General features: G+C 48.0%; 3 protein-coding genes and 2 non-coding genes across 16 annotated transcripts; 3 read left to right on the forward strand and 2 right to left on the reverse strand.

Moving 5' to 3' along the window:
- Positions 1-3,579: 3,579 nt before the first annotated feature.
- Positions 3,580-77,240, forward strand: CNOT1 (CCR4-NOT transcription complex subunit 1). Of its 8 annotated transcripts, none has more exons than XM_058674479.1 (49): positions 3,580-3,929; positions 14,165-14,440; positions 19,663-19,770; positions 20,278-20,376; positions 21,051-21,119; positions 21,203-21,257; positions 22,183-22,386; positions 22,744-22,912; positions 23,430-23,556; positions 23,685-23,795; positions 24,110-24,280; positions 24,670-24,797; positions 28,118-28,358; positions 29,042-29,161; positions 29,799-29,921; positions 30,087-30,238; positions 33,535-33,685; positions 34,715-34,916; positions 36,179-36,322; positions 39,014-39,138; positions 39,332-39,618; positions 41,572-41,650; positions 42,662-42,892; positions 43,190-43,330; positions 44,181-44,360; positions 48,147-48,263; positions 48,702-48,812; positions 49,083-49,160; positions 49,361-49,538; positions 50,312-50,442; positions 54,061-54,357; positions 56,276-56,416; positions 56,508-56,612; positions 57,547-57,666; positions 62,437-62,628; positions 63,117-63,259; positions 63,721-63,829; positions 63,921-64,090; positions 64,702-64,954; positions 67,011-67,259; positions 69,558-69,721; positions 69,924-70,041; positions 71,448-71,549; positions 72,511-72,684; positions 73,322-73,471; positions 73,786-73,966; positions 75,276-75,408; positions 76,666-76,800; positions 76,900-77,240. In XM_058674479.1, the coding sequence occupies exons 2-49, from the start codon at positions 14,339-14,341 to the stop codon at positions 76,976-76,978; spliced, it is 7,149 nt and encodes a 2,382-aa protein (XP_058530462.1). In that variant the 5' UTR covers positions 3,580-3,929; positions 14,165-14,338; the 3' UTR covers positions 76,979-77,240. The 8 variants fall into 8 exon arrangements, with proteins under 8 accessions (XP_058530462.1, XP_058530464.1, XP_058530460.1 ...); XM_058674481.1 differs by having other exon boundaries at positions 36,179-36,307; XM_058674477.1 differs by having other exon boundaries at positions 3,581-3,929; positions 36,176-36,322.
- LOC118757720 (small nucleolar RNA SNORA50) lies at positions 33,961-34,096 on the forward strand. The gene has a single exon (XR_004995333.2). It is a non-coding gene; the product is annotated as a small nucleolar RNA SNORA50 (small nucleolar RNA).
- LOC118757719 (small nucleolar RNA SNORA46) lies at positions 45,004-45,139 on the forward strand. The gene has a single exon (XR_004995332.1). It is a non-coding gene; the product is annotated as a small nucleolar RNA SNORA46 (small nucleolar RNA).
- A 1,495-nt stretch (positions 77,241-78,735) lies between the features above and the next one.
- SETD6 (SET domain containing 6, protein lysine methyltransferase) lies at positions 78,736-81,900 on the reverse strand. Its single transcript, XM_004583904.3, has 9 exons — positions 81,860-81,900; positions 81,570-81,662; positions 81,337-81,481; positions 81,114-81,255; positions 80,813-81,007; positions 80,602-80,722; positions 79,552-79,732; positions 79,311-79,453; positions 78,736-79,198 (listed from the first exon to the last, which is right to left on the reverse strand). Exons 1-9 carry the CDS (start codon positions 81,884-81,886, stop codon positions 78,893-78,895), a joined length of 1,353 nt encoding a protein of 450 aa, XP_004583961.1. The 5' UTR covers positions 81,887-81,900; the 3' UTR covers positions 78,736-78,892.
- Positions 81,901-83,240: 1,340 nt separating this feature from the next.
- NDRG4 (NDRG family member 4) lies at positions 83,241-116,495 on the reverse strand. Of its 5 annotated transcripts, none has more exons than XM_058674355.1 (17): positions 116,362-116,495; positions 100,129-100,223; positions 96,679-96,723; positions 90,624-90,729; positions 90,259-90,379; positions 90,112-90,174; positions 89,922-89,982; positions 88,773-88,859; positions 88,631-88,687; positions 88,168-88,271; positions 87,830-87,886; positions 87,694-87,745; positions 86,862-86,909; positions 86,726-86,761; positions 86,566-86,617; positions 85,270-85,308; positions 83,241-84,671 (listed from the first exon to the last, which is right to left on the reverse strand). In XM_058674355.1, the coding sequence occupies exons 2-17, from the start codon at positions 100,198-100,200 to the stop codon at positions 84,517-84,519; spliced, it is 1,155 nt and encodes a 384-aa protein (XP_058530338.1). In that variant the 5' UTR covers positions 100,201-100,223; positions 116,362-116,495; the 3' UTR covers positions 83,241-84,516. The 5 variants fall into 5 exon arrangements, with proteins under 5 accessions (XP_058530338.1, XP_058530336.1, XP_058530337.1 ...); XM_058674353.1 differs by lacking the exon at positions 116,362-116,495 and adding an exon at positions 115,875-116,101; XM_058674354.1 differs by lacking the exons at positions 85,270-85,308; positions 116,362-116,495 and adding an exon at positions 115,875-116,097.
- Between the last annotated feature and the right edge of the window lie 24,509 nt (positions 116,496-141,004).

Below are 141,004 nucleotides of genomic sequence, written 5' to 3' on the forward strand. Positions count from 1 at the left end.
TCCACAGTAACCCTGCCAGTATGCAGACCTGCTGCCTGAGAGTTTCCCAGGATGAAGCTACGTAGAATTTTTCTTTCTTTCTTCCTTCCTTTCTTTCTTTTTTTTTTTTTAAGGCGGGATTACAGAGAAAGAGAGAGAGAGGCCTTTCAGCTGTTACTTCACTCCCCAAATTGTTGCAATGGCCAGGGTTGGGCCAGGCCAAAGCCAGGAGCCAGGAACCAAGAACTTCATCTGCATCGCCCATGTGGGTGCACACCTGTATGGAATACCAGCACCGCAGGTTGCTCATTATGCCACAATGCTGGTTCTGCCACTGGGGAATTTTAACACAAAGTTGAAGGACTTTGATCTCCAATTTGTTGTGCAAATCAGGCAGGTTTCTGGCTGAGTCTGCATGACACCTCATAGCAACCTCAAAGCTGGTGTGGCTCCGGAGCAGGGCCTTCCTGTGGACACAGGACTTTCTGAAGCAGCATCCAGGAAGGCCAGCAGCCTGCCATTTTTCTTGGCAAACAGATTAGAGCAGGAAAGGGCTTTATTTATTTGAACATATCTTTACTTTAGGAGATTTGCGTTGGGGACCAAGCTGGTTAAAGAGTGACAGAGCTGACCTTAGAGAGTTGGCCTCTATGGGTGTCAGTGCCTTTTTTTTTTTTAATTTGCTTTAAATTATACAAATAAAACATGAATATACCCTCTTTGGGATAAGTTCAAGCAGTCCATAGGGAAAAAAAAAGCAAAGGTTTCTTTTCTCCTTCCTCATTCTCTTTCTGCTGCTCAGGGATCAGCATTGATGTCAATTGTGGGGAAGCAGGGAGTATACCTCCTCAAAAAATTTTTAGAATTGGGCCTGGCATGGTAGCCCAGTAGCCAAAGTCATCACCCTGCATGCACCGGGATCACATATGGGCACTGGTTCTAATCCCAGCAGCCCTGCTTCCCATCCAGCTCCCCGCTTGTACCCTAGGAAAGCAATTGAGAACAGCCTTGGGATCCTACACCTGCATGAGAGACCCGGAGGAAGCTACTGGCTTCTGGCTTCAGAACGGTTCAGCTCTTTCCGTTGTAGCCACTTGGTAAGTGAAGCAATGGAAGGAAGATCTCTCTGTCTCTCCTTCTCTCCGTAAATCTGCCATGCTAAAGTTCCTCAACACCAGGGGGCAGAAAATTGCTTATTGGGCCTAGTAAGAAATTTGGGAGAGTAAACAGTAAGACACCTTCTGAAGAGACATTTTCGTTGGCATAAGTCAGTTCTTATTTTAAGTTAAGCCTTTGAAGGAAAGTGGTTTTGAAGTTTGTTGCCTTTCTGTTCTGAATGTTTTCTTTCTCAGTCTACAAAACCAACATCTTTTGCTCGGTGCATTCAAACACTCCATATGTTATGTGAGTGAGGATTCGCCTGATTGTAGAGTCACAAGTAAAATTAAATGGTTTTACCTGAGTTTGTTTTAAGTTTTTTTTGATGCCTGTCTTCATTTCCTACTTTTCAACACTGATTTGCTCACATGCCTACCTTGTGCCAGGTACTGGGTATTAGGTGCTGGGAATGGCTGAAGTGATTCAGGTGGATGCTGTATGTGGGATTTTGGGATCTCACCCAGGTGCGTGATGACATAAGCCGACATGTTTGCTGAGAGACTTGGCCTCCAGCCAAGAACAACAGGTGTCACCTAGTACGTGTATGCCAAGTGAAATAAAACCATTAAAAAAAAATCCAAATACTGCACAAAAGGTCTTTAAAAAAAAGATTTACTTATTTTTATTGGAAAGGCAGATATACAGAGAAGAGAGGAGATGGAGAGGAAGATCTTCCATCTATTGGTTCACTCCCCAAGTGGCTGCAATGGCTGAAACCGAGCCAATCTGAAGCCAGGAGCCAGGAGCTTCTTCCAGATTTCCCACACGGGTGCAGGGTTCCAAGACTTTGGGGCATCCTTGACTGCTTTTCCAGACCACAATCAGGGCGCTGAATGGGAAGCAGGGCTGCCAGGGCATGAACCGGCACCCATGTGGGATCCCAGCGTGTGCAAGGTGAGAACTTTAGCCGCTAGATTACCGCAGTGGGCCTTGCACAATGCTCTTCTTTTTTTTTTTTTAAGATTTATTCATTTATTTATTTGTTGAAAAGGCAGATATACAGAGAAGAGGAGAGACAGAGAGGAGGATCTTCCATCCGATGATTCACTCCCCAGGTGAGCGCAACGGCTGTAGCTGAGCCAATCCAAAGCCAGGAGCCAGGAGCTCTTCCGGGTCTCCCACGCGGGTGCAGGGTCCCAAAGCTTTGGGCTGTCCTCGACTGCTTTCCCAGGGTACAAGTGGGGAGCTGGATGGGAAGCAGGGCTGCCGAGATTAGAACCGGTGCCAACATGGGATCCCAGTGCATTCAAGACGAGGACTTTAGCCGCTATGCTATCGCGCCGGGCCCACACAGTGCTCTTAAATGAGATACAGAAGTGATCAAATTCTTAGGAAAATGGTACTTGCCAGGGGTGGGGAGAGATGTGACTGGTGAGTTGTTTTGCAAAATGGAAAGTTCTAGACTGGGGGCTTTTGGCACAATGTTTAGGATGCTCAGGTTCATCCACAACCTGTGTTGGCATGTCTAATGTCCAGCCCAGATCCACTTCTCCTTCCAGCTTCTCACCTCCATATCCCGGAGGCACCAGTGCGGCTCACGCAAGAAACCTGCACTGAGTTTCTAGCTTCTGGTATTGGCCTGCGGAGCGAATAGCAGATAGAAAATCTGGCCGTCTCTCAAATAATAAATAAATAAATATAAAAGTAGGCGTCCTAGAGTTCTGTGTCACAACCTGTGTACATGGGAAACACTATTATCCTACACACTTAAACATGGCTGAGATAATTAAGTTTATGTGTTTTCAGCCGCAATTTTAAGAACTATTTTTAGGCACAAAAAGGTAGTATGAGACAGGTGGCCAATACTTAGGGTAAGAGGAGAGGGGTTTTTACCAAATGGTGGCAGAGCTAACACTGTCCTCGCTCTGGTTTGAGAGCAGGTTAACCATCAACTCCAAGAAGTTCCCTTTGGCAAAGCCAAGCGAGCTCAGACTGGGTGAGAATTCGAGAGACTACATTCTCCAGCATGCACCGCTCTTCGGATGGCGCCGCCAGTGAAGGAAGAGAAAAAAAAAATCGTACTTTCACGACAGCAATGGGGGTGAGGAGTGCGACTACAAATCCCAGGATCCAAAGCGTCCTATCTTTCAGCCCCTGACCTGGCTAGTTTTCTGTTACTCGGCGTTCCCCTCCGATAGGACCCTAAGGGCAGGGGAATGTTTGCTTGGGAAATCCCTGCGATCCACTTCTGTGGCACTTCTAGAGAAGAAAGAAAGTGGAAAAACGCTGTTGAACTTCCCCCCTCCCGCCTTGCTTATTTATTGTTTCTCAGAGGCCATGCCCGGTCCCCTTTGGTTGAAAACTTCGCGGGCAGGTGGCAATTCGGGGAGCCCCAAATCGAAGTTCCCATCCTGTCTCCTCCAGTGGCCCTCGCCCGTGGCGCAGGCGCGAGGACCACCCCCCCTCCGTTCCCTAGAGGCTGGAGAGCGGCAATTGGCCTAAGGCCGCCAAGTCAGGGTCTGGATTGGTAGTTGCTAGCAGGAGCCTGGTTTCTTCCTCTACTTCTGCAGTGCTCGCTTGTCATTGGTTGAAATCCGCGGGCGCCTCACGGTGATTTGGCAGGAGTAAGGAGCGGGCTGCTGTCATTGGCTGATATTGGGACCAGCCCTCCTCAGGAGGGCAGCGAATGATGAAATGGGAACGGGGAGGGGAAAGGCCGCGACGTGAGCGCGCGACCTCCGGCGCCATTTTGTAGAGAAACAAGCGGAGTTAACCGAAGAGGGGGTCGAGGAGAGCCCGGAGTCGGGGACCCAGGAGTTTTCCTGTGTCCAGCGCCACCGGAGCCGCTTGAGGTTAGGCGGGCTGGGGTCAGGACGTGGAGTAGGCTGTCAGTGTCAAACCTGGGAACGCGAGTGCCGATGGGAGAAGGAATGGGGCCGGACCTGGGGCCATTGGGAGCGTTTTTTTCCTCCCCCCTCGAAGCTCCGGGGAGTACTAGGCTGCCGGGACAGAGAAATGGGCGAAGTGGGGGAGGACGGACTCTTCCCTACGACTCGTGCAGGCTTTGGGTGTTGGGAAGGCGCTGGCGCGAAGGCGTTTGGAAGCCGAGATTAGGGTATGGGGTAAGACCCGGGGTGGCCCCGTGTCGGGGCCTGGAGGCGTCCAAGGTGGCACTCGGAGGGATCCTCGGAGCTCGCTTCGCGCGGGCTGTACCTTTCTCAGAGTCCGCAACTGCTCCTTTCTCTTCGGGCTCCCAGACGGGTGCAGGCTCCCCCGAGGCCTAGCTCGAGGGGGCTTTGCTAAGGCTCCCTGGTTCTTTTCCGCGTCCGAGAGCGGCCGCTCCGTCCCCCCTGCAGCACGTTGTCAAAAGCCCCCGGTGTTTCGGGTGTCCGCCGGTGGGAGGGGCGGGCGGGAGTGAGCACTTCCTTATTCTTGCCACAGGTTTTTGTTCCACTCGCGCGCCGCGGCGCTTGCGGTTGCGCCGGAGTGCCCCCTCCCTCGGCCCGGTGTCGGGGCGATAGTGGCGGTTCTGCTGGCCCGGGCCCAGCACTTAGAGGCCTCACGGCTGTTGTGAGAAATTGCTTTTGGCCCAACGCAAAAACCCTTTGCCCGGATCACCCTTCTGCAGGGAACCCCCAGGAGTGTGCTTTTGTGGGTAGGAATATGCACGACGGCTGTGGCCTTTCCAAAGTGTTGTTTACAGTTCATGAGAAGTAAACTTCTCGCCTGAAAGCCACCCGGTCCGAGGGCTCACTTGGTAGGACTGCAAAGAAAAGTGTTCCCATGGAAAACAGTAAACTGAGTAACTGTTTAGTTTTCGATCCCCTTTGGCTACTTGTGAAAAAAGAAATATATTTTTTTGAGAAGTGATGGATTGAAATTCTGTTAACAGTATGGGATAATTCCTGATGACCCCAGTGGATAGGACGGGGATAACAGGAATTTAAAAAACCGCAACAGGGAGGGGGAGTGAAACATCAGGAAGTAGGTCAATCAGAGGGGCTATATGGTAACAGTTTAAATAATTGTGTTTTAGGAGCACTGCAGATTGTTACGTTGTCTAAGGAGAAAGTGGGATGATACTACATAAAAGTTTTAGACAGCTGGCTTTGCAGCTTGTTGATGAAAATTGTTAGGGAAAGTTGTACTCGGAATTCCTCAGTCGGGAGTCAAGGCACCAAGACCTGACTGATAACAGAAATTCTTTTCCTACCCCAGTTATAGTGCAAGTTTTTGTGACATTATGGCTGAAGGGAGATCAGTGCCTGGCTTGTTTATTTATTCACTTTGTGGGATCCTTGGGTTAGTTTTTTTTCTCTGCATTTGAATTTTAAAAAAAATTTCTATTTTTACTGGAAAGTCAGATACACAGGGAAGCAGATGGAGAGAGGGAGATCTTCCATCCAGTGATTCACTCCGCCAGGCGGCTGCGCCGATCTGAAGCCAGGATCATGGAGCTGAATGGGAAGCGGGGCTGCTGGGGCATGAACCCGCACCCACTTGGGATCCCAGTGCGTTCAAGGCGAGGACTTTAGCTGCTAGGCTACAGCACTGGGCCCACACTTTTTTACCATGGCTTAAAAGCCTTGCGTCTAGCATGCTGAGTGCTATAACATTCCCATATATAGGGTTAAGCCTTAAAAAGAAGGAAATGCTAGCTATCTTTTAAGAATGTTATGCCTTGAAGCCTAATTTCAAATTATCCTTGCAGGTGCACAGATCTTTGACTTCCTAAATGGCCGCAGTGGCCAGAGCTTCTTCCCTGTCTCTAGTATGGGTGTAAGAGCCCAAGGACACGGGCCATCTTTGGCTGCTTTCTCAGGCATGTAGGCATGGAGCTGGATAAGAAGTGGAGCAACTGGGACTCCAGTGCTCATGGTTCCCTTGGGATGATGATGCCACAAACCATGGCCACAGCACCAGCCCTGTTAATGTTTTTGGTTTGATTCTGTTTAATTTATTTATGTTGGAGAAGCAGATTTTACAGAGAGGAGAAGACAGATCTTCAGTTTGCTGGTTCACTCCCCAAATGACCGTAGCAGTTCGAGTTGAGCTGATCCAAGGCCAGGAGCTTCTTTGGGGTCTTCCACTCAGGTGTAGGGGTCCAAGGATTTGGGCCATATCCTCTGCTTTCCAGGCCACAAGCATGGAGTTGGAAGGGGAGTGGAGCAGCCAGGACATGAACTGGCGCCCATGTGAGATCTTAGTTCTTGCAAAGGAAGGATTAAGCAATTGAGCCATTGCCTTGAGCCCTTGATTCTGATCTAGGTATGAGAACCTTGCATTTTTAAAGGTTGATTTATGTGTTTGAAAAGCAAGGTGACAGATACTGATTCATTCCTCAGATGGTCTCAGTGTTGGAGCTGGACCTGGCTGAAGCCATGAACCCCAAACTCCACCTGGATACCTCTGGATGTCCCACTTGGGAGGCACTTGGGCCGTCATTCTTTGCTTTCCCAGGTACATTAGGTAGCTGGATCTGAAGTTGGAATTGTTGCTTTAACGTGAGCCGTTGATGTTGCAAACAGTAACAATCAGCTTTTCACAGCACTGGCCCCAGAGCTTAAGTTCGCTTGTTTCATTCTGTGTGGCAACACAGATCTTTCCTACTCAGTGCTGCAGAGGGAAGTTAGTTGTAATAATTCTGAGTGAGTCACCCTTGTGTGTGTGTGTGTGTGTGCGCGTGCTCACACGCTTTAATACATTAACAAATGTAGTGCTGATGAATTTATTTTGAAGGATGCTTAACTGAAAACAGTAGTTACAATTAGAGGGCAGGGGTTGTTATCTGATAGTTGGCTGTCCAGATGGCTACAGAACTGCAGCTGCATTGGAGGCAGGATAGTCGAGTCCAAATGGTGCTCATATGGAATTCGAGCTCTGCAGGTGTGTCACAGCACGAGCCCCAATTTTATTTTGTGTTTGAAAAAGTAGCAGGGACAGACTGAAAAGTCTTCTGCTTGCTGCTTCGTTCCCCACATGACAACACCTGGAGCTCAGCCTTCCCAATGCCCAAACATGGAATTCCATTGTAGCTAATGGGGAGGAAGGGTCCAAAGGTGTGAGCCATTCTTTGGGACCTTTGTAGGCAAGAGCAGGAAGCAGAATCAGAAGTGGAGCAGCTGGGACTTGAACTGTAGCAGATTTGGATGCTGGCTAGACATTGCAGGCTGAGGCTTAATGTTGTATGCCACAGTAATGGCACCTAGTCTAGTTTTTATTTATTTTAAAATATTTATTTTTATTGCAAAGTAAGATATACAGAGAGGAGGAGAGACAGGGTAAGATCACTTGCCCCAGAGTGAACACAAAGGCCAGAGCTGAGTCTGTCTAAGCCAGGAGTCTGGAGCCACTTCCGGGTCTCCCATGTGGGTGCAGGGTCCCAAGGCTTTGGGCCGTCCTTGACTGCTTTCCCAGGCCACAAGCAGGGAGCTCGATGGGAAGTGGGGCTGCTGGGATTACAACTGCAGCCATATGGGATCCTGGTGCATCCAAAGTGAGGACTTTAGCCACTAGGCTACCTTGCTGGGCCCCCGGCCATCTGTTTCTTTTCCCAGGGCGTTAGCAGGGGAAGCGAAAAGGAGCAATTGCACTAGTGCCCTTATTGGATGCTGGAATATCATGTATGGCTTGAGCAGTCTTACCACAATGCTATTCTCCCACTGCTGCACTTCTGAATTTGTTAGTGTTCCTGCCAAGTCTTGTCTAAGTGCCTGGTCCCTAACATCCATGTGGGAGATGGAATTCTGGGCTCCTGGCCTCAGCCTGATTCAGATCTGGCTCTTGTGGCCCTTGGAGGACTGAACTGTTTAGTGAAATATCTCCTCTGTTTACTCTGCCTTTCAAGTAAGTAAGCAAAAATTTTTATGCTTTTTTAAAAAATTTTATTTTAAAGTAAGATATATACATAGCTGATGAGAGACAAAGAGGAAGATCCTCGCCTGCAGATTCACTCCCCAAATGGCCGCATTGGCTGGAGCCGAGCCAGAGCCAGAGCCAGGAGCTTCTTCCTGGTCTCCCATGCAGGTGCAGGGTCCCAAGGCTTTGGGCCGTCCTTGACTGCTGTCCCAGGCCACAAGCAGGGAGCTGGTTGGGAAGCAGGGCTGCCGGGATTAGGGTTTAGAACCTGCGCCCACATGGGATCCCATTTCATGCAAGGTAAGAACTTTAGTCACCAAGCTACTGCGTTGGGCCCCAGCCTATGCTTTCTTTGCTGTTTTTTCAGACCATAAGCCAGGAGCTGGATAAAAGTGGAGCACCTGGGACTTCCATATGGGATACCAGCACCTCAGAGGGAAGCTTAGTCTGCAATGCCCCAGTCTGTGTCTTTTGTAATGGAGAAGATGGTGATCTATAGTCTGTCGGTAGACTGGCATTACTTTGATCAGGGTGTTTGAATTCCTGGGAAGCTCTCACAATAGAGCCTCACATTTACTTATTTATTTATTTATTTTTAAAGATTTATTCATTTTTATTGGAAAGGTGGATATACAGAGAGAGGAGGAGAGACAGAGAGGAAGATCTTCCATCCGATGGTTCACACCCCAAGTGAGCCACAACGGGCCGGTGCGCGCCGATCCCATGCCGGGAACCAGGAACCTCCTCCAGGTCTTCCACGCGGGTGCAGGGTCCCAAGGCTTTGGGCCATCCTCGACTGCTTTCCCAGGCCACAAGCAGGGAGCTGGATGGGAAGTGGAGCTGCCAGGATCAGAACCGGCGCCCATATGGGATCCCGGCGCGCTCAAGACCATGACTTTAGCCTCTAGGCCACGCCACCGGGCCCAGAGCCTCGTATTTAGATGTTAACTGTAGGAAACATTCAGATCTTGTGTCTCAGGGTCTTCTGGCTTCCATCTTTGTGCCACTCCCTTAAATGCCTTTGGAAGTGATGGGTTGGTTGGGAAAGTGGTGAGGAAGAGAATCAGAATGACCAAACTGGTGTGTCCCTGAAAGCTTATGAAAGTGGGAATTTGCTTGACACAGTTTGTCATTTCTGTTTGTGTTGTTGGGAGGTAGTCGGAGGTTACAGTAGGCGAAGGAATGTTTGAGACCCTTTATTAGCCAGGTGTGTGCCAGCAGTCCCCCGTGACACTTGGAGGCTGTGCTGGGCAGTGATAGCCAGGGGATGTTTTAAAGATTTATCTATTTTTATTGCAAAGTGAGAGTTATACAGAGAGGAGAAGAGAGAGAGAGGAAGCGCTTCTGTCCGATGATTCACTCCCCAAGTGAGCGCAGCGGCTGGTGCTGAGCCAGTCCAAAGCCAGGAGCCAGGAACTTCTTCCAGGTCTCCCACGTGGGTGCATGAACCCAAGGCTTTGGACTGTCCTCGACTGCTTTCCCAGGGTACAAGCAGGGAGCTGGATGAGAAGTGGAGCTGCCGGGATTAGAACTGGCGCCCATATGGGATCCTGGCACGTTCAAGGCGAGAACTTTAGCCACTATGCCAGTGTACTGGGCCTGAAATTTATTTATTTTCATTGCAAAGTCAGATATACAGAGAGGAGGAGAGACAGATGAAGATCTGTCCGTTGGTTCATTCCCCAAGTGAGTGCAGCTGAAATGGCCAGAGCTGAGCTGATCCGAAGCCAGGAGCCAGGAGCTTCTTCCGGGTCTCCCATGCAGGTGCAGGGTCCAAGGCTTTGGATCATTCTCAACTGCCTTCCCAGGCCACAAGCAGGGAGCTGGTTGGGAAGCGGGGTTGCTGGGATTAGAACTGGCGCCAATATGGAATCTCAGCATGTGCAAGGTGAGGACTTTAGCTGCTAGGCTACTGCACCAGGCCCCAAGGGCTTTTAAACTTTAAAATCACATCTTGGGGTCCAGCTCAGTAGCCTACTTGCAAAAGTCCTCACTTTGGTTGTTGCAGGATCTCATATGGGCATTTCTTGGTGTTCCGGCTGTTCCACTTCCCATCCAGCTCACTGCTTGTGACTTGGGAAAGCAGTGGATGATGGCCCAGAGCCTTGGGATTCTGTAGCTGTGTGGGAGAACCCAAAGAAGTTCCTGGCTCCTGGCTTCAGATCCACTCCGCTCTGGCTGTTGTGGTCACTTGGGGAATGAATCAGTGGACTGAAGATCTTTCTATGTCTCCTGTAAATCTGCCTTTATGACAAAAATAAATGAATCTTAAAAAAAGATTACATGTTGTTTGCCACAGGCCTCTGGGAAAGTGGCAGCGGGCGGGAGGGAGAAAGAAACTACAGAAACACAGTAGCGTAATCAACAGCCTTATTGTTCATTCTAATGATTTTTCTAGCAGTTGTGTTGCTGGTGGTTAATCTTTCCCTCATCCTCAGATTAGCACTCAGTAAACTACAAAGTTTTCAGAGAACCCTGCTAAAATACATGTATTTCCATACCTTTATCACTACCCTTACGGGGCAGTTGGCCATTTCAGAGCTGGGGAGTTTCCATGCATCCGATCAGGCTCTCAGGGTAACCATGTGAGGCAGTAGTGTCCGACATTGAGAAGACAAGAAGCCTCATGCCAGCTTCCTACTTGCCATGATCTACCTCCTACGCCTAAGCATGCTGAATTACAGAGAATTCCTGACAGTTCCCCTGTCATCACAGCTTTCCAGTTATTCCTTTTGATCTCTCCTGCATGGTTTCCACAGTATGCTTTTACTGGCTGTCAGTTGCCACAAGACCAGTTTTGGTCAAATTTAACTGTTTTAAAAAATGTGTTTGGTGGCCAGCAGGCTAGTCCTCCATCCTTTAGTGCTGGCATCATCCCTTGTGGGTGGGTGTGGGTTCATGTCCTAGGTGCACCAGTTCTGGTTAAGCTCTCTGCTTGTGGCTTGGGAAAGCAGCAAAGGATAGCTTCAGTCATTGGGCCCTTGCACTCAACGTGGGAGGCTCAGAAGATGATCCTGGCTCTTGGCTTCAGATGAGCTCAGCTGTGGCCTCGAAGCCAATTGGGGTGTAAACTAGTGGATGGAAGATACTTCTCTGTAAATCTGTCTTTGATGTAAAACTTAAAGAAAAATTTTTTTTGGAAAGGGAAGTTAGAGCTTTTACATCGGTATGTTGGATTATATTCCAAAAGACCAAAAGACCACAGCATCTTGGACTGGGGCATACCAGAGCCAGGAACGTCACACAGTGGCCAGATCCTTGGGCTATGCTCTGCTGCTTTCTTACACGGATTAGCAGGGAGCTTGATTACCAGGACTTGGCCTGCTGTTCACATGGAATTCTGGTGTTGCAGGCCAGGTCCTAACACTATACCACAATGCTTAGCTTTTTAAAACTTTCTGGTCATTTATTATTTCACTGGCTGTGCTTGCCTGGGTCTTAGATTCTGACTTAATACCTCGTAAAATGCTTCAATTAAAGTAATATGCTAGCTGCAGTTATTTGTAGGTTGTGGCTCGGGACATCTTTCAAGCTCACTTAAGTAGCAGGTGGTAGGCTTCAGATATTTGGGAGACAGAAATGCATTGCATATTATATCTTTTTTTAAAGATTTATTTTTATTGCAAAGTCAGATAGAGAGGAGAGACAGAGGAAGATCTTCCATCTGATGATTCAAAAGATTTTATTTTGATTGGAAAGTCAGATATACAGAGAGGAGATGACAAAGAGGAAAATCTTCCATCCAATGATTCACTCCCCAAGTGGCCACAACGGCTGGTGCTGAGGCAATCTGAAGCTAGGAGCCAGGAGCTTCTTCCTGGTCTCCCATGTGGGTGCAGGGTCCCAAGGCTTTGGGCCGTCCTCGACTGCTTTCCCAGGCCACAAGCAGGGAGCTGGATGGGAAGTGGAGCTGCCGGGATTAGAACCAGCGCCCATATGGGATCCTGGCTTGTTCAAGGTGAGGACTTTTAATTGCTACACTATCGCACCAGGCCCCCCAAAAAAATCTTTAAAGAAAGATTTATTCATTTTACTTTTGTTTAAATTTTTATGTATTTCTAAAAATTTTTAGTTTTATTGCAAAGTCAGATATGCAACTAAGCCCAGTAGTCCTTCAGTAGTAGGCTGTGTTGTTTTCTGATTGGTCAGTTCCGCTTTAAATTGGGCTGGGATTGCTGTTCTGGTGGGAACTTGGCGCCACCTAGGGGCTTTCCTTTCAGCCTGCCCTCAGGTCCTCTGGGCTAACATTCCGACCTCTGTGGTCTTATCTGGCTGCTTCCTGCTGAATAGGGACTAGATTTGTGGAAGGTAGGATCCCAGAGGACCTGATTGGAAAAAAAGTGTAGGGGGGCATCTGAGTGGGCTGACTATAGGGGGCATGGGAAAAGTTCCAAGTGGAGGAACATCTGATTCATTGTGACTCAGGATGCCTCCCGAATCCGATCTGTTCCCTTTCTGTTTGGTGCATGATCTGTTGGATGTGGTTACATTGGGCCGTATCTCAGATTCTGCTGCTGTCACTATGGCTGGGAAGTGGGACCAAGTTCCAGTAGATGGTGGACTCTGCACATGTACTCGTTAAACCCCTTCTGGATCTTCCTGTCCAGTAATTGATTTCTCCGATGTGGGCACACGGAAGTGTGACTAAGGAGTCTGGCAGCCGTAGGCATGGTCAGGGTCACTGGTTAGATCTGGTCCACTGAGGTTGGTGTGAGTGTGGGTGGTGTAGAAAGTGAGATGTACGAAGAGGAGGAGAGATAGAAAGGTCTTCCATCTGCTGATTCACTCCCCAAGCGGCTGCAACGGCCGGCGCTATGCCGATCTGAAGCCAGGAGCCTGGAGCTTCATCAGGGTCTCTCACGCGGGTGCAGGGTCCCATGACTTTGGACCATCCTCTCCCAGGCCACAAGCAGGGAGCTGGAAGGGAAGTGGAGCAACTGGGGTGCAAACTGATGCCCATATGTGATCCTGGCGCATATGGCGTGGACTTTAGCCATTAGGCTGTTGTGCCTGGCTGGAGACTTTTTTTGTTGTTGAAAAGGTGATCTGCAGAGTTGGGGAGAGACGCTAAGATCTTCTGGTTCATTCCGCAAATGGCCACAGTGACTGGATCTCATCTATCTCATCTAGATCTGAGCTGATCTCATCTAGATGAAACCAGGAGCCTCTTCTAAGTCTCTCATGCGTGTGTAGGGTCCCAAGGCTTTGGGCCATCTTTTGCTGCTCTCCCACGCTGTAAGCAGGGTAGTGGAGCAGCTGCGATGCATACTGGCACCCAGTGCTTTGCATGGGGAGGATTAGCCATTGGTGCCATCGCATCGGGCACAGTTCGGTACTCTGAAAGCTTGTCCCTACATCCCTTACTTCTTCATTTTTGTTTTAATGTTTCTTTTCCACCCACCTTTTTTTTTTAAAGAGTATTTTTATTATAAGTCAGATATACAGAGAGCTGGAGATATAGAGAGGAAGATCTTCCGTCCGTTGATTCACTCCCCAAGTGACTGCGACGGCTGGTGCTGCGCCGATCCGAAGCCGGGAACCAGGAACCTCTTCCTGGTCTCCCACACGGGTTCAGGGTCCCAAGGCTTTGGGCCGTCCTCAACTGCTTTCCCAGGCCACAAGCAGGGAGCTGCATGGGAAGTATAGCTGCTGGGATTAGAACCAGCACTCATATAGGATCCTGGCGCTTTCAAGCTAGGACTTCAGCCACTAATCCACGGCGCTGGGCCCGGAATTCCTAAGCATCCTGTCATTGTGACTGGTTTGACTCATCCTGTCTTGGTTTTCCCAAGGAACTTTGAGTGATGCAGGTATGAGTTTGACTTTTGGAGTTCTCAGTGGCCCTAAAACCAAACATACATTGTGAGGTACAATTTTGAGACCAGACTGATTGTAACCTAACAAATATAATGAACAGTTGGATCTTGTAAGAATTAAGTGCTTTCCTAGTGCTTTCAAATACTGTGTTTATAGATATCATTTTGAAATGATAAAAATGCTTCCAGTATAAAAAAATTGTCTTGCTAAAATGAAACTGGGCGGGGTGATAACTGTTTTTATACTTGATGTGTTTTAACTTTGAACCTTGGCTTGCTTTATCTTGGTTGAGATACGTTATTTCGAAGATATTTAGCACTAAACATTTTGGATGTGAAGTCAATTGAAGGTTATTTAAGTCCATTTTCACCTACTTTACAGTGATGTGGTCTATGTATATTTTTTGAATCAGGTGCCATGTTTCATAACAGAGTAATACCCCTGGTAACGAAGAACTGAGGATATTGTACAGAAATCAGACATAGCCTCATTACAAAGAAAGCATTAACCTGCCTCTGAGGTGACTAAAGGGGAATAATGGTGATTTTGCGCCGGGCTCGGCCGCCTGCTTCCGCCCCAACCAGCAATGAATCTTGACTCGCTCTCGCTGGCCTTGTCTCAAATCAGCTACCTGGTGGACAATTTAACCAAGAAAAACTACCGAGCCAGCCAGCAGGAAATACAGCATGTGAGTAAACCAGTTATAAAAAATTACTATTAAAGGTATGAGTGAGTATGCCATTGATGGAAAGTTGGAAGCTTAGGAAGGTGGGTGTCATGGGGTAATTTATAAGCACTGTTGGTTATCCCTGGCTGTCATTAGTTTGCTTTCTTGTTCTGCACTTTTCGTATAAAGGGAGTCACACCATATATGGAGTCTTTTCTACCTGCCCTGTATCATTTAAACCTTCTGTGCTTTTTATTTTTTTTTTTTTAAGATTTATTGAATTTGATTGGAAAGTCAGATATGCAGGGGGGGAGAGACAGAGGAAAACCTTCTGTCTGTTGATTCACTCCGCAAGCCGTCGCAACAGCCAGAGCTGAGCCTGTTTGAGGCCAGGAGCTTCTTCCAGGCCTCCCATGCGGGTGCAGGGTCCCAAGGCTTTGGCCGATCTCAACTGCTTTCCCAGGTCACAAGCAGAAGAGCTGGATGAGAAGCGGGGCTAACAGGATTTGAACCTGTGCCCATATAGGATCCCAGTGCTTTCAAGGCGAGGACTTCAGCCACTAGGCTACCGCACCAGGCCCTCCTTTCTTAAAGAGCTTTATTTTGCAGAGGGAGAAACTGAGAGAGATTTCCCATCTGTTCACTCCTCTGACGGCTTTGGTGGCCAGAGATGGATTGGTATGAACCTGGGAGTCAGATGCTGCTTCCAGGTCTCCAGTGTGGATGCAAGGAGCTGGATCAGAAGTGAAGCAGCTGCTGTGAAAACCAACACTTGGGTGCTGGCGCTGCAGGCAGGACATTAGCGTGCTAAGCCACTGCTTTTACCCTGTGTTGTTTTTTAAAAGATTTATTTACTTTGAACGAAAGATCAAAAGACAGAGAAGGGATATTTCATGCCCTGATTGGCTGCAGTGGTGAATACTGGGCAGGTGAGAGCCAGGAGCATTATCCAGATGTCTCATGTGGGTAGCAGGGGCCCCTTACTGCTTGTAACAATTTTCATTGCTTTGCTGTACTTGGCTTCTAGGGAGTTGGAAAGGAAGTAGAGAAGCTAGGACTAGAACTGGTGCCGGTGCTGGGATGCCAGTTCTGCAGGTGGAGGATTAGTACTCTGCCTGGCACATCAAGGATATGGATTTGATGGGGAACAACTGGGACTTGGACCAGTGCATGTAGGGGATTCTGCCTTGGAGGTGGCAGCTTTACTCGCTCTGCCAGGGCATTGCTACCCTCTCACCCTTTCCCAGACCATTAGCAGGGAGCTAGGTTGGAAGTTGAATGGCAGGGACATATGAAATGCTGGTGTTACAGGCCAGTGCTTCACTGACTATGCCACAAAACTAGCCCACATGAGACCTTTGTGAACTTCATGCATTTTGTAAAATAAAATTTTAGTAAATTTTATTTAATTAAGTTTAAATTAATTCATTTTTATTTTATAATAATTGTTCTTAACATAATTTGTTTATGAGATCTAGTGTATTTCCTTTTAGTCTGGTGAGTTATTTAAAGAACGCTGAAATTTCCAAATCATTTGGCAGTTCTGTGAAGTTTGGTGTAACTTCCAGACTTCTTTAGTGAGCTACATAACTGCATTTTTGGAGCAGTATGTGAGTTTTTCCTTATCCTCATGAGCACTATTTCTTGTCTTTGATTTTTAATCATGCTACTGCAAAGACTTTCTTTGTAGTCTTAAGTTACAGTTAATGTGTTGAACATTTTTTCATGGGCTTGAAAAATATGAATCCTTTACCTCTGGTCTTTGGTAATTGTGATTGTAGATTTGACTTGTGGAACATATTAAATTTATGCAAATTTAATAGTATGTTCTGGTACATCAGTTAGTGTTTTTATTTCCTCATTTATATCAAATGGATCATACATAAACTCTATAAAGAATTAGATGAGTTCATGAGTAAGTTCAGAGTATGATGGTTACTAGAGCCTGGTGAGGTACTAGGATTGGGAAGAGCTGATGATTATTAGCCTATATACAGGTACATAAGAGTAAGGAGTTCTGGGATTCCTACAGTGTCATAACTAGATGATGCTAATATTATGTTTATTATTTAAAAACCTTAGGTTATACATTTTAAATGTTTTCATTACAAAAAGTTACATTATTGAAGATAAATAATTTGTTCTAATTGGAAAATACATATTGTGTACCTGTGATATGACATCAGGTAGGGCCTGGTGCGATGACTCAATTGGATAATCATCTGATCGCCAAGCACTTGGATTCTTTATGTGCACAAGTTCATATCCTGGCTTCTCTACTTCCTCTTCAGCTTCCTGCTTATTGCCTAGGAAAACAGCAAGGGGTGGCCCAAAGCCTTGGGACCCTGCATTCATGTGTGAGACCCAGAAAAGGTTCCTGGCTTTATATTGACTCAGCTCTGAGCATTGTGATCATTTAGGGAAAGAACCAGTGGTTCGGAGATCTTTGTTTCTCCCTCTGTACTCTGCCTTTCCAATAAAAATAAGCCTTGGGGGGCGGGGGGAAAGATGTCGCGTAATGTTCCAGTATGTGCAGTTTGGAAGGCAGAGTGACAGATGTCTTCCATTTGCTAGTTTACTCTCTGAATGGTTGCAACAGGTTCCCTGTACCAGGCTGAAGTCAGAGTGGCCGTGTGGGTGAAAAGCAAATACCTGGGAAGTCGCCAGCTGCCTTCCCAGGCATGTTAGCAGGGAACTGGATTGGAAGAAGAGCAGTCAGGACTCCGAGAGAACCAGTCCCCTCAAAGCAGCTACTCAGTTCCTTGTCCTGTACCACAACACCAACCACTGTAATCTTTTTTCTGTATGATTGGTGGCATGTTATATTCTGTCCTTCCTTCCTTCGTAACTTACCAGTTTATCTTGGAAATTAGTATTATTTTTAAAAAGATATATTTATTTTTATTGGAAAGTCAGATATACAGGGAGAAGGATCTTCCATCTGCTGGTTCACTCCTCAAGCGACTGCAATGGCCAGAGCTGAGCCAATCTGAAGGCAGGAGCCAGGAGCCTTCTACAGGTCTCCCAAGCGGGTTCAGGGTCCCTAGGCTTTGGGCAATCCTCAACTGCTTTCCTAGGCCATAGGAAGAGAGCTGGATGGGCAGTGGAGCAACCGGGACAGGGATAGGAACCAGCACTGATATGGGATCCCAGCACAGGGAATGTGAGGACTCTAGCTGCTAGGCCACTGAGCCTGGCCAGGAAATTATTATTTTTTTTTTTAGGAAATTACTTCTTTAAGGATTTATTTTTATTAGAAAGGCAGGTTTACAGAAAGAAGGCGAGAGAGGAAGAGAGATGGAGAAGATCTTCTGTCCACTGATTCACTCCCCAAGTGGCTGTAAAGGCTGGAGCTGAGCCCATCCGAAGTGAGGAGCCAAGAGCTTCCTCCAGGTCTCCCACACGGGTGCAGGGTCCCAAGGCTTTGGGCCATCCTCTCTGCTTTCCTAGGTCATAGGCAGGAAGCTGGATGGGAAGTGGAGCAGCTGGGATACGAACTGGCATCGGTGTGGTATCCTGATGCTTGCAGGTGGAGATTAGTCATTGAGCCATCGCACCAGCCTAAAAATCATACTTTCCAGTGAATTCTTTATCTCTTGAAAGAGTTACAGAGAGGATAGAGGGTGAGTGTAAGAGGTTGATCTCCACCTGCTGGTTAACTGTCCAAATGGTGGCAGTTGTCAAGGTTGAGCCAGGCCAAAGCCAGGAGCTTTTCTTTGTGTCTCTCATGTGTGCAGGGACACAGGACTTGGGCCATTTTTCTTTTCTTTTCCAGGTGTGTTAGCAGGTAACTTAATTGGTGTAAAGTTGGTGGTATTCGATCCATAACCTGTATGGGATCCCTGCTCTAGGGATGGCGCCCTGTCACAGCCCTGATTACACTCAGTGGAGATTTAGCTATGGGAAGTTCAGTAGACAGTATAGTGTGACTTATTACTTGTTCAGCTTATCACATTAATCTGGCAAGCCTGCAGATTGCAGTTCTACAGTAAATAATAAGCACAAATGGTTTGATAGTGATAAGATGTTTGGAGAAAAGAAAAGCAATGTATGAGGAAATGAGACTTTTAGAGATGATCATTATAAAAGCTTCAGTGATGATGCCTCTAGGAAAACAGAATACTGCGGACTATGGCACTTCAGGCTAAATCCTCCATGTGCAATTGGTGACATTCCAAATGGTCACCACGCAAGTACCCTAGATCTTGGTGCCCCCAGCCTATGTGGGATGCTGGAGGAAGCTCCTTGTGCCATTTTCGATCTGCTCAGCTCTGGCCATTGAGATAATTTTGGTAGTGAACCAGTAGATGAAAGACTTTTCCTTCTTTGTGAAATCTCTTTCAAATGGAACTAAATAAAAAAAAAAAAAAAAAAAACGGAAGGAAGGGGGAGAAGCAGCCGTTTGTAGTTTGGATCTTTGCGATGAGAAGGGTTGGCAAACCTGGACATTTGACAAACACAATGAAATTAATGAAGCTCAAGATGAGCAGTTGAATTACTGAAACAATATAATTGTTGATGGGCTCTGCCATGGAGGCTATTTGTAGTCACAGTTCTGTTAGAAGCTAGGCAATATGAGATTGTTTTAGCCTTTTTTTTTTTAAGCTTTGGTTTGCTACTTGGTTTTATTGATATACCTGTTCACTCAGATGCTTCATTCATTGTGTAGGCTTTTTTTGAAGATTTTTAAAATTTTTATTAGATTTACAGAGTTAAGGGGAAATAGAAAGATCTTCTATCAGTTAATTCCCTCCCCAAGTGACTGCAACATTCTGAGCTAAGCTGATCTGAAGGCAAGAGCCAGGAGCTTGTTCCAGGTCTCCCACACAGATGCAGGGTCCCAAGGCTTTGGGCCATCCTCTACTGCTTTCCCAGGCCACAGGCAGGCAGCTGGATGGGAAGTGGAGCAGCTGGGACAGGATCTGACGCCCATATGGGATCCCTGGCGCATGCAAGGCGAGGACTTTAGCCACTAGGCTACTGTGCTGGGCCCGCTTCATTGTGTAGTTACTGGTAGTTTTAATTTTTTTCCTTCATTTTGTCTACAGTTGTATTGCCCTGAATGTGCCCAATCTTGTTATTAATGTTATAAACTGTAAGAGACATTTAGATAATTATTATTTCAAAATGAAGAGTTGATGTAAATTGAAATTCTGCTCTGGAGGTTAGATTTTTTTTTCTTGTAATCTCTTGATGGCTTCTCCAATTCCTGAATTCTGTTATAATATTTATGTTCTTTTCAGATTGTGAATCGGCACGGTCCTGAGGCAGACAGGCATTTATTGCGCTGCCTATTTTCGCATGTGGATTTTAGTGGCGATGGTAAAAGTAGTGGCAAAGATTTCCATCAGGTATTTTGGAACTTATACAGTAAATGCACATTTACATTTTATTTTTCAATTGTATGTAGCAAAACACAAAGGCAGATAGGGGACAGAAAGCTCTTACTTGGAAGACTAAATGTCCTTCCCTCCGCCTTGTGGTTGGTGATTCTAACTTCCTGGTCAAAGCTGGAAATCAGACCTGTTGAAGAGAACAGGGATGAGGACTTCTCTCTTTACGAGTAGTAGTAGGGAGAGTGGAGTAACATGTTCTGGATTCAGTCTCTCTGGTTTAATTTTCAGTCTGGTCATGAATTGTCATATTCTTAAAGAACTTTGCGCTGTTGATCCTGTTTTTTGAAAGTTTTGGCTTAGCATTTATCTAGAGTTAATGGGGTTCCAGATGAGATATTGTTGTTAATAAATATAGTGATTTAGTGTTCTGAGAACCTCTGCTTCTGTTTGGGTTAGCTAAAGTAATGATAGTACAATTATTTATTCATTTATTTATTTTTTTATTTTATTTTATTTTTAAAGACTCAATTTCTGATCCAGGAGTGTGCGTCGCTGATTACAAAACCAAACTTTATCTCGACGCTGTCCTATGCCATTGATAATCCTTTGCACTATCAGAAGGTTGGTACTGCATTTTGGTAATCTTGTGATTGTGTTCCCTTTTCTTAATCATGTGAAGGCCTTATATTGTGATTTCATAATAAATGTCTTCTGTAAGATTTATTATTTGACAAGTACTTATTATCTTTGTGTGTCTCGTCTCACGTGCACCCACCTACCTGCACCCATCCACCCACCCCTCATTGGCTGGATCACCACTCAAATGGCCGGGGCTGGGTGAGGCTAAAGCCAGGAACCCGTAATTTCATCCAGGTCTCCCAGGTGGAAGGCAGAGGCCCAAGTACTTGGACTGTCTTCTGCTTTCTTAGCAGGGAGCTGGATTGAAAGTGGAGCAGCTAGTGCTCTGATGGGTAACCTACTATATCATATTGTGGCCCCAATAGTAGGTCTTTACTTTAGAAATTTTTTTTTTTTTAGAATTTCAAGTAGGTATTTTTGGGAGTCTTTTGAGCTCCTAACCAAAATCACAAGACCATTCATTTGGCAGTAAATAGATTTTTACTAAAACCAAATGATGTATAGATTTAGGCTTGTCAGTTCCAGGATATGATATGTTGTTTCAAGCACCAGTATAGAATATGTTCCTTATAGACTTCTTTAATTGAGTAAACAGATTGTTTGAATAACTTTCAAAATTGAGATCTTGTTTTAAAGTAAAACTTTATCTATTTCAGAGTTTAAAACCTGCACCCCACTTATTTGCCCAGCTGAGTAAAGTTCTCAAGTTAAGCAAAGTACAAGAAGTAAGTGATTTGAGAAATACAAGCAAAACTAAAATTTATAACAGCTAGTTGAACACTTTGATCATTCTAACTCCTTGTTTCAGGTAATTTTTGGCCTTGCCCTGTTGAATTCTTCCAGTTCAGATCTCAGAGGTTTTGGTAAGTTCTTTTTCCCTTAAAAATCTTATGTCGAAGTGAGTCTGTAAAATATGTGTTCTTTTGAGCCTTGAGGCACTGTATTTTTTTCCTTTTACAATTTTTATTTGAGAGATTAAAAAAAAAGGACAGACACCCAGAGATGGCTGCCTCCCATTGTTCACTTCCCTAGGTGCTCATAGTGATTGAAATGATGGGTAGCTGGAGCCAAGACATCAGTCCACGTCTCCCCCGTGGGTGGCAGAGACTCACTCACTAGGTGGTGTTCCTGCTGCCTCCCAGGGCCCTGCATTTCAGGAATCTGAACACTAATGTGAGAGATGCATACGCTAATTGCTAAAAACACGCCACTGCAACTTAGAACCATTTAAGCACACAGTCAAGTTGGTGTTGAGTGTATTTACGTCGTTGTATGACATCTGTGGAACGTTTTTAGAAATGTGTTTTTTTTTTTTTTTTTTTTTTTTTTTTAATTTATTGAAAGAGTGAGAGGAGGGAGGGGCAGAGACCATTCATCCACTGATTGACGCCCAGTGGCCTACAACAGCTGTGGTTTGGCTAGGGCCCATAGTAACAGCCAGGAACTTCTTTCTGGGTTTTAAATATGGGTTCATCAAACCTAGTTACTTAATGTATCCTTCGCTGCCTCCCAGGCCTTTAATGGGGGATTGAAAAATAAGTGCAAGGGCTGACACTTGTATTGAAATTGAGTATCCCAAGTGACAGCTGAATGCCTGATTGAACAGCTGATTGCTACCCATGCTGCGTTCCCCCTAGTCAGTCTTGGAAGTTTATCTCTAGTGCAATAGAAGCTTTAGTGAGCTAAACATTGAGTTGTTCAATGAAGAGGATTTTACATATATTTTGACAGTATCTGACTTTGTTCTGTTCTTCAAGAATAATCCATGCTTTTTTGTTTGACTTGTAGCTGCCCAGTTTATCAAACAGAAGCTTCCAGATCTTTTGCGTTCTTATATTGACGCAGACGTCAGTGGAAATCAAGAAGGTGGCTTCCAAGATATAGCAATAGAGGTTCTACACCTCCTCCTCTCCCATCTCCTTTTTGGGCAGAAGGGAGCCTTTGGAGTTGGACAGGAACAAATAGACGCATTTCTTAAGACACTGCGCAGAGGTAAACAAAGCATTATAGTAGTACTTGTCATGACTTCCTTGGGTGATCAAAATATGTGACAAATATTTTAGGTTGTAATTGAAGACGATGATTTATATTTCTGATGTGATGTTTGTAGTTTCTTAACATTTTTATTGGAAAGGGAGATTCATAGTTAGCAGGATAGAAATGCTGATGATTTAGCAGGGTTTTTTTTTTTTTGTTTGAAATTTGAATTTGTGAAGTTGAAATATTCTTATCAGATTGATGCAAATTATGTCAACTTTGAATATAAACTCGTGCAAGAATTAGAATTCATTTGCTTTTAGATATTTTCTATTAGTGTATCTATTATATGTAATCTTTTTCCTCTCTCAGATTTTCCTCAAGAACGCTGTCCTGTGGTGCTTGCACCACTCTTATACCCTGAAAAACGGGACATTCTAATGGACAGGATCCTGCCTGATTCTGGAGGGGTAGCTAAAACCATGATGGAGAGCTCCTTGGCTGATTTCATGCAAGAAGTGGGCTATGGCTTTTGTGCAAGGTTAGTCATAAGACAAGTTTAACAATAGTTCTTGACTTCAGTCTGTCCCATACCTGGCTGTTGTTGGTATTTGGAGGAGCAAGCCAGTAAGAGAAAGATCTCTTGTTATTTCTTCTTTTGCCTTTCAAATAAATAAAACTCAAAAAGGTTTTTTGGGGGCCCAGCAGCGTGGCCTAGCAGCTAAAGTCCTCGCCTTGAACGCACCAGGATCCCATATGGGAGCTGGTTCTGATCCTGGCAGCTCCACTTCCCATCCAGCTCCCTGCTTGTGGCCTGGGAAAGCAGTCGAGGACGGCCCAATGCTTTGGGATGCTGCATCCATGTGGGAGACCTGGAGGAGGAAGTTCTTGGCTCCTGGTTCCCAGCTGTGCAATTGTAAGAAGAAATGAAGCTTAATATTCTGTTTGTGTTAGTGAAACTATGGATTCCACATAAGGATTAATTTGTTTTAATCATTTCTTAATATTGTTCATTGAGTTTAGTGACATTTTTCTCAAGTTGAGCTTTTCTGTTTCAGCGTTGAAGAATGTCGCAATATAATCATGCAGTTTGGTGTTCGGGAGGTTACAGCTGCTCAGGTTGCAAGGGTTTTAGGAATGATGGCTCGAACTCATTCAGGATTAACAGATGGTATTCCATTACAGGTGTGTGGAATTCTGTTTTTATAAGCTGAGTTAATTTGTTATTCTTATTTATTTAATTTATAGTTGTTTTCTCAGAGCTGAACAGGTTAAGTAGTTGGATTTGTTTAATTCAATATTTACTTCTGCAGAGTATCTCTGCTCCTGGCAGTGGTATCTGGAGTGATGGAAAAGATAAAAGTGACGGAGCACAGGCACACACCTGGAATGTAGAAGTTTTGATTGATGTTCTCAAGGAACTGGTGAGTACATTTAGGGTTTTTGATTGCTGATAATGTTGTGACTTAACCCATGGGAAGCAGATTTTGATAAAGTTGCCCAACTTGAACCAAGTGTTTGATGATGGTTCATGCTGTTGAGTCACTGCCACCCATATTCAAGGAACTGCTTGAGTTCCAGGTTCCTTTCTGGCATGAACTCAGTCTTGGTTGCAAACATTTGGGGAATAATAGAGAAGAAGGAATATCTGTCTCTTAAGTTAGATGAAAATACTCTTAAAAAATCCATTACACCCCATTGTTTATCAGGTTTCTAAGCTTTTTCTGTGTTTCTGTAGAACCCGAGTTTAAATTTCAAGGAAGTAACTTATGAACTGGATCATCCTGGATTTCAAATTCGTGACAGTAAAGGGCTTCATAATGTGGTTTATGGCATTCAGAGAGGCTTGGGCATGGAAGTCTTCCCAGTAGACCTCATATATAGACCTTGGAAACATGCAGAAGGCCAGGTAAGTGAATGGAGCTTAGTTATAAAAGGGGAGAGAAATGGAAGCTTATTGGTTAACATAGTCCCATCTATCCAGTAATGGAAGCAAGTTTGCATAGAATTTGTATTATGAACTTAGTATAATAAATACTGAAGGACTATTTTAGTTTAGTATGGATCCCTTTGAGCTATAGTAGTAAATATTTTTCCAGCAATTTAATGATGTTTATTTCTAAGGTCATTTCCTTGACCTTGTTTCTTTCTTTGTCAGTTGTCTGATTTTTCCAATGAATACTTAAGGTTTGTATAGGAATACTATGTTTCTGTTAACCTTAATGTTGAGATTGTTGATAATTGGAATTTTTGTAGTTTTGCCAATTATTTGATAGGAAGGATGTTCTTTTGTTCCAGCTCTCTTTCATTCAGCATTCCCTAATAAATCCAGAGATCTTCTGTTTTGCTGACTATCCCTGCCATACTGTTGCCACTGATATCCTGAAAGCACCACCTGAGGATGACAATCGGGAAATTGCCACCTGGTAAGCTGTGGAGTCATTTCTGCTTTTTAAAAACAAGGAATCTAGTAATGTACAAGCTACAGTCAGGTTTATTTATTTATATATTGAGATGTATATTTATATATTAATATGTATTGGAAAGGCAGATTTACAGAGACAGAGACAAAAGATCTCTCATCTACTGACTCACTTCCTAAATGGCTCCAATTGCTGGAGCTCAGCCAACTTGAAGCCAGGAGCAAAAGTTTTTTTCAGATCTCCTACCTCTCATTGTGTCTCCCTGTCTCTGTCTTTACCTTTCAAATAAAAAAGTCTTTAAGAAAAATATCTATTATCATCACATTGCATAAATTATACTTGCGTTGATTTGATTAAAACTTTTATAATTCCTATGTCCCACATTTTGTTAGATTTATTTATTTTTTACCGGAAAGGCAGATTTACAGAAAGGTTTTCTATCTACTGTTATACTTCCCAAATGGTCGCAACAACCAATCCTAGGCTGGGGGTTCTGATTCTGGGAGCCGGGATCCTCTTCTGTGTGTTCCACGTGGTTGCAGGGTCTCAAGACCTTGGGCCACCCACCTCTGCTTTCCCAGACACTAAGCAGGATTAGAAGTGGAGCACTGGGGCACAGATCAGTGCACATGTGGAATGCCAATTCCACAGGGTAGAAAATTGGTATTTTGACCTACCGCACCAGTCCCTAAAATTTTTCTTAGCTTTAAAAAAAAAAAATTTCATTTATACCTGTTGCCGCCCAGCAGCAACACTAAAAAGATGGTGCACACTCTTTAGGGTCCTGGAAAAGCTGGAACTGCAACCGGAACTGCCAAAAGCGGCTGCGTAAACTTTCCTCCCCCCTTCTCCAGCCCTCTTTCCGCCACCGATCTTCCCATATTTCTTCCCGTACTTTCTGCTGCATTTCTCCGTTCTTGTCCCCTTCTCTCCGTACTGCTTTTATTGCTTCTGTCTGTATCCCTCTTTTGCAGCTGTCTCTCTGCCACCCTTCTTCCCGCCTGTCCTTCTTCTCCCTCATCTGGTCTTTTTCCGTCCGTCGTCCATCCGTCCCTCTGTCGTTCGTCCATCTGCCTAGCTTTTTTTTTTTAAAGATTTATTTTATTATCATTTTTGTTATTACAAAGTCAGATATACAGAGAGGAGGAGAGACAGAGAGGAAGATCCTCCGTCCGATGATTCACTCCCCAAGTGAGCCGCAACGGCCGGTGCTGCGCCAATCTGAAGCCAGGATCCAGGAACCTCTTCCGGGTCTCCCACGCGGGTGCAGGGTCCCAATGCATTGGGCCGTCCTCGACTGCTTTCCCAGGCCACAAGCAGGGAGCTGGATGGGAAGCAGGGCTGCCAGGATTAGAACTGGCGCCCATATGGGATCCCAGGTGCGTTCAAGACGAGGACTTTAGCCGCTAGGCCACGCTGCCTGGCCATTTTTTATTTTAAAGATTTATTTATTTTTATTACAAAGTCAGATATACAGATTGGAGGAGAGACAGAGAGGAAGATCTTCCGTCAGATGATTCATCCTCTACGTGGCCGCAACGGCCGGTGCTGTGCCGATCTGGAGCCAGGAGCCAGGAACTTCCTCCAGGTCTTGCACGCAGGTGCAGGGTCCCAAAGCTTTGGGCCGTCCTCAACTGCTTTCCCAGGCCACAAACAGGGATCTGGATGGGAAGTGGAGCTGTCGGGATTAGAACCAGCGCCCATATGGGATCCTGGTGTGTTCAGGGCGAGGACTTTAGCTGCTTGGCCATGGCGCTACTTTTTTATATCGTTCTTCACCAATCACTTCTCCCCGTGGGTCCACTTGGCGCTGTGTGATAGGCCAGTAATCAGTGAGGGCATTAGCCTATCCCTGTGACTGCCTGTTTACCTGCTGGCAGGACCAACTCCGCCTCCTAGGCCAGCTGCCATCTTGCGACAGCCCCTCTCAATCCCAGAGTGGCTTCAGTACCCCGCTCCCCACATATACATTTGATTATTTTATTTGAAAGGTAGAGTTCCAGAGGGAGATGGGGGAGAGAAAGCCCGAAGCGGCTGCTTAGAATCCCCCTCCTCCATCCCCGCAATCACTGAGGGGAGGGGTAATTGAAGCATTTGTCCCATATATCTTATTCGTACATTACTCTTTACCTCTCCACCCTGATCAAGGGCCCACATGGACGTATGTCCTTCCCAATAGTGTTAATGATATTAAAAATAAGATTTTTTAAAAAGTTTAAGAAATTGTTTTATTTCCAGAGAACGAGGTGGGGAGAGACAGAGCTACAATATGCTGGTTCACTTCCAAATGGCTATGCAATGGCTGGTCCAAAGTCAGGAGCTCAGAGCCAGGAACAGCTTGCAGGTCTCTCATGTGGGTGTGGGACCCTAGACTTGGGTTATCTTCTATTGCTCTCTTAGGCACAATAGCAGGGGACTAGATTAGAAGTGGAGTAGCTTGGACTTGGATGCTGTGTGGTTTGCTGGTTCCCAGGTAGAGGCCCTAATGTTTTTTTAATTTTTTTTTTTCAGATTATTCATTTGAAAGAATGACAGGACCTATCAATGATTAGTTTTTTGAATAAAACTACCACCACAACAGCCATGATGTGCCAGTCTAAACCCAGGGATATAGGGTTTCATTCCATTTGGGAATACAACTATTAGTTATCTCCTTGCTTCCTACCACAGTAGCAGGAAGCTGTGTATCAGTCAGAGAAGAGGGCTTGGTGCAGTGGTGCAGCAGGCTAGTTCACCCTGTGGTGTCAGCATCCCATATGGGTGCTGGATCATGTCCTGGCTGCTCAGTTTCCAATTCAGCTTTGTGTTTATGGTCTGGGAAAGCAGTGGAGTATGCCCCCAGGATCCCTGGATGGACCCTGCATCCGCTGGGAAAGCCTAGGCATCTGCTGGCTCCCATCATCTTTTTTTAAATTTAAAAATTTTTTTTCTCTCTTTTTTTTTTCAACTCTTGTATTTTTTATATATTTTTAAATTTTGCTTTTATTATTTTTTTTCCTAGTTCCCATCTTTGGATCAGCTGAGCTTGGACTGTTAGTGTCCATATAGAGTGTGTAACCAATGGATGGGGGCATTCTCTCTGTCTCTCCTTTTGTAAAACCTGCCTTTAAAATTAAACTAAATCTTAAAAAAAAAAAAAAGATTAGGTGTAATTGGATGGAAGCATAGCAATATAATCATCCTGAGTTAAGTAGCACCAATTAACATATCTTTAAATTGAAACATGCACCAGTTTGGTTCTGATCACTTTTCAGAATAAGGTGTCGTGTTGGAAATGACTTTGTTACTTGGAGTTTCATTGATAGAGCGCTTCTACTTTTTAGGAAGAGCTTGGATTTGATTGAATCTCTGCTGAGGCTTGCGGAAGTTGGGCAGTATGAGCAAGTCAAACAGCTTTTCAGCTTCCCTATCAAACACTGTCCAGACATGTTGGTATTGGCCTTACTACAAATCAACACCTCTTGGCACACCTTACGCCATGAGCTGATCTCCACCTTGATGCCAATTTTCCTTGGGAATCATCCTAACTCTGCTATTATTTTGCACTACGCGTGGCATGGGCAGGTAAGAGATGTCTGTTTGCTTTTCTTCCTTTTCTTTCTTTTTTTAGAAGTTTATTTTATGGCAAAGGCAGGTTTATAGAGAAGGGGAGAAAGGAAGAGAAAAAAAGATTTGCTTTACACTGGTTTACTTACCAAGTGGCCACAGCAGCCAGAATTGAGCCGATCTGAAGCTGGGAGCTAGGAGCTGGGAGCTAGGAGCTTCTTCCAGGTGTCCCATGCCGGTACAGGGTCCCTTTGGACCAGCCTCTACAGCTTTCCTTGAGCACAAGCAGGGAGCTGGATGGGAAGTGGAGCAGCCGGGATAGAAACTGGCACCCTGGATCGTGGCAGATATACAGTCAGTAGACTATCTTGTCAGGCTCTGCAGTTAAATTTTATGGAAGTGTATAAAATGGGAATGCCATATTAAATCATATACTATTCTGATTTTGTGCTGAAAAACATGTTAGGCAGACATACAAAGTGTGCTATGTGAGTATGGAACCTAACCTTAATTTCTGATTTTATAAATTCTAATTTCATAGTATTTGATATGTTTAAAAAAGTTTGATATTCGTAGTTGATGCCTTCATAAATATATATTATTTACTTAAATGTTACACAGAAAATGAGGTGGGCATTTGCAATGGCATGTATCTGAGTGTTTTTTCGAATTGCCTTTAAATTCTTCCTCTTTTTTCCAAGGGACAGTCTCCCTCAATTCGCCAACTTATCATGCATGCAATGGCAGAATGGTACATGAGAGGGGAACAATATGACCAGGCCAAATTGTCTCGAATACTTGATGTGGCCCAGGACTTGAAGGTGAGTTCATAGGGCAGGATGACTCACTTATTATTGAAGACAGCTATGTTTTTATGTAACATGGATGCCTTAAGAATAATATGTTCTAATTACCTGTTAGATAATTTGCTTGAAATTGGACAGAATGGAAAGGAGCAGTTTGAGATATGTGAAGATTCTTTCATTCGTTTTCGCTTGCTTTCTGTGTTTTGTAGGGCTTTCTAAAGACGAGTGATAATTGAGCTTTTTGATAAATAATCTATAAGTATTTTTTCAGCAATTTTGTGTCTTCCTGCGTAGTACATTTATTACAATCAGTGGGATCTATTGAGAGTCTGTAATGTAATTCATCACTAGATGTATTATTATTGATTGTGCTTAGGTTAAAAGAAGTCTGTTGAAAGTCTCAGAAATGGGTAGAGGTAATTATTCATGCTTTCAGTGTGACTCTGTCCTAGGTTTAGTAACTTGGAAATATCAGGATATAAAATATGTTAGGTAAGACCTTATCACCAAATTGTACCAAAGTGCTTCAAATACTTTGACAAGGGAAATACTTGGAGAATGTTTTATTTAAAATTCTGTGAGGAGTGGAAAACAGAAGTAGGCCAGAAATGTACTTGATTGCTTGTCTTGTTGCTGATCTTTCCTTGCTTAGGCCTTGTCAATGCTGCTAAATGGTACTCCATTTGCTTTTGTTATTGACCTTGCTGCACTTGCTTCACGGCGTGAATACCTCAAACTTGACAAGTGGCTCACAGACAAAATTCGAGAGCATGGGGTAAGCAGGGTTTGTCCATTTATTTCTGCTTTTATTTTTTGTTTTGTTTCACTGTTTTTGGCTAGATGGCAAAAGGAACAACTCCCTTAAATGGCACTTTTTATTCGTGGCACTTGCTGATTTTCTTAAGTTAATTTCTGTCTCTGATTACCTTTTGTTTTTCAGGAGCCATTCATCCAAGCTTGTATGACTTTTCTAAAGAGACGGTGCCCCTCTATTTTGGGTGGACTAGCCCCAGAGAAAGATCAGCCCAAAAGTGCCCAACTCCCTCCTGAAACTCTGGCAACTATGTTGGCTTGCTTACAAGCTTGTGCAGGGTAAGAAAAACTTGGCTGGAAATTGTTGTATTTAATAATGGAGTTGGATTATGTGAATGAATTACTGATTTCAAAAAGTGTTGGCTGAACATGATATTCAAAAAGTTGGTTGAACATGATAGCAATTTCTCATCTGGTAATTTTTATAGCCATTGTATTGAACTATTTGTTGTGTGTAGAGACTTCACTTATATTAATATTTTTGTATGTGCCGTAAGATGCGGCACAGTTCTTTTGTATGTGAATATTCAAGTAGCTTGGGACCCTTTGTTATAAAAAACTACTTTTTAAAAATTTCATTTTCAAAGACAAAGGAAAGTTTTGCTGGGTATGTTATTCTGGGCCGAGAATTTTTTGCTTTTAGAATCTGGAATATGTCACTCCATTCTCTTCTGCCCTGTGGAGTTTCTTGTGAACGGTCTCCTGTGAATTTAATTAGCATTCCTTTTTATGTCAGTTGATTTTTTTTTTTGGGGGGTGGTACATTTAAGGAGCTTTTCCTTATGTTCTATTGGAAGAGAGCTTGATGATCATGTGTCATGGTGAAGATCGCTTTTGGTCAACCTTGTTGGGGGTTCTGTGCCCCTCCTGGATGTTGGTTTCCTAGTTCTTTCACCAGGGAAATTTTCTTGTATTATTTCATTGAATACACCTCTAATCCCTGCTTCTTTCTGCACCTTCTGGGACTCCCATAACTTATATTTGGCCTTTTAATAGTATCTTTCAAATCTTGAATACTTTTTTTTACCTTGATCCAGTTCTGCTTCCAGCTTTTTGTTTGTTTCCTCTGGTGATAGGAAATATCTTCCAATTCTGAGCTTCTTCCACATTGATTCTGTTTTGGAGACTTTCCACTGTACTTTTAATTTGATCCACTGGAGTTCAGATCTCCGCTCGCTGAATGCAACTGCGGTAACGGTCACTGGGGAACCACACCGTTGTTTCCGCTGCTTTCCTGTGTCTGTCAGTCTCCAGGTACCCCTCTGCTGCTGTGCTGTCCTTTCCTGTTTCCTGGAATGTGCCTCTCTGCTTCAAACTGGCTAATGTTTCTCCATCTGTTTAAATGTGTCCTTACCCTATTCCACCATCTTGATTCTCCCAACCCACAGAATGGGAGAAGATCTTCGTGCACTACGTAGGTGATAGAGGGCTAATCTCCAGAATATACAAAGAGCTACGAAACAACCAAAATGTCAAAACAAACAAGCCACTCAAGAAATGGGCACGGGAAATGGGCAGACACTTCACAAAGGAACAAACCCAAATGGCAAATAAACATGAAAAAATGCTCAAGTTCCCTGGCAATAAGGGAAATCTAAATTAAAACATTAATGAGGTACCACCTGATGCCAGTAAGACTGGCCCACATGAATAAAAGCACCAACAACACTTGCTGGCGAGGTTGTGGGGATAAGGGAACCCTACTCCACTGCTGGTGGGGCTGCAGGCTGGTACAGCCTCTATGGAAATCAGTATGGAGAACATTCAAACAACTCAAATTCAACATACCATATGATCCAGCAATAGCACTCCTAGGAATATATCCAGAACACTTGTTTTATGAGAAACCAACATGCACTCCTATGTTCATAGCAGCACAATCAGTAATTGCAAACACATGGAAGCAGCCAAAATGCCCATCAGCAGAGGATTGGATAAGAAAGCTATGGTTCATCTACTCCATGGAATACTACTCAGCTATTAAAAAAAACAAAATGCAGCTCTTTGTGGCCAAATGGGCCAAACTGGAAACCATAATGCTAAGGGAAATGAGCCAATCCCAAAAGGTTAAATACCACATGTTTGCCTTAATTTAAGATGATATGATGTTATATATAACATGTTATGTATGTTATATGTTGTGTATAAACTAAAATTGAAATGTCAATGAGGTGGTCACAGAAGGTGGTTAAGAACTAGCATTTATTTTTAACATATTAGCTACTCATTACTATGTCAATTAATTCCATAATGATGTAAATTTTTACTGATGGTATGTTGGAGCTTTTAATTGACTGGGATGATACTCTGCTGGCTCTGTCTTCAAACCAGACAGGGTATACCTAAGAAACCATTGAACTTGACTGGACAATAAGATGCTGGACTCTATGTTTGGTATATGCTTGCAATGAGGGAATCTCAACTGAACTTGAACTGTGGTTATGCAACAAGGTGGAGGAGTCCACCATGGTGGGAGGGTTTGGGGAGGGGTGGGGAGAATCCCAGTACCTATGAAACTGACACATAATACAATGTAATTAATGAATAAAAAACAATTAAAAAATGAGCATAAAAAAGATTTTATTATTATTGGAAAGCCGGATATACAGAGAGGAGGAGAGACAGAGAGGAAGATCTTCCATCCGATGTCCCACTCCCCAAGTGAGCCGCAACGGCCGGTACGCGCCGATCCGATGCCGGGAGCCAGGAACCTCTTCCGGGTCTCCCACACGGGTGCAGTGTCCCAATGCATTGGGCCGTCCTCGACTGCTTTCCCAGACCACAGGCAGGGAGCTGGATGGGAAGTGGAGCTGCCGGGATTAGAACCAGCGCCCATATGGGATCCCGGGGCGTTCAAGGCGAGGACTTTAGCCACTAGGCCACTGCGCCGGGCCCGCAGGCCCAACTTTTTAAAAATAATAAGTGAATTTGATATTTGAGTATTTTTGAGCTTTGTTCTTTTTTGTTTTAACAGAAGCTTCACATTTCCACACCTGTTTATCTTAGTTTTATAGCAGCCACTTACAAATGAGAAGGTAGCAGTGCTCCTGTGTACACTGATTGCATTTCCCAGCTTTCTGTGCTGGCCAGGTTGCTAGTGGGAGTTGAGAACTGCAACTGCTCTTTTTTTTTTTTTTTTATTTACCTTTATCGGAAAGTTGGACTTACAGAGATGAAAGAGCACCAGGTTCTACTAAGTGTGATGGCCATGTGTTTTGAATTGATCTATACAGTATTAATGTGTTGTTTGGTTATGATATAACATAAAAAATTGCTTAACATTTGATTGGGTATGTCTGGGTGTGCATATGATTTGTTAACAAAGTAGTTGAAAATGTAAACTTTTTCTTAGAGTAATTAAAAATATTATTGCCATTGTATACTGATTAAGCTTTTCACGAAAAAGCCGGTGTTTAGAAAATCAGTGATAAATGTGTATTGTAAATGGATGGTATGTCTTGGAATTTATCTTTGTGTTCCAGCAGTTTTTCTTTTTTAAATTAAAGTCATATCATTTAGGTGGTTTTTTTTTTTTTTTTTTTTTTTTTTTTTTTTTTTTTTTTTTTCATTTTTAGGAGTGTTTCTCAGGAGTTATCAGAAACCATCCTGACCATGGTAGCCAATTGCAGTAATGTTATGAATAAGGCCAGACAGCCACCACCTGGAGTTATGCCAAAAGGACGCCCACCCAGTGCTAGCAGCTTAGATGCCATTTCTCCTGTTCAGGTAAAATGAATGCTGCAGTTGGTATGTCCGAAGTTGCTCATAGGCTGGGAATAGAGTAAACACATCTACATCTAAAGTAGTTTTTAAAATATACTCCATTTTAGATAGCTGCATGTATACTGTTTTTGTTGTAATGGAGAACCATAAATAGGCATTGTAGTTGAGCATAGATTTCAGTTGCCACATAGATTTTGACTGAAGGAAAAGTATTGAAAACTTCATTTAGGTAATGGAAAAGGTTTCTTTTTAAAAGTAAGAATTACTCTTGGAAGAATAAGCACTGCCTTTGAACCTGATATGTCTTGTTTGTAGCTTCACGGGCCATGCAACAGTGCTAGAGCATAACGACTTGTTATAACTGGGGCTCTTCAGCTCTCAACTGAACTGCTCTTTTAAAAACAAGGTACATTTAAGTTACTCCCTGACATCGACCACCCCTTTCTTTCTGGGAGCAACATATTCTGCTTCTGTTTCCAGCTGCAGTGAATAGCAGGTTGGGGTTTAAGTGGCATTCGCTTATTTTCTTTTGTAATGAGAGTATGAAGTGGTGCCATGAGGCTTAGAAGTTTAGCTAAGTAGATAGTTAAAGGGATTTTTTTGGTGAATAGTAAACCTTGTTTTTCAGTTTGTTTTTGAAATTAGAGCTGACCTTCCCCAACCACTAAAATTCCTGAAATTTTGCTATATTTGTTTTTACTTGAAATTTTATTTCCAGTTTCTTTTTTATTGTGTTAAGTTGAATAATTTGTTTTCAGAGATGGTCTGTCTTGTGGTTACTATTGAAGTTTAGCAAATATGTTCTGTGGCCTTTGGTAATTGGGCAGGACTTGAGTATTTAGACTTAATAAGTGTTTGACAAATGAATGACAGACATGCTTGACTTGATGATTGGGAGGTTAGTATTATGATTGTGTGGGTGGCGATTGCTTATTAAGGATTTGAACAGCTGTTTCTAAAGATGCTTTACCTTTGTCATGTCTACCTTTCCGTGAACCATGTTTAATATATTTTTATACTATTTTTCTTTAGATTGACCCTCTTGCTGGAATGGCATCTCTTAGTATAGGTGGTTCAGCTGCCCCTCACACCCAGAGCATGCAGGGTTTCCCTCCAAATTTGGGTTCTGCCTTCAGTACCCCTCAGTCACCAGCAAAAGCGTTTCCACCCCTTTCAACCCCAAATCAGACAACTGCATTCAGTGGTATTGGAGGACTTTCGTCACAACTTCCAGGTAAGCAGTGGAGATCAGGGTTGTAGATAATTTACAGATTTATTGTTTTGTAAAATGTAAGGTCATGATTTTTTTTTTAAAGTGTGATAAGGAAAGTACCTTAAGCAGTATTGTGAAAGTTGCTTCAACATGCAAAATTGAAGTCTATTTAGAATGAAGAATTGGGGGCCTGGTGCAGTAGCTTAGCAGTTGAAGTCCTCACCTTGCACGTGCTGGGATCCCAAAGTCTTGCCGGTTCTAGTCCCAGTGACCCTGCTTCCCATCCAGCTGCCTGCTTGTGGCCTGAGAAAGCAGTCGAGGACAGCCCAGGGCCTTGGGTCCCTGTACCTGCATGGAAGTCCAAAAGGATGCTCCTGGCTTTGGATCGGTGCAGCTCTGGTTGTTGCGATGCCTTGGGGAGTGAATCATCAGCCGAAAGATCTTCCTGTCTGTCTCTCCGCCTCTGTATATCTGATTTTCCAATTAAAAGAATAAAATAAATTAAAAAAAAAGAATTAAAAACGAATGAAGAAATTAGTATAAATTTTTAATTGTAAATTTAGCTTATGCAATATTCAGATGGAATTCATCTTTAAATTACAACAGAGAGTAATTGTGTTAGTCACATAGTCTAAAGCGCTTAAATCGAAAACTCATGATAGTGCAAATTATCCAAAAGTGGTATAGTACAAATTTGAGTTGTTCTGTGTACATGTTGAATTCAAGCATGTTTTTCTGCTTTGTTGCAGTGTTGCTTAAACCTTTTTCAGTTTCAGCTGTTTTGGGCTGGACCTTTGTACGATATAAAGATAACATTTTTGCTTGAACTGGTTTATAGTTTCTGTATTCTGATTTAGGTTACTGAAAGGAGAGAAATGTTGCAATGTGACAGTAGCATTCACTTAATGCTTATGAATCTTAAATCTTTCTTTACAAAGATCTCATCATTTTAGGGTTCTTTTTGCTAGAGTTAAGTGGAATAAAAGTCCCAATTGTGTCTCTAGATAACAGCATGAAATTCTTCAGTGTTAATTATTTAGTAAAGGAATCCAGCTTTTACTAACATGGGTATGCTACTGTGCTTTGAACATACTTTAAAGTATACTTTAAAATTTGGATACTGATGTCAATAATACGATGGAACTAATAAAGTAATATAAATGCTTACATATATTGTTCAAGATCAATTTTTGTGATAGTTATAGTTTCTTAAATTGGATGAAAGGTTTTAGGGACTCATGAATATTCATAAGATTGCTGACTACCTTTGTTCTCTCTAGTAGGTGGTCTTGGCACAGGCAGCCTGACCGGTATAGGATCTGGGGCTCTTGGACTTCCTGCAGTGAATAATGATCCTTTTGTACAAAGGAAACTGGGCACCTCTGGATTGAATCAGCCTACATTCCAGCAGAGTAAGATGAAACCTTGTAAGTGGTAGTGTTGTCTGTGATTGTGGAGTGTGACTGATGTACACAAAAATTAAAAATAAAAATTACTAGTTTTATTTGTCCTTAGAGCTACGTAAACAAAAACCTTGATGTCTCTTAGTAAGTTATTAAGACCATACAATTAAAGTGGGGTCATAGACTAATGAGAAAAATTCATGAATTTAAATGATTAAAATTAGAAGTGTCAGTTATATCTTTGTTCAGGATTGAGAAAAAAGTAATAGCTAATAAGTGGTAGTTTGGAGATTGTTAATGCTTTTTTGTTTTGAGGTTATCTTAAAAGCTGGAAAGTTCTATTTTTTAGAAAACTCTTGTGTTCAATATATATGTATCAAATCTTTAAAATTTTTTGTAGGCTTATTTATTTTTATTGAAAAAAACAGATTTTACACAGGGAATGTGAGACAGAGAAAGTGCTTCCGCCTTCTGGTGCACCCGCTAAATGGCCACAATTGCCAGAGCTGAGCCATTTCAAAGCCAGGAGCTTCTTCCAGGTCTTCCTTGCAGGTACAGGGTCTCAAAGCTTTGGATCATCTTTCCAAAGAGGATTCTAGCACTCGTAAGGGCTGTTATTCCAGGCTATATGAACCTTAATTGTAAAGTTTGGTAATTTAAAAAATTTATTATTCAAAGGCATATTGCAGAAAGAGAGAAGAGACAGAACATCTTCCATCCACTGGTTTACTCTCCATGGTCACAACAGTCAGAGCTTAGTTGATGTGGCGCTCAGAGCCAGGAGCTTCTCTGTGCTGCTGCCATGTGAGTGCAATGTCCCACGGACTTGGGCCCTCCTCTGCTGCTTTTCCAGGACATCAGCAGAAAGCTGATTGGAAGTTGAACAGCCAGGACATGAACTGAATATGCCAATATGGGATGCCAGTGGCACAGAGTGGAGGATTGTCCTGTGATGTTTTTAACAAGTCAGGAGTAGTTATAGTCATCCTTTTCTGTAACATTGTGAAGAATAATAAATGACACACTTAAAAAGTATTTTGATTTTAAGGGAGAGAGAAATTTAGAGGTAAGGCAGGTACCTTCTATCCTGTGTCCCCAGTGACTAGGAAGTAAGTAACGCTGGTGCTCTGCTTTGGATGGCGGTGTTGCAGAGATGGCTTAATTGCTGCACCATAACTGAAGCCCCTTACGTGAAATAGATTAAGACAATTTAAAAGTTTTGATTTCTTCAAAGTCCATAGATGAGAATTATGTATTCCTGTCTTCAGAATTAAATAGAAAAGATCTTTAAGAAGCTCTTGGTGGTGTAGCAGGATAAGGCACTGCATACTTTACTGGTGTTTGAGCAATGGTTTGAATTCCTGCTGCTCCAGTTTTGATCCAGTTCCCTGCCAGTGTGCCTGGGAACGCAGTGAAAGATGGCCCACGTGCATGGGCCAATACATGGAAGATCTGGGTAGGAGTCTATGCTTCTGCCATCTGTTTGCATCAGCTTTGGCCATTGTAGCCATTTGGAAAGTGAAATAACTATATAGAAGATATCTTTTTTTTTTTAATTTCCCTCTTTGCCATAACTTTCAAATATAAATAAAGTAATGAATATAAATAAAGTAATGAACGTAATAAAGTTCATGGAAAATACATATTAAGAAAATCTTCTGCACGAAATTCAGTTTTTGTAATAAAATGTATCCTTTAATTTCATTTTCAGTAACCTTTTGAAATTTCATTCATGATAAACAGTTCAGTTGAATTGAAAATGTTAGTGTGAAAGACTTGTCTGTTGTTTTGTAGCATGCTTTGTGTATCAGTGTGTCCCTTGTTACATGTGATTTGTATTAGAAATGATAAAACCTTGTTAATGTTAGGGTATTTTAAGGGTAAGTGCCATGAATTTGTAGCTAGAGTAACTCTGGCTTTTTTGTTTTCTTTCTTTCTTTCTTTCTTTTTTTTTTGGGGGGGGGGGGGTTGTTTTTAATTTTAAAGAAAAAATATTTGAAAGGCTGACTAGACAGAAAAAAGGTAGAGATCTTTGATTCACTGGTTAATGTCCCAAATATCTGGGCCTAGGTGAAGCCACCAGCCTGGAAACTCCAGCCAGCCAGGGTCTCCTCCCTGCGTGGTAGGGGCCTGAGCACCTGAAGTTACCCTCTCCGCTTTCAGGTGCGTTAGCAGGAGCTTACAACATTAGATATAAGCCTTGATGAAGAAAGCTAACAAGGTAGATTATGTAGAGCATTTTAAATCTTTAGATCTAATTTTGAACACTTTTAATTTCTTAAATTTTTCTTGAAAGTGTTAACAGAGGCGGCTAGTCAGAGAACATCTTCCATTCATTGTTTCACTCCCTAAAATGGCTGCAACAGCCTCACCTGAGTCAGTCTGAAGCCAGGAGCCTGAAGCTTCTTCCTGGTCTCACATGCATGTGTTGGGGACCAAGATCTTGTGTCCCCCTCTGCTCCTTTCCCGTCCTTTAGCAGTAGCCTAGATCTGAAGTGTAGCAGCCTGTATGTGACGCTGGCACTGTAAGAAGACGCTTAGCATGATATACTGAACCCAAGTACTTTAATATTAACTGAATTGCATTCATAAGTTTTACAATTTTAACGTTTGATTATTGGGCTACTGTTAGTTTCTCTGGCCTTCTGTATTTTATGGGAGAATAGAGGAAGGATATAAAAGCCTCCTTCCTGATTGCATTTTTGTTTCTAACAGCGGACTTGTCTCAGGTATGGCCTGAGGCAAATCAGCACTTTAGTAAAGAGATAGATGATGAAGCAAACAGCTACTTCCAGCGAATATATAATCATCCACCACATCCAACCATGTCTGTTGATGAGGTAAGTGTGTGGGTGATAATGTTATTGATTGTTTAAATGTATATAAATGTCTTTTTAGAGACTTGTGGAAATTCACCAGTTGCTTTTACTTATTTAAGAACTTACTGTCTATAGCACTACTTTGAGAATTGTGCTCAGTTCCTTTATTAACATTCAGGAAGGTGATTTTTTTTTTTTTGTCTTGCTTTCTCAGGTATTAGAAATGCTACAGAGATTTAAAGACTCCACTATAAAGAGGGAACGAGAAGTATTTAACTGTATGCTAAGGAACTTGTTTGAAGAATACCGTTTTTTTCCCCAGTACCCTGATAAAGAGTTACATATAACAGCCTGCCTGTTTGGTGGGATTATTGAAAAAGGACTGGTCACTTACATGGCACTAGGTCTTGCTCTACGATATGTTCTTGAAGCCTTACGCAAGCCATTTGGATCTAAAATGTATTATTTTGGGATTGCTGCACTAGATAGGTTTAAAAACAGGTGAGTGAATAATTTTTATTTTTTAAGACTTAATTACTTCAAAGGCAGTTTCTCTCCATATACATATATATAGTCCATATATATGTATACATATATATGGATATGTATACATATATGTCCGTATATACACATATATGTATACACACATGTATATATGTATATGTATACATACACACACATATGTCCATATACATATATATGTATATATGGAAAGAGAGAGAAAGATGAGACACACATACATGCGCAGAGTTTTCTATCCACTAGTTCACTCTCCCAAAACTAATGATTGCAAGGTCTGCTGCTGGATCATGTTACAGCTTAGATTCCTATCAGGGAGTCCTTTTTGTTGGCTTCTGGCCATGTATTTAGGGGCGTCCTCATTTGGCTTGCCAGACATATCAACAGGGAGCTGGATCAGAACTGGTGTATCCAGGATTTGAACCAATGCTCATTGAGGGGTGTTAGTTAACCCATTGCTCCATAGTGCTGATGCCTGAAGTTTAACTTTCTAATTGTAAGAAATAGTAACTATTATTTATGAAACAGGGGTACCAGGCATGATTACTATGTTAACCTTACACTAACTTAAGAACAGGAAATTGCATGTTACAATATCAAAAGTATTAAGTGAGATACAGATTTTTTTTTGTTTTGCTTTATTGTAGATGCTCTTTGTTGAGGTTTAGTTGCATATGCCAAGTCTCTCCGTTTACAGATTTCTGATTCTCAAGATTTCTGGTCATATCAAGATACTATTTCAACCCCATCCCTGAAGTTTACTCTTTGTGGTTGATACCTTTTTCTTATAACCACTTTTGTTCTCATACACAGTTTGTGATAGTTTTTTCTCTACTTCCTTTTCTCAGGGTGTTGTTGAAATGGAATCACAATGTGTAGCTTTTTTTGAGTGTCGTGTGCTAGAAATTGATCTGTTATGGCATGTCTCTGCTTTCATTCTCTTGTACAAACTAGACGTTGACCTTCTATTCAAAAAAAATTTTTTAAAGATTTATTTATTTTTATTACAAAGTCAGATATACAGAGAGGAGGAGAGACAGAGAGGAAGATCCTCCGTCCGATGATTCACTCCCCAAGTGAGCCGCAACGTCCTGTGCTGCGCCGATCCGAAGCCGGGTACCAGGAAAGTCTTCCGGGTCTCCCACGCGGGTGCAGGGTCCCAAAGCCCCGGGCTGTCCTCGACTGCTTTCCCAGGCCACAAGCAGGGAGCTGGATGGGAAGTGGAGTTGCCGAGATTAGAATTGGCGCCCATATGGGATCCTGGTGCGTTCAGGGCGAGGACTTTAGCCAGGCCCTATTCAAATTTTAAAACTTGCTTCCCAGGTAGTAATTACAGTGATTCAATTGAAAATCTAAGTAAAACTGTTTAAAAAGTGAAAGCAATGTTTTATTATATGATGTAAAATAGTGTAGGTTCACCAATACATTTACCCTTCTATGTTTCTTTTAGTATTATTTTCAAGGTATTCTTTCTTTTTTTTTTAAGATTTATTTTTATTACAAAGTCAGATATACAGAGAGGAGGAGAGACAGAGAGGAATATCTTCCATCCGATGATTCACTCCCCAAGTGAGCCGCAACGGGCCGGTGCTGCGCCGATCCGATGCCGGGAACCAGGAACCTCTTCCAGGTCTCCCACACGGGTGCAGGGTCCCAAGGCATTGGGATTGGGACCGTCCTCAACTGCTTTCCCAGACCACAAGCAGGGAGCTGGATGGGAAGTGGAGCTGCTGGGATTAGAACCGGTGCTCATATGGGATCCCGCGGCGTTCAAGACGAGGACTTTAGCTGCTAGGCCACGCCACCAGGCCCAAGGTATTCTTTCATAAAATAGGGAAAATAATCTATGTTAGCACTAGGAAGAATGTTTTTTGATAGTAGTGGTGGTGTGACTTCTGTTTTGTGCAATGAAGAATAAATTTTTTTTATTTCCAGATTGAAGGACTATCCCCAGTATTGTCAGCATTTGGCTTCTATTAGTCACTTTATGCAGTTTCCTCATCATTTACAGGAGGTAAGTGTCCTTAGTATCTAAAATCTTTTTACTAGCTGATTTGGGATTTCCTAGGCATGCTATTAAGTGTTCACTGTTATTGACATAATCCAAGCATTTCTATTCCTGTTCATTTTGCACCTTTTTATTTTTTTAATTGTTTTTGAAAATTTATTTATTTTTTAATTGCAAGGTCAGACTTGCAGAGAAGGAGAGACAGAAATCTTCCATCCACTTGTTTAGTTCCCACGTGGCCCTGAGTGGGAAAGCAGCTAAAATTGGCTCAGTGTTTGGACTCTTGGCACCCACATGAGAGATACATGAGCCTCTTGATCCTAGCTTTGTCCTGGCGCAGTGATGGTGGCTCTGTCCATCTGGGAAGTGAACCAGTGGATGTTAGATCTGTCTTTGCTTGTTTTTCTGTCTTAAAAAATAAATGAGTAGAAAAAAAATGCAGATGTCCTGTTAGGCTCAAAAAGGAGTCCTGTGGTATGGATTTTTTCTTGTCATGAATAAAATCTATATCATATAGTTGGGATTTAAAAAAAAATTTTTGTAGGAAATGTAATGGATGGAAGAATAGAGTTTGAACCTGTTTGAAATAACCTCCGAGGAATCATGGTAAGGATAAGGTTAGTCATGTAAATGATCAGGTTTGGGAGAATTCAGAGACAGGAGTAGGAAGTTTGAAAGATGAGGTAGGAGGGGAGCAATCATGCAAAACTGCTGGTCCCCAGCATAAGCTGGAGCATTGTACAGGCTGAGAGAGAGATTTCTGTTTCTCATTTCTGTATTTTGTCACTTGAAAGTTTTATAGTTTCTTTAGAGCTTGCCATCTTTAAAATGTATCTAGAGTTAATTATTAATTATTGAAGTTATTGTACATGTAGGTGGTGGTTTTAGTTTTGTCTGGTAAATACTGTCCTGAACCTCATTTTCACCTGTTTTCATCTCCTGGAAGAGAGGAGCATGGATGACATAGTTTATGCTTTTTGTAAAAAATCTAATGTGCTTATCTCTTTACCTCTGCAGTACATCGAGTATGGACAGCAGTCCAGAGATCCTCCTGTGAAGATGCAGGGCTCTATCACAACCCCTGGAAGTATTGCACTGGCCCAGGCCCAGGCCCAGGCCCAGGTTCCAGCAAAAGCTCCTCTTGCTGGTCAGGTTAGCACTATGGTAACCACTTCGACAACCACCACTGTTGCTAAAACGGTTACAGTCACCAGGCCAACTGGAGTCAGCTTTAAGAAAGATGTGCCAGTGAGTAGTAATTAATGCCTGTTTTTTTCTTTTCCAAGATTTATGTTAGATTGCAAGATAGTTAGTGATATTTTAATTTTACTGTAATACATGCCAATATAAAGACTTGCCTTTCTCCCATGGCCTTCATTTTCCTTCATTTCTCAGACATGCCACTGTTCAGTATATATTAGTATAGTAGCATAAATGTTAATACAGCATGTAAATGTTAAAAATGATCTAATGTGTAACTATTCTTTTCTGTGATTATGCCAGGAAACATTTCAGTGTGTTTACCTTATTTATTACTCTTTCTAGCCTTCTATCAATACTACAAATATAGATACTTTACTTGTGGCCACAGATCAAACAGAAAGAATTGTAGAGCCTCCAGAAAATATTCAAGAGAAAATTGCTTTCATTTTCAATAATCTCTCCCAGTCAAATATGACACAAAAGGTGAGCATGATGTCATAGTTTATAAATGTCCTGTCCCCTTTTCTGTAATGGATTGAGGATTTTGTTTTTGATATTTATTAATATTCACTGTTCAGGTAAATGGGTAGTAGAACTAAAGGGCAGGTACTGTTGATATCCAAAAGAGGTTGTGGTTTTTATAGACATTAAGTGTAGCAATAAGTCTAAAAATGTATGCGTTATACTGTTGGAGACATTGAAAGTAAACTTTGTTCTCATGAGGAAAGGCTTCATTTTGTATTTCCTGTCTAACTCATCGCATCTCAGTATATTATCTAGTAACTGAAGTAGACTTTTATGCAAACCCTAAGAAAAGATTTTTCTTCTAGGATTAAGTTCTAAGACTACTTTGAAATACCTGTGTTAGTTAATGTAATTGTTCTAAACAGGTTTTAAGATGAAATACCTTTCAAAATTGTAGCATCATTTTTTGAGGGAAAATTGCAATAGTTTTGTAGAAGAAAATTATGTAAACATAATTTGATGCTAAAACTATTAATGGCTTGTTGTAAATTACTAATCGAATCTGTGGGGACTGTTTTATCATTTCATTTTTTAAAACTTTAGCCTCCAAGCTCTAGGCTACCACGCCGGGCCTTGTTTTATTATTTTAGAGCTGAGAGAGATTCAGTCTAATTTTAACGATTACTGACTATGTACTGTTTGGAATTAAGTTTACTATACATTTCTTAATACCTTTTTAACATAGGAAAAGATGAAGTATGGTATTTTTTAAGTAAATTTTGAAAGGAGCCTTAAGGCTCCTTTTCAAAAAATCCCCCCTTGTTTTATGGTAGTGTAATTTTGTACGTTTCTGTTTCTTATTGACTAGGTTGAAGAATTAAAAGAAACTGTGAAGGAAGAATTTATGCCTTGGGTTTCACAATATCTGGTTATGAAGAGAGTTAGTATTGAGCCAAACTTTCATAGTTTGTATTCAAACTTTCTTGATACATTGAAGAATCCTGAATTTAACAAGATGGTTTTGAATGAGACATACAGAAATATCAAAGTAAGAGTTGTTTTTTAGATTCCCTTAACATGACTTCTTTGAGTTTTGGACATTTTTAATTTTGTAGCTTAAATATCTTGGTGCTTTTTTTTTTTGTTTGTAGTACTCTATTAGATTTCATCTCTGTGGTTTGCTGTTGTTTGTTTTTAAAAGAGACTGAGATAATTACTCCTCAAATGTTCATAAAACTGGATCTGGCCAATCTGAGGCCAGGAGCCCAGACGCAGGCCAGGTCTACTGTGTGTGCTCAAGGTACACGTTAGACACAAAAAGGAAATAGCAAGAGCTGTTGAGTCTTAACCCCGGGTTCTCTGAGATGAGCTGCTGGCTTCCCAGTTGACATTTTAACTGCTCAGGCACATGTCTACTGCTGTATTTTTGGAAACAGTCCTATAGGAAGCTACTATGTGGATATTAATGGATATTGAACATTTAAACCCTGTAAGTATTGCAAGCAATACTGTAATAAATGTTGTTACTAGTTTCTTCAGGTAGTGAGTGATTCTAATTGCACTTTGTTTAAATTTCAAGTGTTTTAATTTCTAAATTGTTACTTTCTTAGGTGGAGAAATGTACAAAAGGGCAGTCGATCCGGGGTACAGTTATCTTCCTTTGCTGATGGTTTAGGATTGACTTAAGAACCAGCACTATATTTAAGCCTATGGATGAGAATTGTCCTCATCATTGGTTACGCTGTAGTGCAAGAGAATTCCTGGCTCCATCTGCTGCACAGCTGACTTGTGCAATTCTGCTGTTGCTTGTGGAGTTAAGGAACATTGACTTCTTGGCTTTTAATGTAACAAGAATTAGTGGGATTCTTGCAAGTTCGCAAGTACTCCTAAAGAAAAACTACCAAGTTCCTCTCTTTCCTTCTTTTTGTCTTTAAATATGTTCATACTTGAAATTCATAGAGAATAGCATCAGCCTATTCCACTCACCAAATGCTCGCAAAAAACCAGACGTTGCCAGCTCAATCCAGATCTCCCACTACTGGCAAGGACCCAGTCATTTATAACATTAACACTGTCTCCCTAGGCCTGCGGTAAAAGGAAACCTGGATCAGCATCCAAAGCCAGGCTTGACGTCTGAGCAATATGATTTGGGATATGTGTATCTCAATGCAGGCAAAATTCCAGGCCCCAGATCTTCATTTTAAGAAAAAAGCTGATGTATTAGCGTTATGGTATAGTAGATTTAGCTGTCTGCAAGGCTGATATATCTCATTTGGGTTCTGGATGTCCCATTGCTGAAAACAGCTCCCTGTTGATGCGCCAGGGAAAGCCGCAAAAGATAACTCCATGTATCTGGGCCCAGTCATGTGCATTGCAGACCCAAAAAGCAGTTCCATGCTGCTTACTTTGGCCTGGTTCACTGCTAGCTACTGTAGCCATTTGGGAAATGAGTTATCTGTTGGAAGAGAACTTTTTCAATTTTTGCAACTTCATCTTTCTAATTATTAAGTGAATCTTCAAAAATAATAAATGTGGACATAAGGAAACAAGCAATAACAAGGCAGTATGGACTGGATTTAAGTACCATGCTGTATATGTATGTCCCTGTGCATAGAACATACTCGTTTACTGGCTTTTATAACCCTTTGAGAGCAGTAACAACCATAGAATCAAACAGATGGCTGCTTTTTACCAATTTGAAAACAAGTATATTTTAGGACATTACTTAGTAGGCTCCAGAGATTTGTGTTAACTTGAATGTGCCCAACATTGCAGAAGTTAGCTGTTTCGGTAGTAATCCTACACATACCTATTCATTTGAGTTAAATTTAGCTCTTCGAAACATTTGGTCTGTGGTATAAGGATTTTTTTTGGGCGGGGGGTTATTTTAATTTTGAAAGTTACACAGAGGGATTGAGACATGTTCCATTCATGGTTCACTGCCCAGATGGCTGTAAAAGCCAGTTCTGGGCCAGGCCAAAGCCAAGAGATCCTCTGGGTGACATGGAGCAGCAGTCTGTATGGGATGCCAGAGTCACAGGCAACAACCTTCCCTGCGCTTTTATGTCACAAGCCCCACTATTGGGTCTTTATTCAAACCCAAGGTTTTGTGGAATCTTGAACACTGTGTCTGTATTTTAGAAAGGTGGCTGTTAAAATGCATGGGATTCAAGGTGTTCTCGGGCCCTGCACATTGGCATAGAGGCTAAACTCCTCATCTTGAACACGTCGGGATCCCATATGGGTGCCAGTTCTAATCCTGGCAGCCCCGCTTCCCATCCAGATCCCTGCCCGTGGCCTGGGAAAGCACTCCAAGACAACCCAAAGCCTTGGGACCCTGAACCCACGTGGGAGACTTGGAAGAAGTTCCTGGCTCCTGGCTTTGGATTGGCGCAGCTCTGGCTGTTGTGGTTACTTGGGAAGTAAATCAATGGACAGAAGATCTTCCTCTCTGTCTCTCCTCCTGTCTCGGTATATCTGACATTGCAATAAAAAGTAAAACAAATCTTTAAAAAAAGTTCTTAGTCTTAGAGTTTAAGGAATTTGTAGTATTTATGTATGCTTACTTTGGAAAAAAATTTTTGCTTCAGATTTCTGTGTGATAACATCCCAAAAGTAGTAAATATATGTGGTCAAAAAATTCTTGAAGTTTTGTATGTTGTTCTTGATTTATTTGTGAGGGGGAATTATAGAGGTAGAAAGATAGGGGAAGAGCTGAAGATAGCGAAGGGGCAGAAATCTTCCATGCCCCTGGCCATTTATGAAATGGCAGTGACAGATAAGTCTGGCCAAGCTGAAGCCAGGAGCCCTGAGTTTTGCTGGATAGGTTCAGAGCCTAGTAGATGAAGTCCTCAACTTGCATGCACGTTGATCCCATATGGGTGCTGGTTTATAACCCGGCTGCTCCACTTCTTTTCTGGCTCCCTAATTGTGGCCTGGGAAAGCAGTTCAGGACAACCCCAAAACCTTGGGATGCTATCCCACGTCGGAGACCCAGAGGTAGCTTCTGGCTTCCGATCAGTTCTGCTCCGGCCGCTGTGGCCACTTGGGGAAGTTACCAAATGGACGGAAGATCTTTCTCTCTGTCTTTCCTTCTCTCTGAAGATCTGATTTTCCTCAACTGCTTTCCCAGGCAAAAAGCAGGGTACTGGCTATGAAGTGGATAATTTGGACACAAACCACTTCTTGGCGGTGCAGGATTGGCCAATTGAGCTATTGCGTTTGTCCAAACACTTGGGCTTTCTTCCACTTTCTTAGGCACATTAATAGGAAGCTGGATCGGAAGTGGTACAGCCAGGTTAAGAACCAGTACCCGGGCCCGGCGCAGTGGCCTAGAGGCTAAAGTCCTCGTCTTGAACACCCTGGGATCCCATATGGGCACCGGTTCTAATCCCGGCAGCTCCACTTCCCATCCAGCCCCCTGCTTGTGGCCTGGGAAAGCAGTCGAGGACGGCCCAATGCCTTGGGACCCTGCACCCTGAGGGAGACCTGGAAGAGGTTCCTGGATCCTGGCTTCGGATCGGCGCGCACCGGCCCGTTGCGGCTCACTTGGGGAGTGAATCATCGGACGGAGGATCTTCCTCTCTGTCTCTCCTCCTCTCTGTATATCTGACTTTGTAATAACAAAAAAAAAAAAAAAAAAAGAACCAGTACCCGTAGTAGAATGCCGACATTGGTGGAGTGTTAGATAAAATTATAACTGTTTAGGAGTGGAGGAAAATAATTTCAATGTTAAGAAGCCTGAATTTTAAAAGATGACTAAATTCTCACATTTTTAAAGAATTTTCTATCATAAGCTAATTCTTGTATGTGTCTTCATTTTTTACCGTTGCAGGTGCTCCTGACTTCAGATAAAGCTGCTGCCAATTTTTCAGATCGTTCTTTATTGAAGAACTTGGGACATTGGTTAGGAATGATCACATTGGCTAAAAATAAGCCCATCTTACACACTGTAAGTTTGAGCTTGAATAGTTTTTTTTTTTTAATTTCTTTTTATTATTATTTTATGATACAGGTTCTTAGGCCCTGGGATTTCCCTTATCCCCTCCCCAGTTCCTTCCCCCCGAGCTTGTATAGCTTTATGTTGAGTTTCAGAATCCTTTTATCTAAAGAATCTTGTCTTTGGGGCTGTGTTAATGATTTTAAGATTTGGTAGGATTTTAGGCCCATATTTTGAATTCTTGATTTCTGCTCATGGGTCTATACCTTTTAGTATAAAGGAAAAAAAGCAATATGTGATGATCACCCCTTCCTATTCCTAAGCAATGGGTCAGGTACTATGTTGATTTTTATATTTTGAGGACGAGGTTAGTGGGATCCCTTTCATTTGGGTATATTTAAGGATTTTGTTGTGTATGCATAGGGTTTGAAAATACTTCTTTTGTTCTAGGATTTGGATGTGAAATCTTTGCTGCTAGAAGCTTATGTTAAAGGACAGCAGGAGTTGCTTTATGTTGTGCCGTTTGTTGCCAAAGTCTTAGAGTCCAGCATTCGTAGTGTGGTGAGTTTCGTATTGTGTAAAGTTGGTTTGATTCAGTACAAAAGCAAGAGAGTATATTCTTAGTTGTGTTTTGTATTTTGGATTGCAACTTGGGAGGCTAGATGAAATTATGTCTCTAACTGATGACTGTTTGAGTCTTAATCTTATGAAATAGTAGGTAGATGGGACAGCTAGGAAATTTGTTATGGCTATGCAGATATAAATATTTTAGTGGATATCCACATCACACGGTGGTTATTGGGCCATCTTGATATAATGGTTTTTCTTCAGGTTTTTAGGCCCCCAAATCCCTGGACAATGGCAATCATGAATGTTTTAGCTGAGTTACATCAGGAACATGACTTGAAGGTAAATTGATTTCCTTAATCCCATTAAATATTAATCCTTTTAAATATTATCTACCTACATAAGATCAATATTTCGAGTTCTGGCAGATTATTTTTTGGAGGGGAAATGCACAGTAGTAACATTTGTTTGGTAGAATATAGTATGAGTAAACTAAATTTTTGTTGTGAAAATTCTAATCAAATACTGGAATTGTGATGCAGTTAAACTTGAAGTTTGAGATTGAGGTCCTCTGCAAGAACCTTGCATTAGATATTAATGAGCTAAAACCTGGAAACCTCCTAAAGGACAAAGATCGCCTAAAGAACTTAGATGAGCAACTCTCTGCTCCAAAAAAGGATGTGAAGCAGCCAGAAGAACTCCCTCCCATTACAAGTACAAGTAAGTGCAATAGGCTAACCTTTTGTTATCCAGAATCTTCTCTAGATGCATTTCTGTGTGTGTAGGAAGCACAGTTATTCATGTAATGGACTAATACTTTTATGTACGTTTTGGACAGTAAAAGTAATATGTAGGTAATATCTTGCCTTACTAGATTCTGCTTGGCAGGCCACACTATGTGCAATAGAATGCCATTTAGTTATTTGTTCCTCATATTTTGGGCAGTACTGGCTGGTTTGTTTTTGTGGCTCTTTCAGAGCGGATTGCCTATGATGATGCCCTGTGCTATTCAGTTCTAGAGTTTGCCAGATCATATAGACTTTCCTTGGGAATTGGTTATTTTATCTGTATGCCAAATAAGGTGTAGGGATGGGTTTTTGGGATATTGATATGGTGGGATTTACTGTCTGTATTGGGTCAGCTTTTGTCTAACAACTTTCGCCAGCTGAAATATCCCAAATAAACCAGAGAAACAGGTAAGTTTGAAAATAAGACTTTTGTAATGTATAGAGCAAGGCTCTAAGTCTTGGGCCTGCTGCTCTAAGTCCCATGTTCATGATCCGTCAATTAAATTCTGAGCCGTTTGGCACTATCATTGATGTAATTTTGCATACTTTGGATGAATTTGTTATAATAACACAGTCATTCCCTTTCAGGGAGGGTATTCCCCCTCCCTAGTAATTTGAATAGCTTGAACATAGCAACTTAGCTAATTCTCTAGTATAGTCAGCTTTTTTTTCCCCCCCCTCAAATCTCTCTTGCTTTTCACTTAGCAACATCTACTACACCAGCTACCAGCACCACCTGCACAGCCACAGTCCCACCGCAGCCACAGTACAGCTACCATGACATCAACGTGTATTCGCTCGCAGGCTTGGCACCACACATTACTCTTAATCCAACAGTAAGTGGAAACAGTCTTCCTGTTTCTAGCATATGAGCTGTTGTAGTCACCTTACCTTCTTGATTCTTTTTGTCAGAGTAATAATCTGAAACTGCCATGTGGTAGAAATCAGTCATTGGTTACTTTTACCCAAGTCTTGGTTAATAAAATTTAACTGGTGATGAAATCATGTTTTCCTTAGATTTCTTTGTGTAGGTCAAAAAAACTTAAAGTGTAAGCCACTTGTTTTTTATTTTCATGTTAGATTAGCATTCCACTAAGCTATTTGTTCTGGAAGATGGCTGTAATTAGATCTTTGGGTGTGTATATAAATATTTCCTAGCTGAGATCTTGCACGAACGTTATTGGTTACAGTTAGGTCGCTGTCAGGGAACAGATTGCTGGTCAGTTACCAAGAATGAGTTTAGTTTGATCCAAGGTCATGTTAAATGATCTGTGATAAGCATTTTTCTCCAGGCTTGAAGCTAATTAACCTCCTTCATCAGACAGGATTTTTCCTGAAAGGCAATGTTAGAGACAGATACAGGGCCCGGCGCAGTGGCCTAGAGGCTAAAGTCCTCGCCTTGAACGCCCCGGGATCCCATATGGGCACCGGTTCTAATCCCGGAAGCGCCACTTCCCATCCAGCTCCCTGCTTGTGGCCTGGGAAAGCAGTTGAGGATGGCCCAATGCCTTGGGACCCTGCACCCATGTGGGAGACCCTGAAGACTTTCCTGGTTCCCGGCATCGGATCGGCGCAGCACCGGCCCATTGAGGTCACTTGGGGAATGAATCATCGGACAGAAGCTCTTCCTCTCTGTCTCTCCTCCTCTCTGTATATCTGAGTTTGTAATAAAATAAATCTGAAAAAAAGGAGCCAGATACAGAGATGAATGTTCCATGCCATGCATCATCTCACCCCTCAGATTTCTGCCAACCTTGGCTGCGCTGGTGTGAAGCCAGTAGTTTCTTCCAGTTGACTACTTGGGTGAATGGGCACAAGGACTTGAGTCAGCTTTTATTGCTTTTCTATGTTATTAGGGGAAAGCTGAATTGGAAGTAGAGCAGCTGGGACTTGAAATGGCACCTAAAAGGGAGGCTGGCATCACAAATGGTGTCTTTACCTGCTATGCAGCAGTGCTAGCCCCAGACCAGATTTTGTTCAAAGATTTGTTTATTTGAAAACAAGATCAGTAAACTGGGGAAGAAGATGACTTAGAGATGATCTATTTACTAGTTCCCTGCCAAGATGCTGATAGTAACTCGGGAATAGGTTGAAGCCAGAAACCTGGAATTCATTCCAGGTCTCCCATGTAGGCAGCAGGAACTCAAGTAATGGGGTCATTCACAGGCCTGCCAGCATAATACAGTGAAGTGTCAGTGTAGAACGCATACTCTAAGGAATGCTATTGTCACAGGCAACAGTGTAACCTACATTGCGCCTTGAGGCCCACCAGATAGGAATTTATTTTTATCACTATTAGCATTCTGAATGTGGAATATATTTTTGGATTTGCAGTTGATAAACAGCTTCTAAACCATTCTCATCTTTAGTTTTCCAGAGCTAGTACCTTTATTGTGATTTACCATGTGATTTCTTTTTTTTTTTTAAAGATTTATTTTATTTTCATTACAAAGTCAGATATACTGAGAGGAGGAGAGACAGAGAGGAAGTGGAGCTGCCGGGACTAGAACCAGCGGCCATATGGGATCAAGGCGAGGACCTTAGCCACTAGGCCACGCTGCTGAGCCCTACCATGTGATTTCTAACTAATACATCATATAGAGGATAATAGACGTCTTCCAATGCTTTCTGGAATCAATTTGTTGGCCATTCAAAATATGGTTAAACCGTATCTTTGGATCATGGCTTCCTTCTCTGGGATTATTTCAATATGTTGATGCGAAGTATGAGAGAGATTCTATATCTGATTGCTGGGCTTTTATAGTAAAAATCAACCCAGAAGAGACTGGCAGTGTTCGCATTAACATATGCTGTAGAAGTGTACTGCTAGTTGTTACCCATATACACATTTTGTTGTGATCATTCTGGAAATTTGTTGGAACAGTTTTTGTCCTGTGCTTCCTCAATATAAAGCCTGAATTCGATAATGTAATTTCATCATTCTGTAGATGAGCAAACCTCACTTAAACACATCATCAGATGTTGCTGATATCAGATTAAGTGTTGGCTTCTTGAGTCTTCTAATACTTCTGTTGAATATAGCAGGTGCTTCCTTGGCACATCATTGTTTTTTAAGAAAATGGATGAACGTGGGCCCCACGTGGTAGCCTAGCGGCTAAAGTCCTCGTCTTGAATGTGCCAGGACCCCATGTGGGTGCTGTTTTTATCCCAGTGCCCCGCTTCCCGTCCAGCTCCCTGCTTGTGGCCTGGGAAAGCAGTAGAGAACGGCCAAAAGCCTTGGGATCCTGCACCCATTTGGGAGACCTGAAAGAAGCTCCTGGCTAATGGCTTCAGACTGGCTCAGCTTTGGCCATTGTAGCCACTTGGAGAGTAAACCAGCAGACAGAAGAATTTTCTCCCTGTATCTCCTCTCTGTGTATCTGCCTTTCAATAAAAATAAAAATTGCAACAGGAGGCCTGTAGTCATGCAGTAAATTCAGATTGCCTATCCTGGTTGGATTAACCCCAAGTATTTGAGACTTCACATGGGGCAGTCTCTCAGGGTATGCACTAGTAGGAAGTTGGATCTGAAGCAGAGTAGCCTGAACTTGGCCATGCAATCAGAACTGGGATGCAACCATCCCAGACGTTTGTTAACCAATAATTCTGATAAGCTTTTTGGTCACCTTTGGTAAGGCATTTTCTGCCTTTTCTGTGACATTTGCGTTTGCATTTTGTGCCAAAGAAATTTTTCTATGGTGTTGTAGAGAGAAGGAGAGATTGACCTTCCATCTGTTGGTTTGCCCCTCAAATGGCTAAAACCATCAGGGCTAACCCAAATCAAAATCAGGAGCTAATCTGTGGTATCACATGTGGATGATAATACATATATTCCTTTAAAAATGTCAGCAGTGTGCGTTTAATCTAACAGTTAGCAGTCTTGTCATCTGTGTTCTGATACAGCCCGGCTTGCAGTCCTAGCTCCTTTGCTTCCTGTTGTTCCTAGTATGGGGCCTGATGTGATGCCTCAATTGACTAACCTTTCACCTCCAAGCGCTAAGATCTCCTATGGACACCAGTTCCTGTCCGAGCTATTCCACTTTGCATTCAGCTCCCTCTTGTGGAGTGGGAAAGATGTGGAGGATGGCCCAAAGCCTTGGGACCCTGCAGCTGAGTGGGAGACCCACTAGAGACTCTTGTCTCCTGGCTTTGGAGCAGCTCAGCTCCCACCATTGTGGCCACTTGCAGTTAACCAGCGGAGGGAAGATCTTTTTCTTTGTCTCTCTTTTTGTCTGTAAAGCTATCTTTCCAATAAAAATAGGTAAATAAAAAAAAAAAGCAATCTAAATACTTCCTCCTTTTTAAATGCAGGCTCAGCTTCTGTTTGAAATTTTCATTAAGAATTGGGTGGCTTTTTATTCCTCATATAATTCCAAATGTGTGGATATAATTTCTGTTACAAACTGCCTTACTAAATTGTTGATTTAATTTAACGTATCTCCGCCCCCCCCAAGATTCCCTTGTTTCAGGCACATCCACAGTTGAAACAGTGTGTGCGTCAAGCAATTGAACGTGCTGTCCAGGAGCTGGTCCATCCTGTAGTGGATCGATCGATCAAGATTGCCATGACTACTTGTGAGCAAATAGTCAGGAAGGACTTTGCCCTGGATTCTGAGGAATCGCGAATGCGAATAGCAGCTCATCATATGATGCGTAACTTGACAGCTGGAATGGCTATGATTACCTGCAGGGAACCTTTGCTTATGAGCATTTCTACCAACCTGAAAAACAGCTTTGCTTCAGCCCTTCGTGTAAGTTGGTTATTTCTTCATGTTCTTGCTTGAAATCCTTGTAGGTAATAGGACAACAGGGATGTTTCTGAGAAGCCACGTCACCCGACGTAGCTTTGTGCTTGCAGGCTACTTGTAATGCAAGTAGGCTTGGAAGTACCTAAAATTCCTGTCCCCCAGTTATTGACTTAGAGGAGAAAGAATTCATATATATATGCCTATTTTATGTTTCCCAACTTGCCTTTCCCCAATTATACCTAACGGTATTTATCTTTTTGTTTATAGTTATACTGAGACATCTGATAATAATGTGGAAAAGGAAACTTCCACAAAACTTCACTGCTTTGCTAAAATTTTCCATTTCCTCTGGTTATAGTCATTAAATCTTTTTTTTTTTTTTTTTTTTAGTTTTTATTAGATTAATTTTATTAGCTTAGATAATTTATATCTTTGATGTTCTTATCGATTGCATGGGTTGTTTTTTTTAAAAAATAGGATTTATTGATTCATGTATGTATCTGAAAGGCAGATTGTAGATTTTTTCTTTGTTTTAATTTATTTTTATTGTTGATGATGTTCACATAGTTGATCAGGGTAGAAAGGATCAAAGCTTAGGGTAAAGTGTGTGAGATCGTTGTTTGCAAAATTTCTTTTTCTTCCTGCTGTATCGATGGGGAACGGGGAGACAAGGGCAGAAGCCACCCAGCATCCCAACCACCGACGGAGAAATCTTTTATTTGCTAGTTCTTGCCTTAGTATTTGAACCAGCCATACCTGGGCCAGATGAAACCCAGGAGTGAACTGCATCTGGGCCTCCTATGCAGCTGGCAGGGGTCCATGCACTGTGGGCCTTCCATGCAGCTGACAGGGGTCCATGCACTGTGGGCCTCCCATGCAGCTGACAGGGGTCCATGCACTGTGGGCCTCCTATGCAGCTGGCAGGGTCCAAGCACTGTGGGCCTCCCATGCAGCTGACAGGGGTCCATGCACTGTGGGCCTCCCATGCAGCTGACAGGGTCCATGCACTGTGGGCCTCCCATTTAAATCTTTTTTTTTAAAAAAAGATTTATTTTTATTTATTTTTATTTATTTTTATTACAAAGATATACAGAGAGAGGAGGAGAGACAGAGAGGAAGATCCTCCGTCCGATGATTCACTCCCCAAGTGAGCCACAACGGGCCGGTGCGCGCCGATCCGATGCCGGGAACCAGGAACCTCCTCCAGGTCTCCCTCAGGGTGCAGGGTCCCAATGCATTGGGCCGTCCTCGACCGCTTTCCCAGGCCACAAGCAGGGAGCTGGATGGGAAGTGGAGCTGCCGGGATTAGAACCGGCACCCATATGGGATCCCGGGGCGTTCAAGGCGAGGACTTTAGCCACTAGGCCACTGCGCCGGGCCCTATAGTCATTAAATCTTAACAGTCACCGTGTTTTCCTTTCTGAAGGTAGATTGTGTGAGGCCAAGTATCCTGTTTGGTTTTGCTCAAGTCATATTCCTAGCATACTGGCAGATAGTAAATGCCCAGACATTTGTTGTTTTAGAACAATGAAGATTTTCTTATTTCCTCTTAATGAGAAATTCAGATAAGCATTTTGAGTGGGACAGTGAATGCAAAGTAAAGTGATTTTTTTCATGTGTGTGCTGTTAGACTTGTGCACCTTTTTACACACATTGTCTTTAAGTAACTTAGTAGCATCTCAGATGTCATGGTTAATAATCACTTAATTTGCTCCTTTTTGTGTTCTCAACAAACTGGTAAGATAATTTTCATCTTACAGATAAGGGACCTTAGCTTTAAGATTATTTCAAGATCATAGCCAGTTCATCAGTAGAACTCATGGGTCAAAAATATTTGTCAAATTTCTGCATTTCCTGTTATGTCTGTGCATATTAACTATCACATCTTTTTTCCCATCTCTTATTATTTTCCCCCTTGTAGACTGCATCTCCCCAGCAAAGGGAAATGATGGATCAGGCAGCTGCTCAGTTAGCTCAGGATAATTGTGAATTAGCTTGTTGCTTTATTCAGAAGACAGCAGTTGAAAAAGCAGGTCCTGAGATGGACAAGAGATTAGCAACTGTAAGTGTTCAACATTTGCCTCTTAGGTTCTTTATTTCTTATTAAGGAAATGCCTCATAACAAGAACCTCAGTGACTTTTTTTATTTGCAGGAGTTTGAGCTGAGAAAACATGCTAGGCAAGAAGGGCGCAGATACTGTGATCCTGTTGTGTTAACATATCAAGCTGAGCGGATGCCAGAGCAAATCAGGCTAAAAGTGAGAATTGGGACTCTGTCTCTCCCTGCCCCATCTTTGTTTTCTTAATGTGCTTGTTGCTTGAACCACTCAACGGGACTAGGACAGCGGGGCTAAATATTTCTGTGAAAGCATCTCACCCCAAGTAGCATTTCACTTAAAGGCTGCCTATAGAGCAGGTATGGAAAAAGCTTAGAGTCCTGTTTCCCCCAAGTTGTTGAAGTGCACTGTAAAGAATTCTTGTGCCTGTTTTTAATGGTTCCCAATTTGCACTTCCCTAATAATACACAATGGTGTTTTGTTGGTAGTTGCTTATTGGTCCCTAAAATATACTAGTCAGTTCCAACAGAGAATTGTACTAGCATGTTTCCATTTGAGGCAGTTTTCAAAGGAAGAACTACAAAATCGATGAGCTAGGACATTGTCTTCTGAATTTGTGTATGTATGCATGTCCAATCATGTAGGTACACTAGGGTACTTTGAAGAATTCAAAAAGTCCCAGCGGCTCAGATGTTAAGATGCCTGCATTCAATATTGGAGTGTCAGGGTTCAGTGCCTGAGCTACTGGCTCTAGGTTCCTGTTTATGCATTGTCTAATGGGAACATTGATACTTCCGTTGAGTCATCTTCATTATTCCTGGCTGTAGTGCCAGCTAGTGCAGGGATTTGAGGAGTGAACTGGGAGAGAGGATCGCTTTCACTCTCTTCTCCCCTTTCCTATAAAACAGATTTTAGGAATATTCTATAGAAAATGTATTATGGAAAAATGCGCATGAATTTCAGAATATTTTATATTGAAAATAAATATTTTAATCCCATTTTTTTCCTTGAACTTTTTGAAGTGTCCTAGTGTTGTTGTAGTTGTGGTGTCCCTTTTCAGAACTTTGTTGCTTACCCTTGTATCAGCTTTACACTTTGAAAAATAAAGGTTTGATTTTGGATTTCTTCTTTCAAGGTTGGTGGTGTGGATCCAAAGCAGCTGGCTGTTTATGAAGAATTTGCACGCAATGTGCCTGGCTTCTTGCCTACCAATGACTTAAGTCAACCAACAGGATTTTTAGCTCAGCCTATGAAGGTAAATACTTTAATTAAATCAAACATTATATAATTTAATTTGCATGTTACCTTTCATTAACTATCTCTTCATGAGAATAACAGAAAAATGTTTACACTTGTTTCAATTAGTTACATTTTGCTTAATAACAATTCTGTTTTAACTAATTTTTTTTTAAGTTTTATATCATTTTATGACACAATTTCATAGGCTGTGGAATTCCCTCAGCCCCTCGCCAATCCCTCCCCCCATATTGAATTCCTCCATATTGTTACAGTAGTACAGATCATATTCAGTCATGCTTCCTTCATTGATGGTATGGACCGTGCGTAGGGTCCAGCATCTTTTTATCCAGATAAATTCAACAGTTTCATTGGGAGACCATCCTTGGTCTGAAATAAGAGCTGGTAAAATATCATTTCCTCCAATGAGATGTCACTATACAACTTCAACAACAGGAAGAAATATCAAAATTAATAGCATCATGAAGTTAATTAACATGGTATTGAGTGACTAATATGTTAGAATATGCAAGTTCTTAACCACATCATGTAACTACTTTCTTGGCATCTCAGTTTTAGTATATACACAAACAGCTGCTATGAACCATTTTTTTTTCTCCCAAGCTAACATGTTTTTGAGTTTAACCTAAATCAGAGTGGCACAAGAAGAGTGGAAGGATCAACATTTTGCTTAATAACAGTTCTATATGACATACAAGGAATACATTTTAATTCTTTTAGGTTAATTGATTCAAATGATAATTTTTAGTGAATTTTAGTATTACCATCATGAGAAACATTGCTCCCAAACCAATGCTCCCTCTCTTTTTTTGGGGGTGGGGGGAAGGTAGATTTACAGAGAAAGATCTTCCATCTGCTTGTTCACTCCCGAAGTGGCCCCTTTGTTTTGGCCACTGAGCCAAGACAAAGCCAGAATCCAGGAGCTTCATCTGGATCTCCCACGTGGGTGCAAGGTCCCACCGTCTTACTCTGTCCTCCACTGCTTTCCCTTGCCACAGCAGGGAGCTGGATGGGAAGTGGAGCTGCCAGGACTGCGTTGGCCCCTATGTGGTGTCCTGATATGTGCAAAGGAAGATTTAGTTACTGAGGCTTCACACTGGACCTAGCCTCAATGTTTTTTATAAAAAACAGGAACACTCAGATGAGCTGTTCCACCAGGATCCCACAGACACCCTTGCCGTAGGCACAGGAGCTAAATGAACTCTACCAGGCTCCTTTTAAGTTAATTTCCTTACACAGCTAGCACCTGAATCTAGTGTCTTCTAATTGCCCGCAGCGTTGTTGAATGACCCCTTCCCTGCACATGGCTACTTATCCTGAGCTCCCCTGACCTATGCCTTTTATTTGTTCTTGTTAAGACTAATAAATATTAGCACAGTTTTTTCTTCCTTCTTAAAAAAATTTATTTATTTTTATTAGAAAGTCAGATATACAGAGAGGAGGAGAGACAGAGAGGCAACAAGAACTTCCATCCATTGATTCACTCCCCAAGTGACCAGAACGGCTGGAGCTGAACTGATTTGAAGTCAGGAGCCTGGAGCCTCTTCTTGGTCTCCCACATGGGTGCAGGATCCCAAGGCTTTGGGCCTTGCCCGAATGCTTTCCCAGGCCACAAGCAGGGAGCTAGATGAGAAGCAGAGCTGCCTGGATTAGAACCAGTGCCCATAAGGGATCCCAGTGCATTCAAGGTGAGGACTTTAGCCGCTAGGCCACCATGCTGGGCCCTATTATTCATTTTCCCCCCGATTTTCCTTTATTTTTGATAATCTTTACATAGTTAATTTGGGCACAAAGTTCAAGGGCTACAGGAAAGTGGATAAGACTATTACTTTCACTTTTTATTCCTTGTATCTGGGGTAAAGGGGGAGATAAAGGAGAAGCCCCACCCATCTCAGGACCCTGAAGTGGGGCATGCTCTGAGGGTCTTGCCCAAGTGGTTTTGATAGTTCAACACTTATGAATGAATTGCTGTCAGTCTCATCATTCCAAGCATGATGAAGTTGCTGCAGAATCCACTGATTGACATAGTCCACATTAGAGTCTATTTGCCCAGTTTTTCACTGCCAACATGTTGCTGGCGTAGTTGGTGGTTTTGTTCTGTTCTCTCTTGTGGTGCCAGGTATCCATCCTCTGCAGGGTCCGATAGGCTGCAGTATCCTCCATGTGCCCTTGGTCACACTCCACCACTCCATATGAGCCTGTTAGTGTTAGGAGGCTCGGCTCTGGAAATTGCACTACGTGGCAGACCATGGAACCTGTATTTCTCTTCATGATTAGGCTTCTCAGTCTGGCAGTTTGATTGGGGAGATCCCAAAAGGAACTTCGTCTGAGGTGATCCCAGACCTGATTCTTGTGTGTATAGTTCATCGCCCCAATCAGCTGGTGGTTGCAATTGCTGGGTCAGTTCTGTTTCCAGCCCTGTGTTCTACACGAAGTGATGGGTGTTTCAGTCCAGCCTGATTCTGCCCAGCACACACTTGGCCCTCACGCAAAGCAGTGGGAACTGCAGCCTAGTTGGAGTGACCCACAATAACCCCCACCAGGCCCGCCCCCTGCCCTGGTTCCCGTGCTTGCCAGTTTGTGCAGCAGACTGGTCCAGTCTGTCCCACATCCCATTCAGCTCTTCTGCATGTCAGTGGGCATTGATTCAAGCCCAGTTCAACCCAACCAGCTCCACTATCCAGCCCACACACGTGCTGTTGGGTGCCGTCCTGTGTAGCCACCCCTGCGCCAGTCCTGGTTCTCATGCTCTCCAGTGGGAATGGTAACCTAAGAGGAAGGAGTTGACTATTTCCCTTCTAGGCCACTCCCGTATTATGGACTCTCCAGGTGGTTCTGTAGTTCAACTTGACAGATTAAGCCCCCAGTGTCAGCCTCTGTTAGCTGAAGCTGCAGCTAAGCCCAGCCAACCCTCACCCAATCTTAATTTTTCTTTGCACAAGTCAGAATTTCTGTAGTTAATGAGTCGCTTTTAAAAAAAGATTTATTTATTTTTATTGCAATGTTAAATATGCAGATAGGATGAGAGACAGATAGGAAGATCTTCCATCCAGTGATTCACTCCTCAATTGGCCTCAACGGCCTGTGCTGCGCCGATCTGAAGCCAGGATCCAGGAACAACTTCTAGGTCTCCCACACTGGTACTAGGCCAGCATGCCTGTTATTATTCATTTTAAAAAATTGATAAATTGATATTATCACTTTCAAAGATTTATTTATATTTGATTGCAAAGTTATATATATACAGAGAGGAGCAGAGGGCTGCTGGGGTACTAACTGGCCCCGTATGGGATGTGGAGCATTCAAGGCAAGGACTTTAGCTGGTAGGCCACTGTGCCTACTGTCCTAGAAATACATTTTCTTAAAAAAAGGGAAGAAAATGAAGAGAAAAAATTCCCCCCTTAATGTATTTGAGAGTAAGATGCTGACCTGATGCCCTCATTAATGCTGAGTCCTTTCATTTGAGTTTTCTCCTTAATAACATAATAGTCTTTAAGGGCTAATTTATTTGATCTTACTCACATTTTGCCAAATTAATGTGCTTTCTAAGACCTGTGTAGGGCCCGGCGCAGTGGCCTAGCAGCTAAAGTCCTCACGTTGAACACGCCAGGATCCCATATGGGTGCCGGTTCTAATCCCGGCAACCCCACCTCCCATCCAGCTCCCTGCTTGTAGCCTGAGAAAGCAGTTGAGGACAGCCCAACGCCTTGGGACCCTGCACCCGTGTGGGAGACCTGGAGGAAGTTCCGGGCTCCTGGCTTTGGATCGGCACAGCACCGGCCGTTGCAGCTACTTGGAATGGATCATCGGACGGAAAATCTTCCTCTCTTTCTGTCCTCTTTGTATATCTGACTTTGTAATAAAAATAATAAATAAATCTTTAAAAAAAGACCTACTATGTAATTTCCTACTTAATTGTGACATTTAATATTTTTCTCATACCTACTACATTTTTACTCCTGATCTTAATAATTTTGAGTATTATGGACAAATTATTTTCTGGAATGGCCTGATTGTGTTTTTTTCTTATTGGTATGATAGGGTAATAATGATGCTGTGCTTTTATTTGTCATAGTAGACTTAAGCAGGTAACACTGAATACTGTAGTTTTCATGGCTTAGAACTTAATGAAATGTCTTGCACTCTGGATGTTGTAAGTGATCCTGCCCGCAGTGAATGAGGGTGCTTTTCCTGATCATGTGGTTTTGTTAGTATCTGCCAGACTTTTCTGTTCTCAAATGTTTCTTCCTTTTTTCCTGCCTCATGCCACTCCAATCAACAGCGTTAAGACTGTATGGGTCCTGGGCCCGGTGCGGTGGCGTAGAGGCTGAAGTTCTCGCCTTGAACGCGCCGGGATACCATTTAGGCGCCAGTTCTAATCTCAGCAGCCCCGCTTCCCATTCAGCTCCCTGCTTGTGGCTTGGGAAAGCTGTCAAAGACGGCCCAGAGTCCTGGGATTCTGCACCCGCTTGAGAGACCTGGAGGAATTCCTGGCTCCTGGCTTTAGATCGGCATAGCACTCGCTGTTTTGGTCACTTGGGGAGTTAAACTTCCACTCTGTCTCTCCTCCTCTCTGTATATCTGGCTTTGTAATAAAAGTAAAGAAATCTTAAAAAAAAAAAAAAAAAAAAAGACTGCATGTAGTTCAGGAATAGGCCCTTTATGTTTGGGGAAAAATTTTTTAAAAGGAAGAAATACAGTAATAGATATTTGAATGGTACATATGGTGTTTTTATCTGTCTTACTGGATTTTGTTTGTTTCAAATAGCAAGCTTGGGCCACAGATGATGTTGCTCAGATTTATGATAAGTGCATTACAGAGTTGGAGCAGCACCTGCATGCCATTCCACCAGCTTTGGCCATGAATCCTCAAGCTCAGGCTCTTCGAAGTCTTTTGGAGGTTGTTGTGTTGTCTCGAAATTCTCGGGATGCAATAGCTGCTCTTGGATTGCTGCAAAAGGTTAGTTTCTAAACTGGCACTTTAGATGAACACTGATGTGTAAATACTTAGTGATCTGCAGTTTCATTAGATTTTTAAAGATGAGCATAAATTGTTATGTTGAAGTAGGTACTTCCAGGTTATAGTATAAACATAGAAGTTAGAAGTGACCAGTTCGGACATCTGTGTTCTTCCTCGGTGAAATGGTTTCTGAAATATGATTACAGAATCATGAGTTTTCAGAGACAAGTTACTCCAAGTATTTGGGATTGAGGCAAGGTTAGGGTTGGAATCCTTTCATATTGACTCTGTAGGGGTCATAGAAACTTTTCCTTTTCTTTTCCTTTTTTTTCTTTCATGGCTTCAGACAATTGAAAATGTTATTTGGACAGTGGAGAGAATGCTCTCAAAGCTATGGAAGATACATTGTGATTTATGTTGAGATTTGGCTTCTCTGTTAGTTGTGCTGACTAAATATTTTCAGTGATTCGGAACACTTTGACCCACAGGCTGTCGAGGGTTTACTAGATGCCACAAGTGGTGCTGATGCTGACCTGCTGCTGCGCTACAGGGAGTGCCACCTCTTGGTCCTGAAAGCTCTACAGGATGGCCGGGCCTATGGGTCTCCCTGGTGCAACAAACAAATCACAAGGTCAGTAGAATAGCAAATACTGGACTGCCTTTTGATAAATGTGACCTGACCCTCTTTATGGCTAGTTTTGCTTTTCCAGAAGATAAGTGAGAAATTTGTATTTCTAATTTTAGAAAGCAGTAATTGTTGAATTATCTTTTTTTCCTTTTGCTTTCCATTTTCTCCCCCTTGGTGAACACAGAAAACCAGTTCTTTCTTTGGAGAACAAATTCAGGTCTTTGACATAAGAAAAGTTTATTTCATACAAGTATTTTTTCACATATGAATATTTTGATTATCTTAGATGAAATGCTCTATTTTTTTTGGATTTAAAAAGAAAAGTTGGGATTTCTTAACACCAGCTTGTCTGTTTTACTTTGTTACCGGCTCTTTTAAAACTTGCAGTTGACTCAGATTTCCATCAATGCAATGAGATGTTTTTACCTTGTATGTTTCAATTTATGAAAAAACAAATCTTCTAGGTGCCTAATTGAATGTCGGGATGAATATAAATATAATGTGGAGGCTGTGGAATTGTTAATTCGCAATCATTTGGTTAATATGCAGCAGTATGATCTTCACCTAGCTCAGGTATGGAATGAACACACTTAGACAAAATCTCAAGGAAAATGTTGTGTTTTTTTCTCTTACATTGTGTTCATTGTGTTTTCTTTATTACCAGTCAATGGAGAATGGTTTAAACTACATGGCTGTGGCATTTGCTATGCAGCTGGTAAAAATTCTGCTTGTGGATGAAAGAAGCGTTGCCCATGTTACGGAGGCAGATCTGTTCCACACGATCGAAACTCTCATGAGGATTAATGCGCATTCCAGAGGCAATGCTCCAGAAGGGTGAGGATTAAATGTGCTGGGGCTCTTTTACATCCAGCAGTCTTTCAAGACAGTGCTTCAAAAATATATGTGCAGATTTCCTAATATTACGTGTTGCAATGCTTCACCTACGAGGTAGGACAAAACTGAGTGAGGCCTAATACTGCCCCTTGAATTGGGAAAGCTTACCTAATTGCCTTGCCTTCTTGGTGTTGAGCAGAACTTACAATGTCAGAACCTGTTGTTAGGACTGGGCTCTGCCACCATAAAGATTTCAGAATGCTGGACTTGACTTTCCTGGTTGTTTTATATAAAATGGATTGATTGGGTATTAAGAGGAATTATATATAAAATTAGCACATATAGTAGACACACAGTGGGTGTTTGTTAGCTCTGATCATTAGGTCTATTCAGTGGGCAATGTGGTGGTGGTGCTCCTGTTAAGTATCTTAACTGAGAGGTTAGTCATTGATGCTGATGAACCCAAGGATAATTTAAATAAAGAAAAGGTAAAGTGATGTCATTATCACACTTGTGCATTTCTTCTAAATAACCAGGTTGTCCAACTGTGTGCCTGTGAAATCACAACCATGAGTAGTAGACTGATTTTCATTCTGGATTTATTGTACTAGATTGCCTCAGCTGATGGAAGTAGTGCGATCCAACTATGAAGCAATGATTGATCGTGCTCACGGAGGCCCTAACTTTATGATGCATTCTGGAATTTCTCAAGCCTCAGAGTACGATGACCCTCCAGGCCTGAGGGAGAAGGCAGAGTATCTTCTGCGGGAATGGGTGAATCTCTACCATTCAGCAGCAGCCGGCCGTGACAGTACCAAAGCTTTCTCTGCGTTTGTTGGACAGGTAGAGCTTTTGGAAAGAAAGGTGCTTTTTATTCAACATATGTAGGTTGTAATATCTCCTGTAGTAAAACTTAGTAGTATTATGTGCTTGTGGTTAGACTGTTAGCCTCCAGATTCTTGCACACGAAAAATGTTGTCGTGTCTTCATTTATATTAAGATTAATACACCTTTGTTCTCATCCTTGATTATTTTTTAAGGCTGGCATTCCTTTACCGCTTAGCTCTGTTTATACCTTTTCCATTGTCACAGCCACAAAAGTGCGGTGAATTTGATGATGAAACTGTCAAAAATGGTTTTACTAACTTGAGCACCAGCTGTGATGGGATTATTCTTCCAGTAGTGCATGGTTTTTCTGTCAGCATATTAGCATTTGAAGTGTTATGAATCAACTGCCGCTAGAAATTATTTAGGGGAAATGTTTGTGAAAAGGATGAAGGCAAAGAGCCATACATAATGCCATGCTGTTTTATTATCTTTGGCTGCTTTTAGCTAGTGAGAGAGGTTAATGCTAGTGGTCACTGTGTCCTAATTATATACTTTTCTCCAATTAACTGTAGAATTTCTTTATAATACAACTATTTCAGTGTTTAGCATGAGCCTTCTGCTTATTTCTACAGGGTGACCTTTGTTTTTAAATTGAAAACAAATACTTTAGTAATTTTTGAAATAAAATCTATTTAAATTTCTTTATTTTATTAAATAAGAACAGATTTTACTTGGAGAAGGAATATAAATCCTCTAACTTCCTGGTTCACAACATGTGTGCAAGGGCCCAAGGAATTGAGCTATTCTTTGTTGCTTTCCCAGGCCATATGGTGGGAACTGGTTTGGAAATGGATCAGCCAGGATGCTGGCATCAAAGGTGGAGGCTTAGTCTACTACACCATAGTGCTGGTCCCATAATTACATGTATTTTTTAATGATTCAATTTCTACAAGTTGTTAGAATTACAATTACTTTTCAATAGACTTCGTATGGAAATGTTAAATAGTAATTCTATTTCTCCCTTAAAATAATCTGGAGAGCTATGAGACATAATATGTTGAAAAAGTATTACTGCAGTTTTTTTGTTTGATTTCTGAGTTGGTGGAACAAACCTGAACTAGTTGTGTTTTGCGATCATTGCTGTTTCGTGGGTATGGATGTGGCATCTGTCTCAGCTCTTCCTGTTGACTTACTGTCTTTGTGTTCCTCTTGGGAAAAAAAAATAATGTGTTTGTTTCCTTGAGAATTCTTTTTTACTGTCATTGTCCCTTGTTGCTTCAGATTTTAATGTAGACACGATTCCCCTTGCTACTCTTAATGTCCCTAGCAAGGCTACATCCCACTGCTGTCTGTAAATTCAGCAGTCTTATCAGTTACCAAGGGAAAGTTGCATTGTTTATAAAATTTTAAGATAACCTTGAAGGTTTCTTTGTGTACTTTGCGTCTTTAATATTGCTACCCTCTTCCTCTGTAAAATTAATGCTTATTTCACTTGTCGATTGGTTTTTTCATATTAACCACTAACTTGTGCTATGCGTCACATTTCGATCATGCCATATTATTTATAGTGTTTCCTCACTTTCATGTAAATATGCGTTTTCTGGTAGTTCATTATATTAAAATAGCAATGATCTATTTAATATATAATTGAGTTTACGCTAGCAATAGCTTGTTGGAATTTGGAATGTTTTGATATTGATTTTCAGTAGGAAGAAATTATCTTAACTTGTGCAAAATTGTAAAATTTTGGTGGAAATGAGTGGAAAGAGTCATTATCCAGAATATCTAATTAGAATATCTAATTATCAACAAGTTATGAGAACTTTTATTGTATTGTTTTCTAAATTATTTGGTAATATCTCACTATTCAGAGTTGCAGTTATATTCTCTGTTGATGTCTGTCTTCTCCAGTTTTTACAACTGGAGGAATTCTATCAGGATTTTGTAATAATGAAGTAATTCCATTATTTGAGATGAGAAATGTGACAATACGAATAAAAGAATATCATTTAAACGTGAAATTTGAGAGATGTATAAAGTTGAGTCATATCTATTAGCTCATGTGTCTCCATATTTTTTGTTTTCATTGTAGATGCATCAGCAAGGAATACTGAAGACAGATGACCTCATAACAAGGTTCTTTCGTCTGTGCACGGAAATGTGTGTTGAAATTAGCTATCGTGCCCAGGCTGAGCAGCAGCACAACCCAGCTGCTAATCCCACAATGATCCGAGCCAAGTGCTATCACAACCTGGATGCCTTTGTCCGACTCATTGCGCTGCTCGTGAAGCACTCAGGGGAGGCCACCAACACTGTTACCAAGATTAATCTGTTGAACAAGGTCTGAAATCCTTTTTTAATTTTTATTGGAAAGGCAGTGTGATGCCAGTCATTCGGGATTAGGGCCTCATGTTTATGACCTCATTTAACCTTCGCTTTGTGTTTTATGTGTGTATTTTTAAAAAAAATTTATTTTGAATTTTTGTTGGAAAGACAGATTTTACAGACAGAGAGAAGAGACAGATTTTCCGTCTGGTGGTTAATTCCCCCAAGTGGCCACATCGGCCAGAGCTGAGCTGATCCAGAAACAGGAGCCTCATCTGGGTCTCCCACGCAAAGGCAGGATCCCAAGGCTTTGAGCTGTTCTCAGTTCTTTCCCATGCCACATGCAGGGAGCTGGAAGGGAAGTGGAGCAGCTGGGGCATGACCCAGTACCTATATAGGATCCTGGCACATGCAAGGTGAGGACTTTAGCTGCTAGGATACTACGCTGGGCCCTATTTGAGACACAGAATGTATTCAATATGTAGGAAGGAAAGATCTTCCTTCTGCTAGTTTATTTCCAGATTGCTGCAGTAGCTGGAGCTGAGCTGATCTGAAGCCAAGAATTTCTTCTGCATCTCCCATGTGAGTGCAGGGGGTCCAAGGACTTGGGCTAGCCCCCTCTGCTTTCCTAGGCCGCAAGCATGGAGCTGGGGAGAAGTGATGAGTCCGTTATGCCAATATGCTGGCCCCTCAAAATAAAACATCTTTTTTAAAACTTTTTTTTTTTTAAGATTTATTTATTTTATTACAAAGTCAGATATACAGAGAGAGGAAGATCCTCCATCCGATGATTCACTCCCCAAGTGAGCCGCAACGGCTGGCGCACGCCGATCCAATACCGGGAACCAGGAACCTCTTCCTGGTCTCCCACACAGGTGCAGCGACCCAAGGCTTTGGGCCGTCCTCGACTGCTTTCCCAGGCCACAAGCAGGGAGCTGGATGGGAAGTGGAGCTTCCGGGATTAGAACTGGCGCCCATATGGGATCCCGGGGCTCGTTCAAGGCGAGGACTTCAGCTGCTAGACCATGGCGCCGGGCCCCACATTTTATAATTGGAGTAGGCCAATTTAGAATACCAATTAGAATGCCTGTGACCCAATCGACTACTTCTCTACTGCACGTGCCCCCTTATGGGTTCCAGTTCTTATCCCAGCCTTTCTATCTCCCGTCCAATTCCTTATGATCTGGGAAAGCAGCAGAGAATGCTCAAGTCATTGGGGCTCTTATCACCCACAAGGTATCCCCTGTAGGTTCCTAGCTCTTGGGTTTGGATTGGCTTAGCTCCAGCTGTTGCAGCCATTTGTTGAGGGAGCCAGCTGTGAGATCTGTCTCTCCTTTCCATAAATCTCCCTTTCAAATAATGCTCCTGTCACCAGCTCGTCTAAAGGCTAAGAGAACAATCAGAGATTCAGCTGTTGGATTGTATTAACAGTAATGCTGGCGAAGTACCATTCTGGTCTCTAGAAACTTTTAAACATTTTTTTTAAAGATTTATTTTTTATTGGAAAGTCAGATATACAGAGAGGAGGAGAGACAGAGAGGATGATCTTGTCCAATGATTCACTCCCCAAGTGAGCCGCAACGGGCCTATGCGCGCCGATCCGAAGCTGGGAACCTGGAACCTCTTCCGGGTCTCCCACGCAGGTGCAGAGTCCCAATGCATTGGTCTGTCCTCAACTGCTTTCCCAGGCCACAAGCAGGGAGCTGGATGGGAAGTGGAGCTTCCGGGATTAGAACTGGCGCCCATATGGGATCCCGGGGCTTTCAAGGCGAGGACTTTAGCTGTTAGGCCATGCCACCGGGCCCTAAACATTTTTTAATAGCAACAGTTATCATCACCATCTCATTCCTTTTTTTTTTTTTTTTTTTTGAATAATTAGAAAGATATAGACAGGAAAGAGTATCCTATCTTCCTTCCAATGATTCACTCCCAAGAGGTTGCAATGGCCGAAGCTGAGCCAAACCAAAGCCAGGAGCCTGGAGCCTCTTCTGGTATCCCACTTGTTTGCAGGGTGTTAAAGCTTTGGGCTGTCCTCGACTGCCTTCCTAGGCCACAAACAGGGAGCTGGATGGGAAGTGGAGCTGCCGGGATTAGGACCAGTGCCTCTGCAAGGAAGTTAGCTGCTAGGTTACTGCATTAGGCCCCTCTAGAGCTTTAGTCTATAATTACTGAACTCTGACAGTAGACTGCAGACTAATTTCGTGATACATGTTATTTGTTGACTTGTATAGAATCTTTTCCTTTTATGTGAGATTTAGGATAATCATGACATGAATTTGGCCTGTACACATTCCCATCTGTGTGTTTTGTATAGGTCCTTGGTATAGTAGTGGGTGTTCTTTTACAAGATCATGATGTTCGGCAAAGTGAATTTCAGCAGCTTCCCTACCATCGCATTTTTATCATGCTACTGCTGGAACTCAATGCACCAGAACATGTGTTAGAAACCATTAATTTCCAGACACTTACAGCTTTTTGGTAAGTATTGGGTTTCAAATTGAAAATAAAGTTTTAGTATATTAGAGGAACTCTCTTAGTCGAGGAAGTTCTCAGGAACTTTGAGCTTTTGGGAAAGGTTTGGTTTGTTTTGTGAATATGTAAGACAGAATTGCCTTTTGATATGATGTTCACTGTGTGTAGTAGTTGTATGATGCTTCTCACGAAAGTTTTCTTCTTGCAGCAATACATTCCACATCTTGAGGCCTACCAAAGCTCCTGGGTTTGTCTATGCCTGGCTTGAATTGATCTCCCATCGAATTTTTATTGCAAGAATGTTGGCTCATACACCACAGCAGAAGGTGTGGCTGCAGTTTATCTCCTGTAAATGAAGCCCGTTTTACCCATGCCTGTAGACTTCTGTTACTCACTTAGTAGTTCATAGAGCATTCGTATTTCAGATTGAACCCTCATGTATACAGGCAGTATCAAAGAACGGCAAAGATAGAGAATCAGAGATCTTCCATTTACGTCTCCCTCATGGGTGGCTTGGCCTCAGCACTTACATATTAGTCATCATTTCATGACTGCCTTGCTAGGCAAACCAACAGAAAATTATATGAAGTGGAGCCAGCCAAGGCTCTAACCAGCACTCTGGTTGCCATGCTATCATTGCAAGTGACCACTTAACCTGTGTGGGTTTTTTTTTTTTTTTTTTTTTTTTTTTTTTGAAGTTGAAATCTTTGTGCATGTCATTAGATGTATGACTAGATTTCTGATGATTGCTGGTTTTCACTGTTGTCACATTTAACTTGATTATCACTGGGCTACTTTATTTGAAGGATTAATTTTTAGAGTATTTGGGAATAGAATGTAGGACATTTCTCTTCTATCTTGCATTTAAATTACAAATGCATACTATATGGAGTACTCTTATCTTGCCCGTAAGAGTGTATGACTGCTAAGTGTTGGAGGTAGTAAATTGGTATAAAAAGAAAAGGTCCAAAAACCATTGAAATAAGTTTCATTTAGTGAATGAAATTCTAGGGGAGAGAAAACACAATGTAATGTGTAATTATTGTGTGAGCATAATCAGTATATTTGGCTGGAATGAAGATTAATGGCACAAATTCAGTAAGGTTATTTGGCAGGAGTTGAGTAGTTGGGAGGTAGAAAAGGTATAGTGGAGGCTCTCATGTGTTGGATGAGCGTTTTCTGCTATATGTGAAACAAGATTTCTTTCCATTTTAAAATTTTAAAAGATTTTACTTGAAAGGCAGTGTAGAGAGATACATTGCACCCTCTGGTTCCCTTTCAACAATGACTGTAACTGCCCATTAAAAGAGTCAGAGGTTAATTTGTATTGTGGTGTGGGTCTAGTGGCCCTACCTGCCATCTGAGGCTTTGGCTGCCACATTAGTTGGAAGTGGGATTGAAGTGTAGCAGCTGGGGATTGAACTGGTGCCCATGGGTGCTGCCGCTTCAGGCGGTGGCTCACTCTGCTCTGCACAGCACTGATTTCTTTCTGTGTTAGTTTTGCTTAAGTCAAAATATTTTCTTGAATTTGTACAAACACTTCATTTCACAAGTCATCTTCCATTTTCTCCATAGTTAGTCTTTTTTCAAAGGCAATGTGTCGTCAAGGGAGATAATATGGTAATATTCTTTGCATTTGTGTGAGGATTAATAGCAAGTGTAGTGTGGACTCTTGGCGTTGTGAAGGCCATACGGCTAAGTTGTGACTCATTGTAACTTTCTCTTTTTAAAGGGGTGGCCTATGTATGCACAGCTACTGATTGATTTATTCAAATATTTAGCGCCTTTTCTTAGAAATGTGGAACTCACCAAACCTATGCAAATCCTGTATAAGGTAATTTATTTGGATTTATATTAAAATAACTTTGAGAATTGGAGTATAGAACCTTCCAGCTGAAAATATATGGTCTTGTTTTGTTTTCCATATTAAGCCTGCAGTCTGTAATGTGCATTCAGAAAAGGACCAAAAATCATATAATTAGCACCCAGATCTTAAAGTATTCACACATTCAGTTGTGTTACCTTAGTTTTGCAGAGAGTCATATACCAGCAGCACATCAGTTGGCTGTTTCTCTTCTTGCCACATTGGTATGTCAGTTTTTCATGCCAGCCATTTTGGCAGCAATACATTAGTACCTCACTGTGGGCTGAGTTTGCGTGTTCTTGATTTTCTGAGGTTTTCACATGCTGGTTGACAGTCTGGAGGGTCATTAGTATGATGTGCTCCACTGCCTTCTGTTCATGTTTTTATTGGATTATTTGTAGTTTTTGCATTTTTTCTCATTAAATGAATTATATATTCTTGGTATAAGCTCTTTGTTTATTCATATAACCTCCACTTCAGAAAGGTGCTTGTGACATTGTTTGTATTGTTTTCTAGTCCTCCCCACCCTCATCCCCTGCTTCAGCCAGGTTTCTCTGTTGGATGACAGGGTCCGAGTACTGCAGTCTGTCTTCAATGCTTTTCTGTGCACGTTTGCAGGGAGCTTAATTGGAAGTGGAGTGAGCTGTGACTTGTAATGGTATTCTAGCATGGGATGCCTGTGGCTGCAGCTTAACACACCGTGCCACAATGCTGGCCCATGTTGCCACTTTTACCATGTTCATTTAAGGCTCCAGACTCCTTAATGCCTAGTTTTTCATGATTTCTAGATGTAAATATTTTGATCAATCATCTGTGATACTTAGTGTTAAATTTTAAAAATTGTAAACTTCTTATTGAAGTCAGATGCAGAATAAGAAAACTGTTGTTCCCATGTCCTCAGTGTGGAAATGTCTTTGTTTTTATCAAATAGGGTACTTTAAGAGTGCTGCTGGTTCTTTTGCATGACTTCCCAGAGTTCCTTTGTGATTACCATTATGGGTTCTGTGATGTGATCCCGCCTAACTGCATCCAGTTGAGAAATCTGATATTGAGTGCCTTCCCCAGAAACATGAGGCTCCCAGACCCATTCACTCCTAATCTGAAGGTAAGTATCCTCATCTGTTGCTGTACCCAGCCCCAGCTGTACAGCTTGCACCTGTGTTAGGGAATGCTCTTGTTCATAGTACTGCTGTTCCTGATACTAGATAGTGGCTCACATGAGCTCTCTAGTTGCCGTTGTTTTCTATTACGTGATACTGAATTTGCTTACAGAACCTCAGCTTAGTGTGGGCAGTTACACTGTGCCAGCTGGGGAGAACTAGCAAGTGTCTGTGTCGCTACACTGTTGAAGTAGATAGGACCACCTTACATCTCAGTTCCCTTGACGTGCTTACTGTAATTTTCATGTATCCTGGTTCCTCCCTCACACCCCCACCCCTTACAGCTTAAAAAAAAATACAGACCATCTTGTTTTTCTTGTTTGGGGATTCTTTAACGAGTGAGGAATGACATTTTAGACTTGAAGTCCAGAGTTACTAAAAATTTGTTAGTGGTACAAACTATAATTCCTTACAAAAGTACTTGCCCTTTATACCACATAAAATAAGAAATTCATATCATTTTTGTAGAATTCTAATTAAGATTTGTGAAGCTAGTAAAATGCAGCAAGAAGATTCTAGACCTTGGTAGTGTGTGTAAACATTTAATGATTCTAATTGTGATCCTTGGCATTTGTCTGGCAGGTGGACATGTTGAGTGAAATTAACATTGCTCCCCGGATTCTCACCAACTTCACTGGAGTGATGCCACCTCAATTCAAAAAGGATTTGGATTCCTATCTTAAAACTCGCTCACCAGTCACTTTTCTGTCGGATTTGCGCAGCAACTTACAGGTCAGTTGGCTTGAAACTCTTACGTCTTCCCTAGAATGTATTTTCTGTGCATGATCCTCTGTGTAGTTAGCGCGAGTTAGTATTTTCAGGAAGGAAATTACGTGGTTAAGTAGCCCATTTCATTGATACAGTGCTAAAGCTGTACATGAAGCAACCAGGAAAACCACTGATTTTCTGCAGGAATAGACACATTGTTTATACAAAATAGGTTATCTTGTAAGTGCAGATAATCTTACTACATAATACTGTTCTCGTATTTATTGTAGTGCTTTGCAAGAGTTCATTCGTAACAAGTTTTCTGTTTTGCTCAGCAGGTATCTAATGAGCCTGGCAATCGCTACAATCTGCAGCTCATCAATGCACTGGTGCTCTACGTAGGGACTCAGGCCATTGCACACATCCACAACAAGGGCAGTACACCTTCAATGAGCACCATCACCCACTCAGCACACATGGACATCTTCCAGAACTTGGCCGTGGACTTGGACACTGAAGGTGAGTGGAGCCAGTGTGTTCTCAGAGTAAAATTCAGTATGCTTATCACATCATGTTCCCAAAAATGTTCTAAGCCACAACAAAGGCTGTGTCGGCACACTTAGATCTAGCTGATGATGACTTTATATATTTGGCAATTATGTTTAAAGCAGAACATAAAGCAAAGAACAAAGGTATGAATTAACCAAATCTTGCTATTACCATCCAAAGACTATGGTGTTTTACTTTTATTAAGATTTATTTCTTTTTATTGCAAAGTCAGATTTTTTTTTTTTTTTAAGATTTATTTTATTTTTATTACAAAGTCAGATATACTGAGTGGAGGAGAGATAGAGAGGAAGTGGAGCTGCCGGGATTAGAACCAGCGGCCATATTGGATCAAGGCGAGGACCTTAGCCACTAGGCCATGCTGCCAAGCCCGCAAAGTCAGATTTACAGAGAGAGAAAGATCCTCCATCCACTGATTCACTCTGCAAGTGGCCACAGTGGCCAGAGCTGAGCCACCCAGAAACAAGTAACTTCTGGGTCTCCCACACAGGTATAGAGCTCCATGGCTTTGAACCATCTCCTATTACTTTCCCAGGCCACAAGCAGGGAGCTGGATGGCAAGTGGGGCTGCCGGGATTAGAACCGGCGCCAATATTGGATCCTGGTGTTTTCAAGGAGGAGCCAAAACATTGGGATCCTGCACCCACTGGGAGACCTAAAAGAGGGTCCTGGCTTCACATCATCTCAGCTCCAGCCATTGTGGCCACTTGGGAGTGAATCATCCGACCAAAGATCTTCTTCTCTGTATTCCTCACTTTCAAATAAAAATAGTAAAAATAAATATTTTTAAAGAAATGTTCTCTGTTATTTAGACCACTTCAAGTAACAGAGTGAAAATACTAGTACATGTAGAACATAGCAATATAGCCTCTTGGGTCTCAGCATATGACCTGGGAAACCTTAGCAGAACCCTTAAGACTCTTTTAATGAGGGGTGTGAATATTAACACAGCATTGGCGAGTATACAGGTTTACATGAAGTGCAGCAGCAGATTGCATATAGACGTAGAAAGAATCCAAATGCTTTCTATTAAGATGTGAAAAGACACGTAAAAATGTAAGGCATCCACTAAATTACAGGGAAGATTTTTTTTTTAAAGCTAATATGTCTTACTCAGGAATGAATACTTAAGTATCTTTTAATGTAGAAGATATTCAAAATAAAATTGACAGAAAGCTTTCTGGGATCCTGAGGACTGTTACTTTAAGGAACTGTTTCCTGGTGCTGTTCTGGGCAAGTCCTGAGTCTCCCTACTTCTTAGGTCGGTATCTCTTCCTGAATGCAATTGCGAACCAGCTGCGATACCCAAATAGCCACACTCACTACTTCAGCTGCACCATGCTGTACCTTTTTGCAGAGGCCAACACCGAAGCAATCCAGGAACAGATCACAAGGTAGGGCAAGACTTTTCATGTGCTTCGAAATGGTGGCTGCCTTGACTTTGGTGTCTTTTGTATAGATTTAATGTATAGTAGGTATTTTTTTATAGTGCAATAACATGCTAAATTTGAGATGCAGCTGAAATGGGCTGATGTGAAAAGTAGGACACAATAAAAAAATCATTTTGATTGAAGGTCAAGAGCTTAATGTGGCAGGAACAACAGCATTTTTACTGGTGTCCTTAATCAGGCAAGCACTTTAATAAGAGCAGTTGGAAATGTGTTGCAGGCTGCTTTGAATTCATACAGCGCTGGAGACTGGGGAACAGGCAGACTGAGTGTTATGACCCGTTTGTGTTCCTACATACTGGTCATGAGCCAGCACCTGCTGGCGCTACAGTCAGCAACCCAACCAGGACCTTAATTTAGAAATCGTATTTTGGGATGCCGGTATCCCAAGTAGTGAGTTAGATGCTATACCAAAAATGTATTCTCTCCCTAATACCGCTTTTTAAAATGTTTCAATGTTACTTATTTAAAAGCAGAATTATAGTCTTCCATCTATTGGATCCCACCACAGGTGGCTGGAACAGCTGGTTTCAGAAGCTTTTTCAAAGTTTCGCCAGGATTGGGCTGTTTTTCACTTCTTGGATTGGAAGTGGAACAGCTAAGGCTGAACCTGGCACTCAAGGGATGCCAGCATTGCAGCAGCAGTTTAATCTGCTCCCCTAAGCACATGTTTTTAATGCACTTTTCTAATGTCTAGTGGGCAGTATTTATATTCTAAACCGTATGTAATCTATGTGAATATCTAAGCCAATGAGCACATTTTCAAAGAGCACATTTTCTGTATGTTGTGTGTTGCCCATTTTTCCCCTATCTCCTATCTTTTGAAAGTTTTGAAATGCATAGTGTTAAACTCCCACCTTAACAACGGCATCCTGTTCAAATCCAGATGCTCCAAATCCAATCTAGCTTCCCTGTTTATGGCCTGCTAAATTAGCAGGGGATTGCTTAAGTCCTTGGGTCCCTGCACCCACATGGGAGACAAGGAAAGTACCTGCTGGCCCAGATGGGCTCACCTCCAGCTAATCTGGTCATTTGTGGAGTGAACCAGCAAGATCTCTGCAATTCTTTTCAAAGAACCGACCTGTATTAACCATGTTGTATTAAGACATCAATTCAACTATCTTGGTATGCCACGGAAAAGAGGGTAATGAAGTGGTTGTAATTCGTGCATATCTGTTAACACTACTGTTTTCTTTTCTCTAGGGTTCTTTTGGAACGGTTGATTGTAAATAGGCCACATCCTTGGGGTCTTCTTATTACCTTCATTGAACTGATTAAAAACCCAGCATTTAAGTTCTGGAACCATGAGTTTGTACACTGTGCCCCAGAAATTGAAAAGTGAGTTTTTTGTCTGAATCATCAAACGATTATAGACTCTTCTATCTCTCGGTTGGCTCTGTGACTGAAATACACGATTAACTGTCTTCTGTTCCTCAGGTTATTCCAGTCGGTTGCACAGTGCTGCATGGGACAGAAGCAGGCTCAGCAGGTAATGGAAGGGACAGGTGCCAGTTAGATGGAGCTGTGTCTTCATTGTAAAGATGTCAGCCTGGAGGCCCCAGGGCGCCAAGTTCATGAACTGAAGAATCCTTTCCTCTCCCCGGCTCTCCCAGCTCTTTGATTCTTGGGCATTTCTCCAGCTACTGCTGGGGTGGGCCTCCCTGTCTACGTGGGCACGTTCCAAAGTTTAAATGCATTTTTTTTGACTCTTGGCCAAAATTTAAAAGATGCTGTGAATATCATTTTGAATTGTGTAAATATATGAAAGAGAAAACCTTTGTCTGGAGTTTCATGGGTTTGTTGAAAATGTTTTAGAGCAGTTAACCTTGTAATGAGGAGGCAGATAGCAGAGCTGTGCGCTTGCTTGAAGGCCAGAGCTCCCCGTCTTTGGCATTCCCGGTGTTGCTGAGAACAGCAAGCTTCAACATTATTTAACCAGAATGTTTCCTTTCCAACTTAAAAAAAAGGGAAACCAGACAGAGGAGGAGAAAAAATTCTTCGTTTGCTTGTTCACTCCCTGATTGGCCTCAACAGCCAGAGCGGAGCCGAGCCAAGAGCTTCATCCAGGTCTCAGTGCAGGGTCCCAGGTTTTGAGCCCTCCTCCACTGCTTTCCCAGGCCACAGTGAAGCAGCCACGACAGGAACCAGCACCCACATGGGATCCCAGCACATGCAGGGCAAAGACTCATGCCACTAAGCCATTGTGCTGGGCCCTCCAAACCTGTTTTAGAACTAATTTGTGGAGCATAGCACTTGAACTAGCTCCTCATTTGTGCTTGAGAACATTCCTTGGCCCCTGGGATGAGGCTGAGCCTACCCTGCTCATCATGTAGGAACAGAAATCCAATCTTATGAATTATCTTCCCTATCACCGAGTTGAAAAATAACAAAGGGGGCCCAGCGGCGTGGCCTAGCGGCTAAAGTCCTCGCCTTGAATGCCCCGGGATCCCATATGGGCTCCGGTTCTATTCCCGGCAGCTCCACTTCCCATCCAGCTCCCTGCTTGTGGCCTAGGAAAGCAGTTGAGGACAGCCCAGTACATTGGGACCCTGCATCCGTGTGGGAGACCAGGAAGAGGTTCCTGGTTCCCGGCTTCGGATCGGCGCGCACCGGCCCGTTGCGGCTCACTTGGGGAGTGAATCATCGGACGGAAGATCTTCCTCTCTGTCTTTCCTCCTCTCTGTATATCTGACTTTGTAATAAAATAGATAAATCTTCAAAAAAAAAAAAAAAAAAAACCAACAAAGGGCCAATACAACCCCTTTTGTAAGGATCTTAAACATATTGGTTCCTGTGCTCTCCTTTGCACCCCGTAGAATTCCTGGGCATTTGCTCACACGCTATACGTGTATGCATGTGAGTCCATGGTGCCCAAATATGGACAGTCCAGGGAAGCACCAGCTCCCAGCTGAGTTAAGATCATTCCCACTACCAAGCTGACTATCTTCAGCAGGAGAAAAAAAAAACTTAGTAGGAATACATTTTGAAGCATAAAATGCCTCACCTTTAACGGTACTCATGTTGTAAAACCAAAGGGCTCAAAATTAAAAGATGATGTCTTACATGAGCAAGGCCTGAATGTCCTTGGTGTCTAGAGCAAATCATTCAAGGGGAAACGACCTGTCCGGTCTCATCAAGGGCCATCCAACAGAAAAGCATGATTTCCTCAAGACGGAGCTGGTTTGACAGGTCACCTGTATGGTTCATACTATTAAACACTAGAATACAATAACACCCATCCCTACCGTAACTCTACGGACTGTTTAAAAATGTGTTAAGCTAATCATTCCAAAGCATGCTGTTCCCAATCAGAACCATCACCTAGCACACCTTTGCTGACTTTTCTTCTGGTATTTAATAAGAAAGTTGAAAGATTCAAACTTTAAAGCAACAATGATTATCAGCTTAAAAACAGTTCTTACTGCTTACTCTAACTGGTCACTTCCAGCAGCTGGTGTAAGATCATCTTTTGACCATAACGGACCTGCAGGGCCTGCTGCTCCCGCGAGCTGAGCTGGGTGTAGAGCTCCTCATTGCCGAGTAAATCCTGCTCACTTTGTAAGTCTGTGGCGTACGTCTGCAGGGTCAGCACCACACTGTCCCGAAGGAGCTCCTTCCATGGCGCCTTGAGCTTGGAGATATTTTTGAGTGTCAGGGTGTCTTCTTCCCTTTCATCATCTCTCCATCCATCCCGGTCTTTAAATTCTCTGAATTCCTCAGCAGGCATGCACAGTACCTAGAAATAAACATGATAGCCTTTAGTTAGGTCACACCACTACCATGTTTCTGAAGTTGACCTGACCTAATTTAGCCTTTTCTAATCGCAAAGGTCATTCTTGGCCTTTTACCTTTAGCGTGGTGGTCAGCTCCTCTTCCGTCAGCACCTCTTCCCGCCCGATCACGAAGGCTCCCTCTTCCCCTACCATCTCCAGTTCGCACAGGAAATCCCAGCGCTCACACAGGAGCAGCCGGTCAGCATCCACCTTCACTCCTGCAAAGACATGCCACAGAAGCCACCGTCTACCAAAGGCTGTCTTCTCAGTCCAGTCATGTGCTACACCGATTTCAAAGCGTGAAGGAAACACTCACTCTGTAATGCTGCTTCACGAACGGTGACCATCTGGATGTCAGCTGTGTCATCTGTGTTGTCAGGATACGGTTCAACAAAGCCATACATGTGAATCAGCTGCCAATTGGCCATTTGTCCATAAGTGTTGAAAATCTCATGGCCTTTAGGAATGGGCTGAGTGGCCACCATCCGAAGATGATTCTGGGGTGAGAGGGAGAAGCTGGGGCAGTGTCCTTCCCAGGTGACCCCTTGGAAGTGGCTCCCCTCCAGCGGATGTGGGTCAGCCACAGACTGAGGCCTGCCTCAGCTCCTGCTAGTCCCCTGGTATAGTGCATCAGCCCCATTTTTATTAGGCAACACTCTGATCACCCATCTTTAACACTTAAAAAGTACTGCTCCCCCAATGAAATGGCGATCAGTTACCACTGATTTTATTGCCACCATCCATCCCTTCCTGTACAAAATACAGCTGATATGAAAGCGGTCATCGGATTATTTTAGACCTCTGAGTGAACATCCCAAACAGTGGAGTGTTGGATGTGAGGGTGCTTTGGTTCTGACAAGTCACCCATTGATCGCTAGGGTCGAGTCGGCTGATCGGGCTGGCTAGGCGGGTGTACCCTTCCCTCATAGCTCCATGCGTGCCCCTACCAAAGCTGCGCGCTCGGGACCACGACCATCCCTGCTAGAGGACCCGTCTTCCGTCAAGGGCACGCAAACAGCCGCACTCCCCTGCTAGAACCTCCAAAGAAAGGGGTGCCCAGGCTGCACTGCGCAGGCCTCATGGCGCACACAGCAGCCCCTCCCATTCCAGCACTGCAATATCGTTCCACAGCCTGTGTTTACCAGAGCAGTTGACTGCAACTTTGAGGACTCTGAGGTATTTTGTGTTTAAAAAAATAAACCATTTTACTGTAATATACCTACAAAAATATATATATATAAGGGAGAACTAAATTTCACCCACTCACTTCTGAAGAGTAGGGAAATGGAGCCCAATGAAACAGCAGTTTGAAGCAAATGCTCAATCACCAATGCACATAACAAGAACTAGGTGGGAATCCACTCACTGCAGAATATTCTAGATTGGCATTGTGATTGGCTAAGTGGTTTAGAATGTCTGCTGCTGGCACCATCAAAGGGGCGTTTGGCTCCTTCTCATCCTCCTCTTCCTCCAGTGGTTCTTGAAAGCTGCCAGAGAGAACCTGGGTTAAGGCTCAGGCTTGAGGGACCCGGCTGGAGCTCACTGTTTGCCCCCTCACCGGCCCAGGTGCTGCTCACCTGTAGGCCATCACCAGGGCCACGAGCTGGCGGTAGAGCTCCAGGGAGCGGACCTTGGGGCTGAAGAGATCAGGATGGGCTTCCATGAAGGGCAGCACGATGGAATGGTACTCGCTGCGGATGTTGGCCAGGTCCTTCTCCACAGCCTCGGGCACTCCAGTGCCCTGCAGCAGCCGCCGGCGCTCCTCCTCCGGCCTGCAGCGACACTCCCACCCAGGCTCCTTTCACACACCTCATCGCGACCAGGCTGGGGGCCCTGGCCCCGGGGAAGCGGCTGGGGCGCCCCTCCCGCAACGCTCACCAGAACATGGGGTGCTCCAAGCGGCCCAGCTCAGGCCAGAGCGCAAAGTAGGGCCTCCAGCGTGAGGTTGGAGCCTGTAGCTCGTGGAGCAGCGCCAGCAGCAGCGGCACCCAGCCCGACTGACTCTGCAGGGCGCCTCGCTCTGCGGGAAGACAGGGCTGAAATCCCCCTGCGCGCCTCAGCGCGCCCGCGCCGCACCCCCCCGCGCCGCCCGCGCGCGCACCTCGCTCCAGCAGGCCGCCGATGGAGCAGGTGTGCTGCGACAGCACCGCGCTCCGCGGCACCGCGAACAGCAGCTCCCCGCGCTGCACGCTCTCCCGCGCCAGCATGCCGTAGCCGGCCACGGTGCCCTGCCGACTCACTTCCACCTGCGAGGGCAGCAGCGGGGAAGGCCGGGTCAGAGCATCCCTGGGCCCGCCGCGCCGCCGCGCCCCGCTCCGCTCCCTGCTCGCTCACCTTAGGACTCAGCTCCAGTCCCACCTGCTGGCACCAGCTCAGGAAGCCAGCCACAGGCTCCGCGTCGCCGCCTCCGCCCTCCGGCCCCGCCACCTGAGAGAAGCGAGCTCAGCGTCCACGTCCCGCTGCGCCCGGGCCGCGCGTGCGCGCTGGCGGCAAGGGGCTCCGGCGCGCGGGAGGGACGCGCGGACCCGGAGGCACACGGCCCCACGGGAGAGAAGGCGCACGCAGGACGCCGGCCACGGCCCCGGGGAGAGGGGTACACCTCGCGCCCGTCGCCCGCCGCTCACCCGCGGGCGCTTCGCCTGCGTCGCCATGGTCCCAGCCGGCCAGCACTCGGCGCCGGGGCTTCCGGCGTCCGCGGCCCCGCCTCCGGGGCGGCACGCTGGCCCCACCCAGGCGCCGGAAGCACGTCGGGCGAGGCTGGGCGTCCTCCGGGCAGGCGCCGTGGGAATCCGGGCAGGTGCAATCGCTGCTCCTTGAAGACGTGCTAGGAGCGCCCGGTGTCTGAAGCTGGAATTAGCGCGTTATGCGCGCACAGAACGGCGGCTCTGCGCTGCTTCGGACCCGATCCAGGGCCACGAGCAACCAGTGGGTCTCTATCCAAGTGCTGAGGCTTCTTGAAGTCTGGGCACTGGAAGAAAGTATCGATTTCAGGCTTGGCAGTCGGGCGGGGACTCTACCCCTGCTGGCAGGCAGCCGCCTTCTTTGAGCTCCGTAGTCGGTTGGTTGGTCAAGCTGGAGCTGTGTGTGGGTGCTTCCGCGAGGCGTGGCCCTCAGGGCTCCTGCTCTGAGATCTTCAACAGACCCGCTGCGCCTGCTGGCGCATCTGTGGACATCTTCTGCATAGCACATATTCACTTTATTAGCTGAGACACAGCAGGGCGTGTTTATCGGGTAAATGAATGAGTAAAATAAATGATTCTGCATGGAGAAATAGCATGCTGTGAATTTAAAAATGAGCCGAATACAAGAGGTCACAGGTGTGGGCTCTGAAGCCAAACGCCCGAGTGAAACTCTCAGCTTGGCCTCATTAGAGCAAATCCTTGCGGAATTAGCTTTAGGGATGGAGAGGAAAAGTGTGAGAACAGGAGTTAGATGAAAACCCGGCACAGCCCCCCTCCCCACTTCCCCTGACTCCCCCAGCCCCATCAGTCACACCAGTCCAGCAGCCGAGCCCTGTGACCCGTGGCCTGGCTTCATTGCCCTCTGCAGTCCCACACAGTCAATGAAACTGCAGTTAACACCTGCTTGTTGATAAGGGTTTTTATTTTATATTTTGTCATCTCAAAGTCTCATGATAGATATCGGCCACCTGAATACACAAAATTAGGCTATTTGTACAGAAAGGGAAAAGAATAAACTCCAATGAAAGTTCACCTTGACCAGAGAACAGACAACCTCCGATAGAAACCACACACGGGAGGAGCCAATATACGTGTACATAGATAGAATGTATAGGTATGTATAGATTTCTCGTCTCAGAGGACACAGCAAAAGAAAAAGTGTAAGGTTTGCAGTGCTATACCTACAGTAAGGGAGTAAGTTTACCAGCTTTCAAACAGTCACATTCAGTTTTCCAAGGAAGCACATAAGTGAATAGCAGTGGGGACATTTTAACACTCTACCAGGCTCCAGAGCAATCCAGTGATGGCTTGATTAGAAGGGAGGGGAGAAGGAAGGGATGCCTGGGCAGGACGCAGTGCCGGAGGGGGAGGCCCCTCAGCCGCAGCACACCTGCCTGCCACAGCCCTGTGGTTTTCCAGTGTGCTGTCCCACCTCTTTCTCTCTCTTGGGGTCTGAGACCAGTGGCTTAGGTGGCAGGATGGGGCTGGTGTGCGGCAGGGCGGGGGACCGTCTTCCTTTACTTGGACTTTAACAGTCGTCCCCTCCCTCCCACTGCTCAGGACCCCGCAAGCCCCTGCCTAAGCCTGGTCCTTCAGGCATTGTTGGCAAGAGGCTGAGGGGGTCTGGCTGCCTCACACCTGTTCTGCCCAAACACTCTCTTTCTTGGTGACACCAACAGGAAATCCTGGTGTGTCTTTACCAGAGCTCAGCCTGGCATCATCGCGGCTGCCAAATGAACTGTCCTCTGGGAAGCCTGGATGACAAGAAGGAAGCCTATAGGAACCCAGCTGCCCTGCCGCCTGCCACCTGCTGGCTCCCAGCAGACATTCAGCACACAGGGTTCCTCAGCCCCACCCTGGTCAGGTCACATGAAACAGGGTCAGGGGGGGCCTTGGCTCTGAACTGGGCTCAGTGTGGGCTGGAGGGGATGGGATGTGATGCCTGTTGTCAGGGGTCTCCATGTTGGCCTTTCTTGGGCTTTGCCTCCTTGGCCCTACAGCACCAGCCCAGCCCAGAAAGCACCAGGAGAAAGGCTGCCTGGTTACAGTGCCCCCTTGTGGCTATTGTTAGGATGACTGTTGCCTGTACTACAAGACAGAAACAGGTGTGCTTGGTTGGAGGCGACGCCCAGCCTTTAGGGGATCTGGGGTTGCTCACCTCCTAATGCTCCCACCACTGTCCCCTGGCTTCCATGCCACATCCATGCCCAGCACGCCCTCATCTCAAACTTGCCTGCCCAAGGTGTTGTCCCTTGTTTGTGACTTTTGCCTTAGTGAATCTCTGATCTCCCCACTGCCCTGCCCTGCCCTGGCCACGGCTGTACGGGATTGGATGAGAGGCTCCTCCAAGTCAGCCAAGTGGACAGGTTGATCAGCCGGAGGAGAGAGGGAGGGAGCCCACCAGAGCCTCAGGGGCCATCCCGCTGCAGCCTAGGGACTGGACCCCCCTGCGGTTTTTATACAGAAGAGAAGCAGCCCAGTTTCCCACCCCGTGCCCTACCCAAAACAAACTAAAGGGAAAATGAGCCGGCATAGGGATGGCAGTGGGACCTCGATGCGGGTGGGTGGGCAGATGGGGGACCTCAGCAGGACCATGGGCTTCAACATGACACCTCCATGGTGTGGTTGACCTGACCCAGCCCCTCGCTGCTGTCTGAGTGGGTGCAGGCCTGTGGGCGGCTGCCATCCACCGAGCTGGCACTGGTGAGGGACGCTGTACGAGAGCGGGCGAGACGCGTCATGCTGGCTGAGGGCACTGTGGACAGAGATGGGAACGGGTGTGAGTGAGGACCAGCAGACCAGGCTCAGCACCAGCAGGTGGCAGGAGGACACGCAAGCAAAGCGGCCAGCGAGAGCCGATCTTCCAGCAGCACAGAGAGGGCCGTCCCAGGCCAGGGCACAGGTGCTGGATCCCCCAGGCCTGAGGCATGCAGGGCCAGTGACAGTTTGGCTGACCAGAGCTCTGGCCAGACTGGGGCAGGGGAGACTGTTTTCCAGCAGGCCACAGTGCCTGGCCTCCAGTGGCCCTCAGTCAGGAGCTCGGCCGTCCACCTGATGGGCCGGGCCATCCTATGAGAATGGGTGCTAACTCCCAGAGACCCCACAGCACTACTGCCTGGGGCAAGCTGGAAGCAAAACTGCTCCCAGTTGCAGCCAACCTGGAGCCACCCAACAGGGCTGGCCCTCGGCATGGCAGGATGTACATGGGAGCAGGAATCTTTCGGGCTTTTGAGTTGAGCGAGACGCGAGAAGGCTCCAAACCACAGCGAGCCGCGGCTTCAGCGCCGAGCAGAGGAAAGGGCTGGGGAAGGCGGGACGGGTGGGTCCATGCATCAGGGGAGGGCCAGGGCTACCTGCTCCTCCGCTCAGCCTTCGGTCCTTCAAGTACGCAACTGAGAGAAGACAGAGCCAGAGGGGGCAGGGATGGGGAGACACAGAACATGTTGAAGATGGCAGCAGGCCGCCACAGGGGCGTGATGATGGGCCAAGGACATGAGACAGAAGGACCCGTATGGAGGGGCCTGCCCACCTGCACAGTGGCTGCAGGAACCACAGCGGGGACCAAACTCTGTGCAGCCTGAGCCCACCCTGCCATCCCCCATACTGACCCCCTTCACCAGCCGAGGCTGTAGGCACTACCACGCTCCTGGGTGAAACCTCGGGCGTCCATCCCTAGTTCTGGCACATGCATGCACACACGCACACTCACACACACCATCCTGCTGCCCCCCCCCATGTAAACACAGGGTGCAGGAAGCCTGCGCAGCCCTCCCCCAGCACCTGTACGTGGAGCTCACACACTCATCCTCCAAGTGTTTGTGGGGCACCCAGGGCACAGCCTCACAGTTGGAGGCCTCTCTGCTGGCCTGGTTCCTCTCCACTGGCGCTGGCCCCTTTCTGCCCTGCTTCTCCATGGAGGGAGGGCCTGTGCCCCTGGGTCCATGTTTTCACCTTCCCCCATGGGGAGATCCGGCCCCAAGGAGGAATTTTGCAGGACGACAGAAACAAGCTTGCAGGGAGGAAGTCGGCTACCAAAGAGCAGGTATGAGGGGTAAAGGAGATGATGTTCGAGGGGCTTGAGTGGCACATGCACATGTGTCCATGTATGTGTGTAGGCATGTGCACACACGTGTGCACGTATGTGTGGGTGTGCACATGTGCTGTGGGGCTCATGAGCCCAGCCTGCAGCCTCCTGGCCCCTGCACGAGGGCAGGTGCAAGGAGAGGAGAGATAGGAAACTGGCCTTGTCCAGGGACTCTGTTTCCTCAGCATCTCTTTGCCACTCCCAGGCCAAGTCTGGCTGCCTTCAGCTCTCCTCACACCCAGTGGGGCCCCTCTGCCCTTCCTGGGCCCCAGACTCCAAGCTCCCTGGGCACTGTCTGCCTTCTCAGGTGCCCAGGCACAGCCATGCCCTGGGCTCAGCAGGGTATGTATGACTTGCCCTCAGACAGGCTCCCTTGGCAAGTCTCTCCCCACCCCCAAAAGGCCTGGCACTGCCATCCAAACAGCGCTCCAAAGCCTCTCCTAGGGCATCATCCCAGGTGCCCTGGCTGGGTTGGTCCAGCACCTGGGGCCCAGCTGACCCCCTTGTTCCTCCCACGCCACCTTGCCCACAGGCCTCTGACCTGGCTGGGTGGAAGTGTACTCACTGTAGCCCATGCCTTGAAGGAAGTATTTGAAGGCCTCGGTCAGCTTTCCGGGCTGTGGGACAGTAGGACAGGCACACTTTGATTGGCTGCCCGGGATTAGGGTGAGGGGAAGAGCTTCCCAGACCCCCAAATGACAGAGGCAGACAGCCGAGGGTCTCACCTGTGTGACCTGGGGAAGCCCTCCGGAATCTGCCATCTGTAAAGCCAAGAGCAGGGAGGGGGAGCTGAGCAGGGCCCCACCCCACACTTCCCTGCCCCGGTCCTGGCCCCTCTTCAGCCCAGGAGGATGGTCTCACCTTTAGGAAGGTGGTGGTGGTTGGGTCCAGCTTAGAGTTACATTCGACCTGGGGATGGGAACTGGTTTGAGCAACAGTCCCACCCGTCCCCACCTCCAATGCCAAGGGCAGTTCTGGGCACAGAACTAGTGAAGGGAGCAGATGCATGGGTGCAGGTGAGGACTAGCAGCCAGGACCTGGGTGAGGTGGCCCCTTACCTGGGCTCTTTCTCCCAAGCCTACCCAAGTCCTGGGGGTCAGTCAGCTGACAGACCCCACTCACAGCTGCTGGGGGAATGGGGGGCAATCAGTGGCAGGGCAGTACCCATGTGGCAGGGCAGGGTCACTGACAGGACTGGTCTGAAAAAGTCCCAGGGGCTCGGGGTCAGGCAGTGCCTGAGGCCCTACTTGGCCCAGCCCTACAGTGCTCTGCCCAAATCTCCTGGAAGGCCTATGTGCTTCCTGGGTGCCCCTGGGCGCCCCTGGGCCCCCCTGGGCCTCCAAGCTGCCAGATGGCTCTGTGCCAATGAGGTACAAGAACCTGCCCAGCCCAGCAGACTACCAGCTGCCAGGGTTCAGGCAGGAGGTGTGCACGGGGGCCCCAAGGCAGGCAGTGGCACGTGGTGAATGACTTACTTAGTTCCTGAGCCAATGAAGTTTTAGAGGAGAGAGAAGGGATAGATCAGGGCCTAAGGAGGTAGAGGCCGAGTTGAGGGGTTGGAGAGTTGGAGGACAGAGCAGTCACCTAGTGGCTCCCAGCTCCCTCCTGTGCCCAGCATGGAGGTGTGCCAGGTGGGGGTGCACGGTGTAACGGGGACCTGCCTCCCACTCCAGTCCCCCAACCCTCCACTCACCACCCCATCCTCAGCGGGCGCATTGTCCCCGACCACCAGCATCACAGGGCAGCTGCAGACAGAGGGAGAGGGGCTGTCTGGCCTGGGCACGGGGGAGCTCAGGCATGGGCAGTTCTGGAGGCCAGTGGGCACTCACCGCAGTGTCTTGGCATTGGGCACCGTCCCAGGCCGGTTAATGTCCAGGTCTCTGCGGCTGTGGGGCAGAGGCAAAGTGGGCACCCTGGGACTAGAAAAGGGGTCCCCAAACCCAGTGCTGCCAAGTAGAAAAACAGGATGCTACAAGGTCTCTCTTCTCTACTGTCCCAGGACCGTGCATATAGCAGAGGGCAGGGCCACTCCCAAGAGCACAACTGAGCCCTGCGGCAGGCCTCCTGCTCATCCACTGGCTGCCCTGCGGGTGGGTTGCCTGCCCTGTCTCCTCCGTGGGCATGGGCCTGGAATGTCCTCCCCAGGCCAGCACCACCCCACCCATACCTGTTGTACATGTTCCAGAAGAGCTGCAGGTTGGCCTGGTTCACCACGTTCCCAATCTGCTGGCGGTAGCTCTGTACCAGCTCTGTGCTGTTCACCAGCTCCTCCTGGGGCCGGCAGGGCAGGTGGGGGCATGGAGAAGAGCAGACACACACAGAGACACGGGCTTGGGAGGAGGCACCAGACGGGAGGAGGTGGAGGGCGATGCCTGGGGAAGGGACTGGGAAAAGGACTCCCACCCCATCTGTTAGGTGCTGCAGCATCACAGATGACAACAGAGTGTGGAATGAGATGGGTCAGGCGCAGACGACCAGGTCGGAATGGCGGGGTGGGAGCCCAGGCTGTCCAGGGGGTGGGCAGAATGCGGCCCTTCAGCGGCTGCCCAGGGCTCCATCTGGTTCCTAGCTGAGGGCCCCTGCTCCCACCTGAGCATGCTCCTGGGTTGGCTGAAGCCCCAGCCCCTCACCTGACTGAAGAGGTGGGACAGCACAGTGTCTGGTAAAGTGCTGGTCAGGCCAGAGAGCTGTGGGGGAGAAGCCGCTGTGACTGGGCGTGCACCCCCCAGCCTGGTTACACCCCAACCTGCGCCCTGGGCACACCCCACGTACCTTCGTGGCGGCCCAGTCAATCCAGCCTTTGCCGTTGGGATCGATGTTCAGCAGCACCAGCCCCTCCACCAGGTCTGGGAAGATGAGCTACAGGAAACAGGGTTAGGCAGGGCCGGAACGGGGTGGGCACACAGGGAGCCCCCGTCTGCCCAGCTGGTGAATGGGCTATCAAATCTGGGCCCTGTCTGTCTCACGGGTGTCCAGAAGAGGATGCGGAAAGCTTTGCAGAGGCTGCGGGATGCAATGGCCGCAGCTGGCTGCGGGAATTGGTCAGCTTGCTGTCTGTGACTACACCACTGCTTTCCCAGCACAGTTCATGCTTCTGAAAGTACTGCTCTTGCAAAGTGAGAACCAAACAGCTTCAGGGATACTTCTTTGCTTTTATAGAAAATGAAGCCCAGGGACCGATGTCATGGCACATCAGGTCAAGCCACCGCCTGCAGTAACTGTCTCCTATGGGTGCCAGCTTGTGTCCAGCTGTTCCATTTTGGACCCAGCTCCCTGCTAAGGGTCTGGGGAAAGCAGAAGAAGATGGCCCAAGTCCCTGGGCCTCTGCTATCTATGTGGGAGACACAATGAACCAGTAATTGGAAGATTCATCTCTCTCTCCTTTCCTCCCTTCCACTTTCAAAATAAAGCCTAAAAAAAAAAAAAAAAAGAGAGAAAGAAAATGAAGCCCTGATGATGTAAACTAAGTATGAAATTGACCTTCTCTAAGCCTGTTTCTTGTTGCCCATGGCAAAGCAAGTCTGTCGTCTCTCCAGGGCTTTGCCTAGCTTAGCGCACAGTGGCTGCACACATGGCCCTGCAGCCACATGGGGGGAGGGGCCTGGGGCATTGACTGGTCAGCAGTTAACATGCTTATGGGTTACTTGAGTTCTTGAGGGGTACCCCTTAGGCTGCCACTAAACAAGGAAGACTCAGTTTGTTGCCCAAACAAAATCTGGCCATGGAGAATGGCTACCAAGTTTCAGTTCAGTCTTAGGAGGAAATGTAAGGAAAAAGGAACATCTTTAAACCCAATACAAGCTAATTCCTTTGGAGGGGAAAAAACTGGGTTTTGTTAAGCGAAGAGGAAGTGGGGAGGGGAGAAGGGGAAGACCCTGTGGCTAGAGGCTCTGGGGCGCTGGTAGAGCTTGGGACACTCACTGCAAACTTGGCCAGCACATAGGCTCCAGCTCCTACTCCGATGCCGATCACGTACTTGAACCTGGCACAGAATAGGATGGTCACTCGAGGGCTGGGGGGTGCTCCATTCACTGGACCTCAGCCCTCGGTGGAGTGGGGTGTCCCTGCCATGGTGGCAGGTACACAAGGCCAGGGCTGGGCGGGCACTCACCCGAAGTGCTGTACAACACTGGGCAGCATGGCTGCCAGCTGCTCCATGGATGGAAACTGGTACCTGTGGATGGAACAGGAGGTCATGGCTCAGGTCCAGCCCGGAGCGCGGTGCTGGGGACAGGGGCTCGGGTGCCAAGGCACCTACCCTTGAGGAAATTGCGACGCCCCCACCTGCTGCCCAGGGGCGTCCACGTGGCACACCACGAAATGCTTGGTGATTTCCTGCATGTCCTCAAAGTTGAAGAAGGTGTTGAAGCAGAGCTTGTCTGCAAAGACACACCTCTCTCAGCTACTGCCTGGCTCAGGGAGGCGCGGACAGGGGGTGAGGGGTGTGGGCCAACTAAGGCACAGGTGATCAGCCTCAAAGTCCAAGGTGGGAAAATTGAGACCCAGGGTGCTAGGGTCACAAAGCCTCATGTCACGGAACCTGCAGGGTCCTGTGGGGAGGCAGGAAGGATGGGGGTGGGAGATGTTGGGTAGATTCTGGGCCAGGGGCTGAGCTGTGCTTACGGTTGAGGCCTACATCATGGTAGGTGAGGATGGCCGGGCGGTTCCCCTTGGGAGAGCCCCGGATCACTACGTGCAGGAGGCCGTAAGGTGTCTCGATGTCATGTTCCTGGAGGGTAGAGACATGCTGTTTGCAGGATGGACCGGGCAGGGCGCTCCTGTCCCAGGGCTGTCCACACAGGCACGGGACAAGCGCGTCCGCCTGTGCAGGACAGTCTTGACCCCTTGGCAGGCCAGCAGCAAGTCCTGCTGCCACAGTCGGAGCCCAGCCTCGGTGCCCAGCCCAGGTTCTTGCTTCTGCCCTCTTCGTGACCTAAGCCTCCCCACTGCTAACCCTGAAGCCTTCTGCCTACTACAGACTGCACCCCATGTCTTTGGGGTGCAGCTCAGGGTCACAGCCCCTCCTGGAGGACCTGACTCTGGCCCTGGGACCCTGCAGCTGACTCAGCACAGGGCCAGGGACTCAGGGAACTGAAGTGCTGGTGCTCACAGAGGGGCCCTGCAAAGGGGCACCATGTCCTGGAGAAGTGCCCTGCTGGTCAGCCCCCTGTAAGCGGGTCCCTGTTGGGTATACAACCAGGAAGCACCAGCAGGATCTGCAGCTGAACACTGCTTGTTCTGAAAATAAGAACACAGAGATGTCCAGGGAACCTGGTACCCAGGGGAAAGGGGCCAGTGGGGTGCAGGAGGCAGTTTCTTGGGGGTCCACCTGCTCTGCTGGGTGAGTGGCAAGATGAGAGCTGCCCCGTTGCTACAGGGTGTTTCATTCCTGGGACCCTGTAGCTGAGCCCAGGCCACTGCAGCCCCCTCCAGCCCAGCCCACCGAATCCAGCAAGGCTTCCTGCTCGCTGACATGTATGTCAGGTGCCTGGGTACATGTCAAGCCCCAAGTGATAGAAGAGGGTACTGGGCCTCCTGAGAGCGGGGGACTGACCTGCTCAAGGTCAAATCCAGAAGGGCAGGGGGTTAGCCCGGGGCCAGGACCTCATTTTGGCAGTGGCCGCTGTGTTCTCTGAGAAGAGAGATCTGCTAGGCACGCAGTCCCACCATAGCTGCCTGTCTCAGCCTACCCCCTCCCAGCCCACATCAGTCTCCTCCCCTCTCGCGCTGCTCAGGAGGGCAGGGCTGGGGGAGGGAGGGGCTCAGGCTGCAGAAGAGCCGCAGTGCGCTGCCTGTCTGCTGTTGCACGCTTGCTTGTGCTCCCAGCAGGGTCAGCGCTCGCCCTGGGAGGCCACAGTCAGGGCCCTGAGCAATGGTCTTCCAGACCCAGACCTCTACACCTGCAGGTGTGAGGGGAGCTGCCAGCCACAGCTGCTGAGAATTGAGGTCATCCCTGCCCTGGCAGGGCCGACTCCTCCCATCACGCAGTGGATGTGATCAGCTCCCTTGGACAGGAAGGGCTGGGTCTGAGCTGGCCATCCGGCACTGCTCCAGTTGCGTGGTACAGGCGGCCCATGACCTTGACCATCTCCTCCTACCAGCCACTTCCTGTGCATCCTTCCCTCCTGGCAGAACTCAGACCCAATGTGGAGGGGTGGAAGGTCAGTGTCCCCTGCCCAGGGATGCTGCACCAGGGGTGGGAGGGTGGGGGATGCTCCAAGGGCTGCAGCCCCTAGGGAAGTGTTCTCCCATTGGCTCCTGGTGACATCAGAGCCTGCTCCCCCTCCTGCGAGGTGGGTAGCAGAGGGAGGCACTGCAGCTACAAGGGAGGGGGCTCTGTTCCTCTTTGCCTGTGACCTTGATGGCTGTGCGGCCCATGGCAGCCCAGCTTTGTGCACTCATTGGAGTGGCAGGTGGTGTGAGACTATCACCCACATCAATAATTCTGGAGACAGGGTCTGCATGGGCAGGCGGGTGCTAACGTCACCCTGTTTCATATAGCAGAGGGCAGGAGTGCAGGGGCAGGGAGAGGTCTGCCTTTGCCCGGCCCTCCTCGCAGAAGAACAGTGGAGGGCCCTGGCACCTGCTGCCCCTTGGGACAAGAGGCGGCGGCCACGATGGGTGGAGAGGATGCAGGGCTCCACCACTGGCTTCCCCTCCTACAAATCCGGCACAGCCACCTCCCCTCCTCTCACCCTCCGTTCCTCCTCTCCTAGGCCCTCTGCCTGGGGAGGCAGGAACACAGAGGACGAGTCACTTGTCCTTCCAGGGCAACTCATGCAGACAGGACGCAGACCCTGGACCCGTGTTGGCCGGGAGCACAGCCCCTCTGCCCCCCTAGGTCTACCACCCAGCACTGAGGCACAAAGACAGCAGGCACACACGATGGGTACAACCACACACCGACACATAGGTCCCTGCCAGCAGTGAGGTGGGTCAGCCAGACAAGTCCCTGCCCTTGGTTTCCAGGACTTCTCCCCTCCCCCGCCTCCCGGCTGTCATGCCATACTGAGCAGTCAGCCCCAGCCTCCCTCCTGTGGAGATTGGAGCCCTCAGGCCTTGCCTCAGTGACTGCTGTCCTCCCTCCCAGGTGAGGCGACTGACGGCTGAACTGTCATTAGAGGAGGCCAGCCAAAGGAGTGCCGTGGCCTGGATGCCCAGCCCGCTGCCCCAGGGGCCCCTCACTCACCCCATCCCAGCACTCCGGCATCGTGCCGAGGGAGGGAGACGCCTAGATCAGGAAGGACACCCAAAGGCCTGAGTCACTCGGGTCCGGCAGCAGGGGGCAGGTCCAGAGGCAAAACGGGTGCCTGCCTTGCCTGTCTCGCACTAGGATGGGGCGCCCTCCCAGGCCATTTATACGCTCAAGCTGCCTGGCCAGGGCCGGCTCCTCCTCCCTGCAGGGATTCTGAGCAGTCACTTGCTCACTCGGAGTCCCCCTGCTCGGATTGGCTGCTGGGGGACTAGGCTGCCTCCCATTGGCTTCCCTCGTCCTCGCTCACACCAGCCTCGCTCTGGCTCCTCCTGCCCCTAGCGACAGCAGCCCATCATACAGAATGGTCCCCAGGCCTGCAGCTCTGCCAGCCCCAACAGCAGACACACTCCAGCCCGGAGCATGGGAATACCGGCACCTGCGGTGGGTAGGGCACAGCCCCTGGCCCACGCCCTGGGGACCAGGCTCCCACCCCCAGCCTCTGAGAAGGCCCTGAAGCTTGATAAGACCAGGGAGTCTACACTGCTCTCGGGCATGGTGAGACACACCACAGCTCTTCTCCCCACATGCAGCGTGCTAAAAGGGGCTAGAGGTCATCAAGAGGGGAGGAGGGAGAGGGGACAGCCTGGCCAGGTTCACAAGCCCCCTCAGCGGATCCTTTCCAGAACCCACCAGTCTCAGGGCAGCAGGACACACAAGCCACCCTAAGACTCTAGGCCATCCTCCTGGGTGGTGGGCCAGTTCTAGGCGTGTGGCTAGGGCAAACTGAGGCGAGGGGGGGGGCTGGGAGAAAACAGGTCAGGAAGGGGAGCAGAAGGGAGAGCCCCGGGACACAGCACAGGTACAGGGGCAGGGGGAGGGTGCTGTTGTCTGTGCCCCTGACGGCTAGCCTTGGCCTGTGCCGATGGCCCTGCATGGCAGCCTGTGGGCAAAGCTTAGATACCAGATGACCTTCTCCACACCCGCCGTGTCCTCTTTTCCAGGCCATGGCCTCTGCCTGGGGCCACCACTGACCTTCCCTACTTCCTCTCTGGCCTCCAGCTCCGGTGCCCCACAGCGCAGGGCAGCTTGGCATTGTGGGGCGTCTCCTGGCCCCTTTATCCTAACCCCGCATCCTGTTCCTGCAGATGTTGCGGCACACAAAGGGGCTCAAGCGACGGAGACAGCCTGCAGAGGCGCAGCATTGGCCTCCCTGGGGCCCGCACAAGTTCTCCTGGGCGTTTCTGAGTGTGGAAGTCAGAGGGGGAGGCAGCCCTTCCAACCACCCTGGGTGCCCTCATGAGCCTCTGGCCTCTCCCCACTCTGTGCCCCGGGGAGGTGCTGACCTGCCCCATCTCTGCTTTCCTCATGCTGCCTGCAAATCCACAGGCCTGGGCGTAGATCTCACCCTGCCTCCCGTCAGCCTCCACCACTGAGCCAAAGCAAGCATGCTGTTGTCACCGAGCTGCCTAGCGCGAATGGAGGACCAAGTGCGTAGATTGTCATGGGCCTGACCTCATGGCCATGCAGCCGAGCAGGTAAACACTGGGCCAGCCTGCTGGCCCCTCCCTCGGGTCTCCCACAGTTGTTGCAGGTAGACAAGGTAGGCTCACGTTTTGTTAACCAAACCCTGCAGCTGGTGCTGCCCCACTGCTTCTGTGCTGGGTGACCCTGAGTAACTCAGCTGCCCTCTCGGAACCTCCAGTGGTGCAACCGTGAATGCTGGTGGCATTCTCTTGCAGGGACGAGTGCAAATCTTCAGGAGAACGGGTGGGGAAACAGGTCCGGAGAGCTCTGGGAATTTCCCCCACTGTGCTGATGAGCAGCCAGGGTTACTGGCTCTTGGGGGAGGGGAAGCCCAAGGTCACATTCTTAGCAGACACAATGGAACATCTCCTATGTGCCAGGCTCAAGCAGTGGGCACTTGTTTCCTCATTTTATTCCCTTAACATCCACAGAGAAGGTGACTAACATGCTGGGCATCACACAGCAGTGACCATAGAGCAGGGAGCTACACCCACCCTGCCTGGCTGACTCTGGCTCCAGGATTTCGTGGCCACTTACCAAGTCAGCTGGGTGCCCCAAACCTGGGCCCGTGGGAGCCCTCATCCACACACACTCAAGGATGGCAGAGCTGCCGGTAGAGCCTAGCACAGCCGTTCGGGTTGGTGGCAGGGACACAACCTGATCAGGTTCTCTGGCTCACACAGGTCCCTCTGCCCTGCTGTCTTGCCCAGCAATGCTGCCTGGCACCACACATCAGATGACAAGAATCCCTGCCTTGCCCCAGATAACCGCCATGCTCCTGGCTGCCTTTCTACAAAATCTAAAAGCCCTGTCCACGAGTGTCTAGTTGGGATGGACAGGAAGACAGGCTTTAACATGTGTTGCCCTTGGTCACATGTAGCAGCTTGGGAGCCGGGCCCCAGTGAGAGGCCTTGCAAAAGCAGCCGGGCACCGGAGGGGCGGTGGGGCCTCAGCCTCTTACCTTGTGGGAACAGAGGATCTGGGCAGGGGCTTCCTGCTACCCCACCTTCATCTGGAGCAAAAAGAACCAAGAGAACTCTGTGCTGCACCTGCTCTGACCTCTGACTGTCCCCTCTCATGCACCTAGGTCATCTCTGGCCACATGTCTCCCATTCTCCTCCTGGCACCTATTCACTGCCACAGCCTTCCCTGCCCTACTCCAGAGCCCTTTGGGTTCAGAGACTGCCTTCCCCAGCAAGCTGGGCATGGCACATGGCTGCCCAGAACTGGCCCAGGGCGTCCTTGAGGCTGCGTGTGACCAAGGGACCAGCACACAGGCCCCAGGTCTTCACTGCAGAGCTGTGGACCTTGGGGGGAGGAGCCACCTCACTCCCTTGTCCAGACCTCCTGGTTGTGCTGTGGTGGGACTTGGGACTGGCCCAGCTGGGGGGAAGACAGTCCAGGGCAGCAGCCAGATCTGCAGATCCAATGGGGCTCACGTCGGGCCTGCTCTTAGCCATTTGCTGAGACTGGGGAGTGGATGGTCACTAAGGGAATCCAGGGGAGAAGCGTCTAGCCAAGCAATCAGGACCTTCAGGTGCACAGGGCCAAACACCAGGAGCAAGTTCAGTTTGCACAGAGAAAATGTGGCCTCACGCTAAAGAGGCCATGGTTGTCCAGGCAACTGCTACCATGGAAACGAGCTATTTTGGGGCAGCGACTTGGCTTTCATTGGAGGAAAAACCTGATTCAGATGACAACATCCCTCACTCCAGCTCCGTTCTCACTACCCCAGGCCTCCCCATCCCCTCCCCACCTCCTGTCCTGGAGGTCAGACCCCTCACTTCCTTTCCATTGGGCCAGTGGCAGCCATACCCACAGTGAGCTGCAGGGGGCAGTCCTGGTGGGTGGGCGCTACCAGCCCTGGGCACACTGAGGGCTGTGGCTCACTCTGGGACATGGCCAGGCAGGGAAAGGACATTGTCAGTTCACATCTCAAAAGGCCTTGCCTTGACCTACCTTCCAGTCCGTGTCCACCGCCAGGAGGAAGCTGTCGGAATTCTCCTACAAGGAGGCAAACGGGGTGAAGGTTAGGCCCTGGCTGGCCTGAGGGACTGCAGGGTCTCCATCTCGTACTCTGCTTCCAACTGTCCAGATGCTAACCAAAGTGGCCGAGAGAAAGCAGACAGTCAGACCCGGGGTTTAGATGCCTACCTCCAGCCCAACTCCAGCTTCCTGCCACTGCAGACCCTGGGAGGCAGTGCGCATGGGGATCCTATGCCCAAGCAGGAGCCCTGAATTATACCTCTGGCTCTCAGCTTTAGTCCAGCACAGTCCCAGCTACTGCAGGTGCTGGAGTGGACCCGTGGAAGTCCTCTAGCAACAAGGTTCCCTAAGGAAGCCTCTGATCTATTCATCCCGGGGTTCAGCATCTCTTGCTTTGACTCCCACCCCACCCCAGCTGCGCCCCTGCTCTGGGGACAGCTATAGCCATGGGAAGACACAAAAGCATGAAGATGGACAGTCGAGGGGGCTGGGGCTAGCATGAATATCAGGCCCATTTCAGGAATGGGGAAGCAGAGGCCTTTTCAGTAAGGAGTCACAGGGGGGCCTTTCTTACCTGCACGGGCCTCTCCCCACCCAGGCCCGTGGCACCTGCCACTGCCCCACACCTGCCTGCTCTGTGTTCTCAGCTCCTGTCTTATGGCAATCGATGTAGCCATGATGGGGGCCAGGCCTCCTGTTGGACTCCAGGTACTGTGAGGGTGCGCATGCCTGGCTGGGCAGTCAAGCACTTATCCTGGTGTCCAATCCAGACTGGACCCCCGACTTCACAGAGGGGAAGGCAGCTGGAATGGCACCCCCAGTGTGTGAGCGGCACCCCACCTGGCTGACTTGCCAGCAGTGCTGGCACAGGCTCAGGCCACTGGGGAGAGACCCATGTCAGGTGACCAGACCACACACAGTTCCTGGGAGGGCAGGGAGCCTCCTGGGATTAAGTGAGAAGCCCAGTGTTAGTGACCATTTGTCCCTGTCCCCTGACCTGGGCTGTGCAGGCTACAGTCTCCTACTGAACACACCATGGGTTAAACGGTGTGGTTAGAAAGAAGGTGTGACTGAGGAGCATGCAGTGAAGAGCAACTTATGTACCTAGGAGTTGGGGGAGAGGATCCAGCCAGCGACACCCCTGTGTTTCCCCAAAACAAGGGTGGGTGGGGAGCTCAGCTATACACTCTCTGGCTTGGAGGCCCCAGGGGACTGTCCCACTCCCAGAAGATGGCCCCTGCCATCTCTCTCCCAGGACTCCCCTGCTGGGGTATCCCACAACCACTCATCGACAGAGGGGACAAGGACCCGAGGGAAGCAGTAGGTCCAGGCTTCCAGAATGCCCTGGCTCATGAGCTGCAGCAACAGCGGCTGTAGAAGCACACTGGGGCAGTTTGTTCTTTCCTTCTTTCCTCCCTTTTTTTTCTTACAGATTTATTTTTATCAGAAAAGCAGATTTGTAAAGAGAGAGGGAAGGACTTCCAGCTGCTGGTTCACTCCCCAAGTGGCCACAATGACCGGAGCTGAGCCAATCCAAAACCAGGAGCCAGAAGCTTCTTCCACCAGTCTCCTATGCAGGTGTAAGGTCCCAAGACTTTGGGTCGTCCTCGACTGCTTTCCCAGGCCACAGGCAGTGAGCTGGATGGGAAGTAGAGCAGTTGCGACTAGAGTGGCACCAAGAGATGCTGGGACCAGAGCATCAGCCCTGTGGGGACAGTTTTTAGCTTAGAGGACAACTGTCTAGAGGAGGGAAGGGGGAGTCTTGTTCAAACAGACCTGACAGAGACACTGAGGCAGATCAGTGTGTGTGTGTACGGATGATCTCGGAGATGGCAGCAGGGAAGGGCATGGTCGCTCAGTTCAGAAGCTACAGGCATAACTCAGGCCAATTCAGAAGTCTGGGTCAAAGGCAGGGAGTGGCACTTGGAGGACAAGGTGGGTGGGGAGCGAGGGCCCAGCCATAGGATAGAAAGCCCAGCTTCAGCGTGGCGAGGCCATGTTGGGGGTATGGCATGCGCAAGAGGAGTTGTAACATCCCCGCCAGGGGTTCAGCTCATGGGGGTGGAGGGGCAGGCGGCTGACCTGAAGCACAGTTGACCCTCAGTGTCCCCGGGACTAGTGCCAGGCTGCCCACAGGTGCTCCAGTCCCAGGTGGGGCTGGCACTGCAGTGTAGCAGGCCACTGTTGGTGATGCCTGCTTCCTATGTGACTGCGATGCCCTGGCTGATCCACCTCTGATCCAGCTGCCTGCTTACAGCCTGGGAAAGTAGCAAAGGACGGCCCAAGTGCTTGGGCCCCTGCCGCCCACGTGGGAGACCTGGAAGAAGTTTCTGGCTCCTGGCTTTCACCTGGTTCAGCCCTGGCCATTGTGACTATCTGGGGAGTAGACCAGCAGGTGGAAAACCTCTAAATAAATAATCTTTCTGGAAAATGGTGTGGTGTTCAGTCACTTGGGCAAGTCCACTGTGCACTTTGCAGCATCTCCACATTGCTGCTAATACCGCATAAATGCTGCACACACAGCTGTCATCTCACAGGACGTGGGGAATAATGACTATCCCACCTCCGCTCCCAGGCTGTGAAGCCTCAGCCTGTAGCTGGCTGCACCCCCAGACGCAGAACCCATGGAGAAACAGCCTGCAGAAGCTCCCTGGACAGGAGGGGGCAGGCAGAGGGCAGCAGGGAGCAGAGGATTGACACCAGGAAGCACACACTAGCAGCCCTGTATGAGGTGTGACGCTCCCAGCTCCCGGATGGGAACCGGGCTCTGACCGCACATTCATTGGAAACACATGAGACCAGAGCCCAGCACCAATTGGGGAGGAGGCGGGACCAGCCACCCTGAGAGGGCAGGCGTTGTCACTGAGCTTCCCCAAGGAATGACCTGACAGGGCGAGGAGCAGGGGACAGTGCATACAGGGGGGGTCAGGCCAAGAAGTTATGGCTGGGGGACTCCTCTGGGCTGAACATCCTGGCGCTCGCATGCTACAGCACTTGAGACAGGGCACAGGGTGCCCGAGGGCCACCATCTGCCTCCCCAGAGCTCAACAGAGGCTCTGTGTGGATGCCATGGCTGACAACAGGCTGGTGGGGTCAAAGACCCAGAGTTCTGCTCCCAGAGCCTGCAGGGCAGGGGCCCACATCAGTAGGGGCAAAGACAGAGGACAGTGGGGGATCAAGTGCAGCCCCAGAGGTCAGAGAAGGTTCTCTGGTAAGGGAACCAGCCCCCAGCATTTCTGGGAGCAAATCCCAGGCAGAGGGAATTGATGGAAGGAGGGAGATAGGGAGGAGTGTGGGAGACAAGCTTAGGTCTGGGATGGAGGTTTGCGTCCTGGCGCTTCTTTCCCGTTGCAGGTAGGTGCGGCTTTCCGCTTGGCCACCAGGTGGCGCGCGCGCCGCCAGACCCGCGACAGGGCGACTCACCAGCTCGGCGGCGTCCTGGCTCCGCAGCAGTGGCTTCTCCTCCGGGAAGCGCAGCTCTTGCAGCCCGGCCATGGTCACGTCGTGCAGCAGGAGCCCTGGGTTTGAGGGGCGAGGGAGAGTGAGTTCGTGGCTTGCTGTGCATGTGCTGGGTGGATGCCTGAGGCAGGGGGCACACGGAGCCAGTCATCTCCACCGCCCCAAGCTCAGGCCCATACTGTAACCCCTACCAACAGTTACAGGTGACATTCTGTCCCTCCTGCGAACGGCAGGGCCTAGTGTGGGAAGGAAAGACTGAAGGCCTTGGTGGAGTCCCCTGGGGCTGGGAAGAGGGACAAGAAAGGCAGGCTGGGGGCTCTCACAGCCCTGAAAGGTTTGTCAGGGTTGGGGGGCTCAGACGCAGGGGACAGGCTAGGGGTGGGAGGGCACTACACGATGAGTGCACACCTGATGGGCAGTCCAGTTCCTGGATGGTGATGGTCTCTGCCTTTACTACTGGGTGTTCTATGGAGGCCTCTGGCATGTGTGTGTGTGTGTGTGTGTGTGTGTGTTGGGGGGGTCCAGCCGTGGGAGTGGGCGGGCAGGCAGAGGCCCAGGGCACAGCCACCATCTCTTGGTATTATTTCTGGACTACACAGATCCAAGAGCGGTGACAGAAAAGACCAGCCAAGGACGGGATCTGGACCCTCACAGAATCCCCAGTGCCCAAAAGCACCTGGACAGACAAGTCCAGGAAGTTCACGTGCAAACAAGATGCCCTTTTATTTTTTGCCACCAGAACGGAGTTTGCAGCACACGCAAAGACGCACAGGCACTTTCATCTATCATGGGAGGACGGCGGGTCACCTGAGAGATCTTTCTGGAATGCAGTTTTGCACAACGAGTTACAATTATTTAAATTTGCTCAGATTCAGCAATCCCTCCCTGGAAGACAAAGCTGGGGAGGAAAAGCAGTGATTCTTGTTTAAGAAAATTCCCTGTGACTTTTTGGACTTTTGTTCTAGATCAAGGAAATCATGCTTCCCATGATCACAAACTCACCACAGGGAAAAACGGGAAGGAGGTAAATGCTGATGGACAGGGCAAGAGATACCTAAGGGCTCAAGAACTTGTGAGAAATGGAAAATGCTTTTGTCACAATCAGTAGGAAAAGCGGCAGAGGGATCGTTAGCACCCTCTGCAGTTGGAGACACCAACAAGCCCACCCCAGCCGAGACCACGGGCCGCACCCTCCTCAGCACCCAGCCCCTCTGCTGGCTCTCTCGCTCCCTCACTCTTCCAGGCGGCTGCTAAGGACACAGCAGAAGTGCCTGGGGGGTCCCTGCTAGAGTCCAGCTGGAGGCTCTGAGGTGCTGGGGCAAGGCTGTGCACAGTCTGCTGGCCACGCCCCCATCCTCCAGCCCACCCCAGGCCCCTGCCCCTGCATGGGCACCCCCCCCCACCACCACCTGGCATGAGCGCCCCCGGTGGAGCTCCCTGTTCCCAGCGGTTTCCGGGGAAACCAGCTACCACCAGCAGATGGGCTATATTTTTAGAAAGGCGTTCCCTCCCCTCCCCCTTCCTCTCCCAGCCTTCCTGATGTGTGCAGACATCCCTGTGTGCATCATGTGGGAGTGGCAGGTGGGGGCTGGGAGAGGGTCCCCTTAGAAAGCTCTAGCCACTGGCCTCCCTGGATGCCTTACTCAACCAAACACCAAACACACAGCAGCTCAGGAGACCCTGCCCTCCTCCCCTGTCTGTTACAAAACCACCCTGGAGACCATCTCCCCAAGGAGTGTGCTATTAACAGGGCTGTGAGTGCGCAGAGCGGGGACAGATGGTCTGTGATAGAGGGGGTGGCAAGAGACCTAATCCACAAAACTGGGGATGCCTCAGCCCACAGAAGATAGGGACACGACCGCAGCCTGGGCCTGGCGAGGTGGTGCATGGCTCCAAGACACAGGTCAGGGTGGACGTTCTCCAGGAGAGGTACGGCGAAGTTCACGTCCAACGTTAAGGTGAAAAAAACCAAAACGCTGGGGTAGGCTGATGTTGGGTGCAGCAGGTTAATAGCATCCCATATGAGCACTGGTTTGAACCCTAACTGTTCTGCCTCTGATCCAGCTCCCCACTAAAGCATGTGGAAGGCCACAGAAGATGACCCCCGTCCTTGGGCCCTTCTCACCCTTGGGGGAGACCTGCAAGGAGCTCAGGGCTTCAGCCTGGCCTAGCCCTGGCTTTTGTAGCCATTGGGAGAGAGAACAAGGGGTTAGATCTGTCTCTCCCTCTCTTGCTCTTTCCAATAAAGTATCACTTTTTTTTTTTTAATAACAAAACAAAACCCCCAGCAGCTGGATGCTACATAATAGGAGTGGAGATACCTGTCGGCCTGGGGCAACAAAGGCGGGTTAAGGTCCACCAGGAGTGAAGTGCCTGGGGGTGGGGGGTGAACGGAGAGGGAAGGGAGGGCCCCCGACAGGAAATGCCAAGGCTTGGGTCACTGCGGCCCCCTCCTCCTTCCCTACACAGAACAGAGGGCCTAGCACCCCACGGGTCGGGGAGGGCCCAACCCTTTCTGGTCACCAGGCCTACAGCACAATGGCTAATGTTTCTATCTCACTCACCTGCTGCTCCACTGTATGCTGGTGAAGCACTCCTTGCGGATAGCCTGAGGGCACAGTGGCAGCACCAGCCCCCACCCCTAACCCCATGCCCGCCTCAGCACATCAGGGGAAGAGCCCGGCAAATGCCTACATCATGGGAGATTCCTGGGGCATCTGTGGGGGACAAAGTGGGCTTAGCATGGGAGTTCAGGGACTGCCTCGCCCTCCTCCATCGACTCAAGGCCTCTCTAGAGGAGAAGCCCCCCCCCCCCGCCCCAGGTGTTGAGCAAGGTTAGTGGAACTGCCCTGCCACCGCACCCCCCTGCTCGATTCTACATCACCCAACACCTGTGTCGGATGCCTGGCCCTGCCTCCTAGCTCAGTTTGCGGCCATCATGCAAAGGCAGTGATGATAGCTCAAGGGCTCTGGTCCCTGCCAGCCACGTGGGAGACCTGGATTTGGTCCTCGTAAGCTCCCTGTTTGGGTCCCTGTTTGGCCCCAGTCATGGGAGCTTGGTCTCAAATCTTTCTTGGACTCTGAAATACATAATTAAGAAAATGTTTAAAATACATTTTTAAAGAGATGAGGGTGTGTATGCAGTACAGTGGGCTAAGCTGCTGCCTGGGGTGCCCCTATCCCTTATCTGAGCTCAGTTTGCAGCTCTTGCTGTTCCATGGCCCTGCCGGCTGCCTCCTGATGTCTCCTGGGAGGCAGTGGATGGTATCAGGCACATGGGCTCCTGCTACCTAAGCAAGGTGGATGTGTTCTGGGCTCCTGGCCTGTCTGTCACAGAGAGTGAATCAACTGATGGAAATGCTGGCCTGCTCTCCATCTGCCTTTCACGTAGATGAAAATAAAGACTTGTTTCAGAGAGGCCGTCCTAGAAGTGCTCCCCCTTCTGTGTCCAGGAGAGGGAGGGCTTACTTGCTGGTGGATGTATGGGGCTGATGGGCCATGCAAAGCTACAAGAGAAGCCTGCCGCCCCTGGAAGGCTGACAATAACGCGGGCACTGGCAGGGGCTTGGCATGGTGGTGATGCTCACGGTTCTGTCTGGGGAACCATGCCCAGTCTATTACTGAGTCCCGGCTGGGCGGCTGAGCCCTGAGTCCAGGGCCAGATAAATCATTGATTCTTACTGTGGTCACCCGACAGTCCATGATCAGTGCTGAAATGAGTCACAGCAGAAAGCAAAGAGCTGTAGCAGAAAGCAACAAGCCGTCAACAGAGCAGCAGCGTGGCAGCAGGGATGGTGGGTGACGATCGGGTTTTAGCTGTCTCACAGCCCGGAGGTGAGACGAGGGGTACACTGCAGGTCCTGTCTGAGGAAAATCACACCTCACCCTAGAAAGCCTCTGTGGCTGTCCCACGGAAAACAAAAGCATGGCAGGCAAGATAGAGGCTGAAGCTGGTGCATGTAGGACAAGATGCAGGGGAGGCTGGGGAAGCCAACACTCGCAGGGCGGCTGCCAGGGACACTCCTTGCCCTGTCCAGCCCAGCCCCCATGTCCCCTATTTACAGCCCCTTGGCTTCTCCCCAGATATCACCACTCTGCACAAGCAAGTGAACACACGCAGACACAGTGCACACTAGCAAGGCACACAACCTGCGAATCTGTCCACTGGCGTATTTATGACAAACCCAGAATTTACACCTCAATCTCAATTCAATCACACAGAAGTTTCTCTAGCTTCCCTCTTGTCTTTATAACGTTTACCTCCCGATGGTAAGAACCTGACTCTCACTGTGCAGTCTACCACTCCTGGGACACATGTAAAGCAGTTTCAGAATCACCACTCATATGATGCCTTCTGATCACTCAGGACTTCCTTTCTGTTCTCAGGAAGCCTTCTTGGAGAGGTACATCCGGACTCTGAGATCACCCACCAACTCTGCAAGTCCTTTTTGTTGTGCTATTTTTATTTCATCAACACAAATGTGACCTGGCCATCCAGCTAGCCAGCCCAGAAGGAGAATGAAGGAGACAGGGTCCAGAGTACTTGCAGTGAGAGCTCAGGGGGACCGGATCATGCAAGCTAACTGGGTATCAGGGAGCTGCTGCCAGAGCTCAGGCAGGCAGGCAGGCATGAACGGACGGATCTGCCGTTTAAGGTGACACGTGAGTCGGTGTGTTGACAGGACTCCTCTTGCTGCTGGTGACCCTCCTAGGCCCCAACCCTCCGTGGCTTCACCCACGTCCTCTCTCACTCTGCAATGACCACCTGCGTGGCAGCCAGGCATTTAGTCTTGGCGGTGCATGTGCATTGCTGGGAGCTGTGACTCCATAAATACGAACAGGTAAAAAAAATTAAAAACCATTTTTTGATCATGTTGCCCTGCCAGAGAAACAGATGGAAGCCCATGGCATTAGGGTGGTGTTCTTGAAAAAAGGGTAAGACATTCTTTGATCTCAATAGTGCCTGCCGGCTGGAAAACAAACATGATGGCAAGAGCTTGAATAGTTTTGTGGACCTTGAGGCAGGTCACTGCAGGTGGCAGAGCTGCAATACAGAAGGAATCTAGGGGCCCAGGATCAATTCCCAGTCTCCAGGCCAAGTTCAGGAAAGAGGGAAATGCATCTTCTACCTTGAATAATTGATGACTACCACCGTCAGGGGTCTTCTGTCATCTGTAGTTGAAGCTAACTGAAAATTGGCACACTTTTCTTAGAAATCCAACCAACATGTCCAAGGCAAGGAACAAGGCAAAAAAACAAAACAAAACAAAATGGGGGGGGGGGTGGCTTTTCCTCATAGAAAACAGGGATGCCAGTGCAAACCCAGACTGGCAGCCTACCTCCAGTGGGCAGCACAATATACCCCCGGTGCAATTCTTTTGGGTGGCTTCACCACGACAGTGATCCCCAGGGACCCCACGCACCCACACTCATGACACCCAGACCAACTCCACAAGCCATCATCTACATCACAAAGCTAAAAAGCTGGGCGTGGCACTTTCCATTACAGATCCTCAAATTTCTTTAGTACAGGTGTCCCGAGTCTCTGCCCCATATGTCACGTTTCCCAGAAACACTGCCCTTGGCCTGCATCTGGGTGGAAGACTTAGCCAGCAGAGCCGGGGCCAGGCACCTCCCCCGCCCAGGGCAGGAGGAACAGCTTTCTCAGAGGCCCTGTTCCTGCCTTGGCCACCCCAACCCCACAACACCTCATTCTCAGCGCTCTGGGCAACGTGCACCTGGCACGGAGTTTGCCAATCTGCAATGAAGTCTGCCTGCCTCGCACCCGCCCACCGCCACCCAGGTCCTCCTCCTCCGAAGAGCATCTTTGTCAGTTTCCCTTCATCAGACCTCCTTCCAGCATTCCCAGTCCCTGTGGTTCCAGCATTGATGTGCACGCCCTAGACTACATCATTCATTTGTTCATTCCTCATCAGATGTTGACTGTGCACCTGCTACAGGCGGAATGGCCCCAATCCCCAAATTCAAAATGCCATAAACTTGAGTGTCCTCTCAGATCTAGTGTGCCCACAGGGCTCAAGATTTCTGATTCTGGGCTGTAGCTGCCCCCCAGGTAAAGACTCTGCTCCTGTTGAAAGATGAGAAAAGCTCTGAAATATGACATACTGTCAGGCAGGGGACACCTGGATGCTGGGGCAGAGACTGGAGAGAGAAAATATCAACGCATACACACACATGCCAGTCTTCTGGGCATGCGGCAAACAGCCAACAATTCCAAGATAGATACGCGGTGACTGGGACACCCCCAGTGCCACCACATCCCACCAGGCAGGGGCTGCGGCTGAAGCTGGTGGTGGGTCTTAGGGATGCCAGGGAATGAGAGACTGGGAGGTAGGCACCTCCTATGAACAGAAGAAGGCCAGGGTGGCCAGAGCAGAACACAGGAGGAGACAGACCAGCATGTGGGGAGCCAGCAGCCTTGAGGAGGAGAGGAAAGGTGTGCTTGTGCAAGGTGCCTTGCTGGGCTCTCGGCAGAGCCATGACATGTGTAGGATTTGTCGGGAAGGCTTCTGGAGTGAGCGGACATGGGGTGAATGAGGGGACGGGCAGCTGTCACTGCCAACACTCTGCAGTCAGGATGGCAGCTGATGCCAGAGGCAGGGGTGATGGGGGAGGGAGGAGTCCTCAGAGCTAAGGGCACCAGGATGCATCAGGTGTGTGGGAAGGGAGACACAGCCAAGTGTGTCTAAGTCAGTGATGAAATAGGGAAGGCTGGGTGGGGGAAGACATGGGGAGAGAGATGAGGGGTTCTAGTCTAGCTTTCTCAAAAAAGATGTACCTATTTATCTGAAAAGTAGAGTTACAGAGAAAGGACAGACAGACAGAGAGATCTTTCATCTGCTGGTTCGCTCCCTAAATGGCTGCAACAGCCAGGGCTGGGCCAGGCCAAAGCCATAATCCCAGACTCAATTTAGGCTTCCTGCATGGGCATTAGGTACCAAGTCCTGAGTCATCACCTGCCACCCCGGGTACACACCAGCAGGAAGCTGGAGGAGGAGCTGGGACTTCAACCCAGCACTCCTGTAGGCATATGGGCATTCCAGAGAGCAGCGCCACATACCCACCCTGGGAGGGTTGGCTCAAAAACTCAGCCAGCAGCAGGTGGCTACAAGAGCAAGTTGGGGCTTCAAGCAAATCACTATAGAGTCCAGGAGATTAAGGTCAGCCAGGGCAGTGAGGTCCTAGGACTGAGCCCCAGAGAAGCAGAGAAGTAAACCAGTGAAGGAGGAGATGGCCAGAAGTGGGGGAGAGGAAGATTCAGGCTCAGAGATAGTCCAGGGGGTGGCCTAGTCCCCTGCCAGCACCAGGTTTCTGTGGGAATCCGAGGGGAAGGGCAGAGCTCTTTGTGCGGTTATCAGAAGGGTGGGCTGGCAACCAGAAGCCATCTTGCTTGTGTGAGGAAGGGCCTGACTTAGAACTCAGAGTCTTAGGGACTGATCCAACCCGGAGGCCTTGTCCAGCTCTGTGCCCACCTGGCTAGCCATACACACCCTGCATCCCCGTGTCCTGGGAGCCTGTGCTGGGTCCCTGTCCTCCCAGTGGAGAGACCTTGCTGACAGCCTCTTAACTTTCATGCACAACTCAGAGGGACTGGACAAAGACTCCTGGCCCCCAACCCAGATGCAACCATGTGGACTGCACACAGGACACGGGGCCCCATGAGGCAGCAGAAGAGAAGGACTACCTGCAGCCTTTCCCACCACCGGGCCCACTGGGAGGCAGGTCAGCCTCAGCCTGGAGGGGGAACTTCCTCGGAGTCTTCCTCCTGCACTCTGGGGTACTCCTCCCTCATCCTGATCTGCACAGGTTGAACAGAGAGGGAGGCCCTGGGAGCAGTCGGTTTGGCACTCTCCCTTTATAGTAAGGGGCAGCCTGGGCAAGCACAGCCCTGACCGCTACTTGTCCTGTCCTGGGTCCTTATAGGACTCCCTACATTGTACACTGACTGTGGATAGGTGCTAAAAACTACATCTACAAGTCCGGCACCAACACTGTTGGGAAACAGCCTGGGGTGCCCAGAGGACGATGACAGGCACTGCACATTTTGGAGCTGGTCATGGGACTTGTCTGACCTACACATCCACTCTGGAGGGGAAGATACTGCAGACACACAGCCCTGTCCCCTCACCCCATAGAGGCTGGGGTCCCGGTGCATCCATGGACACATTGCACCTGTCCTACCCTCTGTCCAACACAGAAGTGAAGCTACACCCAGGCTTCCAGGAGCATTTGCTAGGGGGACCAGAGAGGCACGTTGTCTCATCCGAGGCTTAGAAGAGCAAGCCCTGCAGGATGGGGACAGCAGGAGGGACAGGAGCAGCTGCACGGTGTGGACCTGTGGGTTCTAACACGGCTGACGGAGGTCCTCCTCACCTGACTCAGGCTCACAGGAGGCTGTGTGTGTGCCAGCTGAGTTATACATATTCCCCGTTGACCCCAGGGGGACAGGGTGGCAGCGGAGCCAAGTTCAGCCCAGGGCCACACAACCTGGCACACAGAGAGGTGGTGGAGGTGAGGGTGGAGGAGTGTGGTGGTGTCAGAGTCAGCAGTGTGGTCTGTACCCTGTCCATGGCACCGCTCTGGTGGAGGCCAAGGCTTGGGTGTGGCTCGCGGATATCCCTAATATTGTCTGTCAGTGGCCGTCACTATAAACCACCACCCATACTCATTTTCCTAGGGTCTGAGGCCAGAAGCAGGAGAGCAGCTCAGGGCCTGGCAGGGGTCTGTGTTCCCGCCAGGCTCAGTGACCCTGGTGGCCCTGGACTTATACTCCCTCCCTCCCTCTTCATGGTCACAAACAGAGCATCTTGCTTCACACGTCCCCTTGTGCTCTGTGATCCCACAACCTCGGGTCTCCACCCTGCCCTACCCAAGGAAACCTGTACTTGAAGCTCGGGTTCACAGGGATCAGTTAGGCAACACACTCCACCTGAAATCCTGACCTCATTACACCTGTAGAGTCCTTTTGTGCCACCCATGGTGACACCAACAGGTTCTGGAACTCTGCTCCCCACTATCTCTGGGGGCCGTTGTTTAGTCCAGCATACCCTCAGCTAGGCAGGGGGCAAAGCATAGCACAGGCTGCCCCTGGAGGCTGAGACTTGGACCCAGAACTCCAGCGTGCCCAGGGGTGGGGTTTCCCTGGGTGGCAGAGATCTCCTCCTCTTAGATTTGTACCAAGCCAGCTCTGGGTGTCCACCTGTGCATCTGTTCCCACCCGGGCTCTGCTTCAAAGTCACCCCCTGCCCCGTCTCAATGAGATTGCCTTCCTCCAGGCACCTGTTCACTTCCGGCTTTAGAACACAGACCTTGGGTCCAGCATGGTAGCCTAGCAGCTAAAGTCCTTGCCTTGAATGCACCAGGATCCCATAGGGCCACCAGTTCTAATCCCGGCAGCCCTGCTTCCCATCCTGCTCCCTGCTTGTGGCCTGGGAAGGCAGTCGAGGAATGACCCAACGCCTTGGGACCCTGTACCTGCATGGGAGACCCAGAAGAAGCTCTGGGCTCCTGGCTTTGGATCAGCTCAGCTCTGGCTGTTGCAGTCACTTGGGGAGTGGATCACCGGATGGAAGATCTTCCTCTCTGTCTCTCCTCCTCCCTATATTATATGTCTGACTTTCTAATTAAAAAAAATAAATCTTAGGGGGAAAAAAAGCATAGATCTTGACCTTTATGTAGCATACACTGGCTGAGAGAAATAAGAGACGCAGAGGACAATGAGCTGCGCACGTGATGGGGTCTCCATGAATGCACGGGAAGCTGAGCCAGGATGTTAGTGCACCTGCTTTCTGGTGAGCCGCAGCTACTCTGGTCACTTGCATACAGCAAGGAAACCACAGCTAAGGTACCGGCACCATCTTTACAGCCTCTTCTCAATGCTCAAAGATTTTTTTTTTTCAAGTTTCATTATTTGAAAGGCAGAGTGACAGAGACAGAAGACATAGCCAGAGACAGAGAGAGGTTCTCCATCTGCTGGTTCACTCCCTAAATGCCTGTTACATCAGGGGCTGGGCCAGGCTGAAGCCAGGAGCCAGGATCTCCATCCAGGTCCCCATGTGGGCGGCAGCGGCATGTCATCTCATTGCCAACTCATGTCATCTTAATGCCTATCCCTAAATAATTTTTAAAAGATTTATTTATTTATTTATTTATTTAAAGATTTATTTGAAAGAGAGAGAAAGAGAACAGGAGCTTCTCCTGGATCTCCCACGTGTGTGGCAAGGAAATCATCATTGCTTTTCCCAGGGCCACCAGCAGGCAGCTGGATGGGAAGTGACACAGCCGGGACTTAAACCAGCACCCATACGGGATGCAGGTGTCATAGGCCACAGTTTAACCCATGACATCAGAATGTTGGTCCCTGAGGACTTCTTTAAGCAAAAGACACCACTGAATCATCTTGTGGACACCAGCACTAACATGCTGGCTCCAAACGCAGCCAGGACCCGTATCCTATGCCTGTCTCCTTATCCACAAGAGGAGGAAGACAGCACTTGCAGGTTAGACAGCGAGCGACTGTACACGGAGCATCACCATGATTATCACCTGCAGTTAGGGGCACGTCTGGCCAGGTGGGCTGCCCACCATCGGCAGTGCACCTGGAACTCTCCGTGTTGTGTCTGCTGTGTGGACGCAGCCGCTCTCACAGCTGATGCCTCCATGTGCATCATGATTCACCAAAATTCAGCCACATGCATCTTCAAGTTTCCAACCCATCACTGCTGATCTGCTTTCATAAGATCTGTCCTGGGGCTGGCGTAGGGCTGAGTGGTAAAGCCGGGGGCTCCCACACTCACAGCTCACATCGGGGCGCCTAGGCACCACACCCTGGTTCATGATCGCAGCTTTCTGCCACTGCACACCCAGGGAGGCAGTGGGTGAAGGCACATGGGTCCCTGCCACTCACATGGGATCCCCTATCCTTCTTCCCAGCCTGGGGCCACTGTAGGCTGCTGGAAAGTAAACTAGCAGATAGCAACACTCGCTCACCCTCTCAACTATAAAAGAGAAAGTCATACAGCAGTCCCCTCCTCTGCACAGCAGCAGAGTGTCCCATCGCCCCACTCCCAGCCTCATGCGACTAGCAGCACCCCTCCAGCAGATGGGGTTTCTTTACCCATTTCCACGCTCCCATAGCTACAGCCTTGCACCCTGGGGAACCTGCCATGACCTGAAAAAGATTCAGTGGAATGTTGCCATGCACCAAGGGGGAAATTGACAAATGCCGGCCTTCCCCACGCCCTCAGTAGAGCCAGCACACCTTCCAGCATCACACGCGGCTGCTGTACAGACACGCTCTTTCTACACAACAGGGCGAGAAGACACCTTCCATGGGTTAGGGTGAAAAGTCCAGGCCGGATCGGCAAAACCTCTGCTCTCTCATCACACAGCAAGCACGTTCATAAACATTCACCCTCATCCTGCACGGAGCTGGACGGGGTGGGTGGGTCAAGCCTGCCCTGCTGGGGGTCACTCGGACTCCGAACCAGGGTGGAAACACCACTTCCACCCCCCCCTCCCAGGCACTGAATTAACTCCCTTCCTGTGTGTAAACAGACTGCCAGCCCACTTGCCCACTGAAAATCTAAAATTCCCCCGCTGCACTTCAAGGCACTTAGAATTTGCCCTCTGATTACTGTACCATGACCAGGCCCATGGGGCTGCCTCCCAGATTGGGCAGGGTCTTCCTCACAATGCTAACGTGTTGGGACCCTTCACCCCCAATGCTAGCTTGAAGATTGATTTGAAAGGCAGTTACAGGGAGAAGTCTTCTATCTGCTGGTTCACAATGGCCCATTGTGGCTGGGCCTGGGCTGGGGTTCTTTTAGGTCGCCCACATGGGTGCAGGGGCCCAAACATTTGGGTCACCCTTTACTGCTTTTCCAAGCCATTAGCAGGAAGCTGGGTCAGGTGTGGAGTAGCCAGGGCTTGAATAGGTGCCCATATGAGATACTGGCACCACAGCTGATAGCTTCACCAACTATGCCACAGCACTGGCCACCCTTATTCTGTCTTACTGATGAGGAGACCAAGGCTTAGAGGAGTTAATTTGCTCAGGAGGCAGGAAGCAGATAGGAGCCCCCTGGAATTCCAATTCTGTGACTCTCCTATTCCTCCCTTCCTGGTTCTGGGGGCAGGAAGGTACCACAGGGGGTTTGGCCTGGGCACTGCCAGCCTCAAGAGCCTCAATGGCACTGTAGTCTCCTTGCCTTGAGAACCAGGACAGTTGGCGGGCATCCTTCAGTCCCATGCCCAAGGGGGCACTGGGCATGGGAGCTGTGGCTGCCTGGCAGAAACACACAACCTCCAGTGCCACTCCCCACTCTGTCCCAGGCCACAGGAACTGGCAGCTAAGGAGGGGGCCCAGACATACCTGGAAAGAGGCCCAGGTTACAGGGACACTCAGTGAAGGAACTGGGACGCCCGGGAGGGGGAGACGACAGCACTGTGAGGTGACAGCTCAGGGCCGCCTGGTGGCCAAGGACTAGCCAGGCACAGCATGTACCTGTGACACACACTCCCACATAGCATCTCAAGATCCCATTCCCATAGAGGAGTTGCTGCACGTGTAGGCCAACTGTGAGAGTGGCCCAAGGTTGGGCAGCTAGGCGGACATGGGAGGACCCCCCTTTCAGGACTTAGGTTTGAATCCAGCACCGCCTCTTCTCGGCTGCATGAATGTGAGGCAGTAATGGTCCTCATTGGTAAAACGGATGCAACACAGACCAGTGCTCTGGTGCTGTGGGTTAAGCCACCATCTGCAACACTGACAATCCATATAGGAACACATTTTCAAGTCCCAGAATCTCTACTTCCTATCCAGCTCCCTGCTACTGTACATGGGAAGGTGGCAGGAGATGGTCCAAATGTTTGGGCTCCTGCTATTCAGATGGGAAACCCAGATGGAGTTCCTGACTCCTGGCTTCAGCCTTGCCCAGCCCTGGCTACAGCAGCCCTTTGGGGAGTGAATCTCACTTTGCTTCTCAAAAAATTAAATCTTTTAGAGATGACCATAATAGGGTCTGACATGGTGGCATAGTGAGTTAGCCTGCCACCTGAAATGCCAGCATCCCAAATGAATGCTGGTTCAAGTCCTGCCTGTTCCACTTCTGACCCAGCTCCCTGCTAATGTGATGGGAAAGGAACAGAAGTTGGGTCCCTGTATCCACGTGGGAGACCCAGAAAAAGCTCCTGGCTCCTGGAGCATTTGTGGAGTGAATCAACAGATGGAAGATGTTTCCATAACTCTACCTTTCAAATCACTCAATCAATTTTTTAAAAATGTGAATTAACGAAGACTGCCTAAACCAGAGCCAAGTTGAGTTTTGAAAAGAAGCCTCGGTCAAATAGTCCTCTCGGCCCAGGGCTTTGGGACCCTGCACCTGCGTGGGAGACCTGGAAGAGGCTCCTGGCTTCGGATTGGCTCAGCTCCAGCCATTGTGGCCGCTTGGGGAGTGAACCATCGGATGGAGGATCTTCCTCTCTGTCTCTTCTCTCTGTATGTCTGCCTTTCCAATAAAAATAAATAAATCTTTAAAACAAACAACCAACCAAACAAAAACAGTCCTCTGAGGCCTGAGTGGGAGCAGGGGGCTCCAAGTCCTCTATGAAATGATCCTGGAGGGATCGGCGCTGTGGCAGAGTGGGCTCAGCTGTTGCCCACAGGGCTGGCCTCCTGGACACGCATTGCTTTGAGTCTCAACTGCTCCACTTCCAGTCCAGCTCCCTGCTAATGTGCCGGGAAAGGCATCCCAAGTCCTTGAGTTCCTGCCACCCCCATGGGAGACCTAGACGGGAGTTTCAGGTCCCTGGCCTCAGTCAGGCCCAGCACTGGCTGCTGTGGCCACTTGGGAAGTAAACCAGCAGACGGATGACCTCTCTGTAACTCTGCTGTTCCAGTAAAATAAACCTTTTTTTTTTTTTTTTAGAAATTATCCTGGAGTCACAGCTGGTGAAAGGCAATGTCAGCTTGGGCTCAGTCAATAACTATTGAGCACTTGTTGTGTGCCACTACAATCGATCAGTCAGCAGCCAGGCCATGGCCTGTTTACCTTCCCAAATGGGTCACATTCTCACAGCTGAATGTGAGCGGAGGTAAAGGGGGGTGAGGAAGGTGGGGGTAGAGCCAGTGCTCCTAGTGGCTCACATGCCAGCACACATGGGGGTCTCCATTAAGAATGGGGGCAGCCAAGATCATGCCATCAGAGAAGCCAGCAGAGCCCAAAAAGCCTGGCCCCACCAGCTGTGTGACCTGCACCCTCTTGGCCCTCTGGCCACCATCTCGGAAAACGAAGGCTCTGGGATTCCATCTTGAAGCCAGAGAGGTGAAGCCACCTGTCAGAATTCACATAGCTTGCCAGTAGCCAGACTGGAACTTAACTCTAAACCCGTGAGACAAGAGCGACTGGGGAAAGTCATGCAACCCACGGAGGGGCCCAGGGCTGCTGCACATGGGCCTGTAGGAGCCTGTGACCTCTTGCAGCGCTCACATGGCTGGCCACTTAGGAAGTCCAGCAGCCTTGGGGAGCCCATCACACTAGAGGAGGGGTCCTGAACCCCACACCCAGAAGATGAAGGCATCACAGTTCAGATCCCAGTGGAGCCCCCCACACCCTTCCTGTGAGCATTCCTCCTTCCAGGCTTTGTGGGGGCAGCAGCAGGATAAAAAGGATCCAGCAAAAAAAAAAAAAAAAAAAAAAAAAAAATCCAGAACTTCTGTCCTCCGAGGGTTGAGGGGGTGACTGTAAAAGCTGCCCTGCATAACTTAACAAGCCCAGCGGCCTGGGCAGTCCTCCTTGCCGAAGAACTCTCCCAGAAAGTTGGTGGGGGTCAGAGCACAGGTCAGCCTGCAGCTTAGAGGGCTCACAGCCCACATGTCCCAGCCCTTGTCCCTGCCTTCCCTAGGAGCTTGCCATGGGCTGACCTCCGCCAGCTCCACCCCCCTCCAGTGCCAGCCTCTCTCACACAGCAAAGAAGCCTCCTGGGGAAGCTTGAGCTGTGGCCGCACCCTTTCTCCCCTGTGGCAGCCGGTGCTCCAGCATTCCACCCTCGGCAGGGATTCTGGCCCCTTCCCCAGTGCACCGACAGCTGCTCCCTGCTTCTTTCCTATTGGTAACCTGGCTCCCCTGCTTGGCCATCAGACTGTAAGGTGCCCAGGGGCCAGAAGCCCAGGCGCCAGTGGACATTTCCTGGAAGCCACATGTACACGCACTAGCATCTGCCCCTCCTGTATCCTCGGGGGAGCACACAGAAGCCGCGGTGCTCCTACCGGATCTGCCGCACCCATTCCTGGCACAGCCTGGGACTCTCCAAGGACCTGCTGTCACCGCGCCTGGATGTGGGTTTCCAACAGGGCGTCTGGTCACCTCCGCAGAGGGCCCCGCAAGTCATAAGGTTCCCAGAACGCTTGGCCTCGACGCCCCAGAAACTTCTCCCTCTGCAAAAAGGGGGCACAGCTTGCTTGGAGAGCAGGAATAAGACCGGGCCACAACTAGGGTGCTCCCTTCTTGGGGAATCAACCGCCTGCCCCGATTGGCAGGCAGGGGCTCCTAGCTCCTTTCCCTGGACTGGGAGGAGAAGCCCTAGGAAAGCCGGGAATTAGTCGGCGCCCGCACCCGCCTTGGAGCTCGAACCCCAGGCGCCCCAATCCCCAGGGCACCGCGGCCGGCGCTCACAAGTAGCGGCAGTACCTGCCAGCAGTTCCAGTCGGTGTCCCAGCACCTTCATCGCGGCGCGGCGCGGCCCCGCTCGGGCTGTGGCGTCGGGTGCGCGGGAGGCGAGCGCCGAGCCCGAGTAGCAGAAGCGAGCTCGCCGCACCCACCCCCCTCTCCAAATCGGTGCGAAAAAATCCACCAATTGCACGGCCGCACACCCCCCAAAAGGCGCCCGCCACCACCTGGTCGGGGTGAACTCCGGGAGGCGGGGAGAACGCGCGGGGCGGGGGCCGGCGACACCGCGGGAGGGGCCCTGCGCCCGCCGCGCCAACAAAGAGGCCCCGCCGCCCCCGGGGCGTCGCGAGGCGTGGGCGCCGGCGGCGGCCTCGCGGGGCAGGCGGGGAGCGAGCGCCGGGGCCGGGTGGCGAGGGGGCAGACCAGGTGCGGGGGTCGCGCGCAGAGGCTGGGGGAGGGGATGGTGGCAGGGCGCGCCGCAGCCGGGTGGGGGGTGCCGCAGACTCACCGAGATGATGCGGGGCGAGGCAGCCGCGCAGGCGAGGAGCCGGGCCGCGGCACCGCAGCCAACGTCCGGGAGCCCCTCCGCTGCGCCCGGGGGCGGAGGCCGGGGCAGGGGGCGGCGCGTCGCGGGGGCGTACCCACGTGGGTGCGGGGGGCGTGGGCGCTCGGCCTGGGCACCGGGCCGGGCCTGGCGGCTGCACCCAACATCCCACCGGCCGCCAACTCCGCCCCCGCTTGTCCGCTGAGGGCGCGCCCAGTGGGTGGGCCGAAGCTGAGCGGGATGTTGCGATCCCGCAGTCCCGGAGAAGACCCTGCCCGCCCCGGTTGATCCGCGCCCCACTCCTGCGTCTCACCTCCTCGCAGTCGCCGGGAGACAAGGTCCCGGCCTCTCAACTCCGCAGAGAGCAGCGCGCTGTCCTGCGTTCTCCTCCCGACCCCTCCTGGGCGCGCGACGTCGGGTTCCTGGGAGCTGGTGGGGATATCGGAAGGGGAAGGGCAGCCCCGGTCTAGGGCTTGATTCAGACTTCCGAGGGAACCCCCGGAGGAGGGACACACCGGAGACAATTCCTGGGGAACTTGGCAGAACCATGGCAGGACCTTTCCGGGGTCGTGCGGTTTGCAGAGCGCGAGGGTTTCCTGGGCAGAACTCGTGCGGGAATGGCTGGCTTCTGGTGGAGGTGTGTTTGGCCTTGCAGGTACCGCCCCCAGCTCACCCCGAGTTATTTGGAGGGAGGGGGCTGGCGAGGGGGTAGGTCCCAGAGGCCAGGGCCTTGATTAGGTGCACCTGCCCAGCTTCTCAGCTCCCACCTACTGCCCCTCCTCCATCCCCTAAAAGGGAGGCCCCAGGCCTTGGACAGAGGCCCACGCTCCAGGAAGCAGGCAAATCTATTGACCTGTAAAACATGTGTTTTGACAAAACAGCTGAAGACGGAGAGGTTTTGTTCAGGCCCTGCCTCACCCCGGATTGCCAGGTTGTCCTGGGCAATGCGGGGGTGGGGGTGTCGGGTCAAGACCAGAGAGGCTTCCTACAGGCTGCTCCTGGTGAGAACCTGGCTTTGCCTCAGCTCCAGGTGGCAGGGAATTAAACCCACGCACCGGCTGAGGCGAGAGTTTAGTGGGCCCAGATGGAGCGCACGTGCCTGCTCCGGGTGCAGCCTATCAGTCACAGAGGCAGAGCCGGCTGGGTTTCCTCACTGTGGGGAAGTCTCGGCTGCTCAGCTCCCTCCCTTTTTGCGGGGGATGGAAGGGTGCCTGTGGGAGACAGATCGGGTCTCTATGTGTGTGATTCCTTATCCTTAAGGGCATGGGACAGGGCCGTAATTTCCTGGTTGTGGGACGTGTGGAGCCTCACTCACCCCCTGAGCGTCCAGGATGGAACTCTGGAGTGATGCTGACCTCAGACGGTTCCTGCGAGAGTTAAATGATGCAAAGGAAAGAAACTGCCTTGTGGCTGAGTATTCAATAAGCAATTGCTGCTACCATCAGTAATGAGCTGGCCTTCACTGCATGCGGGAGTCTACACTTTGCTGAGCTCTGCTCTTCCTGCATGGTTTCAGACATAGCCATTGGGCACAGTGAGTTGCTGATGATCTAATAAGGATTCCTGGGAGGAACAAGACCTTGGAGGAGAGGCAGTAAGTGCTCACCAAGAGCTTTGACACTGTAACTTGCATTTGAGACTAGCACTTGCAATGGGTTTGAATTAGCACTATGCTTGATTCATGTCATTCAGGGGTCCCTGGTGTGGGCTCAGGTGGGCAAGCTGCACATTAGCGTCCCTGAAAATGCAGACATCATCATGAAGCCATGTGCTTAGAAGAGCCTCTTTGGGGTTCAAGGACAAGGTGGGAATAGGAGGAAGGAGCCTGGCTCCTGGAGGAGTTGCTTATGCCAGCCATCCATCCAGCTCTTAAGGCCCCTGTGCTTGTGTGCCCTTGCCATCATTTTCTTAAAAGATTTATTTATTTTTATTGGAAAGGAAGATCTGCAGAGAGAGAGAGATGAAATCTCCCATCCATTGGTTCTTAAGTGGCTGCAACAGCTGGGGCTGACCCGATCCAAAGCCAGGAGCCAGGGGCTTCCTCCAGGTTCTCCCATGCTGATGCAGTCACAAGGCTTTGGGCCATCTGCTGCAGCTTTTCCAGGCCACAGGCAGGGAGCTGGATGGGAGGTGGAACAGCCAGGACACAGACTGGCACCCATATGAGATCCTGGCACTTGCAAGGGGAGGATTAGCCAAAAAAGAAGAGTTTGAGATCTGCCATCTGCTGGTTCACTCCACAAATGACTGAATCAACCGGACCTGGGTTAGGCCAATGCCAGGAGGCTGGAATACCCTGGTCTCCCATGTGAGTGACAGGAACTCAAGGACTTGGGCTATCTGCCACATCCTTCCTTCCCCCTTCCCCCCAGGTGCGTGAACAGGGAGCTGAATGAGGAAGTAGAATGAGTGGGACTTGAACAAGTGCTGGTATGGGATGCTGGCACCATAGGCAGGAGCTTAAAGTGCTGTCCCACAAGACCAGTCCCACTCTTTTATCTTCAACACGCAGTGGGTGGAGCACAATGGCTGGGGCATCCTGGGTACAGGGCTTTTAACAAGAGGTAGGACCCAGCTGTCATGGCCTCTGAGAAATGCCCTCCCTACTCCAGCTCCCAGGTCCTTACTAGGTATCCTGAAAACTACCACCCGGTAAACTGGGCAGGAGAGGGTATGCCAGTCTGCACTGGGGCCAAGGAGCACACACAGCCTTTCTGAAGATCCCTCTGAGCCCTCCCTCCCATCCTTAACATGGACCAGGGCTGCTTTCTCAGGCTGCCTCGCTGTAGGACACAGGGACCACCAGAAAGGGCCTTTTTACAGGAAGTGGGCGACTCTCAGGAGACAACCCTGATGCTGCAGCTTTGTTCCCGTGGGACGTGTCACTGCAGGGTGAGCTGGCATCATCCTTGGTCGCTGGATGTCGCCACCATCTGGACCATGGCTGCCTCTGAAGGCAGGGGGTGATACTGGCCTGGCTGTCACTGCTGCCTCTCCCGCTTGCCAGCAGCGCACATTCTGCACAGCCCCAGTTTCTAATGTGCAGTTGACTACCGAGTATCTGCTATTCCCCAACAAAGCTGCAAGGGAGGCTGGGAACAGGTGTTTTCCATTTTAGTGGGAGGTGGGCTTTGCCTTGCAGAAAGGGGGTGTCAGATGCTGGTGGCCAGAACCATGGCCAGCTCCCGTGTTGGCACAGAGAGGACTGGCGAACCCTTGGAGAAGATGCCTGTGGCCACAGCTCGGCACCTAGAGTGCAAGACCCACCTGAGCCCTGTAAGCCCACACTGCCAGCAAGGGAGCTCTTCTGTCGTCTCTTGGATGTGCCAGCAGGTGAGAGACAAAAGGACAATGAGGATGGTGTGGCTTGCTGCCCTTCCAGCTGCAGAGGCGGCTTTGGTCCTGTTGCCAGGAGGCCAGGTGACCGGATTTTTCCATTGTGGTGATGAATTGGGCTGAGTCACCATCCCTCTCCTGTGCCCTCGTGACCATGACTGGAGCAAGGAGAAAAGATTAACTGATGGGGTCAGGGGCTCTTCATCTCTAAGAAGGGGAGAGGGATGCAGGAAGGCGCTCCCCCTCTCTGCCTATTAGGAGCCCAGTGGCCTCGGTGGAAATGAGCATGCACCCCTCTATTTATTGTATCCATTTTTGTGTCCCTTTGGTGCTGAGCCCTGTGGTGAGGGAGCTCCTGGGAAAGCAAAGCTGACTAGGACAGTAACCTTGCCTTTAAGGTTCACGCCCTGTGAAAACAGAGCCCCATAGTGTGGGTACAGGGCAGATGGCTACGAGTAACTTGTTACCTTGGAGTGCAAGGGGTTTGGCAGGTTCAGCCAGGGCTTCCTGCGGGGAGAATCGGGTGAGCCCAATGGAGGTGATGGGAGCTCTATTCATCTGCCCACCCATCGGTCAGTCAGGCTCTGTGCTAAGCTTGAGGAGTGAACCAGTAGGTGGAAGATTTCTCTCTTGCTCTCTGACTTTCCAATAAACAAACAAAAATCTGTGAGAGAAGACTTGGGGTGAGGGGAGGAAGGGGACTTACCAACATAGTGGCTCAATAGGCTAATGCTCTGTCTGCAAGCACCAGCATCCCATATCGGCACTGGTTTGTGTCCTGGCTGCTTCACGTCTGATCCAGCTCCTTGCTTGTGGCCTGGAAAAGCAGCAGAGGATGACTCAAAGCACTGGGACTCTACACTACGTGGAAGATCCGGAAGAGGCTCCTGGCTTTGGATCAGATCATCTCAACTCTTGCCATTATGGCCATTAGGGAAGTGGGCCAGTGGGTGAAAGACCTTCTCTCTCTGTCTCTCCTCTCTGTAAGTCTCCCTTTCCAATAAAAGATCCTTTTAAAAATACTTGTGAAAAATGCATTTGTACCAAACATGTACATACTTTCCTGGTTCTCAGTATTCCCTATACCCTGCAGCGTAATGAGTCTTAAAGTAGTAGTTGTTTTGTGCTGGGTTGGATAAGCAATCCAGATGTGAGCGAAGGTACACAGGGGGGTGTGCACAAGCCCTGTGAAAACACTGCATCATGTCACAGCAGAGGCAAGCACCCATGGATTTTGGTATCCAGGATGATTCCTAAAACCAGTCCCCTGTGAATGCCGAAGAATGGCCATGTGTGTGCGCATGTGTGTGTTCCTCCAAAGGAATCAACACTGCACAAATTTCTAATGCCAGCCACTCAGGTGCCAGGCCCTGGGAGGTCAGAGCGATCCAGTGTGGCCCAGGGTTTCAGAACTGCACAAAGCCAGTTCACACTGTTGGCATCAACTACGTGGAGGAACAGAGCGGTGTGAAGCCTCACACACACAGCCGTACTATAGGCAGGTGTACATTCCCAGAGTTGGGGTCATGGCCAGGGCTTTGTGAAGGAGCAGACTTTCTTTGGAATATGCAGAATTTGAGCAATACAAACCTGCTGAGTTAACCCCTAACCCTTCAGATACCAAGGCAGTCTGTTCTTTCAAGCAAATGTTCTGGTCCCTGCCCTGGCCCTTGCCCCAGGCTTTCTAAGTTGACTCTGGAATAAATCAGCTCTTCTTTCACATTCTCATCTCACTCCATTCTCCCTGCCCAGCTTCTGTGTGGAGCTGAGATATCCGAGGCCTGGGTTACTGCAAGCGCACACAGCCTGTTGTCACACAACCCCGAGTTCCTCCGTCTGCTACCTGGACAAGCATCCTCACTTTGCAGAAACTCACTCTCTCAATTGGTCTGATGAGAGTGAGTTAACTGAAAAGCTGCCAGCCCGGGTCTACCACTTAGGTGGAACCCATTGTTAATGGCTGTTAGGACAATGAGTTGTGTGGTTCTGGGTGCAAAGGGTGGGAGCAGAGAGCACCCATGTGATGGGAGCAGTGACACATCTGCTTTGGAACTGGATCCTGAGACATACGAGGCCCCTGTGGCCTCTGGGCCTTGGTGGAAGGAGCACAACTCTTGTACCTGGCAGGGGCTGATGGGGCTTGGAGAGGTAGTGAGGATGCACCTGCTCACCCAAGGGCCTTAGCAGGTGCATTCTCTCTGCCTGAGGCTGTCTTCCCACCTCCCGCCACCTGACACCTGCTTTGGCTAATCCTTCCGAGTTTTTGGGTGTCACTGTAGCCCTCACCTGATCTGTGCTCCGACTAGTCTTTGCCATTGCCTATCACTTATTGGGCCACACACAGTGCTGGGGCAGAGACAACATTCATTCTCTCACTCGATTCTTCTGGAATTCAGAGCTGTGTGTAGCTTTAGTTTCCCAAGTTGACAGATGAACAGGTGAAGTGAAGCTTTTGCCCAGGGCAGTGGGTGCGTACATGCAGGTCCTTCTGCATCCCAGGCCATGAATTTGCAGAGGACCAGCGTCGTCGGCTCACCATCTCCCAGCCCCAGTGCCCGGCCCGGGGAGCAGCACTTGGCATGCACTCAGCACACGGCAGTGCCCCCATCGCTATTTGCTGATTATGTGAATGAATGAATGAATGAATGCACAGTGAATATTTGCAAAATGTCAGTGCAGGCTGGGTACCCTGGTGGGCAGAAAATAGACTTCAGTACCCACAAAGGGCAGAATGGTGTTCCCTGTCTCAAATGCTCATGTCCTAGCCCCAGAAATGAAGGCCCCCCCCATCAGCTTCTGTTCCAGGATTATTCATATTCATTTTATTTGAAAGAGAGAGAGTACACACACACACACACACATTGTCTCTCTCTCTCTCTCTCTCTCTCTCTCTCCATTTCACTTGCCAGGAATCAGGAACTCAATCAGGGTCTCCTGTGTGGGTATCTGGGTCCCACATCCTTGGCCTGCTGCCTCCCAGGGTGTGCATCATTAACAGCAAGTTGGAATGGGGACTGGAGCCAGGACTCAAATCCAGGAACTTCAATATGGGTGGCAGGTGTCCCACATAGCATGCTAAGTACTAGATCTCTGCTCTTAACCACTGGGTTCCATTGCCTCTCTCGCGGGTATAATTATACCACCACCACCACCACCACAACTCCAAAATAGGCCACCTCTAAATGTGCTACTTTGGCAGGAGAATTTTTTTCAGCTGAAGACAATTGAGAAGCAGCCGACCCAGGAAAAGCTCTCTGCCCTCCCGCGCTTTGCCTAAAAGCAGGATGTCAACACACAAAGCTCTCTTCCCACTGCCTCTCTACCAGAAGGGCCGACATTCATCAACAGAGACAGCCCTGGGCCCTTAGGAGTCCAGAGAGGCCTCTGGGGGATCCACGTGACATCTCACTGACAGGCCCCTCTGCCATCAGTTCCCCAGAGATTCACCCTCCCACGCGTTGCCTCCTGGAAACTCAAGTCCTTTCTCTTTGTCTTGTCACTTCCGAGGAACGCATTGCTCTTTTGTGCAGATGATGCCTAAGCCCCTCTGAGTCACTCCCGCTGAGGGCTCCCACGTGTGGGCAGGTTGCACTTGCTCCTGAACTTCTGCTGGCTTTTCTCTGGTTACTCTGTCATCCATCTGCCCTCCAGGGCCCGAGCCTGGGGACTGGGGAGGGTCTCCCTTTTAGAGTCCCCTCCTCAGTCTCAGATAGGGCCTTTCTGCCGACAGCTGAATGTCATCTCAGCTCTGCATCCTGCTATCAGCTGTATAAGTGACTGGCCCTTAGGACAGATGTACCTGTCTCTCACCTTGGGCAGCTCCTGAGCAGGAGGCCCCGCAGCCCTCTGACAGCAGGGTGGGTTTCCTTCCCAGGCCTCCCGTCCCACGTCTAGGCAGCTGTCTCGCACCAGCTGCCCCTGCCTTCCTGTGGTGCATTATTTATGGCCCATCACTCACTTCCTGCAGGCTCTGGGATGCTGCCTGCAGAGGGTGTGACCTCGCTGTGTCCCCTGGAGGGGACCAAGGACGGCTCTATTCCCTCACAGCTTCCCTCCTCCCTCACAGCCCTGCACGAGGCCTGGCAGGCTCAGGGTGGGTGATAGCCCATGCCCTCTTCCAGCCGCAGCAGCCACCTTGTGAACAGTCTCCCCTGTGTCAAAGCAGCTGACACACTCAGCAAGCTCCTGACTTCCCGGGCACAGTCCAAGCTCAGCCTCTCCTGGCCCAGGTGTGAGTACTGGTGCAGCTGGGGGTGCGCATAGCATGTATGCAATAGAGGGAGGGGGGCGGGAGGACCAAGTGCCCAGTGCTGAGCAATTCCTGTTGCTGCTTCCATTCTAGTAGCTGAAACTGGAATCAGTAAGGATAAACTCCTCCCACCTTCCACTCCAGGCGTGTGGGAAGAGGTGTTTAGACTGAGAATGAGGTTGAGAGCAGGGCCCCTGAATGATCAGGAGCCCCCCATCTCGGAGCTGTGTGACACTGAATGAGTTGCTTGGTCTGTTGGTGCCTTCCTTTCCTCCCCTTCCACTCCCTCACTGGGTGGATGTGAGGATTGAGAGAGGGTGTCAGAGCATTCAACACAGAGCCTGCAGGACAACAGTGCTGAAAAATGCATTTGGGAGACAAACTCCCCAGCAAGCAGGGCATCTGAGGAGGGAGGAGACGCTAAAGGCTAGAGAGGCAGACACTGTGGGTCATCTTCACCTTGGTGTCCACGCCCCTAGAATGAGCATGAGCTGAATTTAGTAATTACTCAAGTCCAGGAATTCTGGGACATGGTGACATGCAAGTGAAGACTACAGGCTGTCCCAGAAGTAGCCCCATTGTCTCTGGGAGCTGAAGGTGTTTGGCCAGCACTAACATAATCAAGAACCAGCCCCATTTAAGCCTCAAACGTCACAGTCAGACCTTACTATAAGAACTCTGGGCTCTGCTGCAGATTGTTCTAGAAGCCCCTGGACCTCCCAAGTCCTGTCTTCCAGGCTCTGCCTTCTTCCATAGCCTCCTCAAGCCTTACCGTCTCAGTCCCCTGGTTTAGCATCCCTGGTCTCTGTGTCTGAGTCTTCAACAGCTTGTCTGTATTCTTGCACCTGGGATGATTAGCAATATGCTCTGCAATGCCCTCCCTCCCCCACCAGGGGTGAGGGAAGCTGGATCCACATCCGAGTTTCACCCAGACCTGGGAGCCCAACTTTCTGAGCCCTGCCTGCTGCCCATGAGGCTCCCTGGTGTCCTGGAAGCTGCTACCTTTGAGTCCCAGCAGCCCCATCATTGTGAATCCCCATCACTCTGAATCCTGGAGCTGCCAGGGGGTGCTTGGCAACATTTGGGTCCAGGGGTTGGCGGGGATGGCTTGTTAGGCAGTGTCATTGCTCTAGTAACTCACTAGTCATGAGAAGAAATCGCCTTTTTCAGAGATAAGCTATCCTTTAAAAAATATTTTTATTTGAAAGGCATAGCTATTGAGAGAGTGAGAGAGCAAGGAAGCTTCCATCCATTTGCACATTTCCAAACTGCTGGCTAACGCCAGGCTCCTGAAGCTCCACCCAGGTCTCCCATGAGGTCGCAAAGGCCCAAATTCTTGGGCCACTTTCTATTGTTTTCTCAGGTTTATTAGCAGGGAGCTGGGTTGCAAATGGAGCAGCCAGGACTGCCAGTGTGTGCAAGGTAAGGACCTTAACCAGTAGGCTACTGCGCCGGGCCCTATATATTTTTAAAAATGGAACAAAACTTTTTTTTTTTTTTTTGGTAATGTTGCGGTCTGTTCGATATCCCTTTTGTTTATTCTTGGGTATAACTTAAATTTTCAAGCAGACTGTGGGGGTGATCTCTTTCTTTTTTTCTTTCTTAAGCTTTACTTTTGCCTGAAAGGCAGAGTAATAGGGGGTGAGGGAAAGAGGTAGAGAGAAAAGGAGAGAGAGAGACAGAAAGAGAAATCTTCCATCTGCTGACTCATCCCAAATGCCTGCAATAATCAAGACTGGGCAAAGCTGAATCCAGGAGCCTAGAACTCCACCTAGGTCTCCCACATGGGGGTAGAAACCCAAAGACTTGGGCCATCACTTGCTGTCTTCCAGATGCATTAGCAGGAACCTATGTGGGAAGGCCGGAGAAACTAGGATTTGAACTGGCATTCTGCTGAGGAGTGTGGGCATCTCAAGTGGTGGCTTAACTCACTGTGCCACCATACTTACTCTAAATCTGTCTTGAATTGGGCTTAGGGTTAGTGTTAGGGTGTTTTATCTTTAAAATTTAATTCATTCATTGGGAGCGAACACGAGCTTCCATTCACAGGCTCATCCCCTAAAGGCCCACAATGGCTGTGGCTAGGCTGCAGCCAGAAGCTGCAAACTCAGTCCACGTCTCTCATGTGGGTGGCAGGGACCTAGGCCCTTGAGCCTCCCCAAGTGCGCATTAGCAGGAAGGTAGAATCAGGAGCTAGACCCAGACACCTGGATGTGAGATACAGGTAACTTCATTGCAAGGCCAAATGCCTGGCCCTGGACTGTGCTTAAGGTTCACAACATTGGGAAAGGAATGTTCAGGCTGCAGCTCCAGTCTTTAGGAGCTCTTGGTTTGGGAGAGATGAACTCAGAAGAGGCAGTCTGTCTTTTTGCCTAAGTTTTCAAGGAGAGTTTCATGGAGGAAGTGTCTCACACTTTGGAACTGGAGTTTCTAAGTGGAGATGGTAGGCAACACACCCAGGTAAAGGGGAGAGGATGTATAACATCCTCTGGGGTTGGGGGCAGTAAGAAAGCTCAGATCTGGGTGGGCATTTGGTGCAGCCATGAAGATACCACTTGTGGCACCTGCATCCTGTGGCAGAGTGCCTGGGTTTGAGTCTCAGCTTTTGATCTGGCTTCCTGCTGATGAAACCTCTAGAAGGCAGCCTGTGATGGCTCAAACCCCTGGGGCCTGCCACCACTTAGGAGATACCCATGGTGCCTGGCCCAGCCCTGTGGAAAACATTTGAGGAGTGAACCAGTCGATGGAAGAGCTCTGTCTTTTTTTGATTCTATCTCTGTCTGTCCTCTCTCTCAGTTGCTCTGCCTAAAAAAAGAAGAAAAAAAAGAGTGCTTACTTCAGCAGCACATATACTAAAATTGGAACAACAACAAAAAAAGGCTTAAATAGTTTTCCTGAAACAGCAAGTTGCTGACTGTGACTGTAACTACAACTTAGAGTAAAATGTGTGTGTTGCTTGGATGATGGGAAGCTATCTGGCTGGATGTGGGAGCCACTGAAGGCTTGAGGCAAGGAAGTGGCTTGGGAGGCAGAACCCCCAGCAGTTATTTGAACAGAGGGGTCACATAAGGATTATTCGCTAGGGTTGTCTAGCCTTTCATCTAGCCCCCTATGCATCTGCTCTTTCTTTTGTAAAAAACAGTTCTTTTTATTTGGAAGGCAGATTTACAGAGATAAAGAGAGAGAGAGAGAGAGAGAGAGAGAGATCTTTTATCTACTGTTTCACTATCTAAATGGCTGCAATGGCCAGAGCTAACCCAATCCTGAGCTCCAAAGTCAGTAGCCAGAAGATTCCTCTCTGAGTGTTCCACATGGATACAGGGGCCCAAGGACTCGACTCATCTTCCACTGCCTTCTCAGGCTCATTGGCAGGGAGCTGGATCAGAAGGACTCAATCCAGGATCTATATGGGATGTTGGCACTATAGGCAGAGGGTTAACCTAGTATGCCATGGTGCTGGCGCACATCCATTAATTTTTTAAAAGATTTTATTTATTTTTATTGGAAAGTCAGATATATATAGAGGAGGAGAGACAGAGAGGAAGATCTTATATCTGTTGATTCACTCCCCAAGCGGCTGCAATGGCCAGAGCCGTGACGAACTGAAGCCAGGGGGCCAGGAGCCTCTTCCGGATCTCCCACTCGGGTACAGGGTCCCAAGGCTTTGGGCCATCTTCAATTGCTTTCCCAGGCCACAAGCAGGGAGCTGGATGGGAAACGGTATTGCCAGGATTAGAACCAGTGCCCATATGGGATCCTGGCACATGCAAGGCGAGGACTTTAGCCACAAGATTACCACACCGGGCCTTACACCCATTGCTTTTCAATCCACTTCAAAATAACTTGCAGGTTTCAGTGCATTCTCCTAAATATTTCAGGATGCATATGATTCAAGTTCATATGCAAAGGTTTTCCATTTTTCCTTTCCAAAACAAGCTTTACCTACAGTGAAACACAAGAACCCAAAGTATGCATTTGCTGAGTTTGACACAGAGGTTTGTTGGATCATGACATCTGGCCCTGGGGCCCTTGGCTGCATCACGACATGGCAAAGACATGGCAGAGGGGACCCAGGTGCAGCAGGGAAGCAAGAGGGCAGGAAGGGCTGGGCTTGCTGTATACGATGGGCAGCCCTCATGGGAACTAAGCCAACCCCAGGAGAAGTACACAGATCTTCTCAGGAGACTGTCCCACGATATGATCATCTCTTAAAGGCGCCCTCACCTCCATTTCATAACATTGAGGACAAAGCTGCTAGTGCAGGGATCTGTGGGGGACACACTCAACCATATCGAAGGGGCAATGTCATCAGTGGTTATTTTTCTGCTGTTGAGTAGTATTCCATTGCTGAGCTACACCAATGTGTTTACCTTCTTTCCTGGGCCATGTCTACTTTCTGCTTGCTATAAATAAAACTGCTATAAACATCTCTATACAATTTTTGTACTACATATATTCATGCATACCATTTAAAAATGTTTATTTATTTGATAGAGAATGAAAAACACATCTTCTAAGTGCTGGTTTATTTCTCAAATGTCCACAACAGTCAGGGCTGGGCAAGGCCACAGACAGGAGCCTGGATAGCCACCTGGGTCTCCCAAATGGATGGGAGAGACCCAAATACCTGAGCCATCCTCACTACCCCCAGGAAGTGCATTGGTATGAAGCTGGGTCAGAAGTGGAGGCTAGATTCTACTCCGATGCTCTGATGTGGGATGGAGTGGCTTAACATGCCATGCTACAAGGCCCATTCCTGTAGGCACCTGTGTCTGTCTCTCTGGGCCAAATAACTAGGAGGATCTGTTGGATCTCAGGACAGGTGCACAGCTTTGCACAACACTGCTTTCTCTTTCTCCTAAGTGGCTGAACCACTTTAGCTCCTCACAGACGAGCTCTGAGCACTCCCCATCCTGGCCAGGGTTCAGGTTGGTCCATCTGAGTGTTAGCCCTTCTGGTGATGGCACAACAGCTTGTCAGTATGGTTTAAAGATGCATTTCTCTGATGACTACCTGACTGGCCACCCACAGACATTCTGCACACTCTGCTTTGCTTGCTTCTATTGCATGGTCTTTTTATTATGGAAGGGCACATCACTCCTGCCTACTTTCTCCAGGAGCTGGTCCAGGACCAAGCCAGGGCTGGGAGCAAGCCAAGGAGAGGAACTGAAGGTCCCCCAGCTACCTGCTGAAGCCTGGGGTGTCCTGGCTAAGCCATGCTTCACTCTGCTGTGCCCAACAGCCCCCTGACATGCTGGCAATGCCATGCTCCTCCCGGAGAACAGCACCCCAGACCCCCTGCCTCCTTTGTCACCGTTTTGCTTCCTGGCCATCACCCCTTGCCTCACCAGCAAAACCCAGACTTCTCCATCAAACAGGCCTGGAGCTGAACCTAGAGCCTTGTCCGTGAGATGAAGGCATCTTAGATCCTTCCCCTTTCTGCATCTCTCAGCCCTGAGCAGATCTAGAGATGTGGCAGCTTCAAGGTTGTGGCATTTGGACCTCAAGTGACTTTGTCTCCTCATGTTCTTGGCCTGGAGAGACACAAGAGAGGCACCTGCCAAGCAGGGACATGTACTGCTCTCTCAATACAGCCACCAGCTCAGGCTTCCAGAGCAGGCAGGCTACCTGCTTCCCTCTAGATCCTGTCTCACCCTGGATAAGCCACAACCCCTCTCTGGGCCTGCCTTTCCTCACCTGTCAAATGAGAGTTTTCCAACAAGACAGTTCAGCCCTGCAGGATATGGGGAGGCTTGAGGGCCAGACCACGTGCCTCAGTCAAATCTTGCTTGGTCCCCACGCCCAAGGCTAACGACTGCTTCTCCCTGCTTTGGCTTTGCCAGTGGTGCAGCTGGATGAACATTAGTGCCACCGCTGAGGGTCAGTGGGAGACTGAGTGAATTGAGGTCCATGGCTCTCTGGCTCATGGCACTCAATAGGCTGGGCAGGTTCTGCTGCTGCAGTGCCCACTCCATGCGGTGGGAATCATAACCAGCCCCTATCCTGCAGGCAAGAAGACCCAGGCTCAGAGAACCTTACAGACTGTCCCAAGTCCTCAGGCCACACAGTGCTGACACTGGGTTTGAACTCCAAAGCTTTTTGGGGAGAAATTTTTGAAAAAAAAAACAAAAAAAAGCTGTGTTGTCTCATCCCCTCCCCCTTATTCTCCACAAGACCAGTCAGGGGAAGGCGCTGCCGCCCAGAAAAATGTGTGAGGTTTTATTCTTCAAGCAGAAGAGACCAAAACCAGAATCAGAGGGGACACTGTCCCTGGAGAGGAGATGAAAGTTGGTTTGGCGATGAGAGATACCAGAGCGGAGGAGGGCTGAACGGTCCGACATGAGGACAAACCCAGGTAAAGGCTGTTGACAGTGGTCCCAGGCCTGTTGTGACCTAGAGATGTTTATAAATGCAAGAGTTTTTTTTTTAAATAAACATTTAAAAAATCAGGATTAATCTCTCTTTTTCACACAAACACACACACATACTCTTAGCTATCTGGCTTTCCTGAAAGTTCTGAAGATCCATCAATATGGGGTGGTCACTGGCTGAAGCTGAGAGCAGCTGGCCTTCATGGGGTGTGAGCACCCCAACCTCCACAGTCCCCTCTCCTGGATGTCACTGTCACCTGACTCACAGATGTGGCCTGCTTCACCCTGGAAGCACCTGGTTCAGGGTCTCAGACTCCTGTTATGGCCTGCCACCCTCCAAGGAGGCTTTCCCAGACAGGGTTTGTAACTTGGTGTCATGGATGCGAGCTAGGGGCAGGTGGGTGTAGCGGGGAGTGGTCGGGCACTTAGAATGGATGGAAGAAACAGATGTTTCTGTTTTGACATCTGGGGCTTTGTCAATCTGGGACTCACTTAACCAAGCTGGAGCCTAGATCCAACAACAGTTTCCAGCACCACCCTCTTATGCTCTGTGCCACTAGTGCCCTAGGTCAGGTGCTGGAAGACTAGAGGCAGCCCCTAGACCCTAGCACCCACTGAAAGTATCCCAACTGGCCAATCCCAAGCTTCTTCCTCACCCATTCTTACTGAAACCCCCCAATCAAGGCCCTTGCTCAGCATCCCTGCGGTTCCCAGCCTCCTGATGGGTAGTGCTCCCACCTTCCTCCAACCCCCTCCCTGACTCCCACACAGCATGGCCTGGAGGAGCAGCCCAGGGCCTCCTCCTCTGGAGCAAGATCTTCCTACTACTGATTCACTCCCCAAGTGGTCGCAAAGCCAGGAGTGGAGTTGATCCAAAGTCAGAAGCTAGGAGCTTCTTCTAGGTTTCCCATGCAGGTACAGGGTCCCAAGTCTTTGGATCATCTTCCACTGCTTTCCTAGGCCACAAGCAGGGAGCTGGATGGGAAGTGGAGCAGCTGGGATATGAACCAGAGCCCACATGGGATCCCGGCGGTTGCAAGGCAAGGATTTTAGCCACTAGGCTACCACTGGGCCCTGTATTTTTTTTTTTTTAAAGACTCATTTTATTTACTTGAAAGGCAGAGAAACAGAGTTCACTCTTCATATTCTGGCCATGGCTGGTCAGGTCTAAGTCAAGAGCTGGGCACACAATCCAGGCCTTGCAGGAAAATTTAGTTCCTTGAGCCACAGGTGCTTCCTCTCAGGGTCTGTATTGGTAGAAAACTGCAATCAGAAGCCTGAGCCAGAAACTGAATCAGGTTCTCCACCAATAAATAATCTTCAGGTAGTATTCAAATGAGGCAAAAGTATTAAAAGCAGATTTGGGATACATTATGCCAAGTGATAGCATGAGGTCTGGGAAAAGTCCCGTTCACAATAGCCATCTCCACGCTTTGCTCTTCTGATTTCTGCTCACTCCTTCACATTTATAGAAGCACCCGGTTATGCAGCACCTATGGGTGCTCTGTCACGAAGAAAGACCTAGCGGCCTCTGGCCACTCACATGTGGACATGGAACCCCTTCTGTCAATCTTCAAACAGGTTTCTCTCCTTGTCCCTCTCTTGATCTAAGAATCCCATTTCTGGGCAAGTTTATCGCATTAACTGGTATCAGGGAACCTGCTTGGACAGTGTGGCCATCCCACACTGTCAAAGTAGGCAATGCAAAGTCTCTAACCTCAGGGAGCCTTGGCTGCTGGGAGAGGGCCTTGCCCCTTGGGGTGCACAAGGAGCAAGCAGTGAGAACAGCCAGGTTCTCTGTGTGGCAGCTTCAAAGCCCCTTTGCCCACATCAGATAGTTTCCAACACTGACAAGACATCACAGGCCCCAGGTTGTGTCACAGGTATTTTGGGGACCAAACCAGTGGCAGGAAGATCTCCTTCTTCCTTTCACTGTGCCTTTCAAATAAATGAATAAATATTGTAGAGATATAGGATGGAGGAGATCAACACGACTCATTTGTAAGTCAACGCTGCCACAGATTGCCAGAAACCCCCAGGAGCTGGGAGCAACCTGGAAGAATTTCCCAGCATCATCAGCAGCAGCACAGCTAGATGCCACCCTGAATTCAGGCCTGTGCTCTTCAGAATGGCAAGAGGACGAACCTTGGTGGTTTTGAGCCTCCTGGTGGTCCTTGGCCAGAGTAGCCCCTCTCCCCCAGGAAGGTACCCTGTGCCTCTGGCATCAAAGTAGGGACCTTATCCAGAGGCACATTCCTTGCCTGGCCCACAGCACCTGCCATTGGTCAGAGTCAACATTATCCACAGGGTCCTTCCCTGGGGAAATCCTATAACCCCAGACAGAACACATTCTTGGAACTCTAACCTGCTTCAGATCCACAAGACCTCCCGCTCCCAGCAGACGCTACACATGAACCCTGGAGAGCCTGCTGGCCGTGAACGAGGCAGGTGACAGGACACTGACAGAGGTGTCTGTCCCCAGAGTGCCTGGCATGTGCGCTCCCAAGGTCCCCTTCAGCATTGGAAGAAGCCCATAGCTTCCCAGTTAACTCTCTGATGCCTTGGTCAGGCTGGCACTAAAGACAAATACAACTCCCACCAAAATAAAAACCCAGCCCTTGCTCCAGACTAGGCTCTCCTGCAAAGTTTTTCACAAAAATAACTTCTGGGGTAGGGGAGGGAGAGGGCAAGCATTATGGCTCAACAGGGTAATCTTCCACCTTCAAACACCGACATTCCACATAGGCACCATTCATGTTCCAGCTGCTCCATTTCTGAGCCAGCTGCCTATTTGCCGCCTGGAAAGTGGCAGAGAATGGCCCAAGCCCTCAAGCCCTAAGCCCTTTACTCACCTGGGAAACCCGGGAGAAGCTACCACATCTCCGCTTTGGATCAGCTCAGCTTTAGCTGTTGTGGCCATTTGGGGGAGTGAACCAACAAATGGAAGAGCTTTGTCTCACCTCTCTGTAAACATGCCTTTCCTATAAAAATAAATAAATCTCTTTTTTTTTTTATTGTTGGAAAGTCAGATATACAGAGAGGAGGAGAAACAAAGAGGAAGATTTTCCATTTGCTGATTCACTCCTCAAGTGGCTGCAACAGGCAGAGTTGAACCTCCTCCGGGTCTTCCACACGGTCACAGGTTCCCAAGGCCTTGGGCCATCCTCCACTGCTTTATAAGCTACAAGTACGGAGCTCGATGGGAAGAGGGGCTACTGGGACATGAACTGACATTCACATGGGATCCTGGTGCATGCAAGGCGAGGACCCCAGCCTCTAGGCTACCGTGCCAGGCCCCAAAATTAATAAATCTCTTGAAAAATTCACCTCTTAGGCATTATAGGCCCTGACTCAGAGCCACTTCTGATATGCAGACTTTTACTCAATTCTTCATAATGCTGAGTCTCTCGTTTCCTTTCTCCCTACATGAGTGAAGCAACTAAACACACCAGCTCTTGCACTCTCCTAAAGTGCAGGGAATAGACACAGCAAACAAGATGAAGCTGGCAGCCTGGGGCCAGAGGTTCTGTTCTCTGCCCCATGGATGCAGATGATGTGGAATTCTGGAGGGGTGTAAAGATCAAGGTCCTGTCCTCTAAGGTGAAAACCAAAGCAATGGCACAAGAACAGGGCAGCAGAGATGTGGCTGGAGAAGATGCAGGGGTTCAGTTCAGTTCAGTTCTGCCTAAAGGACTGGTACTCTGTGGGAGGCTTCCAAACATGGGGACCTGCTTGGGGAAGCCGGGCTTCCAGAGGCAGGGTCTCCTGAAGTCAGAGGGCAATAACTGGCACAGAAACCTTATGTGGGGGAAACAGTGGATGAACTGGTAAAAGCACTAGGGTCCAAGTGTGTGTCACCTCTGCCCAGTTCATCTGCAGGAATCTAATCCTCTTGGTGATGGTGTTCGTGAGATCCTTCAGGTTGGGGAATGGCACCCTGAGAGAAGATGCCCAGAGCACTCACCAGCCCTTCCACCCTGGGCACACCGCAGGAAGGTGACGTCTGTGAGCCAGGAAAGGGCCCTCAGGGGCTGCATGGCGGTGGTCCCTTCACCTTGGACTTCCCAGCCTCCAGAAAGGCAGGACATGAATGCCAACTGTTCATGAGCCACCTGGTCCATGGTGTTCATCAGAGATGTCCAGAGGGATGAAGACAACAGGTGTGTCCCCCTCCTAGTCTTTCCCTTCACTGCTTTCCTGTTGCTGTTGCTACTTCAGACTACCCCAAGCTGGGATACGACAGCACACACCAGTCACTTCTGCTCTGGGGGCGGAAGTCCAGCTGTGTTCTGCCAGGCTTTGTTCCTCCAGGAGGGCTCAGGTGAGTCCCCAAGTCCTTTTCCAGCATCTTGAGGCTACCTGTGTTCTCTTTCCAGCACATCAGTTCAACCTCTGCTCTGTCATCGCCTCTGCTGTGTTCACTCTACATTTCTTCCTATTGCCTGCTTTAACTGGGACGCTGGCTTCTCTCTTGCAAGGACCTTAACGTTGATTCTCACCTTGCCGTATAACTCAGGACCACTACCCCCTCTCAAGATCCTTGATTTAATCACATAGCTGAGTCCTGTGTCCCGTGCAAGATAACAAAGGCCCAGAGTCTGAGTGTGAGGCTGAGGGCATTCTTCTATCACGTTTGCCTACAGAAACGTACACCTGTGTGAGGATGTAGGCACAGTGACTTCAGATACTGAAAACACAGAGCCGGCCTAGCGCCTGCCAACAGGACTGTATTTGAACAACGATGTAGGCATCTTGGGGAATGCCAAGCAGCCATAAAAAGAATGAAGAGGTAGGTGTGGAAGGATGTCCACGGTGTATTTCTGAAAGTGAGACATATTTCAGAAATTCTTAATTCATTTCCTCAAGCACATTTTTCCAATGCCTGCCTGCTTGCCTGCCATGTGCCTGGAGCTGGGAGCACAGCAGTAAATTATACAGGAAGTATAATTTAAAAAAAAGGAAAGAAACAAAACTATAGACAGAAAAACATGTGTGCCTGGAAAAGAAATGCTTCATCTCAAAAGCAATGATTGAACTGTTAACAGTGGGTATCTTGGAGGAAGTGGCTGGAAAGGGCGAGGATTTGGCCTCTGTATCTGGATGTTCCCAATGGCTTCATCTCCTTCAACAAGCATCTAAGCAAGTGCATGAAGGCATGGATATATGGACAATTGGTGTCAAATCCTGTTTCATAATGATCAAGCTGCCGTCTCAAAAAGGAAAGGAGGGAGGGAAAGGCGGGAGAGAGAAGGAGGGATGTGGAGGCAGAGAGGAGGGAAGGAAGATAGAAGAGTGGGTGCAGGTTGATTCGGAGAGGTCTTGGCTGGTGGCGTCTGGCGCCAAGGCTGTGTTGGGGCAGGTGTGCCCGCTGCAGCGGGAACCGGCATCCCCTCTCGACCTCCTGGCCTCCAGCTCTCTCTCAGCACCTTGCTCAAGCCCCAGCATAGTAGGTGATGGGTCATGCTGCCAAAAAGTGAAGTAATGAGTAGGGGACAGCATCTTCTTCATCATGCAGGACTCCCCTTTGCTCTTCCCTGTGTCAATGGTTGCACTTGCCAGCCTCAGCTCTACCAAAGGTGGTTTCCCCCCACACATGCATGCACATGTCACAAGCCCAGCTACAAGCCAGACTCTCTCCTGGGCTCCTGGAGTCTTCTGGTTTATCAGAACAGCAGGTGGGAATTCCAGGCACTTGTTTCAGCTAGGGATACCCTGGATGAACCCTGAGGCGTGAAGCTCCTGCACCCTGGACCACTGCCTCTGAGCTGGACTGGTGCCCTCAGCCCGAGCCCCTGGAGCTAAGAGCTTGTGGCCAAGAGGTAGGGGGTGAAAGGAGGGAGGGGAGACGAACAGTGAGGCCTAGCACACAGGGTCAGTTTCATCTCAGACATAAGTTCCCCCCGACACAGACCATTTCAAAAGCACACACCTAGGAAACAGCCTGGGGAAAACAGCCTGCTAGCAGACACAGCTACACTGGGTCCTCCCTGTCCTGGGATGGAAAGAGTGAACTTGTGTTCCTTAAGCAGTCACGCTTTACTGAGAAAACAAGGGATTCTCTTAAGGGCCAGACTTGTCATTTCCTTTTAGCACTCTGCAGTACAGATTGAAACAAGGAACATGTGACTTCCTGTTTGTGCTGTTCATCTTCTGGACACCATCTTCACCTTTCCTATGCCTACGGTTTGAAAAAATAAACTGTTCCCAAAGTGCAGCATTATTCATCCTGCCAGGTAGTCCACCACCGGTCCCCACTTTCTAGGGTTCTCCTCTCACTTACCCTCCCACCTCACCTAGTTTCTGCCCCAGGCCCTTTGCACTTATTACATTCCTTCTGCCTGGACCATCTTCCCCTGCGCATTCACACATTCCTCTCTGCCAAATCTCTGCCCTGCCGCTCCCATCACCCTCCCTGGGAGGCCCTCCTCAACACCCTCTAGAACCAGCCTCTGCCCTGTCCTATTCTTTCTATACATACTCCTCCAACCTTGCTTTAGTTTTTCCACAGCACTTGTCACCTCCTAACAGGTGACTTATACCTGCTGTTCACCACTGTTAACTGCCATCCCAGCCCAAGATCTGAAGCCGATTCTGGAGAGAGGGGGCTCATAAACCATGTATCCAGGATCTCACAAGAGCAAGTACACTGCTGCTGTGCCAACCCGGCTCCTGCATATGTCGGAATGTAGCTCTTGGAAGTCAACACAGATGTGTGTAAAGATACGGTTAGGAACCATACAGAGGCAAAACTGGGACTAACAAGACCTGACATTTAATTACCACTTAGCCTCTCGCTCTATGGCTTGTGCGCTCACTGTATGCTAGCCCTGCGGATCCTGCAGCGGCTGCCCCTCCCCCGCCCAGCCATGCTGGGCTGGGGGAGGTGGCTGGGAGACCTGGGCAGATCTGAATAAACCACTTTTATGCCTTAAAAAAAAAAAAATTACCACTTAGCATAGGCCAGACCCCCAGCCAAACATCTGATGCACAGAAACTCCATTTAGCTCTCACAGCAGCCCTAATACCTGCTTATTAATGTCAACATTTTACAAGTGAGGAAACCAGCAGAGAAACTGAAGCACATAAGTGCTTTTTCAAAGAGTTCATGGAGAAATGAAGCTAAATGATCACTTTATTTTGTTGCAGAAAATATCTGAAATGCTTTTCCTGTGCTGAGGACACATCTGTGGGTACATGCTCCTGGCAAAAGATCTCCATCCCTCTCTAGAAGAGCAAACATAAGAGGAAACCATTTGCACAGAGCCCTGTTTCTACCCATGGGATGTGCCCAGGCTGCTGTAAGATGACCCATTTCCAGCCATGCAGAGATGGGAGTTTTATGTGTTGGCTGTTCCACTGCCAACCGTCAGGAGGCAAGGCAAGACTTAAAGCAGGATGTTCCTTCCGGAGGAAGCAGTGCTACAAGTCCCCTGAATGAAGATGAATAGGGCACCTTCCCAACAAACGTATTTCGAATATACATAGGTGTCTGAAACCCATGCACACAATCTTTTTAAATACTTCACATTTTCCATGAACTTTTGGAAGACTCTTCATCTGTCCTAGAGCCAGGATGTAAATCATTAAGTTGGTATCAAGAAGCCACGCCCCCGAGACTGGCATTGTGGCACAGCCAGTTGAGCTGCTGCCTCCCATATTGGAGCTACCAGTTCCAGTCAGAGCTAGCTCCTTGGTGGTGTTTGCCTTCTACACTGTAGAGTTGTTTACATACAGCAACCATGAACATTTTAAATCTGCCTACCTTTTGCTCCATCCATTTCATTTCCAGGAGCCACAGTTCTTGCCTGTGGGCCTGCTAGTCCAGTAATAGTCATTTGCAGAAAAGATGTGTGAGCAACCCAGAGACCTTTGGGGAAGGTGAATAGTTACATAAACCACGGTTCCCCAGCTCTGACAAGGGACAAGGCACGCTGCTAGGTAGAAAGGGGAGCTTACAGAATGGCAGGCTGCAATGGGCACACAGCTCCTGCTTGTAAAGGCCTTGCAGGGCACAGGAAGGCCACTTGCTGCTTGATGATGATGTCCCCTCCATAGCAGGCACTAGAAAGTGGGTGTGGACGTAGGAGGTGATGGTGTTCTCAGTTATTGTATATATATGACCCTGTCTCACTTATATCATCCATTTAGAAGCATGCAGCAATAAATAAATAAAATAAATAAATAAATAAATAAATAAATAAATAAATAAAAGCATTTGAAAATGAAAGGAGCCTTTCAGAAATCCAAAGAAAGTGAAAAAGAAAAAGAAGCCATGGAGGCAGGGTGTGGGTGGGAAGTATCACTATGCTGTTAAATCTGTGTGAAATGCATGACATTTGTTCCTTTTATATATGTATTTTTAAAATCTTTTTAAAAATATGAACTCTCTCTCTCTCTCTCTCTCTATATATATATATATATATATATATATAATTTTTTTTTTAAGCAGCTGCCACACTCTGAAGCACAGTTGGGCTACTCACAGCTCCACCTTACAAGCAGTGGCCCTTGGTTACTGTCAGGATGAGACACAGGCTCAAGTCTGCATCGGAGCTCTTAAGGCAGGGTGGAAAGTCACAAGGGTCAGGCAGAAACTGCACACACCAGGGGACAAAGGTGTGAGGGCCACAGCAACTTTTTCAGGGGGATCCCAGCAGGGGACTTCCAAAAGCTTGTGGAAGAATAAAGCTAAAGATAGTTTTCTTTTGATGCAAAATTGTTCTGAGATCCACACAGCTTTTCAGGATACACCTTTCCTTTGGGCTTTTTAGAGAGCCTTCATATTGGTCAGGGGGAGCAGGGAGGGTGTGGGCAGCAGGATCAGGTAGAGCTGAAAGTGTTTTCCCCTTAATTTCTGTCTCTCACCATGCACTGTAACCTCATCTTTTCCCTGTCAACTCAGTGTACCCACTTTCCCATGAAGCACCTTTGTCTCCTCTGGGACCAGGAAGGGAGACATATCATGACAGCCTGTGGAGGTCACGGTCCATTTGGAGACAAAAGAAAGTCTCCCCAAATGCCACCGCAATTGGGGCCATCGCTACCCCCTAATGGTCCATTCATTTTTTTGGCTTCTTGCCTTGATTTTGGGTCCCCCTCAGGCCTCCTCCACACTCTCCCCTCCCAGGCAGACCACCAGCCCACTCATAACAATGTCTCAGTGTGGGGGTGGCCCACACAGAGTCAACCTGCATTCACTCTTTCACATATAAATATAGGCTTTTTTCACTGGGGCACTTAACTGATGCCTTCTTAACTCTGAGGGTCCAAGAACTTAGAATCAAAATTATAATACTGACACCCTGGACAGTGTGGGTCAGGCTCAGTCCTTTTGCTCCAAGGGGTTTCCTTATCCCAGCTCTAAAGCCACATACTTGCCAGGGGTCAGGAATCCACCGGCCATGGGTTCCTGCTGCCTCCTTTCACTCCCTTCCACTCATGCTGTGGCTCACCACCTCATGCTACATGATAATGCCAGCCCTGCTGGCCTCGGCACTCCAGGACTTGCATCCCCGGCTCCTCGTGCCTTCCTGAGCCCACCCAAAGGGCCCCATTGAAAGGGTACCCACCCCTCCAGTCCCAGGCTCTGCACCACCATGATCTGGTTCTCTGAAATCTTCAATTTTTTTCTGTCATTTTCCAGCCTCCCCTAGCGCCCTACATTATCCAAGGACTTACCATGAGCTGCTCGCTGCTTTAAGTGCTTTCCCTATAACCCTCAGTGCTCCTCAAAATTTCTGTGGATGAAGTGGCAAAGCAGCAGTTCAAACCCAGCTGTTCTCAGCCCAGAGCCTGGGCCCCTAGTGACTAAATGCATCTGCCTGAAAGCACTCCTGAGATCATAACAACCTTAACTTGAGGGTAAGCTGAAATAAGCTGAAGGGGCAACTGCTGGTGAGGAGCCAAGCAGGGACGGAGAGGACTCCCTACCCCACCTCCACCACACCACCGCGGCTGATGATTAGGGAGGTGCGATTGGCTGGAGTTTTGAAAGACCAGGCTGTCCTGGGTGGAGTTCTACAGGATAACCTATCTCTAATTTCCCAGGTTCCCAACAGCCTAGGAGTCCACCTGCAGATTGGAAACTCTGGCAGGGTCTCTGGTTCCCCCAATTAGTGCTTGAACACCTGTTTGGGTTCTATTTTATTAAAAACTCATTAACTTGTTTCTATTGGAGCAGCAAATAGAGTCCAGGCGGGGTCTATGCAAGTTTTGTGGGGCACCTCTATATTGCGAACCCAGGAGGGCTTTACAAGGGGTACCCTGGGAGTGGGAGCCCCAAGGCAGATCACTGGGCAACATTCTCTGCAGCTGGTCTTGAGTTAAGCGAGGTTGGGATAACCTCATTCCCCCCACTCCTCTCCTTGGTTTCCCACCAGCTTTTCTAGGTGGAAACCAGTTGGAGGGTTTCTAACCTGCTGCACTGAATGTTAATTTCTTTCACACCTGCGGGGTGTGAAGGGCACTTTGCAGAGCTGTAGAGAGTGTAGTTTTTGCACCTTGAAATCAGCTCAACCCACGTGAGTCAGGCACTGTCCTCTTTCCAGGCTGCAGAGCCTGACTCCAGGCATCTTAAAGCGGGGGCACAATCAGGAACTGACACCATGCAATTCAGTGAATGTTGCCATTAAACAAGCGTCTTCTATGGCAA

This window comes from Ochotona princeps, chromosome 16 (genome assembly GCF_030435755.1).
Source record: "Ochotona princeps isolate mOchPri1 chromosome 16, mOchPri1.hap1, whole genome shotgun sequence".
In the NCBI taxonomy this organism is placed as follows: domain Eukaryota; kingdom Metazoa; phylum Chordata; class Mammalia; order Lagomorpha; family Ochotonidae; genus Ochotona; species Ochotona princeps.

Excerpts from the sequence above, each read along its gene's own strand:
- SETD6 (XM_004583904.3), bottom strand. The coding sequence starts at position 81,886 with ATGGCGACGCAGGCGAAGCGCCCGCGG. Across the intron at positions 81,256-81,336 it reads CGGCGGCCTGCTGGAGCGAG|AGCGAGGCGCCCTGCAGAGT; the intron begins GTGCGCGCGCGG and ends GTCTTCCCGCAG. Across the intron at positions 79,733-80,601 it reads CCAATCTAGAATATTCTGCA|AATCATCTTCGGATGGTGGC; the intron begins GTGAGTGGATTC and ends CTCTCACCCCAG.
- NDRG4 (XM_058674353.1), bottom strand. The coding sequence starts at position 115,911 with ATGAAGGTGCTGGGACACCGACTGGAACTGCTGGCAG. Across the intron at positions 86,910-87,693 it reads CGCCCGCTGAGGATGGGGTG|GTCGAATGTAACTCTAAGCT; the intron begins GTGAGTGGAGGG and ends TCCCATCCCCAG. Across the intron at positions 84,672-85,269 it reads AAGGCTGAGCGGAGGAGCAG|TGCCCTCAGCCAGCATGACG; the intron begins GTAGCCCTGGCC and ends CTCTGTCCACAG.
- CNOT1 (XM_058674477.1), top strand. The coding sequence starts at position 14,339 with ATGAATCTTGACTCGCTCTCGCTGGCCTTGTCTCAAATCAGCTACCTG. Across the intron at positions 22,913-23,429 it reads GGCTATGGCTTTTGTGCAAG|CGTTGAAGAATGTCGCAATA; the intron begins GTTAGTCATAAG and ends TTTCTGTTTCAG. Across the intron at positions 63,260-63,720 it reads TGCAACAAACAAATCACAAG|GTGCCTAATTGAATGTCGGG; the intron begins GTCAGTAGAATA and ends CAAATCTTCTAG.